The sequence below is a fragment of the Rhinolophus ferrumequinum genome, chromosome 11, assembly GCF_004115265.2.
Source record: "Rhinolophus ferrumequinum isolate MPI-CBG mRhiFer1 chromosome 11, mRhiFer1_v1.p, whole genome shotgun sequence".
Taxonomy (NCBI): Eukaryota; Metazoa; Chordata; class Mammalia; order Chiroptera; family Rhinolophidae; genus Rhinolophus; species Rhinolophus ferrumequinum.
In genome coordinates this window covers 35,565,888-35,687,759 of record NC_046294.1, presented here as the reverse complement: position 1 = coordinate 35,687,759, position 121,872 = coordinate 35,565,888, and the positions used below count along the sequence as shown (strand labels likewise).

The window sequence follows — 121,872 nt, the reverse complement described above, 5'->3', positions numbered from 1 at the left end:
CATATCACTACCTAAGGCCACCCTTAGGTTTACACCATGCAGACAACAGTGACTCCTGTTGTTAGTGAGTGAACAAGATATAAACATTAGTATCCATTAAAAAATATAGTTGCAAACAGAGTCTCATGTTATCATGACTTGGGTGAATAGAAAGGAAAGGCAACACAGACATTCATTTTATGTGAGTGTTTCAAAAATTGTACCATCTATAGCTTCAGACCATTGTTTACAACCATCTGTACATAGAACTTCAAGTGTCAAGTAGAAAAGACTGTCACCTAGCTCCTTGAATATACACATAGACAAATCTTCATGTAGTTAGTGTAGTGTAGTTTTTCACTTATTCTGTCACCAAAATTCCTATGTATTTTACTATGCAAATATTATTTGCTTTATTATCTTAACATTTTTTTAACTTGAAAAAATTATACTACATACTGTTTCAGTATAGAAAGAAAATGGAATATTTTCCCCAAATTTCTAGAGTATTATTGTGGAATGCACACAAAACATTCACTAATGGCTCGTTAATTATTAAATAATTAGGCAATTGGTGTTTTAATTTATTTTACATTGTGTAGCTATCTTTGGTATGTTGTTAAATAGGTATTTAAATGGTTCAGATAATTGTGAAATTTGGCTAGAAAGGGCTTATTATTTTTTATATGTAAAATAATTAAAATAATTTGTTATCAAAAATTTGCTACTTCTGACCCCTTAAAAACAATTGCTACCTAACACACTGTCAGGAATGGATTCAATTTAGATAATGGGAAATGTCACTATTTTTGTGTTACGTACTTATTGATTGATCAGTACAACATAAACTTCATGAGCCTAGAGACATTCCAGCACACGAGAGAGTGCTGGCATGTAGGAATAGCCCGCGAGAACTTGTAGAATGAATAAAGTAATGAACGAGCGCCTATTATTTACCAGATAGTGTAGTAAGCAATATACAGAGGGTGCCAAAAAACTGTATACACATTTTAAGAAAGGAAAACTGTCTTAAAATTGTAATACTCAATACAAGTCACATTTGACTTCTGCAATTACAAGAGGTGCTCAACGTGGTTACCATCAGCGTCCAGACACTTCTGATTATGGCAAACTATTGCTTGAGCTACGTTGACCAAAGTGTCCACTGGTATACATTTTCTTTGGCACCCCAGTATATATGTGACAACACAGACATGCTTTCTGTTGTTAATTTAAATCAATTTACATTTAAATTGGTCCTTGGAAGAGTTTTTGTTTTTTTTTAACTAAATATTCTTATACGTCAACGGGACTTCAGAAATTGTTTACATTTCCAAAAAGAAGTCAGCTTGGTTCTCAACTGATGATTTGTTGCCCTGGTAATAATGTTATAATGAATGTAATTGACAACTTCTGTTCCCAAATGGTATAAATACATATAAGAAATCTTTATAAAGTCAAAAGAAAATCTTGGCATATTTCTCTTCTCCCATATGCTAGATTTCTTATTCAAACCAAGAGTTTGAGAATTTGAGATTGTATCTCAATGAATAGCAAATAATAAGGTAATAGTTGACTACACATAAAGAGAGATGAGAGTCAAAAAGAGTACCCTTGCTGGCTAGCCCAAAAAAATGCAGCAAAGGGAAGAAATAAGAATAAACTTTATTTGGTTTCAGGCAGAGAATCAGCCTTTCTCTTCATTCTGTCTTTAGACAGCTTGGAAGAAAGTCAGTTTGTCTAGGCTGCACTACAGTTGCCAGTATTCTCTCTCTGGAATATTTTCAGTTAGGATGAGATAAAAGGGGTATTTTCTCTTGAGAATTGGAGGCTCTACACACACACACACACACACACATACAGGCCTCATCTGACAGGGCTAACTCTGCTGGCATTTTCAACTCATAGTGACAAGAGGGCAGACAGTGACACCCCATCCCCCAACCCCAAAAAAATACAGGAAGCAGAGTTCTCCCCGCACCATTCCCTTGACTGGGAGCCTGGCACTTCTCCAGTTGGACTGCCATTTTCCCATAACAGATGTTACCTCCTCTGTCCTTTTATAGGTTTCTTAGAGTTTATATTTTAGATCTATTGTGTGTTTGTGGGAGGGGGGAAGTCCCTCCTCCATCTACCCTTCTTGAGTTTTTATGGCTGAACTAACAAGAAAATTGGCATAAGACCAGATTAACAGAAGAAAAACCAATTTAATATATGGACATGGGAGGTCACAAATGATGTTCAGACCGTGATCAAATCAGCCAGTTTTTTGGACAAAGAAAAAATACTTTTGTGAAGAGTGGACAAGACAAAGAAACTTAAGTTTTGGTGCTCATTACTGAGGAATCTAAGTAAGGTTGGCGCTTGGGTAGAAATTTAGTAAAAAAATAAGAAAGTTTGTACATAGAGGCTTTTGGCCCTGAATTCCTTAACTCTGGTGATAAGGGTGTCTCTCTCAGTCCCCCTGAAGCAGGGAGGGCAACTTCCACAGGGGACATTTATTTCCTGCATTCAGGGAAACAAAGGAGGGTCGATGTGCCCTTCTTGCATTTGGCTGCTTGTCAAGTAATTTTAATTCAAAGGAATAAACACACCATTGTGGGATAGTTAGGAGCTGCCTGGGTCCCCACAGTTCCTGGCACCTAAACACTTTGACTCCCATTATGAGGTATCTCCAGGATTGGGTGAGGGAAGCAGAATCCCCTCCACTTGATTGTCCCCAACTAAGGAGACAGATTATTTTTATTTAAAAAAATTTTTTATTAAAGTTTAGTTGGCATATAATACTATATTAGTTTCACGTGTACAACATAGTGATTTGTTGTACCTTATGATGTTGTACCTATATACCTTATGATGTGATCACTATAAGAAGTCTAGTAGCCATCGGTCACCATGCTAAGTTCCAGTTATAATATAAGGAGCCAGATTAGAGAACACACTTCCTCACTGGCTTAGCCAGCTGAGTGGGGCCTTCCTGTACCTTGGAGCAGAAAGCTTAGCATATGCAGACAGAGTGGTAGAAAGAGGCTTCAAGGCACCCATGAGATTTGATGGGCTAGCCTGTCACTTTCGAAGCTCTGGGCTTTACACATGCACTCAGAGGGATTTCATGTCTGACACATCTACCATCTGGCCCAGCAGGGACCATCCTGAGGAAATGACCAGAAAGGCAAGGTCCTGAATGGAGGAGCCGTCCTGTAACCACGCACACCTTCCAGCAGCCCAGATGCCATCCCGGTGCTCCACAGCCTTCCTCTCCAAAGCCCAGGTGAGCCCTGACTCAGCCCCTCCATCTCTGACAGCAGAGCCATCCAGACCTGTGGCTGCCCAGGCAGGACACATGTACCTTGTCTCCTCAGGGTTGCACAATGGGGAATTGACCTGTGGATGAAGGTAACAGCTGGTGTCCAGTAAGCTTTCCTTTGTAATTTTTTAGGGGAAATGACCTGGAGGGACTTTTCCCAGGTGCCAAGTATAGCTTTTCTTCCCTCCCCATGAGCCCAACAGGAAAGGCTTAGTATAAATACCAGGCACCTCGCTCCAGCAGGCAGGGTCCAGCAGCTCTGCTCCACCGGAAATCAGGTGAGGGACTAACCTAAGGAGTGATCGGTTCTAAAAAACTCACTCTGTTCTCTCTTTCCCCACACGATTGTAATTTTTTAAAAAAATAATTATTCTGTTTTGTGTTTGTCCTGTTATGAGGTCTGTACTGGCAGGGTGGCACAGAGTAAATGCTTCTTGATTAATTACAGCCTGCTTTAGGAGGTCAGTTTGGTCCTAACAGACATCTTCCTCCATCAGTGCCACCTGGGTGATCTGTTAGACCATCTTGGGCTCTGGGCTGACGGCTCTGAGTGAGGTCCTACTGCAGTGTTCCCTAGATGGACAGCTAGAATGTAATGAGAACAAATGGAAATGAACAGCCAGGCTCTCTTTGACATAAGAATCCCAAAAGAGGGTGCCAGTCTAGTCCGTGTCTCCCTGACCCTCTCCTTTCCTTTTAGCACCATGAAGCTTTTCATAGGCCTCGTTTTCTGCTCCCTGGTCCTGGGAGTCAGCAGTCAGAGCTGGGTTTCGTTCATGGGAGAGGCTGCTCAAGGTAAGGTTGATGGAGGGGGGATGACATACGTGGTCTCTAGGATTCACCTTGAGCACCCTTAAGGGCTGGGGCTTCTGTCTTAGATTTTGTTGCCCTAGTGGTAGAATGTGCCTAGTGTTCCGGGGGCTTTTCATCAAACACGATAAAAACCACAGGGTTTATTTCTAGAGAAAGAACAATCATCATTCCCAGCTGAAAGGTAAGTTTGACTGGTAGACACAAAATAAGTATTGAAATAGTAGAAAATTTCCCCCAGAACAAACAGCATGAAGCGTGAAATATGATTGGAAGTACCTTTTCTCCTCCTCCTCCTCTCTCCCTCTCTTCCCTTATAGCTTCCTTTCTCCCTGCCTCTTTCCCTCCCTCCCTCCCTCCTTTCCTCTTTCCCTCCCTCGCTTCCTTCCATTTCCTAATTGGATAGTTTAGAGAGACCTCAGCTTAGCTCTTGCTGGCACTTCCTACAGTCAGTGAACTGTCCACGGTTGAGTCTGTTTCTACCCTTTCCTAGCCTTTTAAAACAAAAACGGGAAGTAGTAACACCTATCAAACCTCTACGAGGAGCTCAGCACTTCCCTGCAATTTAGGGTGATGCCTATCCTGGTTTGCCCGGGTCTGAGGAGTTTTCCATGAGACTTTCAGGGTTAACTGGGAGAGTTCGAGGCAGACAGGGACAATTCTGGGCAAGTGGGACAGTTGGTCCCCCCCTTTGACTGCAAAATACCTTGATGAGGCCGGCATCTTTCCCAACTTAGAAGCTGAGAGCAGCTGAGTGCATAGAGCAGGGACTATCTGCCAGTCAGCAGGTGGCAGAGCAGAGTTTGAACCCAGCTGTGCATGAGGTCACAGCTCTTGGCAGGTGGCTATGTCTGAGTACCACTTCCTAAAGCTCGGTGGTTATCAATCTCAGCTACGTTGGAATCACCTGAACAGCATTTGAAAATTGATGCTTTTGACCCACCCCCAGGGAGTCTGAGGTAATTGGCCTGAGGTGTGACATGGCATTGCACTTTGAAAATCCTCCCAGGTGGTTATCAATTCTTTTTTTTAACAAGAAAATGCAACAAAGTTTAATATATATGTTTGTATGGACCCCCGTATACATGAGAAAGTCAGAGACCCCATGTACATGAGAGGTTCCAAAATCTTCCCAGGCGATTAGAAAGGCATCCAAGGCTGAGAAAAAGGGCCACAGCTCTAGCACTTGCTTCCTCAAGCAACCCACATCATCAGTCTATGTAGACAGTTTTCAGGAGGCCATTTATGCCCTCAACACTCAGAGGGACTGGAGTCACAATTACAGGCATTGTGTCTGCAAGAAGACCTACATGTCTTAGGCTTCAAGGCAGAAGTGCTACAAGGCAGATGTTCTACGAATCCACCTTCTCTGTAACCACCTCACTCACCAAGTTCCCTGAATACTATGACGTGTAGCTTCTTTCCATAACAGAGGTTCTCGATCATGGGCTGTTTTGTGCCCCAGGCACTTGTGGCAATGTCTGGAAATAAGTTTTGTCGTCACACTGCAGGAATATACCGCCTGCACCTAGGGGACAGAGTCAGAGATGCTGCTGAACACCCCACAGTGCTCAGGACCGCCCTGAACAATAAAGGAGTACCTGGCCCCCGATGTCAAGACTGCGGCTGTTGAGAAATCCTGTTCCATAACGATTCCTCCCTTCTCTCCTTTATCCATATGTCAGAGCCTAAGTGAGATGGAGCCCATATATAGCACCACAGGGATCAGACAACCAGGTACAACACAGCTATGCCCTCGTGTAAATGTCACTCATTAGAGTCAGCTGGAGAAGCCAGCTAGGATCAAGGAATGTTCTTCTCAACCTATGGAGTCCAGGGTGCTGTGACCACAGGCTGAAAGGGCAGATTTTTCATTCCTTGATTCTTCACGAAGAGGTGTCACGGTTTTCTGTTTCAGCTGATATCTCTTGGTTGTGTCCTTTCCTTCCCAGGGGCTTGGGACATGTGGAGAGCGTACTCTGACATGAGAGAAGCCAATTACATAGGTGCAGACAAATACTTCCATGCCCGCGGGAACTATGACGCTGCACAGAGAGGACCTGGGGGCGTCTGGGCTGCTGAAAAGCTCAGGTAACAGGGTCTCCTGGGGATGCAGGGATGGGTGAACATAGGGATCAGGAGGATCCCTAAGGCACTTATCCTAGTTGGTGTCCTAGAGAAGGACGCTGTAGGGACAGTGGGCCCCTCCTCATGCCCATCCTGTCCACCTTCTCCATCCATGCCCAGTACAGGGCCTGGGCTGCCAGCAGGCCACAGTATGGCCTGTGAAGATGTGTGGGCCTGTCCCCCAAAAGAGAGCCAAGGACTGAGTAGAGCCAAGGACTGATTCCTCCCCTCCCGTATGGGTGCTGTCCACCGAGCTGTGGGGTGTCAGCCGGGGCTGAGTGGGCTGTGCCCGGGCAGGCTCAGTGTTTAGCCTCTCTTTCCTGGCTCTTCACAGAGTCATCCCTAGGAAAAGGAGAGAGTGGGAGGTGGGGCTGTTGCAAATCAGCCCTGAGTCATCTCCTACGTGCCCTCTTCCATTACAGCAATCTCAGAGAGAATTCTCAGAGGGTCACTGACCTTTTTAAGTATGGAGACAGTGGCCACGGAGAGGAGGACTCGAGGGCCGACCAGTTTGCCAACGAATGGGGCCGGAGTGGCAAAGACCCCAATCACTTCAGACCTGATGGCCTGCCCGACAAGTACTGAGCTCGCTCCTCACTCTGCTCTCAGGAGACGGGGCTATGCGCCCCTAAGACAGGGACACCGAGTTACTGAGCTTTTCCTCCCCTGAAGCTGATAGAGGGCACATATAGGTGTCTAATAAAAGCTTAAGAAATTGAATGTTGAACACTGTGTGTTGTTCGCTATAAGGACTGCCTGTTTGATACGAAGGGGTGATGGGTGAACACCCACGGGAAGGTCAAGCGTGTGCCTGTGTGTTTGGGTGTAGGGGACACAGTACAGCGTCACACAGGGTAGACACACTGCCACAAGTCTTCCCTTATCAGACCCAGGCTCCTCTTCGGGCCCCTCTGGTTACAAAGTTGCTATTTCAAGTTCCTTCCATGTCCAGGCGTCCTCAGTCCTTGTCAGTTGTGTCCAATCGCCTTCTCTGTCCCCAGGTTTTAACCCCCTTAAGAATAAGTTCCTCAGTGGTCTCAGTCTGTGGGGAAAGGGATACAGCCATTGAAGGACTGGACCATGGGATCCTGCTCCAGCAACTGCCACCTTGACCTTCTGTTCATTTCTGAGCAACACCTACAAATCCAGTTATCAACCAATTTCTGTCCATGCCGTCTACGAATTGCTTCCAAACAGTTTTCTTCCACTCTATTTTCATTGCCTTATCTCAAGCCTGAATGAAGATATAATGCCACTTTCCTTGTGAATATTTCCTCATAGCTGCTACATAATAACTAGCTCAAAATTGTGGAAGTGTGGAAGAGAGAGCAGGATAGAGAAGACCCCTTTTATCTCAGGGTCCAGTCAAAAGGCAGAAAGCAGTTATGAATTTGGAAAGGGAAAGTTTAATAAAAGGATTAACTGGTAATAGGATTAACGGCTAACGGTTAAAGAGTACACAAGGCTGAGATCAGACCTTTTTGGAAAGTCTGTAGCCCACCGGAGGGCTGATAAAGTTTGTTGAGTGTCAGAAGCCAGAGCTGACAAACAAGAAGTCCTCCGTGAAGTGCCCATGAAAGTCAGCAGGAAACCGCCCAGGGTTGTAGTTGAACTCCCTGGGAAGGCAGCTGGGTTCTTGCAAACTCACAGACCACATGGGGCAGGAGGTAGAATGCCCCTGAACTCCATGGAAGCCAGCTGTGGAAGAGGCAGTCTATGGACTGAATTGTGCCCCGACTCCCCCCAAAAATGTATATGTTGAAGTCCTAACTTCCAGTGTGGTTGTATTTGGATTAAGAAGTAATTAAAGTTAAGTGAAGTCTTAAGTGTGGAACCCTGGTCTAATAATAAGATTGCTGTCCTCATAATATCAGCTATACCAGGGAGCTTGCTTTCTCTCTTTCTACACCGTGAGGACACTGCGAGAAGCCAAGAAGACAGCTCCCACCGGAAACTGAATTGGTTCATACCTTGATCTTGCACTCCCAGCCTCCAGAAGTGTGAGAAATAAGTTTCTGTGGTTTAAGCCACCCAGTCTGTAGTATATTGCCTTGTAACCCACTTAACACAGGCAGAGTGCTGCGAACACACTGCAAATCCAGCTCAGTTGCCACAGAAATTGTCGGGAAACTTCAGTGGCCTAGGGATACCACTGAAACTCTCTGGGGTCAGTGCCACTAAGTGTTCTGAACATGAGAAGAGCACCACAAGAGCTAGAAGGAAGGAAAGCACACAAGTCCTGGAAGAGGTGTCTTTATTTTCTGCTTGTCCCTCCAGCGTCCTTTACTGGCAGAGATCAGCATTGTGCCCAGCTGGCACAGGAGAAATGTTTCCCCCGCCTCACAAACAGGGCAAAGAAGGGTGGTTGTGGAGCTAAAAGTAAATAAGTGGATAACTGGCATACAACTCTTCTCTGAAAAAGGAATTGAGGAGAACTCTTAAGGGGAGGAGAGTAATGATAAAATTATATTTACAAAGGACAAATTTCAGTTATTTGTCAAGAAAGAAGAAAAAATGGCATGTAAGGTGGTTAGTCCCAACAGAACTTTCTCATTCGGTTCCCATCAGAAGGCACTAATAGAAGTGCAGGTAGAGGAGGTTTGGGAAGTTTGAGACAGAGTCTCAGAGGAGTCTATGTCAAAATAAAGCAGGTGCAGGAGAAATAGGTGGAGACAGTGGCGGCAGGCTAGCTGGTGAGAGCAGCTCCGTACACAGCTGAGAATAGGATGCAGTGTGGGAAAGTCTGAATTTAGCCAACCCACTTCATGTGTTGTTATTAATACTGTTTTACCTTCACTTATTTCTTCTTCAGTGTTCTTTCTTTCCATAGATCTCAGTTTCTATTATTATTTTCCTTCTCTCTGAAAAACCTCTTCAAATATTTCTTGCAAAGCAGATCTATGCCAACAAATACCCTCAACTTTTTCTTTGTCTGAGGAAGTCTTTATTTCTCCCTTACTTTTGTAGGATTTCACAGGGTACAGAATTTAGGATGGTGGTTTTTTTTCTATAAACATCTTAAACATTTCACTCCCCTTTTTTCTTGTTTGCATGGGCTCTGAGAAGTTGGATGTAATTCTTGTCTTTGTTCCTTTATAGCAGGGGTGTCCAAACTTTTTTCAACGTTTTTTACCAAGGGCCATATTCAGTAAAATACACAAACAGCCGGGCCACTCACTCGAGGTGAAGTACATATTGCCTCACCTGGTTTATTTAAGTAAATTAAATATATTTTTGGAATTTGCTGCGGGCCAATAAAAAATGGATTGTGGGCCGCAGTTCGCCCGCGGGCCGCAGTTTGGACACCCCTGCTTTATAGGTAAGGTGGTTTTTCCCTCTGGCTTCTCTCAGGAACTTTTCTTTATCTTTGATTTTCTGTATATGCCTAATCATAGGGTTTAGCTTTTTTGTTTGTTTATTTGTGTGTTTTTTTGGTTTTGGTTTTGGGGGGTTTTTTGGCACTTATCCTGTTTGGTGTCCTCTGAACTTGCTGGATCTATAGTTTGGTATCTGACATTTGGTATCTGTTCCTTTCTCTCTCTCTTCTCCTTCTGGGATTCCTGCACATGTATGTTATATCTTTTGTAGTTGTCCCACTGTGCGTGGATATTCTGTTGTTTTTCTTCCAGTTTTTGTTCTCTGCTTTTTGATTTTTAAGGATTCTATTGATATATCCTCTAGCTCAGACTATCTTTTCTCAATGATGTCCATTCTAAGAAGCTCATCAAAGGCATTCTTCACTTCTGTTGCCGTGTTTTTCACGTCTGGCATTTTTGTTGTTGTTCTTTCTTAGGATTTCCCTCTCTCTGCTTACATTGCCCATCTGTTCTTGCACGCTGCCCATTTTATGCACAAGGCCCTTAGCATATTAACCGTAGCTGTTTTAAGTTCCCAGTCTGATAATTCTAACATCCTCACCATGTCTGGTTCTGATGTTTGCTCTGTCTGTTCAAATTGTGTTTTTGCCCTTTGGAATGCCCTGTAATTTCTTCTTGACAGCCAGACATGGTGTTCTGGGTAAAAGGACCTACGACTGCACAGGCCTGCAGCAATGTGGTGGCGGGAGGGGAAGCCTCCTTTCCTCCTATGATCATGGCTCAGTTATCAGTGAAACAGTTAGACTCTGTTAATGCAATTTCCCCTGAGGGCAGACCAGGTAAGAACAGAGGGCTCTGATGGGTTTCAAGATGGCTCCTTTCCCCTTCCCCTGCTGGAAACCAGGGGAAATTTTCCAAGATATTTTCTATGAGGACCTGATTGAGCTCCTGAAGGGTAAATATCACAACATTGTGGGGGACCCCCTGTGACTGGGTCTCCCTGGAGGTTTTAACTCGCAGAGTTGCCTCACTGAGCTTCCAACAATTCATCAATCCCAGTTCAGGTTTTCCTACCCAGACTCTGGTTCCCCCAGCAGGTCCTGCTCCTGAGTCAGCTCCAGGGAGCCTTGATCTCTGCTGTCTCTTCAGTCGAGGAGGCAGTGGTTTGTTCTGTGTCCTCACCTCTCTTATGAATCCAAGAAGAGTTACTTGTTCATTCTGTTCAGCTTTTCACTTTTTAAGACATTAGAAAGAGGAGTGGTGACCCAGGGTCCTTACACGCAGAACTGAAGCTGATGTTATTGATATTGCAATTGAATTTTTTATTTTTTTCTATTGAAATTTGACAAATTCAATTCTTCTGCATTTTGAACTTCATGTGTTGTTCTTTTCTTTTTTTTATGATATTCACTTTACATTAGTTTCTAAAACAGAGTTTCGGTGGCAATGGCTAAGTTTTTCTGCACATAATAAAGTATATTTCCTCCCTTAGATCAGTGTATGTCAGAATTTGTTGTGTGGCCCACCCACATTTAAATGTGCTGGGAGTGCTTACAGAAAAAGTGCATTCCTGAGCCTCCTCTTCTAGCTACGGAGTCAGAATCTTGGAGGAGGGGTGGGGCTAGGAATCAACATTTTGAACAATGCCTCAGATTATTTTACGCTCAATACAATGAGAATAACTGTCCCGGGTTTTGCTGCCACCCAGTGATAGAACCTGTCAGGTGCTTAGCGAAAACACTCATCAATCAGGAAAACATGGAATAATGTCAAACAGGCATCAAAGAAGAAACAGTCATTATGCCCTGACAGAGAGAAGCTATTTGACAGAATCACCAAATAAGAAATACATAACATTAGTAAGAAATATCCCATAGAACAAAGCACAGTAAGTGGTTTAACTCAGTTCATTTTTATATCTATAAACACCCATTTTACCACCATCGGATTGAGATGCATTTTATTGCCAGCATGTAGTCACACAGCAGCCTAGCCAACTGTCCCCCCGTGTCTTTCCTTAAGGAAAGAAGAGTCTCACAGTCTGTGAGACTGTGCCTTTCTGGGACTCTGTTCCATCCTTGTGTTTACACCTTATGTCTCTCTGTCTGGTCCCCAAAAGATGGTTTGCAGCCAAAGACGGGTAAGATATCTCATGGGAGATACAACCTAAGCCAGGCGGAACCGAGTGGGGACCCCCAATGAGCTGCCTTAGGAAAATATGGGAAGGGGCCTTGTCTCCCCTTCCCCCTGCCTGGGAAAAGGCATTGCTGGCTCTGGCTTTTCCCTTGCACCTGTTTGTGAGAGAAGTCATGAGGACAATAAAGAGCAGTTCTCTCTACTTATCTCAACGGAGCTGTTACAATATGAGAGACTTGACCCTGAAAATGTACATACCTTAGGTAAGACATCATGGGACCTTGTGCTTCGGCTGTTTACAGACAAAGGATGATTGGAATAAACATTTTTCTGCTATGATGTATGAGTCTCACAGACCGTGTAAGAAACAATGTTACTTTCTTATATTTGTATACCTATCCAGTCGGCCTTATTCTGGGCTCCAGTCCTCTGAGACTGCGAGACCCCTGGCCTTCGGAGAGATTTAACTACATTAAGTCTGTTTGTTTCTTTCTTAAAAATTTAACCCAAGCCGCCCCTTCTCGCACCCTCACTGCCCGTGTTGCGCTGGACGCGACACCAGCACCCCGAGGACGCCTCATGCCTGTGCCCACTTGAGGTCCCCCACCAAAGGGAAACCCTATTTGGACTTCTCTCACTGTAGATTACTTTTGCCTGGTTTTGATTGTCAGATAAAAGAAATGCAGAATGTTCTCGTGTGTCTGACTTTCTTCCACGCGATATTGTATCTATGAGATGCATGCAGTCATTGTTGCTTTATACCAATAGTTTGTTCTTGTGCAATAAGGTACAGTATTCTGTTGTATACATATACCATGATTTATTAGCTCATTCTATGTGACTGGACAATTAGGCTTTTAAAATTGGGGCTGTTATCGATAAATCTGCAATGACACTGGTGTACATGTGCGTTGGTGAACATAGCACTCAAATGTTAGGGATAGGGACTGTAAAATGAAACCCTGATCTTTAAAAGGGTAATTCTGATTAGTAATCTTACTTATTAATGTGTTAATAATGTGTCAATAATGTGTTACTGGTAACGATAGATCATTAATCTTTCTGTCTTCTGTGAAGTATAAATTATTATAAATTTTTTGGTTAAACTAGACTTTATGAAATGCTTTCCGTGTGCCCCAAACTGAGACGAGCCCCTGTCAGCATTAATCGTGTCCTCCTGACAACAACCCTATGGGTCGGTGCCATTACTCTCCTCATTTTATAGTCATGGAACTGCTCACCACTCTTCCCACTGTCCCTGAGCCTGGGACTTAGGCCTCAGGTGCCATGCTTGGTTATGGTAGCTGTGAGGCTGTTTCACTTCGGTTTTCTGATTCTTAACAGCCATGGTGTTCTTCTATTTCACATAAATCAATTATATCAGAAAAACGGCTCCTTGTTGGCTCCTCAACAGCCTGGTCACACATGGCTATTAGGTTAGGGGTGCCATCTAATTTAGTATATAAACCAGGTCACGTGTAGGAGTAAAAAGGGGGTGTCACTATTAACAATTAGGCTGGGAGAGTAAGCGCTAAGATTGTCCTTGAAAATCAAGACTCAGTGACTCATGAGAGTCTCTTGGGAAATCCCTCTAAAGAGACTAGAGATTATATATGACCATAACAGGATGGCTTTCTTTTACAGCAGAAACAAGTGAAAACAGCTGACTGCCACTATTGTCTATTGTTCTAAGCAAGGCCCAGCAAGGAACTGTGTGTCCCTTCCCAGAAAACAGAATACATTAAGTGACAAAGGAAGAGAACTTGCTATGATTATCAAAATCCCTGTGAGGAGATAGTTCTTCTTGGTGTCCAGAAATTGTGCTTGCTTTCTCTATAATATTCTGTCAAAGAAGAGAATGACTTAATGACGTGAGAAGGTGGGGAGTGAATTTCCAGCACTGAATGGCCCCAAAGCGACTCAGAATTATAACGGGGTGTGATCACCGGCCCACGATTCCTGCCCTGAGGAGAGTAGGAGAACGGCGTGTGGCCATCACATGCCATGCTCTATGATGCAGTCCCCCAAGCACACCCATGACCGATGGCTGTACAGAGTTGACAGTTGCCTCCTTTCCTCGCCATGTTGACTCCTAAGACCAAGTGAGCCGAGCCAGCTCAGGAACCTGGACTACCCGGACCATAGGGAATCCCATCTTTCCCAGGAATGGAAGTTGTGTGGGGAATATCCGAATGTTGCTCAGCATTGCTTTGGATAAGAACCAAAGGCACAGGGAAGTCCTTGACAGTTATCTGCCCTCCAACTTTCATCTCATTACACCTCCAAGAACTAAAAGGTGACCCAGACCCAGAGAGAGGCATCACTCCTGATTTTGGCAGGCTCAAACCCAACATAAGAATTCCCAAACAGGGGCAGACGGATGGCTCCCTTGGTTGGAGCGTGAGCTCTGGGCAATGGGGCTGCCCGTTCGATTCCCACATGGGCCAGTGAGCTGCGCCCTCCACAACTAGAATGAAGTCAATGAGCTGCTGCTCAGCTCCTGGGTGGCCAGATGGCTCAGTTGGTTGGAGCGCGGGCTCTCAACCACAAAGTTGTCGGTTCGACCCCCCAAGGGATGGTGAGCTGCACCTCCTGCAACTAACAATGGCAACTGGACCTGAAGTTGAGCTGCGCCCTCCACAACTAAGATTGAAAGGACAACTTGACTTGGAAAAGTCCTGGAAGTACACACTTTTCCCTAATAAAGTCCTGTTTCCCTTCCCCAATAGACTCTTTAAAAAAAAAAAAAAAATTCCCAAGCACTAGCTGATCCTGGCCTGATTTGCTTCATGGTGGGTCACCACTCCTCTTTCTAATGTCCTACTCAAAATTCCTCTAGTCTAGTAATGAATTGGAAGTCCTTCATCCTCGTTCATCTCTGCGTTACTGGTGGAACACAAATCCCACCTCCTTCCTGGCTATTATTTATCATCTTACAAAATCTCAGCTCTCAAGCCTCCATGATTTGCTTGGAGATACATCCCTGTATCTCCAATGCACTGCTCACACCCCTTTTCTCCATGGAAGCTCTCCAGGCAGAACCCTGAGCCGGTACTCCCTGGGCTGGGCTTTACTTGCCCTACTGCTTTCCTCGGGCTCCCACCCAGTTTCCATCTGAAGAAAGGACCAGATCTGTCCTCTGGATCCCCCACCATCTCTGCCACATCATATACACATTGCTCTATTTTTCTCTAGGAAAATCCAACAACCTTTAAAATTCCACTTTTGTACCATAGACTTCATCACCCTCATAGCATTTACATAAAATATCTCCCCTAGATAATCTTACTAAACGCACACAGTGAAGCACGCTCTGCTTTTCTGGTTGCAGCTACTATTCTCTAACATCACACTCTCCCAGCGTGCTCATGCTACATTCTTGTGCCAGCTTTCTCTGCATCCTACGTGGTTCTTCTTTTCTAATAATTTAACAGCCAGTGAGCCATTTTCTCATTTTTATGGTGTGCCATTTCTCCAGGACATTGTAGCAAGTTTCTACACCACAGTTCAACATTCCTGGGTTACGGTGCCCTCCAAATATCACCAGCCGTTATGACTTTCAACAGCAACTGATCGTGAGCACACTGGAGTCTGGAGGACTCCCATTCCCAGTGCTGAGTCCACCCGCCGTGGGTGCTGGGAGTTTCATTTTCCTGCATTGTCTGTCCTTCTTTCCTCCTCCTGTACACTGGGGTCCCAGCTTCATCCTGAGCTGTCCCTCGCAATGGAGCACAGTCCACTGTACCACTTACCCTATATTCTCACATTCTTCAATCAAATCTCTTTTCTCATATTGACTACCCTTCACAGTACATGTCAGTACATTATTGTGAAAAAGAAAAGAAACCTTTCCCACAAGTTGTGAGACTGAAAACAGCCAGAAAATCCCAACTTGCTGCATCCCTGTGAGATGCCAGGTTGCACAATCTGGGAAATTGGATGTGTGTGAAAAATAACCATCATGTTCTAGAAGCTGTGTTCTGACCAAGAGGAATTTCGCACATCTCAGTGTTTTGCTTCAACCCTCTCTGCTCATTTGTTCCACTAGCAAAGCGTCAGTATATATAGCACCAGGCATATCTCCCAGGCAGAAGGCACAGGCAGCTCAGCTTCACCAGGAGTCTCAGGAGGAACGAACAGCCAAGGGGAGGTGCTAGAACTTTCCAACAGGTTTCCTCTTTGGAGATTCTGTCTCTCCCACCAGCATTCTTGCGCTGCATCCCAGCTATCTGCATCTTTCCTGAATCTACTGCTCTCACAATTAGAATTTGTTGTGGCCGTTTGCAGGTTGCAAACCAATTCACAAGGCATAACGGAATAGAAGTTAGAAAGTTTATTTAATAAGAGAAGCACGACAGAGAAGTTACTGGGGGCAAAGTCTAGAATAGACGGCACTGATCTTCAGGTTAGCTTTTCTTATAAAGGAAAATGTAGGTAATTTTCTTACAGCAGAGGATGTGACATATAAACTCAGGATATTTGACATATAGACTGAAGTTATTTGATTGACATGTGCAGGTTATACAACTGGTCTCTTTCTGAGCATGCCCTTACCCAGAATGCATATAGAAAAGCCCACGGGGGAGAGGGTAGGCAAGCCATAATGGTTATTTTATTATAATTATACTATAATAAGACCGGAGCTCAGGGTAAGGGCAGGATCCAGCAGTGTGCACAGGCGCTAAAAACCAAACAATTCTAGTCGGGGTCTTATCTCCTTTTTCTAGGAGTGTTTCAACAGAAATATTTATTTGTAGGGGCTGGGCCTGGGCATTCCCTGGGAAGTACATGCAGGCAGTTCAGAGTTCTGATCAAATTACCTTCTGCTAGCCGCCTTGGGCTCACTTTTTGTTAACTCTTTTCCACCACATCAGAATTCACCAGACGTGAATACTTTAGGGGTAGGGATTTTGTCGTGTGCTTCTTCTGTGTGAGGTAGCGATGGGTAGAGCGCATCCCACAAATATTTATGGATTAACTCACCTCATGTCACAGAGAGGTATATCAGTCACAAAATTTCCAAATGTCTTTTGGAAATTTCCTGTACAGTTGGGTTTCAGGGCTGATAGGGGATGGCTGAAATGGAAAGTGGTTTATACAAAAGCCCATTGCAATCTTTCATACGGTAAACTACTGGGATTCCAGTGAGACGTTTGGATATGCCAAATAAGAAAAGCCAGACACAAAAGGCCATATATTACATGATTTTATTCGTATGAAATTTCTAGAATTGGCATATCCAAAGAGACAGAAATATTAGCGGTTGCCGGGGGCTGCACAGAGGGAAAATGGGGAGTCATTGCTAAAGAGCGTGCAGTCTCTTTTTGACATGATGAAAATGTTCTGAAATTACACAGAGGTGCTGATGACTGTACAGCCTTCTGAATGTACTAAAAACACACTGAACTGTATTTAAAATCATAATTTTTTAGCATGCAAATTATATCTCAATTAAAAGTAGCATCAGGAAAAAAATTGTAAATAATAGACTGGAATGCAGGGGTGAAAAGGGAAAAGGATTCATTATGGCATAAAATAGAATAATATGCAGTCATTTAAGATAATATCCATGTTATATAGGAGAGTTTTAAAATTTGTGTTTAGTATTATCTTGATACAACAACAAAAGAATCTGTTATCTTCTGCACAGGGAATTTTCTAACAAATATTTTCATATCTCCTTATAAAAAAAAAGAAAAGTTCTTGCTCTGTTTAGTGTGATGTATTACCTATGTTTTGGTTAAAAAATAAAAAGTAGGTATTACCAAGATTGAGCAGAAGAATATTTGAAAATAATAATAGTCACAACGGCTGACATTTATTCACCTCATACTATTCTTGTGACTGGAGTACAATACCATTGTGTAGATCATTTTCCAGATGAGGAAATTGGGGGGCAGAGAGTAACCTGCTCAAGGTCACAGGGTGAGTGAGTGGCAAATCCAGGATTTGAACCCCGGTAGTCTGGCTTGAGACTCTTCCCTTAATCTACACTACTTCCTTAAGTATTAAGCACTGATAAATAATAATAAAACTCCCCAGTCCTCTGACAGGCGTTTACAGTTAATAGGCCAGTGAGAGAAAAGCCTTCACTCCTGGTGGAATTGTTTTGGGGAGAGATGGACCAGGCAAGACACAGCCCCATTCTGAGCGCAGTAGCTTATTTGTGAGGACACATAGAAAGTCCTCAAAGACTAGAAGAATCCTCCCACTTCACTATCTCCCCTCCCCCCATCACCTCCCCAGGGTTCTTAGCTGCAGTTTCAAGGTATTTCATTTGGAAACGATCCCAGGGAGCAGGAGTGAGAGACTGGGGAGTAACACAGGACAGGATTACAGAGCTGGCCACTGAGTAAGAGCCTCATAGCTGGAGCTCATCCCACTGGGATCTTCTAAGGAATAGAGTAAGAAGTGCCTCAGCACTATCGCTAGGAGTCAAATTAAGGCACCTATCAACTGGCTTTCATCTCCATTGTCAAGGGTGGGCCCTGGAATGTTCACTGTCCTGCATCTGTGGCTATGCACATGTGAGTGCCCAGTGGGTTTCCCTGGGGCATGACCCACAGGTCGTGGAGCAGACCCAAAGCAAGGTGCTGTCAGGCTGCACCTGCATGAAAAGGATCGAATCCCACTCAGCGCCGTAGCAGTGGCTGCAGAAAGAGGAGGGGCCGGAGGGGCTGAAGCGGCGTATGAGCCATAAGTGGCATCAGACCCTGTGCTTTTTCTAAAGTGCGCGGGAAAGCTCCGGCCTTCCCTATATGTGGACGTAGGGAATTAGGCGATTGGTGGACTGTTCGGCTGGGAATAAAAGAGAGACGAGGACAAAACACTGGTTAGCTAAGAGGAGTAAGAGGCAGGTGCGATAACAAAGGAGCGAGAAACGGCGCTCCCAGGGAGCGGGGACATGAACCAGCCACGAACCTGTGACCCACACAGAATCCCCCAAGGGGACATGACCGGGAGCTCCGCGATCCGTAAGGCGTGGGAATGCTACAGGCTTTGAGAGGTTTGGGGACACGGCGGCACCACCAGCAGCAAGACTCTATCTGCAACATACCACATAGTACTTTGCTTAAAATAACTTGTTTTTGTTTTCTTACAAAAGAAGTAGTTTGTTAGACGTTAGGGTAAAATCAGGGTAATACGATGGCCATCACGGTTAGGGGATCCCCGGAATAGATAAGCCCCAAGGTCCCCAGTGCAGAAAAGTTCCAACAACAATAAAAAGCAACTGTATTTAGCTAGGGTTTGGCCCCAAACTTCAACAAGGAACTCTGGTAGCCTGGGCCGCTCTGCCTGGTATGGGCCGGAAGTTGGAGTGTTTTCTTCTCCTCGGATTCCAAACTCCAAACTCAGTCTCCAATCCCCAGATCGTAAACGCCGCCACGGGAGGAGGGGACCCAGGGAGCCTGTGCTTGTGTTTGACCCAGCTGGAGCCAAGGTCCGAGGCACACCTCACAGAAAGCTATTTCTCCAAAATTATTCCGGTCTAAGGAAGCGGAGAACAGAACAAGTTGTGCGAATTGCCCTACTTCACTTCCTCTAGTTAAATAGGGCTAAATTGCTGTGACAAAACACAGAAGCTTAAGACATACAGAAATTTCCGTCTCACTTTATAGTTTGTGATGAGTCACCCCCCTGCCAGGGGCCTTGGCTCAGCACTCTGATTCCTTCCCCGTTGCTGCTCTACTGAACTCGAGACTGAACCTTTGACTCAGGGTGAGGCAGGGACCAGAAGCTTCGGCACCACCTGGGATCCTGTCAGAAATGCAACATCTCAGGCTCCACTCCAGGTACTGTGGCAGCCAGGACCCGTTATAGAACATGTGGGTACCAGTGCAAAGTAAACAGGTGGGGACCCTTGCTCAGAAACGATTAAAAATTCCAAGAGCATGGTGAAAGCAGGGCATTAAACCAAGCACGGGCCCTGCTAAGCACAGGGCTCTGCAGGACGCACAGACCTCATGACCACAGGGGGGCAGTTTACTAGGAAAAGCGACACAGCCAGGGGGTTCAGAATGCTGAGGCTGTGTCACTGTCATGCGGGGTCACCGGTCTTGCTCCCCACATAAGAACACAGGATATGGTGAGGCCAAAAAGGAACACTAATGGAGCCATAGATAGGGGAGTCATACCATTATAGTCTCGCTGGCGGCTGGGTTGGAGACACAGGAAGCAGGAGCCACAGAATCCGCAATCCACACTCTGCCACACTCCGCGCTTGCTAGCTCAGCCACCATCCTCTTGCTAGCCCCCATTTTCTGCTAGCATAGCCAAGGCAGTTATATTAGTGGCCAATGGCTCCAGCTGATGGTCAACTAGCCACAGTTGACGGCCATCCAATCACAGTTGATGGCCACATACTACCCGAGTGAGCACCTTTCCACATGAGGCCGAGAGCCTGGAAACTGCACTCCTGGCTCTGTCCCCACAGGAGCCAATTCCCCATAGTCCACAGTCATTCACAAGGGCTGTGAGCCTCACAATCTGTGCCCTCTCCTCAGGGCAAGGGCTCCGAGTCCTCCCGAACCTGGGGGTGAGGACCTCAGCAAGCACTTCCCAGTCCACAGGGCCGCAACGACCTTCGCTTTCTCCAGCCTATGCTGGTTGGAGAACCGTCCACGTCTTCCCACCCCTCCACAGGGGTTCGGCTTTCCAGCAGTTGCACGGCCCCCACCCTGGTCGGAGAGCCATCCGTGTCCTCCCACCCCTCCTTGGGGGTCCAACTCCTGAGAACAGTGGCCACTGGGCACCACACATTGTGTGGGGGCCCCATGTCCTCCTGCTCAGAATCAGACATCATTCCTACCTGGCCGGAATCCTGCTCGCAACGCCAGGTGTCCGAGTGGGTGGTGGCCTTGGTGTAAGATGTCCACAACTCTAGAAGCCCATGGCAGCAGCAGACCACCAAAAGGAAGGCGACACCTTCCATGGCCAAGAGAGTGGACTGCCATCTGGAGGCTCAAGTCTCCCAGGCATACCGCGCCTCCCATTGCTGTCCCAGCTCCTCACAGGCCTCCTGAAGCTGAGCTTTCACATGTATAACTGCTCCATTAACCCTTTGGGGATTCTGGCGGGTGCCATACCTCGCTCGCTGCGCCGTGTGTCATGCAGGGTCTCTCTGGTCCCGCTCCCCGCATCAGAATGCAGGATATGGCGAGGCCAAAAAGGAACACCAATGGAGCCATGGACGGGGGGTTCATACCACTAGTCTCACTGGTGGCTGGGTTGGAAACACAGGAAGCAGAAGCCACACGATGCGCAATCTGCCGTCTGCTTCTCTGCCAACCAACCAACCACCCCTTGCTAACTGCAATCTGCACTTGCTAGCTCAGCCACGGCAGTTATCAGTGATCAATGACTAACTGGCTACAGCTAATGGCCAACTAGTTACAGCTGACGGCCATCTACTATCTGGGCCAGCACCTTTCCATGTGAGGCTGACAGCCTGGAAACTGCTTTCTGGGACTCTGTCCCGACAGTCACTAAACCAGGCTTTGCCTACTATGTCAGATGTCAATATGCCTGGATCACTGGAGGAATGTATAATATTAACCGAATATTCAGATGGATTCAGAGAGTCATCCGTCTGGAATAATGGATGACCTGGGCAAACAGAAACTACAAACTGGAAAAATATTCTCTGTTATCAAGAAACATTCTATTATCCTGGGAAAACATTCTCATGTAGCTGGTTAGTATTTTTCTGAGCCCTCTGGAATCACCAAGTGGGAATTTTCCAGGCCTCTCGTATTCTATATTTGATCCGCAGACTTGGGTTGACTGGACACTCCAGGCTCGTCATCTCAGCAGAGCAGCGCTCTGTTTAAGTCTGTGTTGTTATTGGGGAAGTTGACTGGTACTCAGATTTCTTTTAAATGAAGGGGTAGGGAAAGCTGATTGTACCTCTGACCTCCCTCTGAAGTTACTGTTCCTGACACAAGGGGGATTGCAGCCCTTGTTCTGCCACAAAGTAAATTTTGTTATCTGCATGTTAGAATCAAAATGCAAAACCTTGGCATGCAGAACCTGCAGGGACAGACCTGGTGGAATTTGAGCAGGTGGGCACTGGGGCACAGCGCATGTCAGGCCTGAGCAGGACCGCAACCAGAGGGCCTTGTGCAGGTGGGTCCAGGAAACAGAGAACCCAGGATGAGACAATTCCGGCTCCAAAACAGAAGCTGAATTTGAAAACAGGTGACAGAGGGCCTTAAATGCCCAGCTCACGGACTTGGGCTTTATTGTGAAAGCAGAGGGGAGCCACTGAAAGTTTCTGATGGGGAACAGGCATGGTTAAGGCTGCGCCTCAAGGGCATGAGGATCGCCAGTGAACTTCCCACGAGAACAGGACACGCACAATTTTTTTTTTTTTTAAAGATTTTATTGGGGAAAGGGAACAGGACTTTATTGGGGAAGAGTGTGTACTTCCAGGATTTTTTCCAAGTCAAGTTGTTGTCCTTTCGGTCTTGGTTGTGGAGGCGCAGTTCAGCTCCAGGTCCAGTTGCCATTGTTAGTTGCAGGGGGTGCAGCCCACCATCCCTTGCAGGAATCAAACGGGCAACCTTGTGGCTGAGAGGATGCGCTCCAACCAACTGAGCCATCGGGAGCTCAGCGGCAGCTCAGCTCAAGGTGCCGTGTTCAGTCTTAGTTGCAGGGGCAGAACCCACCATCCCTTGTGGGACTCGAGGAGTCGAACCGGCAACCTTGTGACTGAGAGCCCACTGGCCCATGTGGGAATCGAACTGGCAGCCTTCGGAGTTAGGAGCACGGAGCTCCAAACGCCTGAGCCACCGGGCCGGCCCCAAGACACGCACTCTTTCTCAGGGGTCTTGGTTTATATAATGACGACGATAAGTTACATCTGAAAATAGAACAATGTGGGGTGGGAGCAAGCTGAGGGCGATGACATTAGTCCCGAGGTCTACAGGCTCCAGGTCCGGGCAGGATCCCCGGCATCTGTATTTTTAATAAGCTCCTCTGGTGATTCTGATGTGTAGCAGGTTTGTGCATCAGGGGACTGGGTGATACCTAACTTTGCTTACATTTCATGAGCTGAGAAGAGGTGGTAGTGGGAGGGGCAGTACTTAGAAGCGAAGAAAGAAAGGTCCCTTAAGACTGCTGCAACTGTCTAGGCAGAAAGTGATGCCCATGTGGGTGGTGGCAATAGAGAATAAACAACAACAAAACAAGACGAATGGAAAACATTACCACATAGAATTGCGAGGATTTACCTAGTAACTGGCAGTGTTAAAAAACAAAAACAAAAACAAAATTCAACTGTGTATGTGGACCAGGACATCTTTTTTAGGGGATGAGATCAGGAAGTTTTTTCATCATCCAGACTGCCTCTTCTTTCTGTGGGGGGATGGAGAGCGCCCACGGTGACAAACAGATGACCTCCTTGGTGTTGCCCACAAAATTCCAGACTAGTTGATTAAGACTATGTTTCTGGGAGACTTCGACTCTGCAATTAGATCAGGTGTTAAATCTAGGTTTAGTATCATGGGCTTTTAGCATGAGTGACACCATTTTGGGCCTGTGGTTCTCTCTTTAACAATTCCCTCCTTCTGATCACACTCTCAGCGTAATTGAGAGATGTGATAAAAAATTAAGGCATTAGCGTCACTATCAGCTGGCGCTCTGTAGCTCTGTTGAACCTTGGTGTGGCATGATGTTTTGCTTAATCTCTGTGACCTGGGCCTGTGGTTTTTTTCTTTAACAGCAGTGAGGGTTGAGGAGGGGACGGGGCAAGGATCACTACCAGATTTTCAGCCTTGACCAAAGCAGTGACAAGTTTAATACAAATAAGCAAGACGTTAACTTCCATTTTGGTCTTCCCACTTTCTCTGATTCATGTAAACCAATTTACATGGGTCTGATCACCACGGGGTGAAACGATGATATTCCAAACCTTTCAAACAACAGCTGACATTTATTACCCACACACCACGTCACAGACACTGTGCTCTACACTTGAGTCCCATTTAATTGTCACTACTAGGTAGCTCTAACCTCACTCCACCTGCTGCATGCTTCACATTCACAATCTCACTTAATCTTCAAACTACCCTGAGTGAGTGCTGCAATTATGCCCATTTTACAGACGAGGAAACTGAAACCTAGAGAAACAAAGTAACATCCCCAAGGTCATTTAGAAAATGACAGAGCAGATATTAAAGCCAATCAGTCTCAGAACCCAAGCTCTCCGCCACTGTGCTACCCAGTAGCCCTGTTAACGGGCAGTCAGATCTGGCAAAAAAAAGTAAAAGTGAGGCAACCATGAATCACAGGCTGTCTCACATTTTTAGGCAAGTCAGAGATACAAGTTGTATTTGAAAACAATGCGTAATATCCAAGTACATAGACTGTTCAAATTTAAATGTTTAAGGTGGTTTTTTTTTGGTTTGCCTTGGGAAGTGAATTCAGATGATGAGATATATTTTTCTTTAATGCTAGAAATTTCTCTGTACCCTTTGGTGAATGAGGATTGCTGTAATATGCTCTAGAAACGTCTGCCGGGAAATGATTGCACAATTGTGCTGGTCAGGCCGTCTCCTCCTGAGATTTTCTCGGACCCTTTTAATGGACAGTCACTGTATAATGACAGAAGCTGACGATGACATTCCAGTAAAGGGACAGGGCTCTTGCTCTTTGCCTAAGTACAGACTCATATTCAACATAATCCATCCTGCCCAAATTCAGCTGATTAGTGGGAAGGTGTGATGCTGTGATTTATAAGGAGAAATACATATTTGGCCTTGGTCTCGGCTTCTGAAACAGAGTTCCTGAAACCCTTGGAATTTCCTAAGTGATACATCAGAGAAAGGTGTTATTTGTTGTGTTAATGAGGTGACTTTTGGAAAGCACCTAAAGATGCGGGCTAGTTGCCAGTGGAGCCAAACACCTGATCAGAGGGTCGTAACTTTCAGCCCTACCTTACCCCCACACCCCACCTCGGAGAGGAGAGGTCTGGAGATTGATTTAATCACAAATGGCCAATGATTTAATCAATCGTGCCTATGTAATTAATCCTTCACAAAAACCCAAAAGGACTGGGTTCCAAGATACTTGGTTTGGTGAACATGTGGAGATTCAGGGAGAGTAGAGCTCAGAGAGGGCATCTCGTCCATCTGGCTGTTCCTGAGTTATATCCTTTCATAATAAATTGGTAAGCTAGCAAGTAAAATGTATCTATGAGCCACTCTAGCAAATGGACTAAACCCAAGGAGAAGATTGTGGGAACCTCTGATTTACAGCCAGTCGATCAGAAGTATAGGTAAAAACCTGGACTTGTGATTAGTGTCTGAAATGGAGGGCAGTCTTGTGGAACTGGGCCCTGAGGACGGAAAAATTCTGAGATACCCTAAATTGAATTATAGCCTGCCAGAGAGTGGGAGAGACAACTAGAGTTAATTAGTTAACAGTGGTAGGCCTAAACTAACACTTGACTACTCACATTCCTGAATGTATATTGAAACCTGGAATCAGCCTCCAAGAGGCTCAGCCCACCACATCCTGCTTATCCATAAACTTTCCAGACTATTGCCCACAACCAATCCAGAAGCAATAAATAATTCTTCCTGAAGGACTATGCACCTATCCTGGAACTGCCCTTGCTTCAACTTTTCCCATCCCCCTTTTCTACAGCCAATGTAAATTCTTTCAATACTTGCATCTTCCTTCCCCAAACCCACTGTATAAAAAAAGCCCCCGCAGGTCCAGGATGGCGGATATGTTCATCTTCTCCATCCTGCTCTGCTGCTGGTGGTTTAGACGGCATGCTCCAAGACTGGGTCCTTTTCTGGCTAGCATATGGCTCAGAAAAGCTTTCTGCGATGAAGGTTTTTGTTCAACATCCCTTAACCTATTGAATCTGATGTTATCTCCAGGTAGATAGCATCAGAATTCGTTTGAATTGCAGGACACTCAGCTGGTGTCAGAGAATCGCGTGGTGTGGGGAAATACCACACACACACCCCCCCCCCCACCATCACACACTGTTGAGCAGAATTGTTAAGTTTTCCACACTTCCCAAAATTCTAGGAAGCTTTGTGAGGCCTCCTTTCTCTGATAATCTCTTCAACCCATCAGGTTACGTCATACTCAAATGTCACATGGAAGTATGACAGCAATTTCTGCCTGTTGTTCTCTGGATGTGTTGTAAACGAAAAAAGTGAATCATTCAATGTATCCAACACTATGCTTACTCCACCCTGAGTCTACTCCACACCTTCCTGCAAAGTGCTCACAATAAACTTCAAGTCTATATTCTATTTAAATGAAAACTAAAATCAGATTTTACATTTATGATTAATATAACATGCTATGTAAGTAGACAGGAGCCTGACAAATGGCAATCTGGTACTTGGCTTAAATAATACAAGGACTCGTTGCAGTCTTTATTAGTACTCAGCCTTTCTTTATTGTGACTTTAAAAAAAGTAATTTCTAAAAGTGCATGATTTCTTTGAACCACTCTGTTTAGTTAAGGTTAGAGATAAAAAGTTTCCAGTAATGAATCGGTCACTTATATATAGGTTCAGATTAGAAAATGTCAAACACTGGGAAAAAAAAATATTTTAAAATAGCTCAATTTAAATATGGGACCATTTCATTTAAATATCTCATTTGAATCTTCAGTGTTTCACTTATTTTATGTGTTAATTCCACCACACCAGGTCTTATTTCAGTAATTTCTCAACTTGACAAGACAAGATATAAAAAGAATTCAACTCCTGTCAATTATATTATCTGTCTTCATGGGACCAGAATGAGAAACTTCTGCTCCCTACATGGGAGTCACAATGAAAAAATTCCCCCAATCCACTAGAGAGGGACAAATAACACTGTTGTTCAGCATCAGACTACACAACTGTGAACACTCATATTCTGATGCCAGAGCACTTCATTTCAGCAAACAATGACCGATTCCTTTCAAATTTCAACTGTGGTTGAGAAACACTGACGCCACAGGTAGTGCCCGAAATGCAGAGGTTACAGACACCGGCCAAAGTACTCTCAATAAGGTGGCAGGATTTTCGAGTGGTGCCTGTCCTTCAGTAACAAATGAATTCAGAAGATTCAGGAGCATGATTCAGTTTTTCTCAAAATGTCATGACATCCTGCTGAATTTTCGTCCATTAGGCCTGCTGAGACCAGAGAAACCGATCACATTTTTCAAGCATGCTTTGTATCAAGGCTCTGAAATCCCAAAGAAAAGAAATAAGTAAATTTAGTTCTCACTGTTCATTCTGTAGAAAAAACTGGGGGGGGGGGGAACCCACCAAAAAATTAGAGGATTCTAAAATTTGACTGATTCTGTGCATCAAAAGACACAATCAGCAGAGTAAAAAGATAGCTTATGAAAAAGCATTCTGTCCCATAAAATATTTGCAAATCATATATCTGATAAAGTGTTAATATCCAGAATATGTAAAGAACTCATACAACAGCAAAAAAAAACCAAGTTCGTGCAATTAAATAATGGGCAAACAGACTTGAATAGGTATTTCTCCAAAGATGATACACAAATAGCCAAGCATATGAAAAGATGTTCAACATCACTCATCATTAGGGAACTGCAAATAAAAACCACAATGAGATACCACCTCATACCCAAAAGGATTAGTATTATCAGAAAAACAGAAAATACTGTTGGCAAGGATATGGAGAAACTCAAACGCTTGTGCACTGTTGGTGGGAATGTGATGGTGTAGCTTCTATGGAAAAGTTCCTTAAAAAATTAAAAGTAAAATTACCATATAATCCAGAGATTCCACATCTGGCTCTATACCCAAAAGAATTAAAAGCAGGGTCTCAAAGAAACCTCTGTACACCCAAGTTCATAACAACACTATTCACAATAGCCAAGAGGTGGAAGCAACCCAAGTGTCCATCAACCAATGAATGGATAAACAAAATGTGTTATACAAATATAATGGAACATCACTCAGCCTTTAAAAGAAGAAAACTCTGACACATGCTACAATATAGATAAACCTCGAGGACATCAGGCTATGTGAAATGAGCCAGACACAAAAGGACAAATACTCAATGATTCCACTTAAACGAGGTACTTAAAATCATCAAAACCATAGCGACAGAAAGAATGGCGGTTGCCAAGGGCTGGGTGGAGGGGGAAAGAGGAGTAGTTGTTTTAGTGGGTAGAGAGTTTTACAAGATAAAAAAGCTCTCAAAATTGGCTGCCCAATGATATGGGTATACTTAACACTACTGAACCAAACACTTAAAAATGGTTGAAATGGTGACTTTTCTGTTATCTGTATTTTACCACAACTGAAAAAACAGACAAAAACAAAAAACAAACCTGACTGAGACAATTAGTTATTTGGTACCAATAATATTCTTAAAGAACTGAGTACACATCAGATTTGGGTATTCACATTAATCCAGTGTCTTTGTAATGACTGTAAATAAAATATTACTTTAGCCACTTCCTGGAATCACCTGAATGAACAGCTGAGTCTCATCCCCTATCTGTTGCGAAGGGGTTGGGACTGGATGATCTCTCGTCCCGTCCACCTCTGAAAACCTGTGGGGTCCCATATTCCCCAAGCGCCTACGGAGAGGGCATGCAAGGGCACGACAGGCAGGTATTACCTCTGCCTCTTCTCGGCAATCCTCAGGATATCGCAGGTTCTGGTAAACCTCTCTGACAGCTCAGGGGTCAAACCACATTCCTGGAGCAGTGACCAGGCCCGATCCGGGCCCATGGCCTTCGCTAACAGCAGTGCCACATTCTCCACGTTGATAGGGGAAGGCCCATCACTGAAGTTCCCATTTGGTGACTTCGGGGGGGCTGGCTTTGTGCTCTGGTTCTGCACAAGATGGAGGAGAAGCTTCCATTCCTCCACGGTCCCTGGGATCCAACCTACAGAAACACACAGGAACACAGAAATGTCGGCTCTGACTGCTCTTAGCACTCTGCCTACATACAGGAGACAGTCAAAACCATTTGTGAAAACGTTTACTACCCAAACGTACAAATATTAAAGAACATAATCTCATCACCATAACACAAGTTGTTTCCTGAACATTTGTTGAAATAGTTCGTGATACGGAGAAGTGACAAAATTAGCTTCAGAATTCTTTGATTCACTCTCTCAGTAATTACCCAGGGAATAGTCTCTCCGGGCTCTGGGTGCGCAACGAGGAACAAGGCAGACATGAGGATCCCTGCACTCGTGTGGAGCTTACAGTCCAGTAAAGGAGACGGGATTAGACAAACATAAATCTGTACGTATAAACAGTGCTAAGTGCTGTAAAGGAAATCATCGAGGAACCATTAGAGAGAATGGCCGAATTTTGGGAGGATCTGAGACGGGCTCTACAAGAAAGTGGCATTTAAGTGACAGATGAAAGATGAGACAAGCTTAGAGAGCATGTGCACGTGGCCCACATATGCACACAGCTGGGTGGGGAGTGATAGGAATGGAAGGTAAGGGAGCCTGCATTTCTGAAAAAAGGAAATAAGGAAGATGTCTTTGAATTCAGGGAACTCAAAAAGGCCTCTAGAGCACAAAGACAGCTGTGAGTAGTGAGAATGAGATGATATGGCCAGGCCTTAAGGGCCGAACGTAAGAATCTCAATTTTATTCTGAGTTCCGTGTAAGGGGTTTCAAGGAGGAGATCCACACAGTCCAATGTCTGTTTATAAAAACCATTCTGGTTGCTGCAAGGAAAATGGATTAAAGGTGGGTAAGCACGGACACCAGATGACCAATGATGAGGTTACTGCAGAGGTCTAGGCAAGTACCAAGGACCAGAGTGGTGACGATGGAACAAAAGAAAGAAGATAGATATGAGATATATGTTGGGCAGTAAATTCGACATACTTTAGAGTGACTGATATGAATTATGAGGAGAGAGGAGTATCAAGGAAAGACCCCATTTAATACACCAAGGGCAAAAATAGCTATTATTATATTAATGAAATATTCAGAGTACTTTTATCTGGGCAGGGAGGATTTTAGGAGACATATTCTCTTTATGCTTCTTGAATTTTCTGTATTTTTTATAAAAAACATCATGTTGTAACTAGAAAAATATAAAGCATTTATATCCTAACTATCCTGGTTATTTTTCAGAAGTTTATGTATGTCTCTAGTTCTAACCCTACAGAACCACTTGGCCCTCTTTTTCACTTCTGAAACAAGATGAGCTCAGTAATTCTTGCTATAGCTGTGACATCTGAAGCTCACCCTTGTCAGCCAACTGGCTTCTCTGCTGTTCTAACGCTCCCTTTTGCATACAACAGGGCTGGAAAAGACCTTAGCTCACACCTCTGGACAAAGGACCCTGATGTCCTGTAGGCATCTCTACACTAGATGAACAAAGCAACACTATAAAACAGACCAAACCCATCTCTCTGAGTGAAAGATGGACTCTCAGACTTCAGAAATCAGTGTGTTCAAGTCCTCGCCTTCTGATTGCCATTTTACCTGTGTTGGACTGATAAAAACCAATTTTTATTAAAAAGTATCTAAATACTTGGGAAAGCTTAGGGAAATATGACTGCTCCTTCACTTTAAGTTCATCTTCATGACCTCTGTGTTAGGCTGTGTATAAAGGCAACACGCTGCAGAGAAAAGAACCTGCCCACCAGCTTTAGAGAGTCAAACATGGATCGATCTGCACACCAGCCTCTCCAGCTGTATGACTTTGGGGAAACTAACCGTCCTTCCTCTCGGCCTCAGTTGTAAATTCCGTAAACTAGAAATAGCAGCAAGTATCCCAAGGGTTTGGTATCTCATTGAAACAGCAAGTGGAACAGTACCTAGTATAGTGCCTAATACACAGCAGGCTCTCATCAAACAGAAAAGCTGCCTGTAGTTTATTCCTGATTATGATTTTGTAATTACCAAGTGGTACAGATTAAAAAAACAAACAAACAAACCTACATCCTTGACAGCTAGAGTTACATACATGATCACCGAAATGTTCACCAAATTTCTTTGTAGAAAAGTCTGGAGTGACTTCTAAAACACTACAACCAAGAGTAACCAGTTGGGATTTCCATACCACTGTCCCCTTCCATCAGGCTCATATCATCCAGATACACGATGTTGGTGAGGGCCTCTCTTCTTCTCTCCAGCTCCAAACAGAGAGTAAGATATCCAGGCCAGAAACTTCAAAGAGACCAAAGTTGAAGAAAGGAACAAAAGGCAGTGAATTTATGTGGAGCTGCACTGTCCATTACAGTAGACGCTAACCACACATGGCTATTTAAATGTAAATTAAATGTAAAAGGCAGTTCTTCAGCTGCCCAATCCATATTCCAAGTATTCAATGGCCACGTGTGGCTAGCATCTACCATACTGGACAGTGCAGTAGGATATTTCCGTTATCATAGAAAGTTCTGTTAGACAACCCGAATCTACAGTGTTTAAGAAAAAAGAATAAAAGCTCATGATAAATACTGATATTTAAGGCCAAGCACCAATTATGAGATATATAAACTTATATACTTTATAAACTATAAGATTCAATATAAAATTAGAATATTTCGTCCCCAAATATGGAAACTATGGAAGTTCTCGACTCTTCCCTCTCCTTCATTTGTTATATTCAGTATTAGAAGTCCCACTGCACTTTCCCTCAAAATGTCCCTTGGATGCACTCCTTTTGCTGTCCTACTAATCACCAATTCAGTCATACCTGAATTACTGCAACAGCTTCCTAGCTGGCCTTCCTGTCTCCAGCCTTTCACATGTGTGACAGCAAAAATGATCTCCAGAAAGCTTCATTTTTATCATGTCATTTTCATACCAAAAAGTCTAAAGGGTCTCTACTGATAACTAATGCTTCTGACCAGCTTTCAAGGTTCTACATGATCTCATCACCCACCACCTGGCTAGTCTCAATCCTCGTTATCAAGGAATAAATGTGTATCAAGTACCTACCACTGTATGAATTGGGCATTATGAGGGAGACATAGGTCCTTATCTCCCAAAGATTATAATCTAGGTGGAGCCATAAGATAATACAGCCAGGCAATAAATAACTGACTAATAATGTGGTATGAATAAAAAGCAGTGTCAGCCTTTCATGCTCCTATTCTTGCTGTTTCTTTCACCTGACCTGCCCTCCTCCTGGCTCCTTTTGAATATAAATCCTAGCCAGCCTTTAGGGCTTACCTCCAGAGTCTCACCTCCTCCAGAGTCTCACCTCCTCCCTGAGTCCTTCACCAGCAATTCTATTGAGCCCACTCTGATCTGTCCCCACTTGGAAAACCTATAGCAATTATAATTCTAATCACACAGTCTGGCGCTTAATTAAATGCAATACCATCTGCATGCATGAGAACTGAGGCTAGCAACTAAGCAGGAGGGAGAGAGAGGAATTAGCCAAGTGCTAGTCTCTTCTACATAAAGAAAATACATGCACAAAATTTAATAGGAAAAAGATGTTTACTTAAAACAAAAGGATATTTCCCATAGCAAAAAGAACCCCCAAGTGATAAAGCATATCAATTCAGGCCCTGAACTACAAATGTGTTAGCTGAAATGCTTCCAATCTTAACTTCAGCTTCTAAGAAAATTCTCACTTACCCATGAGACCTGCAGATGTCAGTCATTTTCTCTTTGGTTGTAAAATCTGCAGGTAGTTTAATTAGATGAAGGATCAGCTGACTGTAACCCCAGGAAAACAAGTGTGAATGAGGCCTGTGAAATGAAAAACTCTCAGTACATTAGATAGGAAGTAAGTTCTACAAAATGCTTATCAGTCACCTAATAAGTAAGAACAGAATTTAATTATACTTGTTCCATTACTATTATATTTTTCAAGCATTTCTACTTAGCTTTCAAAAAATTTAAAATAGCTATTTTTCCTATAACAAATATCTGTTTATTTTTTAAAATTAGATATTTTAGGTAACCAAAAACAAACGAAAGAAGCCTATAATTCCATCACTCAGCCACTGTATATCCTTCCAGACCTTTTGTTTAAGCATGTAAGATAGGCATTTGGGGCACTTTTAAAAAGCTTCTCTGGGGCGGCTGGATGGCTCAATAGGTTAGAGCACAAGCTCTGAGCAACGGGGTTGCCAGTTCGATTCTCACACGGGCCAGTAAGCTGCGCCCTCCACAACTAGATTGAAGATAATGAAGCTGCCGCTGAGCTTCTGGAGGGGCGGCCAGATGGCTCAGTTGGTTAGAACGCGAGCTCTCAACAATAAGGTTGCTGGTTCAATTCCCCCATTGAATGGTGGGCTGTGCCCCCAGCAACTATATTGAAGGACAATGACTTGACTTGGAGCTGATGGGTCCTGGAAAAACACACTGTTCCCCAATATTCCCCAATAATAATTTTTAAAAAAGCTTCTCTGGGAGGAAAACACAAGAAAAATTTCTGATACGAGTATCAGTGTGTATTTTTTATGAATCCTTTTTTTTTTTTAAATCCTAAATCAGGTATGTCTAGAAATTTCTAGGAAGAAAACACACAAACACAAGGACACAATTTTCTCCCTCTAACACAAGATTAATCATCAAGTGCTCTTAATGTGGGTCCATGAAAGAATTTCAGGGGGTCGGTTTAATTCTCTGAAACCATGTGCAAAATTTTGCATGGATTTACATTTTTCTGAGAGAAATCATCAGATTCTTATAGGATCAAAAAAATGTTCAGAAACACTAAGCAGCTCAGTCTCAATACTACCATGACATGGTCAGTCTCTTCCACAGTTGTTCCTACCGTGAGCCCAGAATGATTTAAGTGACTACACCCGTTCTATTCCAGAGGAACATCAGAGCTTAGGAAAAAGGCTTCTTCTGTACCTGGGGTTTCCTTCATCGTCCATAGTGGTTGTGCTTGGGGGAGCACCGTGGGACACAGCTAATAGCAGCCAATCCAATCTTAAAGACTCTGGTTGTAGAAGGGACTCGAGGAAAGACGGCCTACGAGAAAGCAGGCGAGAAAAATCACCAATCTTCATGCTAATAAAGGAAACATAAAATGTGGGGATGGGAAGATGTTATTGAGGGATCAACAGAATGAATGAAATAACCTGAAAACCCTTCAGCTACTAATGTCTAGAAAAGCTGGTGAAAAATCTAATAGCCTTTTAAATGAACAGTTGAGCCCCAAGATATTAAGGAAAATACAAGGGCCAAAGTAAAGAGAGAAATAAAAGCCAGAATGTCAAATGAGAATCAATCAGAGGAAGAAAGAGGGGGTGGAGGGGTTGCCAGTCTCAATTAACCAGGAGCCATATGGAGACAGGAAATGAGGCTTCAGCCTAAAAAGAGTCAAAGAGCTGAAACTGAGATCCACCCACCAAAAGCTGGAGTATCATCAATAAAAACATGGCAATATTTCCATTCATTGGCAGAGACAACAAGGAGGCTGATCTGTCTTAGCCTAGGCCCTGAGGCAGGGGTTTAACTTTACACTGATGATCCGAGAATCCCTGAGACGGAGAAAAGGAAGAAGGCAAGAGAAGCGTGGTATGCGCACATTTATGTGTGTACTGTGAACTATGAAAGAATGCTACGTGACTGCCCAAGTCCTCCCTCCTCTTCCACAGTAGATAGCAGTTGATAATAAAAACGCTACAACTGCTTTTACAAGAGAAACAATGTCCTTTCAACAGAAAGGAAAGTCTCCAACTATTCTCGCCATCTCACCGTTGATCTTCAGGCCTTGATTTCACCAGACTGTCTAAATAGGCCAAAAACTGAGCAGGGTGAAGATGACAAAGTTGCATGACATCCGAAGGCAAAATGGATGGGTAAAACTTGATTAAGGATCGAAGGGCAGATTCCCCAAACTTCTTATATAATCTGCATTTAAAAACAAAACATATTAAGTCTCCAACTTCTACGAGATGATATAACTTAGTTACATTATCTAAATACTTATTAGAAATAAAAATATACTAACAAAAAGTGGAACAACATGCAACTGAGTAAAACTTTAGAGATTAAGACCAAAAAAAAAAAAAAGAAAGAAAACGCATGTGCTTTAGTTCATATAAACAACATATAGGACAACTTACTGGGTAGCATAAGCAATCAATAAAGGACTGTCAAAAGGGACCGACTCATCCACTAGCTTTAACCTTGTTGGTAGATCTCCTTCTTCCATCTCCATATAAGTAGGATTGGAACTTGCCATTTCTGAAAGATAAAGAATCCCTTCTCCCTTCATCTCAGAGCTGTAAATATTCAATTCATGAACACATTCAATAATCATTAGTCATGCACCTACTGTGTGGCAAAGCCTAACGTTGGTTAAAAATTATTGGAGACTAAAAAGGACAAGATACAACCGCTACCTTAGTGTCAAATTGGGAGGCAAAGCATATTGAAAGTTTTAAACAAGAACAGATAACCAATATATAAGCGACTAATTACCCTTGAAAAAGGGATATACATATATGTGTGTGTATAAAATTATGTATCTACCATAATGCCAAATTCCTTAGGTTTTTTTCCTAGAACTAGTGCCCCACTCCATCTTTTGGAACAAAATAAGGTAATTAAATTTAATTTAATTAATTTAAAAATATTTGACCTGTTTTATTTTTTTTAAATCATCAGTTACAGCAAATCTTCCTCTGACGGAAGATTTAACTTTTGGAAATAGCAAGTCATTTAAAGCCAAATGTAGTAAATAAAGTGAAAGATGATCTAGTTAAAACTACTTGTAGTTAAACACACACACACACACACACACACACACACGAATTTAAGGTAAAATGAGATTTTTCAAATAGTTTTCGACTGGCTTCAAAGACAAATTCCAAAGAATATTTCCAAGAGCTATTTTCTATAATTACAACATCATTGGAAGTGTCGAGCCTGTTCAACAGACCATTTCTAAAAAGCCAACCGTCAATTTCTGATCCGTATAAAAAAAAAAAATCATTTTTTCCCGGTTTCATTATTTCCTATTTGATTGTGTCAGGCAGTAAGTATTTAAATGAATTCAGAGGAGAAGGCCATCATTTAGAGCTGGAGAAGTGAGGGAAAGTTTTGATTGGGTGGAAGCTAAACCAAACTTAACCCCAAAATTCAGCAAACGGCTCATCATCTCAAACTGCCCATCACACTTGCTCTAGCCAGCTCTGGTAATCAGTTAACAACCAATCAAAGCTGATGGAGACTTTGCTGTTACTTTCCTGTGACCAAAGCTGGGTATGACCACATAATAGAAAAAGATATAACAAATTTCCAGTACTAATGTCGAACACCTGAACCTATTTGAAGAGAAATAACTTTTATTTCACATAAAGACAGTCAACCTCAACTCAGAAAAAGAAATTGAAATCATTTCTTCTGCTTTTAAGTGCTGAACGTGAATGGAAGCAAAACCATAACTATAGATCCATTGTCTAGAAATGGAAAGATCTTTAAGTCAGTAATATAAAAATATATCTCTATTTGTGAGTATTCATTTTTGATAATGAATGAAAAGTTTGCTTAAAGTCTAAATCAATTATTAGAAACATGGCATCTTTTATTCAAGCAGAATACTGAATTAAGAAAATGTGCCTCTTCAAAAACCTGGACCTCTGCAGTAGGAAGGACAGGCCTGGTCTCTGGGGTTGGCTTCTAGAAGATTATAGACGCTGGCGAGCTGGTTTCTATAAGATTATGACAAATAGTATGCCCTTCAGTCAGGTGTGAAGTAGAGACTACTGGCTGGCAACCAAAATCTCTGAGGCAGACATACAAGCTCTTTACCCATATCCGTTCTCTTCCTTCTAGATACGTGGATGGGTTACATTTCCCTGTCTCCTTTGCAGGTAAATGGTGCCATATGGTAGAATTCTTACCAATGAAATGTGAACAGAAGCTACTACCAGGCCAGATCTAGAAGAGAGCATGTTTGCGCCTTCCACGAGCTTTCTTTCCCTGGGATGTAGCAACCCAATCTCAACTACAAACCCAAAGGAGGACAGAGCTCAAAAAATGGAAGGAACTTGGAACTCTGGATTACCACATGGAAAAGAGCTGCCCACTAACCTAAAACATCTATCCTGGATTGGTATATGAACAAGAAATAAACTTCTATTATATCTCAGTTAATATTTTATGAGATATCTATTACAGCACTTCAACCTACTTAACTATTATAATCTGTGCCTCAGTTTCCTCACCTATTAAATGGAATAACACCACTTACTCTGAAAACCATGGTAAGGATAAAATGAGACAATGCCTGAAAAGTATTTAGCATAGTATCTGGCACACAATAAGTACTCAATAAATGGCACATACAATTTCTATATTAGTAAGTTATATCAGGGATTTTCTTGTTTTTACATATTTGCATTTATAAAAATCTTACTTTAACCCCAACTTCGCCAACACTGCTATGTCATTTTCTGAGTATGATTGAGAGAAAGAAAACTAATTTCTTACAACACAGGTGCAAATTAAACCAATGTTTGAAGAACTATTAAGAATTAAATTGAGAGGAAAACAGAATGGAGGTTGACAAGAAAAGAGATAATTTTCTACTTAATTCTTATTTTTTAAACACAAAAATGCCAAGATGCTGTATACCAATTTCTATCTTTGGCAAGGCAATCTGTTTATTACCTTTCAATCCTTCAATAAAAGTATCCCAAACACAAGGACTGTTACTGTAACTAAGCTTGATACTCTCCTTTGCTCTCTTCAAGTCCAGGAGAAAAAAGTACTTTTTTATGAATCGACAAGCCAGAATTTCAGGAGAGCACTGTTGCAAAGTGTGGTCCACGTGCCCATTTGTGCTTTTGACATCAGAATTCAATACATTCAATTCCAAACATAACGTTGTCAGTTCAGCCAGGTCCTTCTGGAGACCATTTGCTATGTGGCATGGAGAACATACTCGAAAAAGGTCATCCGAGGGCTCCCTCACACTATTTACAGATTCACATGCTGTTTGATCAACAGTTTCTTCATTGCCTAAAGAGCTTCTTTTTTCTTTTTCATTATCTTCGTCTAATATTCCCTTTTTTGACTCATCAAGCAATAGCACATCCTGGTTCGATGGCCTGGATGCAGTGCCAGCATCTGAAATGCCTGAAAAGTCCTTCACGGCAAAAGTTTTGTCTAACTGTGAAAGCCACTCCTGTAAGATCATTCTCAGAGACTTGGGTTCAAATAAAACCAGTGGGTCCTGTAGCTTGGTCCTACACAAGACAAACAATTAGGAAATTTACGTTTCAGCTTATTTCATACTAAATAAACCTAATGAATACAACATACTCATCTGGCGTAAGTGTTACTTTTTAACTCTTTAACAATTATCTCAGCAAGATGACAGTACAGAGAACATTAACTTTCCACTAATTCTTGAATTTCAATTCCAAATGAGGCAACCTCTGCCCCACAATGTCTCAGGACCACCACTGACGACCCCAAAAAGTCATCCCCAGCCACTGTAAAACTTCCTCATTCATGAATACTCACATTGCTTCTGTCGTTGCTATTTTAAGCTCTTGGAACTTATCTTCTTTAGGAGGTTGACTAGTTACTTCTTTTTTTACTCTAAAAAAGCGTGAAAAGAGTTACAGGGGATTAGAGCTTCCTTAGACAAATATTTCTAAGTGCTTACTAAGTGGCAGGTATTGTCCTGAATGTTACATGAGATAAACTGATGAGTATACAAAACTGTACAAGGTGACTAAGTTCAAGTCAAAAAGCAAGACATGCAAACACCTAACTATAACATAAACGAGAATAAAACAAACGCTAAAGAGTTGCACAAGCATTGTGCTGTGAAAGCACAGAAAAAGGAATGACTGTTCTGGCTTAGCAATCAATGGAAGCTTTCCTGAGGAGGTAATATTTATTTGTGTTAGGAAAAACGGAGGAGAAATACTGCAGGTGGAAGAAATGGCATGAAGAAAGGGAGTGGAGGCGTACACACACAGTGCTCAGACAGGACTGGAATTCAGAGTGCTTAGAAGGATGTGGTTGAAAATGAGGCTGGAAAGGTGCGCTATGGCCAGACTGAGGTCTGCCTTAAATGCCATAGCAATACCTGTACTTCATACCTGTACTATAAACATAGGGACTCACTAAATTATTCTGATGATAACACACCTTCTATTTCATTTGACTACCTAGATGGACTGGACCTGTGGGTCTCTCTCTCAATTCCTGAATGAGTGCTGAGCTTGCCTGCCTCTAATGCTCAGATCCCAGAACTATGAGATAAGGCAAAGACTAGATAGACAAAGCACGGGGCCACGCCACAGGCTCTGCTACAATTCTGCTGCCTCAGGAACATGTCACAAGCATATCATAAGAAGGTACAAGGCAAGACATCAATGCCAGTGCTCTCATCTTACAAGCCAGAGAACACTAGTGACTTACCCAAAGTCACTTGTTAGTCAGAAGCAGGCCTAGATCCTTGATCATCTTAATCTAATACTCGTTCTCCAACATCCCAGAAGTTTAGAGATTTGAAGGGGAGGGAGGTTGTCCAGGAGACAGATGGAAGAGGTACTAATTAAAACTCTGTCTGAACAGACTTGCTATGGGTAGATGTAATCTTCCTACATTTACTTTGTGGTATTCACAATTTTTATGAGCTACACAATCAACAATGAGCAAGGTCATACGTGTGTTCTCCAATAGAACAGTCTATGGCTTTCTTCAAACTGATGGCTGACTCCCCGAGACTTTACAGATTTATATGCAAGGGCTTACTCAGTGTCTTCCTCCTTTGGGCAGGTGACTGGATTCACATCCTCTTCACATGACTGCTCATCACCCCTGGGTTCTGCTCTCACTTTCAGATCAGGGCTTGTATGAAGGGTGCCAATCTTCTCAGTAGTTTTACGCACAAAACTAGAAACACTGGAAGTCAAATACCAAAAACAAATATGAAAAAAAATCTCATTACTGACAAGAAGGAAAAATTTAGTACCTGAGTTATCTCTGTTCCTATTAGTCCTAGGAAGGGAACTTGGACTTAATAAAAAGAAAAACTCTGTTTATAACTACTTCCCTCATCAACAATGTATTTCGCATAAGGACCACATGAAATTTACATTATAATAAGGATTCACTTCATTTACTAAACTGCCTTGATTCAGTGCTAAAGAAAAGGTTTTTAACTTCAATTTGTGTCTGCAATGTTTCTGTCAACTTAGGCAAAGAAGGCCACGTGACACCCGCCCCAATCTAGCCAGAGAATTAACAGAATTTCTTCATGAAATGCAGCTGCCCACTAGTCACAACATATCCTTCTTAATAAGCAAAATTTGTATCCAGTGAGACTCAGATAAGCAGTTAAATAGCTGTATAAAGTCTTCTCTCTGAAATTCAAATGCCAATCCTAGTCCCATGGAGTAGCTAGAAAGACTTCTGAAGTCTTCAATTCTAAGCCCAAACTGAGAAAAAGATCAAGAAATGATTAATAGTATGTGGAAACTGTTCCTATCAGGGATGAGAACAAAATGAGATTTTTAAACTTTTGCTCTATCTGTGGGTTAAAAAAAAACACACAAAAAAAACACACCTATAACAATTCAAATATCTACTCAAAGAGAGGGAAGCTAAACTCCCCAACAGGTAAATCGGAAGTTAAGAGCTCCGTATAACAGGTGTTATGAGAAATAAGCTAGAGACTTTTTTTCCCCCATTTAAAATGTCATTTCCATTCTTAGCACAAAAGTACTTAAGGGGACCCATGAAGTAAAACCAGAAATGGGATTAAATGACAAGGCTAATTAGTTTACCTGTCCTTGACAGCCTGAAGAGACACAAGAGGAGATGGAGAGCGAAATGATAATGGAATGCCGAAGGGGAGAAAAGTTTCACTCTTATCTGTCTCAAACGTCACTGGACCATGAGAAGAAACACTGTCTGATGAATGGAATCAGGGGGAGGGGAAAAAAAAAAATCTAATCACATGGGAGTTTTTAATCTTTAAAGAAATTCTGAATCAAATAAACCAAAGGAAATGAAAGATTCAGCAGCAAATCACAACTGACCCAGATACAAATGAGCGGAACACAGGTTTACAAGATGCACGGGATGGTCCACATATAAAACACTCAGGCGGGTACCTTCATTTTCCTACTAACCCTGAATCCCCAACAAGTCAAAAAGGAAGTTTAGAGTCTCTATTAATCTCTTCTCAACAGTTCAGTCACAGGAAGGCTCGAACATCAAAAGGGAAGGCCATGGCCCCCAAACTGTAGGAATGTTTTCATTCCTGATGGAAAATAATTTGGTTAGTCAGAATAAATTGTCCCACTCTTTTTGGTTAATGACCTCCTTTCTTAAACTTTCCAGCATTTTGACACATGAGTAAAACTAGGTACTTTACCAATACTATCCTAAACATGAGGGTAAGCAGATCTATAGGTCTGGATGGAAAGTCTATCAACATAAAAATTATTAACACCTTATAGAAAATTCTATACACAATTCTGGCAAACAGAATTCACAGAAAATACTGCTTCACATCTGCAATCAACATAAGATGCAGCACTCATTACCTTCATTTCCGTGTGAGCTGCAACACTGATCAGGTTGGTCCTCTTCCGGATGTGACGTGAATTCTTTAAGTCTCTCATCTTCTGAGAGGGTCTGGCTGTGAAGGGAACAAGAGTCTCCATCTGACTGACTGCCTCTTCTACTACTAATGATACGATAAATACCAGAGTCCAAGATGCTGAAACTTTCCTAAAAATAAAAAGAATTCCAAAAAAAATCGAAGTAAAACTTTCCTTTATAACACAATATAGCTTTTTAAGAGAAAAAAACCAACAGTAAAAGTAGCAAGTCAATAATGACAATTATGGCTTATTAGGACAAACTGGTGAGCAAAGTCTCGGCTCCTGGCAGCTAAGTCGCTCTTACGTACTAGTGGCATCACGCTGCCATTTCTCTAGCTTGTCTGCCAGTGAGAATGGGAATTAAGAGATAATCCTGAGCTGCACTGCAACTCAAATTAGCATGAAGGATCTGAAATCACATATTAGGAGCAACTTAACTTGTCTTGGAGGTCACATGAGGTATATTTGCAAACAGAACATAATAAACAATGACAAAACAAAATGTGGCTCCGAGACACACCTAAATGGAGGCTTCATAGGGCCATTCAACAGATGAAAGAAAGCCCCCTCTTGACCAATCCCCTAAATCTACTATAGGGAAAGGAAGAGACATCTGGGGATCCTACAGGTGAGTAAGTAAAACCTAAGGTAGAAAAATCTTACCGTACAGTAGAATTCTCTTAAAAATGAGAATACCTACATGTGATGAAATGGAGCTTCTTCTACTGCTACAAGCTGAATCCAAAGGTTCAAATTTTAAGATCAATTCTTCCAGTTGAGAAATCAGATCACTAGAGGTTGTAAGATCCAGCTGCGATTTCAAATGCTCCAATTTATCTACAGTCAAAGATTTTCTTCCCTAATAAAAGGATGTAGAAACTCAATAAAATAGCCTATTTGCATCTAAGTCTATATTCAAATAGCCAATATATTGAAAGAGCCCTAACACAGAACATAAAACCTCAGAAATGCCTTTAAAAGGCTTAAAAATCTAGTGAAAGATTTAATGAGAATATCTTAGCAATTAAGAATTTAATGTGGAGTTATATGCACAATTATCCTCCATAAAACAAGGCCTGAAATTCAAATAAATTTGCAGATAAACCTGATACATTTTTTTAATGGAAAGTATACCCTTTTTCTTACCCTCCACCCACTCCTAGATTTTTGTGCTTCCTTTGAGAATTTACAGCTGCTTTATCTGTAGGTCACAGAGAAAGGGCTAATAAAAGCCAAGCAACTTTGTAGCACAACCTTGCAAGCTAGGATGGTTTTAACAACCCCAATGAACATGCAAGCTTTCTGACTCACCCTGCTGGCAATGACAGAATTTTGGAAAAGACATAAAGTGTGAGCAGCCAGGGTCCACAGGCCTCTCCTGAGCAGGCGTTCCACACAGCGTTCCACAGATACAAGGGAAAGATGTGAGATTTTCCCACTTTGGTGCAAACAGAACAACTCATTCTTGCAGACTGCCACATCCTGAATATCTACAAAAACCACAGGGATGAACACACACAGGATTTTTAACCAAATATTCCTTATCCATTTTTTGCAAGGGCTGAAATTATTCTAATAAATTCACTTTTTATATAGGTTTGGCTGGATTAAATTTCATCTCTATTTTTATACTTGCATTTCAGTGAAGAAATCATATTTTAGACACCATTCTACAAAGAACAATAATAAAAGATTCAGAGAAAGAAACACATCTCTCATCTAAAATCCTATGTTTAGAATGCTATTTTCTGTGAAAAGGAATCGGGACTTGAAAAGAGGGCCCTCTACATTAGAAGACAGGCTGTAACAGTTCAGAGTTGCAATCTGATGTCAATGAATGGATTTCAACATAGTATTTGAATCAACAAACAATTCATGGAAAAATAGATCATGAATGACTTAAAGGTAGAACATCATACAAGGGCTTTAAGAACGAGTTTTTACATCACTTTCACTAGATTGTTATATCACTAGTTTTTATATCACTTAAAAAGTCAAACTCGCAGAAACAGAGTAGAGTGGTGGTTTCCAGGGACTGGGGATGTGGGGAACTGGGGAGACGCTAGTCAGGGCGCACACACGCAGTTAGAAAATGCATCAATTCCAGAGATCTAATGCACAGCATTATGGTTACAGTCAGCAATGCTGTATTATATATTTCACAGCTGTGAAGAGATTAGACTTAAATGTTCTCATCACAAAAGGTTATAATCTTACTGCAATATATAAATATCTCAAATCAACACATTGCACAACCTTAAACTTATACAATGTATAAGTCAATTAAAAAAAACAAACTAGTTTTCATGGGATTCCCTTAGGGTACTTAGCCCACAAAAAAATCAATGTTGATCAGATTGGTAAGTAATGATTTCTTTCTTTTTATGTTTTTACAACGTAGAAAATGATGCAAAAGTCAAGATCCACTCTCCGAACAGCAATGCTAAAAAAGCTAGATTTCTTCCATTTCTGGTTTCAATCAAAAGAATAACGATTACAGCACAGAGAATACAGTCAATAATGTTGCAATAACTATGTATAGAGCTAGGTGGGTACTAGACTAATTAATCAAGGGCAATCACTGCATAAATTATATAAATGTCTAACGACTATGCTATACACCTGAAACTAATATAAAATAATATTGAATGTCAACTGTAACTGAAAAAAAGAAGTAACTTTTTAAAAAATGAATACAGATTGATTTTTCTGTCTCAGCTATCTACAATGGCTACTGTTCTCATAAGGACTTTCTGAACCCCAAACTATTGAGACACAAAACAGGAGTTAAAACAAGACTAACAGGGGTAAAAGTTCAAGATAAGGAGAGGAAGAAAATTAACCCACTCAATCCTGAGCAGTGGTTATTGATACTTAAGAATAAATATAACTGTATTTAAAAGTTAAAAAGGCATGAAAAATAATAACTGAACACAAATTAACAAATGTATGCTTGTGAAGTATCTTACAATGGGAAACATCTACGATGTTAAATCTTTACAAGAAATGTCAACTCATTCTATTTTTCTATTTTTTACACAAGAGAATCCACCTATAATAATTCTTTCACAAGCATGAGATTAAAAATTACACAATGAAGAAAAATATAATTACCTTTGACTTCACTCCAAAGAAGAACTTGAACATTCTGAGGAATGAAAATATAAATTCCTCTTTCTGTCCAAGTCAACACACAATGTTCACTGTGAGAAAAAATGGAAGGAGTCAAGAGAATAACTTTGCTCAGATACAGAAGTTTATGACATAATTCCCTGAATTCAGACCCTCACATTAGCTATTAAAGGAAAATCAGCCTTTATAAAAAAACACAACAGTGATCTAGCTAATCAAGCCCTAAAACCTCTTTTCTGTCTATAACAACCACCCACTAAAAAAATAGCAGAATGTATACCAAATTAGGAAAAATTCAGGTATATACACTAAATACTTTCTAGAAAAAGAAAAGGCTGGTAGTAGGAAATACTTGGATATACTGTATACACTAAATATCTTCTAGAAAAAGAAAAGACTGGTGGTATCTTAACCAATGTTTGCTAAAGATGCTAAACTTCCCATATGTAGTATATGTAGTATGATGGGGCGCATTTAAAACAAAGACTGAGGGGCGGGCCCAGTGGCTCAGGCGGTTAGAGCTCCATGCTCCTAACTCTGAAGGCTGCTGGTTTGATTCCCACATGGGCCAGTGGGCTTTCAACCACAAGGTTGCCAGTTCAATTCCTCGAGTCCCACCCACAAGGGATGGTGGGCTCCGTCCCCTGCAACTAAGATTGAACACGGCACCTTGAGCTGAGCTGCTGCTGAGCTCCCGGATGGCTCAGTTGGTTGGAGTGCATCCTCTCAACCACAAGGTTGCCGGTTCAACTCCCGCAAGGGATGGTAGGCTGTGCCCCCTGCAACTAGCAATGGCAACTGGACCTGGAGCTGAGCTGCGCCCTCCACAACTAAGACTGAAAGGACAACAACTTGAAGCTGAACGGCACCCTCCACAACTATGATTAAAACGACAACTTGACTTGGAAAAAATCCTGGAAGTACACACTGTTCCCCAATAAAGTCCTGTTCCCCTTCTCCAATAAAATCTTAAAAAAAAAAAAAAAAAAGACTATATTACCTAACCTTGTAGCAACTCATCAAGATAGATGTGCTATCCCTATTTAATTTTTTTTTTTAATTCTGAAGCTCAGAGACATGAAAAAATACACCCAAAGCCATTCAGCATGAATGCAAAAGAGTCAGAATTTATACTCAGGACCATCTGGTTCCAAGACCTAGATAAAATCCTTGCCTCACAAAATCTACTTCTTCCCTCATTTATCCTCACTGAGCCACTCACTGTTACCTGGAATGCTGATTATTCCATTTAACTGCATTCTCAAAAAGCCATCGATTTCCTGAGTGCCAAACCCAGTATCCCTTCCTCATTTCCCTTCTTGATCCCCAAGCAGGGGCCAAACCGAGCTGGCTGTTCCTTCCTTCCTGAACCTCAGCTCCCTGGACTCCGGGACACTGCCCTTCCTTGGTCCGCTTTCCTTTCCGGTGCTCTGGTTCACTCCATCTCTGCTCATCTTCTCTACTCCTTTGTTCATGCATCTCATTGCTCTCTCAAGGCTGCTACTGTTTTTTCCGTCCCACCGGTACTCTCTGCTTCTTGCCCCTCACCAAGGCACCCCCCACTGTATATAATGTCCTCATTCCAGCCCCCTCTCAAGGATGCGCAGAAGTTGTACTCCTGCTGAAATCCTTCTCGGACGGTGCCCAGCCTCCTCGACCTCCTGCTCTCAACCTCTCTCTTGTCAACCTGCTCACGCGGCCCTTAAGCATGCACTGCAGTGTCACAACTCTTATTTCTCACTCTTGTTAAACTTTCTGTAGAAATAAACAACATTTCTCCAACAAATTATCATCTTGAGATAGAAACCTTTTTTTTCCTTTATGACCCCAAGAGGACTAAAAACGGTACCACGTGGCTATGAAAGTAAGAGTGATATTTAGCAGGAATTGCGTCCTCACACAAATATTTAACCTGTTGTCAACCTAAGACCAGATCACTGCCTTTATAGGGAAGTAATCTTTGTCACACAGATGAAAGAAATGGTCAGAATCCAAGTCCAAAGCAAGTAAAACTGTAAGCCTGCCTTCAGGATCCAAAGGAGAAAAATGAGAGGCCAGAGGATCCCTGAGTAAAGAGATACAGGATCATGATTTTGATACTGAACTTGATATTCAGTTTGGAAAGATTCCTTAGGAACAGCAACCTAGGTTAGACTGGGAGTGGGGGAGAGGTAAGAGTTGATACTTTGTAATTTATCCATCCTTCACCCCCTCCCCATCCCTTCCCTGATGATAAACAGACTGGGACACAAACCTAACAGTATTGTTTAAAAAGTCAGAGAAAGTGATCCCAGTGTACCCAAGGGGAAACAAAGTATATAAGTTTACTTCCTTGTAGTATTTGTGGGTGTAACAGTCCAGGTCACCACAAGACAGAAGTGCACAGGAGGGAAAAAACAAACAGAAACAGGAAGCCCTCCTACTCATGGTTTTTCAAACAATCTTTGTTGAATAATTTCGCGGGCCGTATGGGAGAGCCTCCGTATGCCTCGCGCTGTGCCCATAGTACAGGAGCTGACAATCTGGTGCTGCGATGGATATTCACAGTACAGTGAAATAGGGGAGGTGATGAAGGAACGAACAAGGTGTGACAACAGGCTAAGTGTCTGATCTAAACACACTGGAGAAGTCAGCAAAGGCTTCCAAGTGCCTCAATTATCGCTGATGCCGAGGAGTAGGGAGCCCATCTGCTTGCTATGGCCGGAACTGTAAAGGGAGCGTTAAATAGCTTATCTCCACATACATTTATTAAGTGTCTATATATGCCAGGCACTGAGAATAAAATAGTGAACAAAACAGACATGGAGCCCTCACAATCTGCTGTGTCGGAGAAAGACAGGCATAAATGTTGCATGAATATGTAATTATAAACTGTGGTAAGGGGCGGCCGGTTGGCTCAGTTGGTTAGAGCAGTGCTCATAACACCCAGGTCACCGGTTCGATTCCCACATGGGCCACTGAGCTGTGCCCTCCACAACTAGATTGAAAACAACGACTTGACTTGGAGTTGAGCTGTGCCCTCCACAACTAGATTGAAAAAGAAAAAAGAAAAAACCAACTTGAGTTGGAACTGATGGGTCTTGGAAAATCACACTGTTCCCCAATATTCCCCAATAAAAATTTAAAAAAAAACAACAAAAAACAAAACTGTGGTAAGTGCCATAAAGGAAGAGTCTTTAATATGCTTTATCCAATTATGGGCAAATAAATAGCTGTCTTTCTCCAGTAACTTTCAGGATGCATTATGGATTTACGAAAGAGTTATATTATCTACAATCTACTTTTAAATACTTTAGTGTAGGCAGTGTGACATATGCATACATTAGTTAGGGGCAATTAATTAATATTCCAAGTGTTGTTTTTTTTAAATATCACATTTTAAGAGCAGTTAGTTAGCCTTTGAAAAAACCCAGTCGGGGAGTCCACACTCCAGCATACCCCATAACAACCTCTAAATATTCTCTGAATCTGCATTAGAGATCTTACGCATTAGCCTAAGGGATACTAGAAATAATTTCCCACTGATGAAACAAGTAGAGTTCCAGACACATACATTAGCTAAAAATCATACACTGGCACCCCACAGGTTTAAGAATTGGCAAGTCCAACAGCTAACAGGCTTCATTGGCACTCTGTGCTACCACTCACTGGTGGACTTTTGCCCCTAATCCAACTAGGAAGTAACCGAACCCTGACTTTAGAATAGAACATGGCTGGCTGAATCTGCCTGAGCAGCTCTTTCATGCAAAGCACTTGTCAAAGTACCTAAAGGAAAGGGAACTGAAATTTCACCAAGCTTACAAGAACCAGTTCTACAACTATTTTGGTGCCTGCCTGCTAAGAAACACATACATCTGTGCCACAGACTGCAATCTGAGATCAGCTTTCACTATAACATCCCTCCAGGCAGCAGAGGTTATAAACAAACGAGTACCTATAGCTCTTAGCTCGAATTATCAGAAGTTCCCTGACAATTAAAAACTGCCCAATTGGGGGGCGGCCAGTTTGCTCAGTTGGTTAGAGCGTGGTGCTCTTAACAACAAGGTTGCGGGTTCGATCCCCACATGTGCCACTGTGAGCTGCGCCCTCCACAACTAGAATGAAACAACTAGTTGACTTGGAACTAATAGGTCCTGGAAAAACACACTTAAATAAATAAAAGTTTAAAAAAAAAAACTGCCCAATGGGTTTAGGTCAGTTCAAAGCATATTTCTATGATCATTTCATTTCTATATACAGAACACTTCACATAACACAGTCACGTCCTAATTTTCAAAAAATAATTTAGTACAAAAACAACCTTAGAAAGCTAACTGCCCCTGAATGAGAAACAAAAGAACGGTGTTCTTTTTTTTTTTCTTAAGAATCAAAGGGAGAAACTTACCTAAGATGCAAGAGTCTGGGGAAAGACAAAGACTGGGAGGATCCAACTGTATGATCATACTTCGGTTCTGATCTAGGAAATAAGTACGTCTGTTAATGATTTAATCACAACATGAAAGTATCCTTTTCCCTGTATAGGAAAATGTTTGCCTCCAAAACAAACCCAAGAGCCTAACTGCATCTGCCCTTATTCAATTTGCCTTAAGTTATATGAAAGATAATTGATGAAAGACTTTTTGGTTTCTCTCAATCTTTTAATAAAAATCCTACTTCACTCTTAAGAGGTATAATCAAACCTTTAACGCATATAGAGTATCAGAGGTTTCAATCCAACCCCTCCATGTAAGTTCCTCAACTATTCCCTTACCAACCATACAAATCATTACCTTAGAGTAATCACAGGGAGAGGTGGCGATGAGAGGAGTTTCTTAAACTGGTGTGTACTTAGAACTTCCCCATCAAAGTTCACTTCCCACATCCTGGAGCCAGGGCGAGCACAGTATATTAGGGGTTGCTGGCCTGCAGAACACCTTCCAGGGAAGAAGCAAGCTCCATATTCTCCATCTCTTTCTTTGTTTCCAATTTTCCAAAATTTTTCTCTAACACCCAGAAAGGAAGAGGAAGCATGGTTACCTACAAAAAGGTCAAAAACAATGGCACTACCAATCAGCGTGGCCATAATAACCCCACCCACGATGTCCTCTATTATAGTAGCAGTGTACTAGAAAGAACAACAGCATGGAAAGGGCAAAACCGGGATCTAGCTCTGATTTGCCATTCACTATTTGTGTGACAGGAAGGAAACCACTTCACATCAGTTTATTATCTACAGAATGCGAGGCTCAGAATTCATGTGAAGGCCCCTTTCAAAACTGAAAAATCAGTGCTACCAAACCATTTCATACATCTGTCACTCCTACTGATTGCTTCCCAAAGCACCGTGTTCTTTGGCCACTCCATGGAAACCACTCATCTACCCCTCCAACCCTGTCTCCAAGCCACTCCCCTGCCACAAACACCCAATAAACTTCTTACTCTTTCCTCAAAATGCTAAGTCCTTCTGGAGCATTCTGTTCCCTTATGATTACATGAGCTAGACTGATCGCACACTGCCTGGGAACATGGAAGGTGTAATGATGAGGATGTCTCTTCCTTAAAACGCCTTTACTCAAAAAAGAAGGAACAACAACCTCCTTTCCTCATTGTTCATGACTTAGCTCCATCATTCTTCCTCTGAGATTGCCCATAAGCTGACTTACATGCTTCCCATGCTGTTTTCCTAGCACTTACCACATTACATATGGCAAGTGTGCCCACTTAAACAGTGGATTATGACTGTCTTCAAGACATAGGCCACTGCTTACTCTTTAGTTGAATTCCCAGTAGATAACAGAGCATCTGGCCCCAGAAGGCACTTTACCCAATACGTAGTGCTCTATATACTCAAACTCTTACTGGAGAATAATCGAACATGCTCTCGAGTGTGAATGTACTATGTGACCTTATCTAATTCAATAAACACCCCTGTACTAATTCACTTCAGGAGTAAAATAGAACATCAGCTTTACTATAAGAACACGGATGTGAAAGTGCTTTGAAATGGGAGAAACAGGAAGTTATGGTTTTATGACTTATGTTTCTTATTTGGAAAATAAAATATATTTCTTGCTTATTTTATATTCTCTGCGATGCCTAATGTAGTGCTAAGGATCCAGCGGCGTGCAATAAATGTTTGCTGAGTGGACAGTCAATTCACTTGAATGCTCATTAATATCTTGTTTTCTACATTTTCAAACAGCATGTGACAGGCACAAGGATAATTATTTCATATACATTATCTTCATTAATCCTGACAACTACCTCTTCGTTCTGGAAGGGGAAACTGACATTTAGCAAGGTTAAAAAGTGGCAGAACCAGAACACGAAATCATAGGCCAGGCTCCATTATCCAATATTCTCTCCACTATATCATAGTTGTTTGTTTCTGTTTGTTCTAGTCCCTTCAGGGATCCACCTTTTTCATTAACAATACTGACCGAAAGTGGACAGTGGCTAGCAAAAGAAGCAAATCCATAGCTATCACTTCGGTTAGTTATTAGGAGTCTCAGTTTGAAAGAAAAAAAAAGGGTGTTTATTGGGAGGGAATATAGGTTGACACAAATAAAAAAATTTTAACATAAATGACCTTTTAAAATTATTATACTATCCATGTCCCCCAAAACTGAATTCTACCTTACAGAAAGTGGGCACTTCTAAAACGTGTTATTTTAGCAGCACGTTGTGTTATTTTCATAACCAACTATAGCGACAGCTCTGTGAAATGGATCAATAATGATTAGCAACTCTATTGCAGAGGGAAAAATAAACCTCCACTTATTTAGCTCTTAATTTTAAAAAGTCTTTCATATATACCACTTCACTAGACCCTCAAACAACCCCAATAAGGTGTTGATTCAGTTCAGTGTTCTGATCACTGTGTTAGAATTCCAGCCAAATTTCTGAACTGGACTATTTGGTAAACTTGAAAACCTACATATGAAGAATAGTTAAGAACTCTGTAAAACTAACAAATATTTTAGCACAACCTCAAGGGTGGAGTTAATGACCAACGTCTAATGTCAAAGAATACAGTAGAGGTAACTGAGGTAACAGGAAAGGCACAGAATCAAGACATAAAGGTTCTAGTCTTGCCTGCCTCTTCCCACTGTGTGATGTCAGGCAAGCTTTCTCACTCACCAGGCCTGAGCTTTCTAATCTACAAAGATGAAAGGGTGACACTAGATGACCTCCAGTTCCGTAAGTGTAACTTCATCTATAAACTGAAGTAAGTCAGAAGCAAGTACATCATCCTTCCTACTAATTCCATGTAAACTGACCGTTTGTGCCTCAATGCCTCATCTCTCTGCTGTCCAGGTAGATTCTCTGATACCAGACACCTGCCACCTGCTATTATTGGCCTCCTTCCCAAGTGCCTTTCTCATCCCAAGAAAATAAAAACAAAGTACGTCTTCTCCTCATCCCTGACAGTCAACATACATTTCTTCAAACCTTTTGGAATCAACAGTCTCCTGCTTTCTAGAATAGCAGTTTTCTGAGATGCATGAACCTCTGGAAATAAAGACTTCCCAAGCCTGGATAGTTCTAAGGCAATCAATTTCCAAACTCTGATTTTCTATACGTACACTTTCCTAAATCAATCTGAGAACCCACCTACTTAATTAGTATGACATTTAAGGCTGTCACTCTCAGTGTGGTGCCAATTTATCAACTTGATCTCCCACAACTCCCCTACTCAAGCCAGACTGGCAGGTTCTGGAATTCGACTAGTTGTTTCTCACTTCTCCCCTGAAAGTTATTTCTTCCTGCTAGAATATCCCCGCCTACGCCTCTTCCTCCAAATTTCACCTACCAAATATTCTCATCAAAACTACTGGCTAGTGGGTTCACAGGAGTTCACTATACAACTCTCTCCTTTCGTGTGTGCTCAAAATTCTCCCAAGAAATTTTTAAAAGAGGGAATGGCCTAAGGAATGGGGGGTAGAAGGAAAGACAGTGAAAATTTCCTTGCAGTGAGAAAGGCTGAGAAACTTGCAGTGAGAAAGGATGAGGTAATGAATATGTAACATTCATTTCAAGCTGATTCCTGTTCTGCTCTGGTATTTCACAGCTACCTTGAATATACTCCTTTGGCTCCACCCTTGAGATTTCAGTAGAATACTTGTCAGAATACAAGTATCTAGCTAGAACCAGGCAGCTGTATGTATTACGTAAAGTTCTTATTCTTCATCCAATTTTACCCTTTAGTAAAATTCCATTAAATACACAACAAATTTAAACAATAACAAATTCAATCAAGAAAGACTTCCTGATTCCCCACATTGAAAAGGCCTTTGTCTGGCCTTCCCCCATGGCACTCAGACCATGTTTCATGCAGAGCTAACTGAGTATATACCTTAGTCAGCCACTATCACCCACAGGCTCCTCTATCTCTTCTCTACCGTCTAACGTCAGCTTGCATATAGCTGGGTCCTTATTATTATCTGTATAAATGAAGTGATGGGCTTGGGCTAGATGATTTCTAAGTCCCTTCCATTCTAAAATTCTGTGTCTCTTATGAGTCATAGTTGGTCAATATACCTCTCAGTATCACACAAGAAGGATCGAGTAAGTGAAGAGATAAGTAATCTTCCATCCAAATAATCTAATTGGACAACACAGGAGTCAACTGTTGTTATTGTCTGAACAGGAAACATCACAAAGGTAGCAGCGGCCTAGAAGGGACATGCCAAGGAAAAAAAGTGGATCATTACATATACACTTAATCTTCTCTTTACCTTTTAAATAAAAATACCTTGGATAGCAAAATAAAATTTTTTAATCCAAAATTTAATTTGCCTGTTAGGATATCAAAGTTGTGTGAAATAATTTGGTACACAGCTGCAGAAGAGAATTCTTTGGATTCTGTTTGTGATTATCTAATCTTAGAAGTTAGAATAAAAAGGATGACGTTGTAGAATATGTAAGAGAATTTTTCACCTGTAGACAGTACTTCGCCCTTTAGGAAAAAGACAAATTAGGGCTATACTCTGTGTAGTGTTCCAACTGTATTTTGGATCAAAAATATATAAGGAATCAAGTGATAACTTTAATGCGTCATCATGACCAAGCCAGAAGAATATTCTGATATGTTAATTAAAATAAAGTAATTTAGCCAGTGGTAGTTAGATCTCTTTTCTGCCAGGATCCTATATGGAAATAAGCCAATGAGAGACAAGTTCCCACTTCCACATAATAGCCTTGGAGAAGAGGGCTAGTATGGAGCTCGCTTCATGACAGACTGGAGCGTTCTGTTAGGGTAACCTGAGACTCAACCCTTCTATTTCAACAATAACCTTGGAGGGAAGTCTGGGAACCTGAACAGCTGAGCGCAATCCAGAAGGTACCTTTAAGATTCCATTCACAGTAAGTTATATCCATCCTCAGAGAACACAGACCTAGACCCATGTGTTTCTTCTACCCTTGACAAAAATAGGAGCCCGGGCAATCGGTGCCATTTCCACGTTTGGCATTTTATTCACACAACTAATAAATAGGCATCTTTTCTTTCTTAATAGACTAATATTAAAAAATGCTTTATTAAAATGAGCCATACAAGTGAATTATGGAGTACGATAACAAAGTGTAAATTACTGAAGCTAGCTCACAGAAGCCATTTTGCAACAGTATCAAGTTAGACCAGGAAGCTGTATGTACTACATACAAACAAGTCTCCTCAAAATTAATATTCTGGGCTCTAGATAGGTCCCCCAAGAAATACAGTAGATAAAATTGTGTCCTTTAATTTAAATTCTGAGAGACAACACCTTTTATCTCACCCACATACACAAAGAACAGGACTGGTTCTCACCTTCACTTGTTTAGAAGTGTTGAGCTTGACAGCAGAAACTTTCCCCAGGTGATCACCTACAAAAACTCTAAGGATAGCTGTGTCCCAACAGAGAGCTGTAACTTTTCGGCCTTTGTGTTCTGAAGACACACAAATTCGTTCTGGTTTCCCACGACGCTCTTGATTTAATTCCCAAACAACTACAAGACCTTGACTGCAAGAATTGAGCCACAGAGAAAAATTTTTGACAATGGTGAAAAAGGTACAATTTAACTGCAGCACAATTTCAACTATATTAAACATACATGAAAACTTGTTCTTCAAAAAAGAGGAAATATAAAGTCAAGGTATTGATTTCCTTGCATTAGTTCACCAATCCAATATAATAGAACTTAGATGTTCTAAATTATCTGTTACCTTTCTCTTTTAAGGCCATTGAAATGTTATTGCCGCATATTAGCGTTTTCCACAAACACTAAGGTGACCAGACTGTCTATCCAGGTTTGCTGTGGACTGAGAGGTTTCCCAGGACACAGGACTGTCAGTGCTAAAACTGGGACAGTCCTAGGCAAATTGGGATGGCCGGTCACCCTAACAAACACAAAACTACATTTGTCAATTTAAAATGCATTTGGAAAAGGTCAGATAGTTTTAAAAGTTTCTCACCTGGTAGCTACAGCAACATAATCATCATCATGTAAACAACAGGCAACCTGAGAAATTGCACCTTCCTAGAGCACAAAAGGAAAAATTCAGGAAGCTTCTCAAAAATGGTAGTTTTTTACTGTTAAACCTCCAGCTTTATATTCTTCTTTTATTCCAAATGATTATTTATAATGGAGAAATCTGCACTTGTGAAAGGTACTCTGAATGGGATACAACAGGGCTACCCTTAACCTTACCTTGTGTGAGAGAAAAAGCCTATGCTTCCAGCCTTCTTTTTGAATGAGATTGAGACCTCCTCCTGAAGTGCCCAAAGCCAACCATTTCCGAGACACAGCTATGCTCGTGCACTAAAAACATGCAAATGGACAAGCATGAGATCACGGTCACTGGCTCAAATAAGCTACCCACTTGCAGACCAAGCGTCTGTACACCACCCCACCCGCAGCTGGACACCACATAATGGCACCTTTGCTCTCATTCTAGTACAGTGAAAATTACAGAAGAACATTTTGGCTTTACATTTTTAATTGAATCTCAAAATGGCTGAACAAGTTCAACTGTCTAAATAACTTTCCCTGAAATGGAATGGCTGTGTGCAATGTCAGAGAGGTAATGGATGGGGGGAGAGGGAGCTGTCACTGTGTGAGGGATAGAAATGATAAATGTGTAATAGTACATTGTTTTGTGCACCTGAAACTAATAAAAAAATAAATTATATAAATAAATAATTTTTCCTGGGCGAAAGCCAACTAGTTACTAGAGCATTCACCTTTTGTGTAACTTGGCTCGGTCACTCCCATGCTGACCTCCACGAGGGAAGATCAAGGAAGTCTCCAGGGGACAAAGCAACACCTTTAATCATTTGCTCACTTACATCATTTCTAGTCTGTGTAACATTAACAGCACAAAACACCCATAGCTTTTAGAGCAAGTGAGACTGCAGACGACACAGATGAAGGTAGCTACTATTACGTCTCCCCTACCCTCAGCCTGCTGAGTCCTCTCCTTCTGCACCAGAGAAAGCAGCGGCCGTGTTATGCCCAACACCTTGGGGCAAAAATTGTAGGTTGGCTGACAAGACAGTCCCCACCCTCTTCAACCTTGCTGCTTCCACCACAGAAGCTGGAAAACTTAAATATTCACTTACCCAGTTTCTCTTGCAGCTAGGGGGAGCCATGTGACTCAAATCCAGTAGTAAGACTAAGCCTGCTAGGGCTTCTTAGAAAGCTTTACCTTCCCAGATAAAAGGCAGAGTGTGAACAAAAGAAAGCCTTTGTCCTTGGACTCCTTTTTCTTGCTTGAGAGGCTAATGGAGACATCATGATTGGAGCCAGGACACTTATCTTGCAACTCTGACTAAACGCCAATATATGGATGACGGTAAAACAGGAAAGGAAGAGAGCCTGGGTCCTCAGGGATATCACTGGGCCGCTACACTAAACCCAGAAACGCTATCCTCCAATGAGGTTCCGAATACCTTTACCGCTTAAGCTACTATTGATAAGGTATTCTGTAACTTGCAACTAAAAAAATGTCTAACTGATATCGACCCTCATAACTCTAGTTCCTATTATTTGCCTTTTATTTCCTAGTCTCCCTTTGCTAAGAGGCTAGAATAGTGCTTTGGGATGGGAGCAAAAGTGTAAGAATGAAATTATTTTGAAATTGATTTTGTCACTTGTTCATGTCATTCCTGAGTTTATCAAAAGAACTCAGGATTTAAAGGAAGCACATTACTTCTTCCCACTGAGATAATTAATGACTTTTGCTTTGTTCCCTATAATGAAGGGTATATCAAACTCCTTGTTTTGGAATAAACATATAACAGCAGTGGTTCATGTTGCTCAAAATGCAATGGGTATACTCACTTATACTATTTTATTTTCAATCAAATACATTACTTTCTAAGAGAAGACAGTAAGATTACTGAGATGAAAAAAAATTCAGCAATCAATATCATGGTTTCCAAGGATGGGAAAGAATTCAAATGATAGCTCAAAAAATAAATCAAGAAAGAGCTATGAACATGCTACTTCTATGTAAGGCATTACTATCACAGGTAAGAATACTCAAGATTCCATAAAACAAAGAACTAGAGGGCAGGGGGCACATGTAACAAAGAGCACAGAAATATATGAACCTGAAAATGAAAATGGCACAAGGATCAAGAAACTCACCTTTAGACGACTGGAGTCCAGCCTCAGCGCTGAAAGTAGTGGATCCAGAGACTCAAACTCTGCAAGAACATGGCTATAGGATTCCGGTATCACTGGCACAAAAGTCATTTAGCCAGAAAGTTGAAACTACGTTGAGTGACAGTTACCGTATTCCTGAATAAAACCTGCAAAAATATAATTTAAGAAGCTCACCAGTGGGCCGGCCCAGTGGTTCAGGTGGTTGGAGCCCCGTGTTCCTAACGCCGAGGTCGCTGGTTCAATTCCCACATGGGCCAGTGAGCTGCACCCTCTACAGCTAAGATTGTGAACAACAGCTCTCCCTGGAGCTGGGCTGCCGTGGGCCGGCTGAGGTTGGTGTGAGCTGCTGAGGGCTGCTGAATGCCGCTGTGAGCGGCCGGGGGCCAGCGTGAGGGCTGGCAGGCAGTTTGAGCAGTGAGCTGCTGACTGCAACCTACTGCCTCAGCTGGGGGTAGCGCAAGGCTCATAGTATCAGCATGGGCCAGGGAGCTGTGTCCTACACAACTAGAGAAACAACAGCTTGAACCGGAGGGCGGGGGGAAGGAGGCGGAAGAAAGGGGGGAGCTCACCACTCATTCAGCATGCATTTAATGAATGTGTGGAGAACAGAGGGAAACATGAGAAAGGCACAAGGACCCCTACTCTGGAGGTGCTTAGCATCTAGGTGGAAAGAAAATACACACAGATATATTTTATGCATCCATCAGCTTGTCCTGCATCATTCCCTGACTCTACACCTCCCAGAGAATCAAGCCCAGATTCCTGAGGCCCTCCATACTATCCCCCTTTAACAGTGTGAGTGGGTAGAATGGACACCGTATGATTTCAGAGGGAAATTGGTCAAGCTCCTCTATGGTAAAATAGCAACCCCAGCTGCATTTCTTTACGTTGTAAACCTTCTGTCTTTAAGAGTCTCTCACTAAAGGGCAATTTTCCGCCAAGGCCTCTATAACTACAAACCATTATCAGCAAATTCAATGGTTATCAGCCAACAATTAATAGTGGTTAACAGGATTAGACCTCTGGATCTCTTTCTCCAGCCTATCAGGGGCTCAGTAAGGATCAGTGGAATGACTGAATGCATCTGCGAGTAAGTAGTAACTGAGAAGGTATAGAGAATTAGAGCAAGAGGCACAAGAGCTTCAATAAAATACCCAATGAAGACTATATAATTTAACACAAGAATTCTTAACTGTCCCACAACTGTGTACATTTTGGGCAAATTGCACTAATTTTCAAAAAATCATAAAAAGAAAGAAAAAAAATTAGGAAAATTCTACCCATGAATTTTATCTTTTCTCAATCCTTTGTTACTTGCCAAATTAAGAATAAAAAAGCAAATACTACAAAAAATTCAGAAACTATAATTTATCAAGTCTTTATACTTTGTACTTTGATTTTTTTTCCAGAAACACGTGTATTTACTCACTTGTTTAACAAATATGTACCTAGCACCAACTATGTGCCAGGCATTTTTCTAGCTCCTAGAGATATGAAAGAGGACAAAACAAAGTCCTAACACTCATGGAGCATACTTTTTAATGACAAGATACATATAAGCTTAAGATTTTTTAATTGCATACACATAATATAGTCTTATTCTTTAGTAATAAGTATCTAGTATCTGCTAGTAATATTGTTCTTAATATTGCTTGACCTCTGCAAGAAGTGTTCTGAAAAAAAGAATCTTTAGTAGTCCTATACAGGCTTACCTCAGAGATATTGCAGGTTTGGTTCTAGACCACCACAATAAAGCGAGTATCGTAATAAAACAAGTTGTAATCTTTTTGCTGGTGGAAGATCTTGCCTTCAATTTGTAAAAAGAGCAACATCTGTGAAGCATAATAAAGTGAAGCACAATAAAGCAAGGCATGCATTGTACTCAAAATATTTGAGAATTCCTGACCTAAGAAAAAAATCTCTCATTCTTCTCAATATTGAGAACCTAGTAAAATATGAGGCATAACGGTGGGAACAAGACAAAATAATTCCAGAAATCAGTCACTTTAAAATCAAACAGGGGAAAAAAAGGACAAATAACACACATACACATACCCCTCACAAAGAAAACATAAGCAAAGTGCTATGTTGGATCTTAAAGGACAGAGAGATCACATTGAGTTAAAAAAAACCATAGAAAACTTCCCAAGGGATGCAGCACTGGAGCTGAGGATGCTTTTATCAGAAGGAAAAGGGTAAGGGTAACAGGTAGGCCGGCAATAAGCAAAGATAGAGGATTTATTTGGAGAATACATGTTTGGTCTTTGGTTGAAACACAGGATACAAGCAATGGAATCATGAAAGATAAAGCTGGACTAGTAATTCGGGCACAAGTTACAAAACACTTTGAATCTTAAACTAAGGAATCTGAGAAAATTTTAATTTGGTAGGCAACAGAAAGGCATTGAAGAATTTGGTGTTGGATGATCAAATAATTTCTGTGAAGTCCTGTGGGCAGATACTTGACAACAAGGGTGGGTGGAAAGGAAGTAAAGATAAGGACTTTCAATTACTAAAATATGGTGGAAAGGAGAAAATCTCTCCTGACTTTCTGACCAGGGGAGACTCAAACAGATTTGTAGATAGTAGCTAAAAGAAAAGTCTTTAAAACTCTTTTTAAGGGTTTTAAAGGGTTGAAGATATAAGATAAAAACAACAGTACAAGATCCTAAAGAAGATAGAAAGGAATGACATCAAGACCCCAATATCTATGTATGTCTTCTACTTGTGATCTTAATCTCTGAGGTGGATAGCCATTTGGCCTTGACCTCAGTGAAGAGAGAATGGATGTCCTGGAAGTTATGATTTAATGGGGTAAAAAAAACCTGGTTAGTTCTTATTTTTCCGAAAAGGATTTAATGGAGATGAAAGTGGAAAAGAAACTGTATAAGCAATGTTAGTTCTCACGAGAAGTTGCTGGGATAGTATTAAGCCAACTCCAAATTTAGACTTTTCTTTGTGCTTATTCTCTCCTGAACTGACTGACTACTCCTTTCACTCCACACCTACTTATCCAAACCCACCCAGCCTTCCAAGCCCCATATAAGTCCCACTTCCCAGAATTCTCAAGGTGGAAGACTCACAGGTAATTAATTCAGTGCAAACATCCATCTAATTCAGAAATTAGTTTTGCCGTGGATCCCTGAACATTCTCAGCAATGGAAAGGAAATGCGTCCTCTCAAGAAGCTGCCCACTCCACTCCACTCCTCTCCACAGCTCTCACTGTTACAAGGTCCTTTTTAATATAGGGCTGAAACCTGACCATTGAGAACTTTTCCTAAGTATTCCTAATTGTGGATTCTACAGTTTAAGGGAATAAATTTACTCCTTCCAAAACAACATTTCAGTATTTGAAAAGTGTTATCTGGTCTTCTAAAAATTTAACATTCCCAGTTCTTCAACCATTCCTGACTGAACAATTTCTCTGTTCTGGTCAACCTTCTACACAGGTGCTTGAGTTTACCTGAAAATTTGTTGCCTAGAACTGAACATGATACTCCTTAAGTAGTTGGATAACACAGACTAGAGTACAAACACTAATCTCCTTGATCTGAACACTAAGTTTCAATATTACTACCTAAAACAGCATCAGATGTGTTTTTAAAGTAGTCACGTCACACTTTTGATTCAACAGAGCAAGTGGTCAACTAAAACCCAAAGAAATTTTCACATAAAATGAATGAATACAATCTTCCTTGCTAGTACCTACCATGTTTCCCCGAAAATAAGACCAGCTCTTACATTAAGTTGTGCTCTTATATTAAGACGCATTAGGGCTTCTGTTCAGGGGATGTCATCCTAAACAATCATGCTAGGGGTTATTTTCCGGTTAGGTCTTATTTTCGGGGAAACACAGTAGATACAGCAGAATTGAGCTCAAAGTAAAAGCTACTATTAATCAAATGTGACAATGAATATAAAAAGTACCTAGAAATTTAAAGGGACTGTACAAACAGAATGTTGATCATTGTTGAATTTGGGTTATGTATACTGAGGTTTCATTATATTATCCTGTCTACTTCCGTCTGAAATTTTCCATAACAAGATTTTTTTCAGTATGTACTTTTAAAAAACCTCTGTACAAACCTTCAACAGCTATCCTTCTTACATAATCTATAATCTCATTCCAGTTTCCCCAGACTTACCTCCCACCTCTCTCCTATTCTCCAACTACTATATTGAGTCATCTCTTGCTCGTCTTTCACTTTCTGAACTTTCTGTGCCTCTACACTTTTCTTTATGGTGTTTCTTTAATCTTCCTCCATCTAACAAAACTCTACCTTCCTGCACATCTAAGTTGAAACATTCTGTTAAATCTGTCACACCTCCAGCCTAGCAAAAAACTAAGCAAACACAAGGCGGCTATACATGCTTACAAAGCCAATGAAACAAATTTTTGAGGAGTTGGCTTGCCCAACGTCACAGAGCTCTTAAAAACTAAGGCTGAGACTAGCATCCACTTTTCCTGAGTCCAAATCTAATCATCTTTCCATTTCCCCGCAATTAATTGATGGTAACACAACCGAGTAGTAGGTCAAAATTTTTTTTCTCAAAACTACTCATTTTACTAATGGAGCAGTGTTTGCTGCTCACACCAAATGCAAATCACAGCATTCTTTCCCCCACTAGATGCATGGAAGGAAGAAGGGGCAAGAGAGAGAAGAAAGGAAGCAAAAATTAAAGTTATTAAGCGAAGGGGAAGTAGGAGATTCCCCCCATTTCCACAATTGTATCTTACTACCCAAGTACTAATCAGAGAAGAACGCTCCATCTTCGCAGAGAAATGGCGACTCCCTCATTCATGCGTTCAACATGCCTTGTATACATCGATGGAGACACTCCATGCCTACAAAAATCTCTTTGCCTAGCTGAACTACTACCTTTTTAACAGCTAGACTTGAATACTGTATTCGGAGCTCTTGAGGAGAGGAGCCTCGGTAACCAAATAATCAAGGTCAGGTTCAAAGACTAGCAGCCCTTAGGTCTCAGCCCCGCCCCACCACCTCCACGCCGGTAGCCCCCAATTTTCAGTAGGTCAGTCTCTCCCGCTGGGCGCCGGGACACTCACCTAGCACTTAGAGCTGCTCCGAAGCTTGTCTCCCCTCTCGCTCCTCCCCGCCCTGGTTTACGTCATCCCGGAGCGCCGGGGACGCCGAGACAACGCGGTTAACGGTACTTCCTCGTCACGTGACGAGTTGCGCCCCTGCTTGCGCTTAGTCCCTCCCCCTCACGCCGCGGTTGCAATTACGCTCTCTGCGGCCTGCAGTTAGCGGGCCTCTGCTGGCCGAAGACGCAACGCCGACCGGGACCGGAGGAGCTCTATGCCAAAAGGGTGAGCCAGCCAGGATCCCGGAACCCTTCACCGCTTGAAGCCGGCGAGACGAAATGAAACAGGAGGGAACCCGCGGGGGAGGGAGGGAACTAGCGGAAGGTGTCATGGCGGCCGCGTCCTGCGGTCACGTGCTCCGCAGGGCCGCCTTAGTGCTTCCGGTCACGTGCCCTCAGAGTCCTCGCAGCCAGCGATGGAGGCGAGACCCCCCAGTAACAGAGGCGGCGGCGGTGACGGCGGCGGCTCCTGGGTTTCAGCCTCTTCCCGGCTGCGTCTCTAAGAAGCGTAGCCGAATTCGACCTCACTCAACCCACTTACTTACTCCCTCCCCAGGGCCGTAGCTCCCACCTGGTAAGTTTAGACCGGAGAATGGGGATGGGTGGGTGGGTGAATTGCTGACAGGCCCAGGAGCCACAGGACGACTTGGATTCTGCCCCTTTTTCCTGTGTCCCTGTCGTCGTCCCCACAACTCTCAAGTCTGCCTTCTCGGTAGCCCGTTATTATCGTGAAGCGGGGACGAGGCGACCCGTAATTACTTGCCTGTAGGAAGCCTACCCCTCTACTGGGAGAAGGGACTGGAAGATTTACCCACAGCCAGGATCAGACTTGGCTCATGAGAATGAAGGACGTGGAGGCCTCTCCCTAGCGAGGAGCCCTTCCCGTTAAGAAATGCGCTGTTGAGTCTTTCGGTTTCTGTAAGACCAAAGCTTTCCCGTCAGTGTCCACAAACCTTTTGCTTCACCTGTCAATTCTACCTGTCTTAAAACCTTAACACGTGTGCCAATCCACACCGCACCCCTTCCCCCAGTTTTGGTCTATGCCCAGTTAAATCATCTTAAAATTGACCACATACACATGGAAATATATAATTACTGCTTTATAAATTCCCAACGTTCTCAGAGGCTATATTGACTAAGGTGTATCTGATTGACTCCTAAACACCGGTTTTAGGTTCTGTATAGCCGGGAAGGGAAGAGAGATAAAAACTTAACCTTTTGCCCATCACAAGACCCGATTTTAAAACATACAAAAACTAAGTGATTTGAAATATACCTTGCAGTAAGTATTGACTCCATAAAGGAGTGAAACAATTCCTCCCCATGAATACTTACCATGAATTCTCCCAATATATAAAGCAAAGTCAAAACTAGAACAAATGAGATGGAGAGGTCACACCAGAAAGGAAAATAATCTCTAGTATCAGGCCTACGGCTTACAGAAGAACTGGGCTCTAGAGAGAACTTTGTGCCCTTTAGCAGACCTAAATCCTTCATTTGGAAAGAAGGGAGGGAAACTTTGGGGCCATTAAACCTGTTCTGCTACCCTCATTTAGCCAGCAGTGCAGCAGCAGATTGATAGGTTTGAGTCTCTCCTAGATGATATTAAATACATATGGTAGTGCGAATGTAAAAAAAAAAATAATCCACGCAAATGCAGAGGGGACTGTTTAAAAATATTAGGAAGATTGATGTAGTCAAAAAGAGAGGAATCAGTTAAAAGTAATGATCAGTCCAGTCAATTAGGACCGCTTCCTGTATGCGCAACCCCCAAGGCTTGTATCTTTATCCCCGCTGGTCTCTAAAAGGTGGAAAACCTTTTGGCCCTGCTGTTCTGTGCTGCTGGTTTTCTCCCCCTGCTATCAGAACACTGTCTAGTGCACCTTGAGCTTTCCTGGTGTTTTGACCATTATTTCTCCCTCATGGATACTGCTGCAAGAGGTGTCTTTGTGCCTTTCCTTTTTTCTCTCTTGTCTTCAGTGTGGTGATGTCAGGCAGCAAGCAGCCCCTCCTTTCCCCATTTTGATTGCCAACTGATTACTCCTCTCTGGGTTTTAATATTGTTCTCTTGTTAGCGTACAGTATTTATTAGTGAATGTGAGTATGCATTGCCCTCTGTCTTTCTTCTGTGTGACATTTTCCTCTTTGCTTTCTCTGCACTGCTGTAAGATGAAAAAGTGCTTGGTCTTAAAATTGCTATATTAGTTATTCCTCCTTAGTATTTTCCTTGTGTGTGTAACTATCCTTAAAACAATGCATTTTGGTCACTCTTTACATATTTTCAATGTCTTGTTCCCTGTAATGTTGAATTGTTAAAAAAAATTTTGATTGCCAACTGGCAAGCAGCATTCCAAATCTCCATTTTGTATGCTGGCAGGTAACAGCAGCTCTTGTTCTGGAGGGTGATAAGGGTTTATATTTCACTTGTTGCCTTTCTTTCTGCACATTCACCTTTACACATTGGAAAAGGGGATGTAAGTAATGGGAATGCAGAGATGTGGTAATTTAAAGGTTCTTGCTGGATAGTTTCAAATTCTTCGTGTCTCTGTTTCCTTAGAAGCCAGTTATTGGAATCTGTGAGGAATGGTCCTCTGATCTGTAAGTAGAGTTGTAGTGCTTCCTGGAGTTTAGTCACAGATGTGTATGCAAAGTTTTCTTGTGTCTTACTTACCAAGATAGTATTCTTTTAACAACAGAGATCTCAAGCAGATGTCACAGATATTCGTTGGACTCTTCCTGTACACCAAAATAGACTGCTGGTGCTGTATTGCAGTGAACACAGTACATTGTAGCTTCTGCCCTTTATGAAGCTTGCAGTCAATCTACCGTGTTTCCCCGAAAATAAGACCTAGCCAGACAATCAGCTCTGATGCATCTTTTGGAGCAAAAATTAATATAAGACCCAGTCTTATTTTAAGACCCAGTCTCATAGTAAAATAAGACTGGATCTTAAATAATATATAATATATATGATATATGTGTGTGTATATATATATATAATATATATAATGTAAGACCCTGTCTAATATAATATAATATGTAATATAATATCAGATCTTATATTAATTTTTGCTCCAAAAGCTGCATTAGAGCTGATTGTCCAGCTAGGTCTTATTTTCGGGGAAACACGGTATCAGGGGAGACAGACATTAAAAGAATTACTTTAAAAATTAATTACTGTTTTTGTAAATGCTATAAAGAGAAGAATAGGAGACCTTGCCTAGTAGCTTGGAACTTAGAGTAGACCAAAAAAATGAGTAAAAGTAATGAGATGGAAGGAGAAGGTGCAGAGGCTCAGAGCAAGTCATGTACATTTAGCTTCAGGCAAATAAATATTTAACAGCAAATGAATTAATGCCTTTACCAGAGGATCTTGCTATTTCAGGAAGTGTTGTGGCAGATTATTTCATAAAGTAAATCTTTTAAGTAAAGCCAGACCTTCATCAAGCCATTTGTTTAAATGTAACTGCACCCATATTTTTTGTCAACAATACATTCTGTGGGTCTCTCTACTGGGAAGAAGTAAAACTAAAAGAGCATTCAAATCATCTGTAATCCTGTTACTATAGGTAACTACCATTAGAGGTATATCCCTCCAGTCACATATATTTTCATAATAGCACGGTGGAACTCCAAGGTGAGACTGACCCAGATTCAAACCCAGTTCTGCTACTTCTTGATGCATTTGGAAAGCATCTTGATTTCTCAGAACCAGTTTCCTTTATCTGCAGAATGGAACTAATAGAACCTACCTCAGGATTGTTAACAGGGAACTGAATGAGATAATGCCTATAAAGAACTTAGTCCAATGCCTGGCACATATTAAGAATTAAATAAATTATAGATAGAGTTTTTAAAAATTAAGAGTATGGAATCAAACTCCATGTTTGTTTGTTTGTTTGGTTTGGGGTTGTTTTGTTGTTTGTTTTTTGCTAGAATGGTGGTTTTCAAACTTTATAAGGGGCACTAACCCTGTAATCAAAATCTTAGGAGGACACCAAATAAACCAATTAAAAGATAGTGTTATATATTAAGAATTTTAATCCTCTATTATATGTGATGTGTAGATATCAAAACTATGAGGATTGTAAAACAATGTGGGGAAATATTTCCAATGGCAAGTGAAGAACAAGAATTAACTTGGATGTACTTCAACATTACGTTTGTAAGGTGGGTACAGATAAACACAATTTAAAATTAAAGAAATGGATGTTAAGGTTTTGTGGGCTTATGGAATTTTTTAAATCCCTTTCTGTTACTGAGCTAATTATTAGGCTCCATCCCAACATTTACAAATGCCCACATAATATATTACAAACTATCTCCACCTGCGTGACTCACCAGCACCTCACACTCATCATGTCCCCAACTGAATTCCTTGTTTTCACTTTCAGACCCGTTCTTCTTCTTTATTTCTGTAAATGGCACCATTATACTGAAGTCTGTAAGTGAGGTATGAACAAGCAGCTGTGATTCTTCTTTCAGCCAGTACAACGTCTATTCATCCTGCTCCCTCAGTATTCCTCCTGTCCCTTCCTGGCCATTCTCACTGCCACCAGCCTGGTTCAGACCTTTTGTGTTCCGTTTTCAGTATCATTTTGTCCACAGATTAATTTCCTAGAATGCAAAGCACATCCCTATTGAAGTCTTTAGAGGTGTTCAGTTGTCTACCACATAGGATGGTATTCTCCACTGTCTGCCTCCCTGTTAACCATCCAGCTTTATTTATAGCCCGCTGATCACCATGATGAACTTCTTGCTACATCCAGAGCAGGCTACTTACCATTCCTAGAAAGTCACAAGCCTTTGCCCCAAACCACTCCCTTTGCCTATTTCCCTTTCTCTGCTAAAATCATCATTCAAGACCCAATTTATAACTAACACGTATAAAAAAGAATAAACTACTGATGGGTGTACTATATGGTGAATTTCAAAAAAAAAAAGGTAAATTAAGCAAAAAGCTGGAGACAAAAGAAAAAGAATACATGATTCCGTTTATATGAAATCCTAGAACAGTCAATAACTAATCTGTGATAATAGAAATCAGAAAGTAGTTGCTGGAAGGTAAGAGGAAGAGACTAGACCAGAAAAGAACATGAGGGAATTTTCAGAGGTGATGGAAATGTTATCTGTCTTGTTTGGGGTAATGGTACATGGGTGTATACAATTATCAAAATGGATCGACTAGAACAGCTCAGACCTGTGCATTTTGTTGGTTTGTTGATTATACCTAAATTTTTAATTGCCCTCTCCCCCCCAAAAAAAAATCTATGACAAACCTTTGACAAAGCCTCCTGTGTGAAGAAATTTACTGAGTCCTAATTCAGAACACTTTTTGTCTTCCTTTTGGGACTTCACAATCTCTAATTTGTATATACTAACACACACACACAAACACAAACCTTGTGCACTAGCCTGGAAGCCCTTTCAAAGCGGAATCACAATTGACAGATGTTTGTCTTTGGATAACCCCTAGGCTCCGTGGCTCGATACCCATTTATTGAATAAATGTGTTGGCACTGATCCTTTTCAGTCTTTGGGTAGCGTAGCCTGTATGGAGACCTATAAACAGGAAGGTCTGGCTACTCAAAATTCAGGTCATCAACGTCAGAGAAATTAAGATTTCAACTCTTTTTTTTCAACTTGTATTTTTTATTTCTAAATCACTGCTTGAGTAAGAAGTACTAGCTTTTTAATCCAAGGCTATTTTTCATTAATCCTAAGAGGTGATGATTTAAGAAGTAATTACTTTTTATTTTTCAGATACCTTTATACAAGAATTGCTGGTTTCTATTATTTTTAATGTCTGCAACTCTTCCTCGTGCTTACTTTCCTATCATGTCCATATAGAAGTTCTCAATATGAATAACTAATGACAGATCAAACATTTCACTGCTCCCAGAAATGGCTTATGTGTGGCATTTGTGCTGCCACTTTCCCCTCCCAGCCCAGGGCAGACATTGCCATCAGTCATGGCATCTGTCCTGTTGAGCCCAGACTGCCTCAGAGTCCTTTTCGGCCTCATATTCCAAACAAGCCACACATAAGCCTCTGGCATTTGGGTTGGGCATTTAAGATTCCCAAGAGCGGGGCAGAGGAGGCTCCAGGCCATTTCCTAGGTAACAAATTAGCCATATACAAATGGCTTAGGCTAAGATATGGAGAGCAGTTAGACATTTGATTGTTAAAAGATGGGGGAAATAGCATCTGAAGTGTTAAGTATTCTCTGTTTTGGGATGTCACACATACAGCTGTGGCAGCAAAGGGGAAGGGCCCCCTAAGCTATTTAGCCGCTTTGGGGAGCAGCAGCTCAGGCCTCTCAGGCAAGGTAACAGCCAGCCAGAGACCAGTCCTGGGCCCCGTATCGCAGGCTTAGGAACAAGATGGAGGAGCCCGACAAGCTGTTCCAGAGCATAACTTGCCCGGCCTCTATAGGATCCGCTCAACAGACTGGGAGAGGCGCCTGAGGAGCCTCCAAAGGAATTCAAACTATGGAAGTCAAACTGTACCACCTCCAGAGACCTATACTACTGAGAAGAAACTTCCCCGCCAGAACAGTATGGCAAGAAAATGGTCTAACACAGTGCTACAATGGGGAAGATGCCCCAGGGAATAAGATAAGAAAGCTAGGCGGGTAGGATCAGTCAGATGCTACAAAAAGATGAACATACTTCTGATAGGCACAAAGGAGAACCAAGAGAAGAAAAAGTACCAAAAAATGGGAATTTTTGGACTGTAAAACTTACTGAAATGGGTTTTTTGGCAGATAAAGATGATATTGTAAATTACTATGAAACAGCGTCTCCATGAAAATAAATACATGTTAATTAACTATTGCTGCAAGAACTTTCCACTGTGGAATTCATTTTTCATTTAAAACTTGTATGTATTTAAAACTCAAGTGGTGACTTTTAATTGTGAAATTGACAAAACTTGGAAGTATTCTTGCTATCACTGAATTGGTGACATGGTTTGAGAGTTTTGTCACTGTTGACATGCCAGTTATGAACCTTTTATAAAGGAATGTATTTTTAAAGTATATTGTATCACTGTGAAGTTGTAGGGTGCTTTTCAGCTGTGTGCAGTGTAAATAGATCATGAAAATAAAATTATTCAATATTACTATTACTGCATAACATTAACATTTGAATATGTCTATGACAAATACCCTCTTTGCCATGTGGTGTTTTAATAGTATAATCATGTAGGGAGTGCTTCCTGTGTTCCACGTGCTTCGTGCATATATTATCTCTGATCCTCAAACAGCCTAGTAAAGCGGGTATTAGTAGCCTGTGAACTGGGGATTTAACTCAGGAACTCCAAAACCATCACACTAAACCACCTGTCCACCGTCAAACTTAGGAACTGCAATTAGCATCTCTTCAGGTACCCTGCAACGGTGGTTAGTGGAGATCCTCTCTCACCTGATTGTTTGCATTACTGTACTTACCATATGTCTTATATTATGAAAGTTTATTAATTTTCCTGATACATATTAAGTTTGCTGAAGATACGGATCTTCTACAAAGAGTTGCCAGATATAGCACATAAAAATACAGGACACCCAATTTGAATTTTAGATAAAAACAAATAATGGTTTAGTATATGCAATATTTGGGACATACTTATACCAAAATTTTGTTTATCTGAAATTTACATTCTACTGAGCATCTTGTATTAGGTTGGTGCAAAAGTAACTGCTGTTTTGCAATTATTTGTAACCTTTTAAACCATAATTACTTTTGCACGAACCTAATATATTTTTGGACAACCCTACTTTTACAGGTTTTCTCTACCCAGCTCCTGTTTGCAACAAGGTTGTAGTCAGGAAGATAATCTTTGATTTGACTTCAACAGTCTAAAATGCACTGTTGTTAATTTGTAACATGTTAAAACAAAAAGAAATTTCAGTTTTATTTCCAAGTACACAGGAAGAAACCTAGACCAGGAATCAGGAAATGTGTGGTTTCACCTCTGGAAGTGGTTCTGGGAAGGTCACAAAACCCTGTGGCCCTTAGTTGTTTCAGTTAAAACAATTTGAACTAAATATTAATTAGGGTCCTGTGTAATTCTAAAATTTTGCAATTCTAAATATAGGTTACTTAAAAGACCACATATTTGTAGTCAAATCATGCAGTTAAGATTTAAGAATATAACATGAAAATAAAAATAAATTGAAAATACTCTGATTAGCATATGTAAAAATGGTTTAAACACTGCCAAATGTTATAAACTGTTAAGTGTGAGGTAAATTCACACCTGTGGTATGAGAAAATGAAATTCGATTTTTAGTGAGTAATGCCATACAACTTGATCTTCAACTTTGAATGAGGTAAGAGACTTTTTCCTCATTGTTTTAGGTTTTAGATTTGGAAGGGACTCTAGAAGTCAATAAATATGCCCGTAACTGAGATGAGAAATCTTTTTGTCTCTGTTAGCACCTTCTACCCATCATGGCAACTTCATCTGAAGAAGTTTTACTGATTGTAAAGAAGGTGCGTCAAAAGAAGCAAGATGGAGCTCTATACCTCATGGCAGAAAGAATTGCTTGGGCACCTGAAGGCAAAGATAGATTTACAATCAGCCATATGTATGCGGATATTAAATGTAAGTCAATATTAAGGTCTAATGTATGTCACATTTGTTAGTAATTTTAGAAAATTGCTTATAAAATCTGTGGATTTTTTAATATCCAAAAAATCAACCATATAGAAATCATTACAAAGTGGGATCACTGAATGTGTAGTAGTATTCTGTAACTTGCCTTTTCCACTTAATAATAGTGTGTACAGCTTTACCTCATCTCTGTACATCTCTACCTCATGTAAAGATCTCCACACATACCTTCTTTTAAGAGTCGCATAATACTCCACTGAATGGATATGCAATTATGTATGTAACCAGTCCTCTGTTGAAGAACATTTAGGAGGTTTCCAGAATTTCGTCATTGCAAACAATGTGGCAGTATACTAGATGTGTGTACCAGTATTTTTGTGAGGGTCGTGTATGGGATACAACCGTGCAGTGAATTTACTGGTTCAAATGGCTCATGCATTTAAAATGCTGATAGATGATGCCAAATTGCCCATTAATAAAATCGTATCGTTTCAGCAAGTTGTCAAATTAATCTTTAGTTATGTGGCCATCATCTGTTAAGAAGATAGATTCAGTTTTGTACTGAATGTAGATGGGAGAAATACAGAGCATAATATTTTTACATCCGTTTTATTTTTGTGATTTTCAAGTATGAAGGCAAAAATCAAAACCCTTTCTCTTTCCAAATTTGCAAGATTAACGTTGAATTATTACCTAAAGGGTTTGGTACTTTATGGCTCATTAATAGATTCATAAGTACCAAGCAAAAATAGGAAAGACCCCAGGGGAGACTGAACAACAAAGTTCTTGACAAATTATGGTATCTTAACTGTGACCATTAATAAGGATTTATTTATTTTCCTGGATGTAAAATTCTTCTAGATAAAAACGTGTGTAGATTTTAAGGAACATGACAGACACCTTGGAAAATAGATAACCCTTAACTTGCAAGTGCTCAATTTCCAAATGTCCTTTGTGTATGAACAGTTGCCCTAAGGACTTACTACCTCTACTTGCTGCTAGAAATGACCAAGACCCTCATCTTTCTCCACTGAAATAACTTAGAATCTTAACTTTCAAAAGGAAATACTGTTTAAAATTCATCATAACTCAGTATTGCTAAGCTATCTGGTCTTTTGTCTGCTATCCTAGTAACATTACCTCCTACTAAAACTTTGTTTCTGTGGAAAACAACGCCTCACCAGGTTCCGGATATTAGTCTTACAAGCTAACATTTGTACACAATAGACTCATAAATTAGGAACTGCCTGTATTAGCATTTCTATTAAACGGAAAAGCTAGCCTTATAGTTTTACAAAACACACTCTTTGTGATACCCACAGCATGCAATAAAGAATGGGCCTACGTCCATTTCACCACCACTCTCAGCTGTTGAGGAGAGCACATACTGAAACCTGGATCTGTGCCAGCTCAGTTTTCATTTTGAAGTTGAATATTTGACAGAATGCCCATTTCTGAAAGAAACCATTGAAAGCTATCAATAATAAATTACTAACGTGAAAATCTGCAGTTAAGTTAGCAAATTCAAAAATTTAGGCCACTCAGCAGCAAGAGCAAAGATAGAACAAGGATAAAGCAGTGACTGAGAAAAGATGCCTAGAAAGGAGAGATAGATTGTTTCGGAGGAGTGAGATAATGGAACAGCCTGGCTTATAGTGTAAATTGTAAGATATTTTATTTAAACTTGGTCTGGAAGCATCTTCATTGAAAAGGTTTCTGTTTATTTAAGGGGTTAGTAGGTTGGTTTGGGCTGAGGTCCAGGCATCATGTTCACAGTACCATGAGTCACCCATTTAACGGGACCAAGCCCCTCCATCTCTCTCCTTTGTGAAGAAGACAAGCAGTACTGTTGCCGCGAGGCCCACGCTTTGCTAACACAAGGTCTCCATTGTGCAGGTGTACCGGGCATGGCCAGCCCCAATTCATTATGAAAATCTGCAGTTATGGAAAAATTGAAGGAGTGAGTGGTACAGCGTGTGCCTATACAATATATCCCACCTAAACATTAGTTACTATTTTGCCATATTTGCTTTATTTTGTGTGCTTATAATATCACACCAAGAAAATTTTAATAAATACTCAGACCATTACATTTCCCCAGTTGTCCCAATAATGTTTCTTAGAGTTGTGATTTTTTTTCTTTTTAAACCAATATTCAATCTAGATTCATGTATGTAGTTGTAGTTTCTTTATCCTCTTAAGAATACAGGTTTGTAGAATATCACACATGCCGATTATGTCTGATTGTCTCTTGAACATTTTGTTTCTATAGACTTGTATTTCTTAGAAACCGAAAGTCAGGTGTACAAGCTTGATAACACTCAAAGATTTTCAGCAAGACAACTCATAGGTGGTGGTGTTTACTTCCTATTCTGTCACTTCAGGAAGCCCATTGTGTCAGGTTGTCCTGTTTTTAATGAGTTTAATTTGATCGCTTGGTTAAAGTGGTGACACCAAATCTCTCACATGTAAAATTGCATATGTTTGCAATTAATAAGTAAGCCATGGGCTGTGTGTTTTGAATCATGACAAGCCGTTTTTATTAATGATAATGTTGATTACAGGCAGCTGTTCAGGGTGGATTCAGGACTCCTGGGTGGCTGCTTAGAAAGTTTTAAAGAGATGTGCTCTGGCTGAATGGAAACAAAAGCCCTTTAGTCTCTGGAGGTGTAAGCAGTGGGTGAAAGATGCCACATGAAAAAGATACTGAAGAAGGAAGTAGAGTGTTAGCAGTGAATTTGTTGTATGGGATTATTTGACAAGAGTGTATTTCTGCAAAAGAAACAACCTATTGAGTGGCACTTTCCACAGTGTGTGTCCTCATCTAATTAACTTCATGCCTCTTTTTAGGTCAAAAAATCAGTCCTGAAGGAAAAGCTAAAATTCAACTTCAGTTGGTCCTGCATGCAGGGGACACAACTAACTTCCACTTTTCCAATGAAAACACAGCAGTCAAAGAGCGAGATGCAGTGAAAGACCTTCTTCAGCAGCTGCTTCCCAAATTCAAGAGGAAAGCAAATAAAGAACTTGAAGAGAAAAATAGGTAAAGGAGGAAAAGAATAGCCTTTTGAAGAGATGCTAGGTTCTCTCCAGTCTCGTACTAGAGTAATAGCTTGCTATTTCTCACCTCTTGTTCTTCGATAGTATAACAGGAAAATACAGGCTTTAGTATCTTCACCTCTATTTGATTCTCAATTTTAGCATTTTACTAACTGTTTGGCTTTGGGCAAATGAGAATGTATAAACTCAGAAGTTAAATTAACTGTCTCAAGCCCAACATCTCATTAGGAACAGAATTAAGATTCGAAGTTGCTAAGTTCCCTTAATTCTTTTTCCCAGTTCTCTGTCACAGAGAGGATACTAAACCATTAGAAGTATGTTTGTAAATAAGAAACCTGAAAGAAACCATACTGTTAAAAAGTTGAGAAAGCATGTAAATTGATGAGAATTTCTGCTAAGATGAATTATTCCATCACCAGTATCTTTCAGGCCATCGATGATTATGGCTCCAAGTACTTATCACCATGAAAAACTATTTGCTAGAAAATCTCCAGCATACCTCCTCTTTACCCCACTCACCTTTATTTGTAAAAAAGAATCCAGTGCAATACAAATATAGACACAATGACCTTGTATCACTGGGATATAGAGATGAATAAGACCAAAGCCATAACCTCAAAGAGTTTTACTCTTTACTTTTTTAGAATTACTTCCACTTGTCTCCAATTATTTTGTTCTCCAATTTTTTTCTCTTTTTTAAATTTTATTTTAAATTACTAACAATCTAAATGACCTCTGCTGCTCAATCATCACAAAATGAAAGTTGAGTGTTTCAGTATTTCATGTTGTTCAAGTCTAAAATGTTATGTAACTGGTGTTTTATTCTAGAAGTTCAATATACTTGATGTGTTCTTTCCCCAGAATGCTACAAGAAGATCCTGTTTTGTTTCAGCTTTATAAAGATCTTGTTGTGAGTCAAGTGATCAGTGCTGAGGAATTCTGGGCCAATCGTTTAAATGTGAACTCAACAGAGAGTTCTTCCACATCCAATCATAAGCAGGACGTTGGTATCTCTGCAGCATTTCTGGTATGTGACCCTTCTAGGTTTCTGAAGGGGAAAAAAGAAAACCCCAATGATATGTTAACAATGCCATTTCTTTTATAAAATTTAACGTTTCCTTAAAGTAAGTTAAGGAAGACTTCAGAATTCATGGTATTCTTCTAAAATATTTTTAAAATATGTGCAGTTTTTTTTCTTAATTTATATTTTTGCCAGTTATATTTTCTTGGGTTTTGGACTGGACCCTGGTGTGCTAGAATTCAAATGGACTTTGGAAAGACTCTTTCAGCAATTGGATTAATACTTATTTCGCATAATACTTTTAACATTCAGGGCTTTCTGGTATCTTTTTTATGATTGCTACATTTTGCTTATAATGCCAAGGTAAATGTATAATGACTGTATTATAGAAAAAGTAAGATTTATAAAATGTATCTTAGAGAAAAGTTGGAAATACTTTATCTGTGGAATTAGAAAACGGGATTCAGTTAGCCTATAGTCTGGTGGAACCGAAGCAGTATTTATACATTTAACAAAAATTTGAGTACCAATTATATGTTTGGCATCTTTCTGGGTGCTTAGTAGTGAATTGAATTAATAATGCCTTTTTTAAAGAAACCAGTCAATATTTGCTTATTTAGTAACCAAGGTGTATAGTACTTTGGGTAGCTGTATGAGTTTTTGTTAAAGCTCCTCTAGCTATCTGCCTTTGGCCACATGTAGATGTGCCTATTTGACCGTGTAGGATTTTCAAGGAAGCAGATTTCCTAGGTCACTAAGAGTATGTGAAACCAGGCCAGGCTTCTTTGAGTCCTGTTTCTCTGCAAAAGTAAAGGTGAGGGACTTATCTCTGTCTCTGTAGTTCATTCAGCAGATCTGTTTTTCCATCTTTGTCCAGTGTCTTTTGCATGCTTAGACACCTTCACCCGATATTTTAATGAATATAAATACACATATATATACACACATATATATATGTATATATATGGTCTTTATTTTAGGCTGATGTCCGGCCCCAAACAGATGGATGTAATGGTCTGAGATACAATTTAACCTCTGATATCATTGAATCCATATTTAGGACCTATCCGGCAGGTAAGAAGAATCAATTCTTCAGCTAGTTAAAATATTTGTTTGGATAAAATCAGTAATATAGCAATGAAAAACAAAGTTTTACCTTTATTCCTGATCAAGTGCAAAAAAAAATATGTGAAGTACTTTTATGTCATCCCAGACATACGGTAGGTATAAAGGGTTTAGTATATAATGTGCTGTCAGTGCATATCAGTTCATTGGTATGATGACTTTCCCATTCTTTCCATCAGTGGTTCCTAAACTTTATTTACCCTTAAACATACCTGAGCAAGATGACATGCCCCGAGGCATCAATAAATGAGTCTCTCTATAGCACTAACTCAGATCATCCATGCTGCCTCCAGAGTGACCTTTTAACTCACAAATCATTTCCCTTGCAGAAACCATCTTCCTACAATGTATAAATGTCTAGCCCTCCTGATTTCTGATGTGCAACCAAGGCTGAGAGCCACTGCTTTGGTCATTCTGACCAAATAGCGCTCTCTTAAACCACATGCTGTTCTCTCTTACCACTTCCTCATTCCTGCCTGTTTAGTTCTTAAAGAAACATTTCTCACCTGCAGAACTGAGCTCAAGCATTGCCTGACTATAAAAGCCTGACTTCTTCGGACAGATATAAGCCTCCTCCCCTTTTCTTCTGTAGCGCCTTGGGTCTGCTTCAAAGAGTTATTACTTGTAATGGAATTATTTTCATATCTTTCTGATAATAATATTAATTGTATAGTATTTACTGTGTGCCAGACACCATCATAAGGCCTTTATGTATATTAACTCATTTAGTTTTCACAAATACCCTATGAAGTAAGTAGTATTACCCCCATGTTACAGATGAGTAAACCAACATACAGAAAGAGTAAGTAATTTGCCCAGTGTCACACAGATGGTACGTGACAAACCTAGAATTTTAAACTTAGTCTCTCTGGTTCAAGAGACCATGCTCTTAACCTCTTTGCTCATTGGACTGTGAGCTTCTGGAGTGCTGAACTGATAGTCTAGTGGGTATTGAGATCTTTATTTCCCTAGCACCTAACACAGTGCCTTGGATTGAAAGCACACATACATAAATCATCAAACGAGCAAAACTTGGGTGACTCCAGAATTCTTGGTGTTTCTACTAAAACTTCGAAACTTGTGATTCTCTTGGTACAAAAGGTGGTTTTGTTTGCAATTTGTTAAGATTCATAAAGATAGTTAATCTTTCAAGTTATATTTCATATTTATAATTAGGTTATTTTATATAGTATATAAAGTTCGGCAGTTTCATAATCTAGTTTTTGCTATTAGTCTGTATTTCAACTAAATGGAGAGGTTTTAAGAAATGGAAATTCAGGAGTGGATGGTTAGCTCAGTTGGTTAGAGCGTGGTGCTGATAACACCAAGGTTGCCGGTTTGATCCCCACATGCTTACAGTGGCCCTCCTTAAAAAAAAGAAAAAGAAAAAAAGAAATGAAAATTCAGTATGTGACTCTTACGGTTTTTCTTTTACAGTAAAAATGAAATATGCAGAAAATGTTCCCCACAACATGACAGAAAAGGAATTCTGGACGCGTTTTTTCCAGTCCCATTATTTTCATAGGGACCGGCTGAATACAGGGTCAAAGGACCTCTTTGCAGAATGTGCCAAAATAGATGAAAAAGGTAATTGTTTATCCCTGTTTTTCCCTGACACACTCTATCATTTAATTTGCTGCTCTGTAGTCATGAGTGCTGTTAGTGAATTTTTTAATTTTTGAGAAAGGTAAGACTTGATCAACTTTTTATTTCATTGATTTTCTAGGGCTAAAAGCAATGGTTTCATTAGGAGTGAAAAACCCACTACTTGATTTGACCACTTTGGAAGATAAACCGTTAGATGAGGTAAGCAGTAGTAGAAGGATTTATCAGAGAAAACAGTCTTTTCCTAGTGGTCACCATGTTCATAGTTCTAAAATTGTCTTAAGTGTAGATGTTCCATTTGTGAGAATGTAAATCAAGTAAAATACAGTTATTTGAGTGATTTATCAGAAGTGCTTGTCAATAGCACTGTTCGCTATTAAAATTGCCTTGTTTCTAGAACTGAAATTCCGGAGTTGCTAAAACTTTTTTTAAAGACTTATCTAGCTCCCCCACCAGCAGTTCTCTAGGTAATAATGGAGGCTTAACATGTTGATGAGTGTGGCTTTGGGCACTAGGTAACATTAATCTCTAGAAATGTGGATAAATATTAGTAGATAAGGAAAAGATAACACATATTTGTTGATTGCTCACTATTTGCCAGACATTGAGCATGCTCTTGACCCTTACCCCACACTAGTCCCGATATGTTTCAACAGCTTGACCATCAAGTCTGAGCTACCTACCTTACATACTCTCACACAGCATCACGACTCTAGACTTGCACATTTATCCAGTCATGGAGAGAGAAGTGACCCCTTCTGGCCAAGGCTAATTCCATCCCTGCCTGTGTCTCCTAGGCTAGGAGGAACCTGCCTTCCTCAGTTATTCTCTTCACACTCTTAATATTTTAATTTCTTGCCCTTCTTTTGGCTCCTTTTCTGCTGGCCATAGACACATGCTTATACCTTTCTGTCTTTTTCCAACTTTTTCCTATTATTTTAGTGTATTTACTCACCACGTGAGAAAACCAATATTAAAATTTTGTCCTACAGTCTAAATTATATGTTAAATCATCCCCAAAAAAGGAAGCTTGTGAAATTGTAGAGATTACAACTTAATACGATGAGAAAAAAAAATTTTAGTGTTTTTGTATTTTTTCCCCCAGTAAAAATGATGGTATATTGCATACACATGTGTAACTTCCTTCTTTACTTTGTCTATTACCAATATCAGTCCAAGCTAAATATATCATAATTGTTAAGTACATAGACTTTAAAACCAAGTTACCTGGCTTAGATTCTGTCATTTTTTTTAACATTTCTAAGTCTAGTTTTCTTATAAATTGGGATTAATAGTACTGACTGTAAGGGATGTAGGAAAATTGGAGAAATGTTGTTTAAGGGTACAAACTTGCAACTATTAGATAAGTAAGTTCTGGAGCCCTAATGCACAGCATAGTCAGCAATACTATAAGTTTCAAAGTTGCTAAAAGACTAGATCTTAATTGTTCTCATCCAAAAAAAAAAAAAAATGATAAATAACTATGTGACATGATTATAGATGATTATAGAGGTATTAGCTAAAGTGGTAATCATATCGCAATATTTAAATGTATCAAATCAACACATTGTATTCCTTAAACTTATACAATGTTATGTGTCAGTTATATCTCAGTATAAAAAAAATACAGGGGGGAAAAAGTGCTGACCTGAGAGGTTTGCTACAAGAGTTAAGAGCCTGGAACATAGTAAATGTTCAGTAAGTAACAGTTGTTACTACTATTATCTACTTTTTTTAGTGCCTTCATAGTATTCCATTGTATAGAAACATTTATATAACTAATCCCCTTAATAGAAAAGTTAGTTGATTCAGTTTTCCTTTGGTCCCTCTTCTTCCCCTGTCATCCTCTAGTTGTAACTGTCCCAAGATATTGTCTTGGGCCTCCTTCTAAATGCATTCTCTCCATTTCATTGCTTTAGATGATAAAATGTAATGATAAATCCCAAATAGCCCAAGTCTGTCTAATCGCAGAACTCGTAAAATCATACGTATATCCAACTGCCTACTTGGTATCTTCACTTAGCTATTTCACAGACATTTCATTATAGCATGTACAAAATGGAACCTTTGCTTCCCAACCTCATAAATCTATTTCTTTTTGGGTCTTTCCTATTTCAGGGGAAAAAAAACAATTACCATAAACTTGGTTGCTCAATCCAAACCCTAGGAGTTGCATTTATTCCTCCCCTCCCTTCACCTCCAACATTCAGTTCATCAACAAGTCCTCTACAGTACATCTCTGATGTGTGTACATCCCTGTCTCCATAGATACTTACACCCTCTTCCTTGTAGGCTGCTACCATCTTTGGCTTGATTGTTTGCATTAGCCTCCTAATTGATCTTCCTATTTCCACTCTTGTTTCCTATAGGTTATTCTCCCCTAATAGTAAGAGTTTTAAATCAGATCACAATACTCGCCTATGTAAAATTCTTCAGTGGCTTCTCTCTGAACTTAGAGTAAAATCAGAACTCTTACAAGGCGCTTCTTTATTTGGCCTCTGACTACTTCTACCTTAATTTGGGCTACTTTCACTCATTCATGTTCCAAACACAATGACCTTCCAGGTCCATCCCAAGCTTTTTCTACCTCAGGGTCTTTGCACTTGCTATTCCTTCTTCTTGCTCTTCTACCTAACTAGTAGCCTCTACCAATCTTTTAGACATCTGTTCTATTGTCACCTTTCCAGAGAGACCATTTCTAACCTCACTGTGTAAAATAGTTCCTCCTCCCAATCTAGTCACTACATCATGTCACCCTCTTTATTTTCTTTCTTTTTTTATTATTTTTAGGGGAACAGGACTTTATTGGGGAACAGTGTGTACTTCCAGGGCTTTTTTCCAAGTCAAGTTGTTGTCCTTTCAGTCTTAGTTGTGGAGGGCGCAGCTCAGCTCCCGGTCCAGGTGCCGTTTATAGTTGCAGGGGGCACAGCTCACCATCCCTTGTGGGAGTTGAACCAGCAACCTTGTGGTTGAGAGGATGTGCTCCAACCAACTGAGCTATCCGGGAGCTCAGCGGCAGCTCAGCTCAAGGTGCCGAGTTCCATCTTAGTTGCAGGGGGCGCTCGCTGCCCACCATCCCTTGTGGGACTCGCGGAATTGAACCGGCAGCCTTGTGGTTGAGAGCCCACTGGCCCATGTGGGAATAATCGAACCGGCAGCCTTCGGAGTTAAGAGCATGGAGCTCGAACTAACTGCCTGAGCCACCGGGCCGGCCCACCCTCTTTATTTTCTTCATAACATTTGTCACTTTCAAAAGTGATCTTGGTTTTATCTTGTTTTGTCAGTTGTCAGTCTCCCCTCAGTAAAGTGTAAATTTGTGAGGCCGATTGTTCTTGGTCTAGCCCCAGAACATGGCATGTATTAGGCACTCAGAAATTATTTGATAAATGAACGAGTGGCATATCAGTCTTTTTATGATCTTTTACCTCTTTAGCCTTATGTCTCAGCAATCTCTGGCCCACCCTTCATTGCAGTTATACTGAGCTACATACAAACTCATAAATTGCTTCTATACCTTTGTGTAAGTAGTTTGCTCACCATGAAGTTTTGTCGTCTCCATATCTACCTTGCAAGCACCGGTTTACCTTATGATGCTCCATGAAGCTTTTCAAAACTGCCCCTCCTCGCCTCTAGTGGGATTCACTACTTTCTTTCTTGTAGCACTTATAAGTCTTAATTGTGTGTACTAGTTTGCAGCCTACCATCCCATTAACCAGTATTTTGGCTCCTTTGGCACAAAGACTTAGCAACTTTCTATCTATAGAACCTAATACATAATATGCACTCAGTGCGTGTTTGAAAACATTATCTCATTTAATTCTCCAATATCCCGTTTTATAGAGCTTGCCTAGACTAATGTTGGAAAAGTGATAAAGCGAGAATTTGAATTCATATCTATCTGACTCCAATGCTTTTTTCCACTGTATTCTGTTCCTTCATTCAATATTTTGCTAACCAGGTCCAAAATTGCTCTAAAAAAATCTAGAGCTTAAGATTTTTTTTTTGGTGATGATAAAAGGAGTTAGTGGTATTTCATAATTTTTTTGTGTATATGTTATTTTCAAATGTATACCTATAAATAATAGTAATGCTCAGAATTAATAAAGTCCCATCATCCAGAAAGTTTTTGCAACTAAGCATGTCTTTCATAACATAAGAAAATCAGAACTTTATTTTGACTTTTAATATTCTACATTGTTTCTCCTAGGGCTATGGCATATCCTCTGTGCCATCTACTTCTAATTCTAAATCCATAAAAGAGAATAGTAATGCTGCCATCATCAAACGATTTAACCATCACAGTGCCATGGTCCTGGCAGCAGGTCTCAGGAAACAGTTAAGTATACACACAGAGGTGCAGTAACGGGACAGGTCTCAGGAAACAGTTAAGTATACTCGCAGAGGTGCAGGAACTGGGCGGGTCTCAGGAAACAGTTAAGTATACGCAGAGGTGCGGTAAAGGGTAGGGTCTCAGGTAACAATTAAGTATATGCGCAGAGGTGCATGAACTGGGCTGTCCAAGATCGCCAGAAGGAGTTGTGTTATTCTTGTGGTTTTTATCATTAATTTTTTTTTCTTTATTTTTAGAGAAGCACAAAATGAACAAAATGGTGAGCCCAGCAGCATCGATGGAAATTCCGGAGATGTAGACTGCTTTCAGCCAGCAGTCAAAAGGGTATGGATCAAAAGTCTGAAACGTTTAGGGAGGGCTCAGGTTTCTCCAGATACCTTATAGTATAACTGCTAATACTTCATGTTGACCTTTGGTTATTTCAAATGACTCAGTTCTTCTGACAAAGACTTTAAGTATTTGGCTTAAATTGTAGAACATTTTAGAATACTTCCTCAGTTTTGGCTTTCCAGACTTCCATGGACTCATGTCTGTTGACTATTTTTATTGTTTGTTTGTTTTTCCCCCTTCACACGCATACATACACATATATTGACATACAGTTTTCTGGGAAAGTATTCAACAAAGGCAGTGTTTGGGAGAGAAAAACTGAAGGTTTGTATATATGATCTTTAAAGATAGAATTTGGCCCTCAAACCTAGCATTTCAAGGCTAAATATGTCTTTTCCTTAAATATTGAAGAAGTCACTTCAGGGTGTAGGGGAGTATGGACAGAGTTACCTACTTGCATACTCCTTCTTTCCCTACAGCTTTACCAAGCCACCCTCTCCCTGTTTTTTTAAAGTTCTTCCCTCCCCACTTATAAAAATAAATTATGATAAAACTTTTCTTAGAGGGTAATATATATTAAAATTTTTTAAGTTTTACGCCCTTAATTCCACTTCTGGACAGTGTTCCACTTTGGATTTTTTTTTCTTTTTCTGTTTACTTTGATCATTTATTCAGTTCTTTAGATTCCACATATAAGTGAGATTATATGGTATTTGTCTTCGATTGATTTCACTTAGCATAATGTTCTCTAGGTCCATATGGACATTTATTTTTTAAAAAACTAAAGATGTAGGGGGCAGCCGGTTAAGTCAGTTGGTTAGAGCGTGGTGCTCTTAACAACGCTGCTGATTCGATCCCCACATGGGCCACTGTGAATTGCACCCTCCTCAACTAGGTTGAAACAACTACATGTCTTAGAGTTGATGGGTCCTGGAAAAACACACTTAAAGTAAATAAAAATTAAAAAAAACAACTAAAGATGTGCACAGATTTAGATACTCATTACAGTATTATACTCATTATAGTATTATAATACAGAAAATAGCAAACATCCTGTCATCTGTGGTGTATCCCTACAGCGAAGATTGATGCAGCCATTATTTTAAAAGATTAATGATGTATTGAATTAAAAAGAATTCACATATACCATAACAGTAGTTCGGTTTATAAAAATTTAAAATCACGAAACCATTTTTGAATTGCCTAAAATACTATACTAGGTGGTGGGAAACAAAATGAATAAGTTCTTGTCCTCAAGGAGTTTGGTGTCTATAAGTAAGACAAAATCAAAAGAAAAGTTACAAGACAAAATTTAAAATACCTATCGTAAATAATTGTGTTATTTACGATAGGAACCAAAGAGAATATAAATAAATAGAATAGTTCACATAGCAGATTGTATGATGTAATTTCACATGGAAAAAGTTTATGAACTTTAAAAGGGCCTTTAAAAGAATATGCTAAATGGTTATCTTTCCATAAAGGGATTATGAATGTGAGCCATACATTATTTCATGTATTTCAGTAACTTAATATGTTTCTACAGGCATGTGCTCTTTTAAAATTAATAAGCCAATAAGATTTGTCTTCTAAACTAAGAAAAGTGAAACTGCAATGTAAGTTATACATATTAAAGAAGAAATCTAGGAAATGATGCTTTTCTTTGTAATACTATTGCACTATCCTTGATTCTTGGTAGTGAAAGAGTTGTCTAGAATCATTATGTGAATTTCACAGTATTCTATAATAGATGCTGACTCCAGATAATCCTTTCAAGAAAGTCAATAGTTGTGTGCTGTGTGTTCTACAAATGGTTTTGTAGCTTGAGAGATTCCAAAATAATAATAGAGTTCTTCTATTTATGGAGCTTTCAGTTAAGATTGCAAGTTAGGAGACCTAACTCCGCTCTGACAGAATTTTAGGATTTGGATTATTATGGAGGTTGGGTAGGAACATGACTTAGGTAAGGCAACAGCAGGAGTGAAAGTGAGCTGGACATATGTGAAAAGTAATGAAGACATTAGTATGCCTTGAAGTTGGCTGAAGGGCATAGAGTTGAGAAAATTAGTCTAAGTAAGGTGGGACTGACTGTTGTGTTACTCCAGGTACCACGCAGAGGTCAGATTTGTTCCTATACTATGAGAGGATTATTCAGACTCTTAAAATAGGGGCAATTTAAAATACTGTTTTCAAGTTGATTTTTTTTGTGATATGTTTAATAACCTAAATATTTTGATCCCACTTTTAGTAGATGCTGATGAGAGTTGACCAGATGAATTTCATAAGTATGTAGAGGATGAAATATTACAGAATTATTTTCACACATGTTTACATAGATTGTCTTCATGTGTCTTTTATAATTAACGTGTTTTATTATAAGACTATAGAAATTTAGCAGTTTGTTACTAGCATAGGAGAAAACAGATTGGTAAAACCAAAGTAAAGGGGTTCAGAAGTAAACCCAAATAGGGGCGGCTGGATGGCTCAGTTGGTCAGAGCACGGTGCTCTTAACAACAAGGTCACCAGTTTGATTCCCACATGGGCCAGTGAGCTGTGCCCTGCACAACTATATTGAAGACAATGAGCTGCCGCTGAGCTCTTGGAGGAGCAGCTGGATGGCTCAGTTGGTTAGAGAGGGAGCTCTCAACAAGGTTGCCGGTAAAATTCCCTCATGGGATGGTGGACTGCGCCCCCTGCAACTAAAGATTGAAAACGGCGACTGGACTTGGAGCTGAGCTGCACCCTCCACAACTAGATTGAAGGACAACGACTTGGAGCTGATGGGCCCTGGAGAAACACACTGTTCCGCAATATTCCCCAATAAAATTTATTTAAAAAAAAAAAAGTAAACACAAATACATGGAGGAATTAAATATAATATATGATAAACGTGGCATTTCAGAATCAGTGGGAAAAGATTATTCTACAAATGTTAGTAGGACTGATGACTAGTGAAAAGAAATTCATTGCTTCTTATTCCAAAATAAGTTCCAAGTGGATCAAAGATTTAAGGAAAAAGTTAATCCACAGAGGAATAAGCAAAAGAAATAATTAAAGCCAAAAAACACCAAATTGGAAAAAAGGTATTTACAACACATATAATAAAATTAGTCTTTTATTTTGGGGGGAAAATAGTAAAATGCATATTTTCCCCTACCAGATTGTCAAAAATTAGAAGTTCAATAATAATTACTAGTATGGTCAGAGTGTAGGAAAACAGGTTCTCTGTGATTGGTGAGAAAATGAATTCGATCATCTGTAGAATAGTCATCTCCAAAAAGTGAAACTCATGATAGGATGACTTTATAATTTACCCTCTGTACCATTTTACTTGTTCAGTCACATTCATTACTTTTATAAGGGAAAGTTATAATAAAAAGTTCTATGTTAATAATTATAGGCGAAGTTACAAGAGTCCATTGAATATGAAGACTTGAGGAAAAATAATTCCATGAAAACGATTGCACTAAATCTCAAGAAGTCAGATAGGTAAGTTCGGTCAATATTAAATTAACTTGGGGCAGAATAGTTATATAACACAAGTCATTGCAGAGTATATTCTGCAAGTATAGCATTCAAGTTTTAATCAGTTTGTTACCATAAAAGTACAGTGTCCTTTTTCCTTAAAAATTTACTTCCTGCATCTCAGAAAGGGCTCCTAAATGATCAAAGCCACAAAAATAAATATTGGTTCTCTGTGCTGTTTTAACTATGTTATCATTTTTTTGCTTTGGGGAATGTTGTATTGAGATCAGTAAAATATTTGAAAGACAAATGATGGGCACCTTTATTCTGTGTGATTAGTCATTTCTTCTTTGGTTATCTTCAGGTATTATCATGGTCCAACTCCAATCCAGTCACTACAGTATGCAACAAGTCAGGACATTATTAATTCTTTTCACGGTATTAGACAAGAAATGGAAGCATATACACCCAAATTAACTCAGGTAGGTAACTTGTACTGTTTGAAAACCAGGATTCCCATAGTTGTTTCCTCTTTATGAGCACAACCAAATTGAACTACATAACTAATATTTTAATTGGGTTTAAAGACATATGTCTGCTAAACAAATTGAAAAAAGTTAAGGGATAGGGAGAAAAGGTATTTGGCATTATTCAAGAAGCGTCTGAAGATAATGAAAAATAAGATGAGTTTTGTTATTGGTAATTTTTTCCTTCTATATATAGTTTTATCGGTCATCTCTCCCAGAAAACTTCTAGACATCACGCTGCATGACCTCAAACTCAAAATATATAAAACAGAGCTCATTTTTCTTCATTTTTCCCCACCCTTATTCATACTTAAGTTGATCAGCAAGTTCTGTCAATACTTCATTATTTCTTGACTCTGTCACCTTTATTTAGGCAAACCTGAGCCATTTGCCACACTGCCACTGCAAGTTATCGTTCTGAAGACATAAATCTAATATGACCACTCTGCAGCTTAAAAACCTTCAGTGTCCCCTTTGTTGCCACAGTAATTAGTATCTGCCTTGTTTCTCCACCAAAAAAGTTACTGGTTTTCCCTTTGTAATTAATAAGTATCTCATGGGGAGATACTTTAAGAATATGGAAATGTTCTGTTTCCCATAAAACTTTTACCCACTAGTTTTTAAAATCCATTGGTGATTCTTGCCGAAAACAGTTATTACTATGGTGGTGGTTAAATGGTGATTTTCTAATTCCATCATTCATTCTACATTTGTCAGTTGACATTCTGCTAAAACGAGTTTCCTTCCCTTCTCCTGTATTTATTTATTTACTTATTTATATCTGCATGGATCTGTGGATTCTTATATTAGCCTATGGGTTATAAATTATTGCTCTTTTTTTAAACTAAGGTATAATTTACATACAGTAAAATTGACTTTTTTTTAGTCTATTCTGTGGGTGTAAATAAACATATACAGTTGTACCACCACCAACACAAGATAGAAAAAACAATTTTGTCACCCCCAGAAGTATGCCCCTTTATAGTCAGACCCTCCCAAGTCCTTCACACTGGCTTCTGCGTTTTTCTGATAATGTTTTTGTCAATTTGAGCCCCTCTGCTGTTTATGGCACAATGAGATCGGTGTTTCAGGTTCATCTTAACACTTTCCCTGCCCCAAGCACAGAATCGTTCTTTTAGTACTGAGTAGATTGAGAAACCCAGATCCCAAGTGCTGGGTTTACTCTGCTATTGGGGTGTCATTTGCTACTGGTGTTATTGTCCCCTCAGCAGACAGAACTAGGAAATATATATATGTACATGTATGCACACATAACAAATTTCGGCTTACTTGACTACTTCTTTCCTTCTAGTCTATAATTGCCCACGGTAGACCTAACTTTTAAACTGTGCTCAGTCTTAAATATTTAGATCGCTTCCCGTATCCACCCTATACCCCCAAAAAGTGATTTCATTATCTGAGACACATGAATTGAGTCAGGAAGGCCCAAGAGATTATCTGTCTGTCCTCGGATGTGTATACCTGAGTGCAGCCAGTGGCTAGTCAGCAAGCTCAGCAAGCACAGAAACTTCTGGTTATAATGCATTATAAAATTTCTGACAAAAGGAAATAGGAATAAGGTGACTTACTCCTTGACTCCTGGTTGCCATGTGCGGTACTTGACACCAAGCTTAATTTTTTTTTTTAATCCAGCCCATACACTCATGGATTTATACTTGTAAAAACTCCATTGAAAAACTTGAGACACACTAGCCCTGCACTTGAGTTATTCAACAAATGATTTGTTCCTCTCTGTAGCCACCAGTGCCTGTCACTTGTTAGGCACTCATTGAATAGACTAGTCAGTTATGTCCCTAAATGTTGATACTAACACAGTGGGGAATACATTTTTTCCCCTTTTAGCTAAGTGTATTCACGTCCTTAAAAAATGACAACTGATGTATTTCTGCTCTGTTGGGGTTTTATGTTTTCCCAGCTGCCAGCAAGGATATATGTTAATGTTGTTTTACTTGACTTCTTTTCTTAAACTCAATTTTACCTTCAGTGGTTAAGAGTTCACAAGTAAAGTTGAATCAGTGCTTAAGAAAAAGCTTGACTAGGCAAAAGCATGTGAGTTTTGACTTTCCTGGTACTTCTGAAAGATTGGTAGGTATTCTCTTTCTACACACTGTGTCTCTGGCCTCATGGAAAGTAGTTCACTCTGCTTACTATAAATTATGTATTTATACAGGAATAAAGACTTGCTGGACATTTCGCTATAAAACTGAAATGTCAAGTAAGAAAGATGGCAAAAGAAAAGAAACCCACTTTCTATGTTGTCTTTCAGGTTCTCTCCAGTAGTGCTGCCAGCAGTACCATCACAGCACTGTCCCCTGGAGGAGCACTTATGCAGGGAGGGACACAGCAAGCCATAAACCGTATGTGCTGGGCCAGCTTCCGTTGCTATCCCTTTACTTAAATTAGCTCTAAAGAGCGCATTGAGAGGAGGGCTAACATTTTATTGGTTGGTTCTTTTTTTTTTTTTTTGGAACATTTCTGGGATTTTGTTTTGTTTTTATGCATCCAGATCCTGAAACATATCTAGACAATAACTTAGGTTTCAAAATTGTCTTAATGTTACAAACAGTGGCACATTAGCAGTCTCCCTATATCATTCTAAATGCTCTCCTTTTTCCACTCCTTCCTCTTAGAATAAAGGGAAACCTAAAAGTTTTTCCAAAATCTCAAGGATATTTAAATTCTGTGACCTGTCAACTACAAAATCAGTAATTTGTCTCAGGATAGTATACCCTGGTTTGGCATTGGCAAAGAGCACATGTTCACATTTATTCTCTGAGTGGTCATTCTTTCAGAGACTATACATATGTGAAAATAGCTTTTACCCTCTGGACCTTTGTTTTGCAGAAATGGTGCCAAATGATATTCAGTCTGAATTGAAACACCTGTATGTGGCTGTTGGGGAACTTCTACGGCACTTCTGGTCCTGCTTTCCTGTTAATACACCATTCCTAGAAGAAAAGGTCAGAACCAGTTCCAAACACAGCTATTGTGGTAGTGTGACTTAATGAGGTATTATGTTGAAATCTGAAAATTGTATTAAGTATTTACCGTGTGCCAAACACTGGGATAACTTACTTTGCACACGTTGTTTCATTTAAGCCTCAAAGCATCCTGATGGAATAGGTACTGATACCAATTCTGTAGGTGAAGAAACTTGAGGTCCAGACCAGTTCCATGACATGATTGTACATCTTAAAACATGTGTTTACACTAAGCCACTGGGAGTGACCGAAGAACAGAGACCCAAAACAAGTCACATCAGTAAAATTACTTATTTGGTACATTTTTTCGGGGTAATGAAATCTAAACTGAGATTGACAACAAATACAGCACTCGCTATTTAACACTAAAACCCTCTTAACCAATTAAACGACATTTGACAAATAGAAAAATATAGTATTAATAGTAATAGCTTTACTATATAGTTTGCTCTTATAAACAATTTTTAAGAGAAAGATAAATGCCCCCATTAAAAATAATACGCAAAAGAGTTTTAACAGGCAGCTCACTAAAAAATGCAAGTGGCCCAATAAACATAAGAGGAAATTTTCATACTCACTAGTATTCAAATAAATTATCTTTAAAACTACAGGAAAAAAGCATTTTTCATCTGTAATCTGCAAAAAACCAAAAAACTTAAAATGATCAGTGTTGGCTGAGTTGCTAAGAGTCCTTCCCCTAGTAGTGCTGCCTTTTTGAAAAATGCTTTGATGCAGAATTTCAACATTTAGAAATTTAACCAAAGGAAATAATCAGGTATGTAGATTGAGCCATAAAGATGTTCCTCTACCGCTGTCTATGAAAGAAAATGTGGAAATGGCCTTAATGTCTACCAGAAGGCGATTGGTTAAAGAAGCATTTGAATGTGTTATGATCTCATATGAGTGGTAGATATAAGAACTATATTTTTATTTTCTTCCTTTTGCATTGTTTAAATTTTTCTACAACTGTTATTTATTACCTTTAGGATAGACATTTTTTTAATTTAAAAAAATATAATTATATATTGCTTCTCTGCCTGGTAGAGCCAAATAATCTAAAAAAAACAAAGTAGACTTTCTGTGTGGGTTTTTTTAATCCCTATGGGTTCTTTGAGATTTCTCTTTAATTCATTATTTCTCTCTCCTTTTTTAGGTAGTGAAAATGAAAAGTAATTTGGAACGATTCCAAGTTACAAAGCTCTGCCCATTCCAAGAAAAAATTCGAAGACAGTATTTAAGCACAAATGTAAGGCAACAATCTGATTTTGGCCTGATTTTCTTTCTCTGTGTGGTAAAATGATGCATTAACTTGTAGGAAATGTAGTTAATTCAAGTGAACTTGAATTAATTGTAGTAAAATGATGAATTAACTATTCATGTAAATGAATAGGTACATTGTTTTGTTTTTTTTTCTGTTGCTTGGATACTGTTTTTTAATTCTAAAATGTATCATAGTATTTAGAAGACTGTTTAAAATACATGTGCTTTTTAAAATAATAAAACAAATAACTCTGTGCTCACCAATCCCGGTGGAAAATAGAACAATTCCAGTCCCCACAGGGATTCTCTGAGTACCCCTGTCCAATTGCCTATCCCTCCCTCACTCTTCCTGAAGGCCATGACTAACCAGGTATTTGTAATAATCATCTCCATGTATTTCACATAGATAAACATCCTGTGTGTGTGTTTCTAAAAAATAAATTTTATTTTGAAAACCTGAGTAGCAGGCACAAACCCAGCAATGCAAAGAAATGCCGAATTGCCACTCTCTGGTAGGAAATCATAAAGTTCTTGGGTTATGGTCTGCCAGGAGCTTCCCTGATTGTTTATAGCAGGGTGGGGCAATGGAAGAGGTAGTGAGTGAAGTGTCACTTTGTGCCCAAGATTTTTTGCTTTGTTTTTAATACACAGATAGAGCAACCACACAAGATCATTTTTTGTGTGTATTATGCAAATCCTCTCAGATGACTGGGAAAGAATAGTATATAGAAACGTAGGATTCAGTATTTCAGTAAGTAGGATAATCAAAAAGGGAAGTTTTCTAATTGAAAGCTAAAAAATCATCAGTAAGATTTTTAAGGAAGTGTTTATTCCCTAAGCATTCTAAATGGTTTTCCTCAAAATATAACAGTATTACTTTAAATCAGAGAAGAGGCTTGAAGTGTCTTCCCACAGCAGGGCAAGGGTGACAACTAGGTTTTAGCTCACGTGCCTCCTCCGATGATGGTAACGACCTGGAGCACTGTGGTAAAAGGCTTCCGAGGTCCCGCACAGCCTTCCAGGAGGAGGTGGTGGTCATCTCTCCTAACTGGTGCTTGTGGGACCACTGCTGCCCATTGAGCAGAGAAGATGGTTTTTACATAGTTTCCAGACAAGACTAACAACACATATGGACACATAGACACAAACTGTGATAACAGATGTGCTAAATAAGGCTGTTTGTTTTTCTTTTGTTTTTTTTTTAACTCTACCTCAGATTGGATCTAAGTCATTGACATGCTAAACACTAAACGGTTTTGGGACTTCCTGATCTCCATCCCATACTGCCAGAATTGACTTGTAGACTTTACAGGACTTTTATTGCCAACCACATAAATACTGTCACCTCCCAGGAAACATATTCTGAGGACATTCTACCTCAGGAGTCTTATCAGCTTAGACCAGTGTGGTCCTGTTGACCTCTAGTTATGTCCATGATGAGGACAGATTCTTTACCACTCAAGACATATAGTCCTGAGCAAAGGTGGGATGTAGACTTGTGTGAAGCACTGAAACCATTTAGATTTTCTGTGATCTTCTGAGTTATATTGGAATCCTGAAATGTTGGAGCTGGAAAAGTTTCTAGGGGGCGTAGAAAAGTGCTTAACAAGATTGGCTATGCAGCAGAATTAACTGCTTTTGAAAAGTCAAAGATTCCTGGGTTTCGTCCCAGACCTGCTACCCAGACCTGCTACATCAGAATCTTCAGGGGAGTTAGGCATTTTTCAGATGTTCTGTAAGATAACGTTGATACCACCATCCTGGCCTTGGTCAACAGACTAATGTGTAAATCTAGAAATCACTGGTTTAGTTCACCTCCTGCATTTGACAGAAGGAACTGAGGCCTAGAGCACAATTAGGACTTTAATGTTGTCCTATAGCTAATTAATGACAGGGCAGATATAACAACCCAGACAGCAGGTGCACTTCCACTTTTGTGGTACCCCACCATCTCTCTCAGCTTTCTGTACAAAATGTGTCTGATAACACTTTCAGAGAGGACTTGGCACGTTGCCTTATTGGGACAATAAGTGAAACTGTACTCTGAAGTACGAGGTGTGATCAAACAATACTGTGAATGTTTAAATAAAAGAAATTATTACAGTAAAAGACACATTGCCATTAATCCCCCTCAAAAGACTCCCCCTCGCTTCGAATGCACTTATCCCATCATTCTTGCCACTTTCTGAAGCAGTTCTGGAAGTCCTCTTTTGTGAGTGTCTTTAGTTGCAGAAGCAGTTCTGGAAGTCCTCTTTTGTGAGTGTCTTTAGTTGCACTGTTGTGGCTGCCTCGATGTCCTGAATGAATTCAAAACATTTACCTTTCAGTCATTTTGACTTTGGGGAAAAGCCAGAAGTTGCACAGTGCCAGATCTGGTGAATAGAGTGGATGAGGACACACCATAAAGTTTTTATTTGACAGAAATTGCTGTACCAGTAGAGATGTGATACGGAGCCTTTCCGTTGTGGTCACAAAATACTGCCAAGTGCCATCCAACGGGAAGGCCAGGGATCTTCAATACGGGAAGCGGATGTTGCACCTTAGTAACAGTGTGTGACAAGTTTCAACTGGTTTGGTGCAGTCAGTTGGTTGTGAGCTACGGTTGAGAAAAGGTGTGTTTTACAGTGTGCCATAAATCATTCTCCATTGTAACAACACTCCTGTGTCACACATCGCTTCTGGTATATGGCAATTTCTGTCAAATGAAAACATTACGGTGTGTCCTCATCTACTTTAGTCACCGGAGCTGGCACTGTGCGACTTCTGGCTCATCCCCAAAGTCAGAATGATTCAGGACATGCAGGCAGCCACAATAGCACAACTAACGACACTCACAAAAAAGGACTTCCAGAACTGCTTCAGAAAGTGGCAAGAACGATATGTGTTCATAGAGAGGTATACCCAGTGCCATAAACGATTACATTTTTAAGAGTTTAAAAAGTATTTTGAGGGTGATTAATGGCAATGTGTCTTTTATTGTAATATTTTTTTACAGAAATGTTTGTTTTTTTCTTAGTTTTCAATTGACAGCTGTTATTGAAGGTTTACTTTATCCTTGCTATTTTTAACTTTTTTTTAATTCCCACTTTTTTTGTTTTTTAATTGGGAATATTGGGGAACAGTATGTTTCTCCACAGCCCATCAGCTCCAAGTCATTGTCCTTCAATCTAGTTGTGGAGGGCGCAGCTCAGCTCCAAGTCCAGTCACGGTTTTCAATCTTAGTTGCAGGGGGCGCAGCCCACCATCCCATGCAGGAATTGAACTGGCAACCTTGTTGTTCAGAGCTCACACTCTAACCAACTGAGCCATCCGGCCACCCTGTAATAAATTTTTTTTAATTTAAGCATTCACCATATTTTTTTATCATACCTCGTATACGTCAGATCTGAACCAGAAGCATTAACTTCCGCAGCCTTTGCCCCATTGTTGCTTAAGTGTCTTGCTATGTTTTACAGTTGGTGAGTCACATAGAAGAGATGCTCCAGACAGCCTACAACAAGCTCCACACGTGGCAGTCACGACGTCTAATGAAGAAAACGTGAAGTGTCTGTGGCTCTCACAGGTTTTGTGAGATCAAGAGAACTGTGACCTGCAGTGACTCTGGAAACTTGGCCTAACAGAAATGCAGATGATCACATAGAAGTGACAAGAAACATCTGCACCACGCCAACTCTCGGAGCTGATGCTATTGTACTTGCACATTGTGAACTGAAAGGAAAGGAACTGATTAAACTAAAAGCTGGGGAGGTAAATTAAGGCAGAACCAAAATGACCTAAGTTGCAAATATATATATATATATTTTAAAAAGACACTGTTTACTGCAGTTACTCAGGAACTGCTTTTGATTCACATTAAGCTGCTTTCAGAAATTTAAAAAAAAAAAAAAAAACACTTTTTAAAAGGGTGCATTGATAAAATCTGAGGTTTTTGTTGTTTTTTTCTGTGTAAATTTTTTTTTCTAAGTTTATGGCACAGGGTACACCTTAAGTATTTCTCCTCCGTCATCCACTTGGATCCTCAAGTTTTACAGAAGTCTAGTTGTACCTTACATCAGCAAGTGAAAGAGAGTACTTTAAAATAAAGTAGCGGGAGACTGTTGCTCAACCAGCAGGAAACAGTTGTACTCAAGACATCACTGGCCCTGTGTTTCCTACGGAAATAAGAAACAATAAGTATTGCACTGAATGGGGTTGGAGTCCCTAAGTGATAAAGAGGGAATATATTTGCAGAAAGTCATGTGGGGGTTTTTATGCAGAATTTTGTCAGAAGACAATGGCGCTGCATGTTTTTCTTCGAGTGCAAATGTACATTGCTAAGATTTTTTTTAATGGCATGTGCTTTGAGAAAAGGTAATTGCATTTTTAAGAGTTTAAAAATCTTATGAGTGAGAAATATAAGAAATCTTACTTATTTTCACCTCTTCAGAAAAAAAATAAAAGATGTTTCTCATACCTCCTCTTCTCCAGTATCTGACTGTTATTGTCCTTGGCGAATTGATAATCATTGCATAGTGAGTGAAAAGCCTAAATGCAAGGAAAAAAAAAAAAAAGTTCTTGTTTCTGGAATCCATGCCATATTTTGTTCCTAATAGGATCAACTAACTGTTTAAGACTTTAGATGTCTTGTATTAAAAGTTATAGAAAAAAGTATACTAACAATTGTCACCCCAATAAATTTAAAAAATAAAAAAAAAAAAGAAAAAAATTTTTTATAGATACTCTTAACTGTAACACATCTTGTGGTTTCTCCTTATGCGTGAAATTTAGTTGGGTGAGCTGCTTGGAAGCAACTCATTCTTTTTTAAAGCCATTTTACAAGCTAGTTATTCTTTATATAATGGCTAGAACAGGTCAGAATTTCTTCAGACTTTGAACTGGTAAAGGAGAGGCAACATCACTTCCTGCTTCAATCCTCGCATTTCTCTTTCAGATCAGTATAGTAATGGCGTAATCCCTTATACCTTACAGTTTTACAAAGTGCTTTTTAGATGTATTATCACCGCAGCTATTCTGAGGAACAGCAATGGAGCAGATAGAAAAATGTTTGAAATAAAAGAGTATGTCTATTGGGAAAGGCAAATGTAAAGAAAGAAAATGCTCTGGTGAGTGCTCTTAAAGATTAAGGTATAAATATAATAAATACAATAGAAGAGTATGTCTATTGGGAAAGGCAAATGTAAAGAAATAAAATGCTCTGGTGAGTGCTCTTAAAGATTAAGGTATAAATATAATAAATACAATAGAAGAGTATGTCTATTGGGAAAGGCAAATGTAAAGAAATAAAATGCTCTGTTGAGTGCATTTAATCTCTACCAAGATTAAGTGATAAATATAATAGAGCCTGAAGAAAGAAACCTTTTCGGGGAACTTGGTAGACTTCACTAAAGAGGTAACAGTTAAGCCTTGAATACAGAAAAGCAGGGTGAAGGTATGAAAACTTTAAAATACCCCAGTGTGTTAAAAAACAACAACAACAACTGTGTTAGGTTGGAGGGTTGGGAGTGATGAGTGAGAGGCTGGGAAAATCTATTTAATTCAGGTGAATGGCTTCATAGGTAAGAAATTCAGAACTTTACCCATAAGGCATGGAGTCCTTGGAGAAAATTTTGAGCAAATAAGTGGTTTTTCAGAAGGTTTTTTGATTGTTTAGATAAGTCTGGCAGTTAGGCCAAAACCTAGAAGGCTTTTGGAACAATCCAGACAGGAAACTAGGTCCAAATGAAAATGGAGTTCTGGTAAATATAAAGGAGGGGACTGTGAGAAAAGACGTTGCTAAGGGATGTGACCAGGTCCCTTAGGGAATGAAGGACTTACAGGAGATTTCACCAGAGAGAGCTCTCAATTTCATGTCTAACTTATATTTGATCCTTGGAGTCCTTTAAAAATGAATTTTGGCAGCAGTGTAGGCCTACGATGGCCCCACCTTCTCATTGTGGAAAATGATGGCAGCTGCTGGTGATTGAAAACTGTTGTAAACCAGCACTGCCAACCACCTTTTCTGCTATATCACTTCATACAACAACCAGTGAATCAGGTAGGTGCTATAGATGATTTTACAGATTGGAAGTGGTTTCAACATTAAGTACGTTACCGAAGTTCACACAGCCAGTAAGGGACAGAACTGGAATTTATCCTAAACTAGTTACTTAGGGATAAGATGCTTGTGAAGTTGGAAGCTTTTATTCCTCAGCCTAGGCTTCCATTGCCTCTTTTTTTTTTCCTCCCGCCCTGTCAGTCATTCCTGCCTCTGATTCTATTCTGTGCTGCTTTTATGGCAAATCATATGGAGTTAGTCTGCCTAGTGGGTCCCATTAACCCAGAAGGCTGCAAAATGTAATCTAATGAAGCCATATCCTGCCTTAGGAAAATGCATTTCTCCTGAAAAGAAGCATAAAGTCAGTTCTATTCTGCTTTGGACTTAACACTGGCAAAATGAGTAGGATACCTTGTGATAACCTCTGTAATCTGGAAAGCAAAAGAATGCTTTAACATCTGTACCTAGAAAGGTAACCCACTCATTCAGGATAAGGGTTTAATCCAGAAGATGATTTCCTGTTGGTGCATATCTGGAGCCCACAGTGGCCCTGAGAAGGAAAGCTGCCCGTTTTAAACTTAGATTTGCTGTCTCCAGTGTCAAGACCTGCACAAGATTCCTCAGTGCATTACCTCTGACCTTTCCCAGTTTAGCTTTAGCTTTTTCAACAACTTGGCTGCTCTCCCAGTCCCTGGGGCTAGGAGAATCTGAGTTATTCTCAGCTCTTAAATTGTCCAGAGCTGGAGCATTTCCTAGGACCGGTTCAGGCGTGATCAGCCTTTGTCGGCCATATCCTTGTTTGGGTGTTTAATATTAAAGTCACAGAAAAGACTTCAGAATTCAGACTTTATAACCAGAGAACCCTGCGTTCATAGTCACAGAACCCCTACTACATATGACACGTGGGATTACACCTGTTGCCGTGGAGGCAGCGATCCAGCTTCTCCCACCCAACCATACAGCAGGAAAAACCAATACCCTCTCTGGCCACCTGGCAACCTGCTGTTTGTTCAGATGGCTGATACCAGGAGCAGGATGAAGCTGAAGTATAAGAAAAATTCTGGCTTAAATTTTACTTATCTGTGGTCAGAAATAAATAGCAAGATGGTAGACACAAACTCAACTTACTAACAATTACAATAAATGTAAACAGATTTAAGCACTGTAGAAGACAGATCATCAGAATGGATTAAAAAACAAGATGGGGGCCGGCCCGGTGGCTCAGGCAGTTAGAGCTCCGTGCTCCTAACTCCGAAGGCTGCCAGTTCGATTCCCACATGGGCCAGTGGGCTCTCAACCACAAGGTTGCCGGTTCAATTCCTCGAGTCCCGCAAGGGATGGTGGGCAGTGTCCCCTGCAACTAAAATTGAACACGACACTTTGAGTTGAGCTGCTGCCGAGCTCCCAGATGGCTCTTTTGGTTGGAGCGCATCCTCTAAACCACAAGGCTGCCGATTTGACTCCCGCAAGGGATGGTGGGCTGTGCCCCCTGCAACTAGCAATGGCAACTGGACCTGGAGCTGAGCTGCGCCCTCCACAACTAAGGCTGAAAGGACAACAACTTGAAGCTGAATGGCACCCTCCACAACTAAGATTGAAAGGACAACTTGACTTGGAAAAAAGTCCTGGAAGTACACACTGTTCCCCAATAAAGTCCTGTTCCCCTTCCCCACCAAAAAAAAAAAAAAAAAAAAAAAAAAACAGATGTGGGGGCCTCATAGATGAGGGTAAAAGGGATGAAATATCTGGTGATGGAAGGAGAACTGACTGGGTGGTGAGCACACAATGTGATATATAGAGGATGTATTACAGAACTGTACACCTGAAACCTATGTAACTTGACTAACCATCGTCACCCCAATAAACTTTGATTTAAAAAAAAGATGCAACTAAATGCTAATTATAATCACATAAATGTCTACACTTACCTCACTGGCCTTGCTCTCCATCAGGTGTCAAATTCAGGTTCACCAGATGTTAGAGTTCAAAGGCCCTTTATTATTCAAATTTATTTCTCTCTGGTTCTAGTAGCTAAATGGTGAACAGAACAGTCAGTGTAAAGGGAATGACAAACACAAGATCATTGACTATTAATGTCCATTTAAAAATTTATAAAACCATAATTTATTTTTAAAGTTTGAGTAGTACTATAGTATATAAAATAGAAAATGTTTCTGGGGGCAGCCAGTTTGCTCAGTTGGTCAGAGCACAGTGCTCTTAACAACAAGGTTGCTGGTTTGATCCCCACATGGGCCACTGTGAGCTGTGCCCTCCACAACTAGACTGAAACAACTACTTGACTTGGAGCTGATGGGTTCTGGGAAAACACAAATAAATAAAAGTTAAAAAAAAAAATATTTAGATTTAAAAAAAGAAAGTTTCTGTACCTTTACCCCCAAATTTCACTCTCCCAAGGTAATAATGCTCAGTGCATTTTCTTCTGGACATTTTCAGTGCACTTAAAAGTAATTATTTTTCTAACTTACAACCTGAGATTTTTTTCTGGCAAAGAAATACTTGTGCGCACATTCATGCCCTTTAAGATAAACCTTGACAATGGCTCATCTCCATTTGTGGTCCTATGTACATTTTTGTGAATTTTGGTCCTACCCGTTAGTGCGCTATTTCTGGCACCGGTTATCCATAAGAACAGGCTATGTCTGGCCTGAATACAAAAATTCCTTGGAATTTCACATGTACAATCAGATTCTTGTCACCCAAGAATATTTACACCCACAGATATAAAGAAGAGGGAAAAAGTAGTGTTCCAATAGGTCTTCTCAGGCTTGATGACAACCTCAACAGACATGGTATAGTGTGTTTCCCTGAGCATAAGACCTAGCCGGACCATCAGCTCTAATGCGCCTTTTGGAGTAAACATTAATATAAGACCCGGTCTTATATTATACTATATGAGACCCTATCTTATAGTAAAATAAGACTGGGTCTTATATTAATGTTTGCTTCAAAAGACGCATTACAGCTGATGGTCCGGCTAGGTCTTATGTTCAGGGAAACAGGGTAGCAGAGCTGTTAGAGCACAAACTAGGCTCGAGGCTGTTTGGGTTCAAATCCCAGCTGCATAGTTCACTAGCTTGTGACCTTGAACATTTATTTAATCTGTTTCCATTCCTGCACCTATAAAGTGGTTCTTGTAGTCCTACCTGACTGACAGGGTTCTCGTGAGGACAAATGATAACGTATATAAGGCCCTTGGTTTGTGGGCTCCTCGCCTGTCTCAGAACTGCCCCTGGCACAGCGCCAGCCCAGACAAGTGAAAGGGACCAAAGTTTTGCCACCCTGAAGCTGCCTCTTGGAATATTGATTTTAACCTGGTTATTAAGAAACAAAAGACTCAGAAAGAACCTTTTACCCTCCCCTTTCCTTCCCAAGAGATTCAGATAGAAAAACCAACTTCAGGAAGGAAATCTTGGGATGTTCGCTTAGCTTAACTTGAATGAAGTGTGGTAAAGAGGCAGAGCCTGTAGCTAGATACCCTGTGTCCCATTGTTTCTGAGGTGCCCAGCAAGAATTTGCCTGCCATGTGTGTGCTGCTCTTCCTCAACTACCTATAAATCGCCCATTCTCACTTCTGAAATCTACCGCATTCCCCCATGTTCTCCTTTGTCCAAAATGTCTTATATACCCAGTGGTGCCTCATTGTCTTTGGAATTTCTATGCATATGTGAATCCCCCATGTGCATATATTAAAATTTGATTTTCTCCTGTTAATCTGTCGCTGTTAATTTGATTATTAGCCCGACTAGAGGAACTCAGAAAGTGGGAGGAAAAGTATTAATTTTTCTTTTAGCCCCACACAAGGCAATGCAGGTCGGGAGGCAGGCAGGTGGTATCAAAGTTCTCTCCTGCCTCGTGGGGCTTGTTTCTCTTCTTAGGTTGAGCTTTCCAGGAAATGTCTTCAGTTCAACATTCCAGATTGCCCCAGAGGGATATCAAAGGGAACTAACATTCATTGAGCACCTATCAGGTGGGCAGAGCTTTACTTTGAAGCCTCACAACAATATATGATAATGGTATCATCCTCATTCTACGGAAGCTCCAGGAGATCAAATCCCTTGCCCGAGTTCCCATGAATGGCAGAGCCAGGAGTCAAACCTGGGGCAGTCTGAGCCCTAGTGAGGGGAAAACCCCAAGAAGGCCCGACTCCTGGAGACATGTGCCTTCCTCTGCTGTTGTCTGGACATTGTGTGGATGCCTCTCTTCCCAACCTGTGAGGAAAACCAGGCAGGGGCTCCCTTTCTGAATCCATGCAATGGGCAGAGACCAGCCAGGGTGTGGCAATGATCAGGCAGTGTGTGGCCAGCTTACGGTGGCCAGAAACAGCCAGGTGTTTTACATCATAGACTAGACACACCACAGAAAATTAGGAAACTGGTAGCCCCTCCCTGGCCAGCCCAGCCCTGTAATATAACCGACTAGTACTAAGTACTAAGGTGTTCCTCTTTGAAAAAAAAAAAAAGTGAATAAGGCAGGCACTGTGTGCAGGTTCTGGAACAGCCCTCACTTGAGGATGGAGTCAGTCTAGGCCTCGGTGCAAGGTGAAGAAGAATTCCGCAAACCAATTACAGTCCGAAATACATGAAACAAACTGTCAGAACAGTGATCACAAACTCGCATCTCTCCTCAGCTCATCTCCTGAGATTGGAATCTGGTTTATTGAGCAATTCCCTGTGCCAATCATGTTGTTTGCATTAAACCTATTAGGTGGGAACTGTTTTCTTCCTATTTCACAAATGCAGGAGGCATAGAAAGTGATTTGCTCGCAAGCATACAAGCAGTAGGAGCAGAGTCAAGGTTGGAACCCAAGTCTGCCTGGCTCCCAAACCTGAGGTTCCCACTGAGACCCTCAGTAAGACCTCATTGAGGTAAGAACTGAAGTAAGTTCTCACTGAGACCTGAAGGACAGTAAGTTTGGTGCAACATAGAGAAATGCAGGGCAGATGAAGCCCTTGCTGTCTGCCCCTCCTTGTCCCTTAGATGTGAAGAGCGTCTCTCCAAGTGGCAGGGACTGGAGGGAGATGTCTGTATTTTGAAAAGCCTGGAAGGAAAGATGTAAAGATAAGGCCTCTTCAGAGTGTGTCACTCTGGGCTTTGTGTTTCCCTACCCCCTTTGCCCCTTGGACTTAACAAAATAGCACAGAAACAGGCTGGCAGGAGCTGCCCCAGATGGTCGCTTTGGCCCCAGGTGCGTGCCTGCTGCTCAGATCCCTGAAGGAACAGCCTCCACGCAGGATGCCTCATGTAAACCTCATTGATTTTCTGCTTCGTTAGGTCAGTGAGAGCTGCAGCTCAGGCAGAGAGCCCTCTTCAGCAAGGCCTAGCAATATCCTGGAGAATCTACTGAAAGGAACTCTCCCCATTGGCCCTGCTAGTAGAGGCAGCGGCTGCTGCTGGTCTCCAAGCAGGGAGCCCACCCAAATCCCACCTGGATTTCATGAAGCCTGGCTGCAGCACATCTGGCTGTGTGACTTTACCTCCCTAAGACTCAGTTCCTGTTTCTGTAAAATGGGGATAAGGATACTCCCTACTCCATAGCGTATTTGTGAGGGTTAAATTAGGTAACGCATGCAAACGATTCAGTAGGCTTCCTGGGTACATATTAAATATACAGGAAACATGGGAGTGATTATTAATGCAATTCTCATCAATTCTAGACCCACAAAATTTGATCTCCCCACACTGACGAAGAAGCACTCTTCAGCACTCACTAGTTATTCCAAAATAGCTCAAATCTTTGGCAAAGGGAGAGTGGAGATGACAGCGAAGCCCACAGCAGCCTTTAGCAAAAATCTTTTCCTCTCTAATCCACTGTCTTCAGTCTACAGTGAGGAGCATCTCTTTTCAAATCTCCTACCCCCTGCTGCCTCCAAAATTACGTTGAGCTGTTTTCTCTCCCTCTATTATGTAGATTAACAGCCTAAGGACCCAAATCCTTTCCCCACCTACCATCCCACAGAGTCTTTCCCCCCAACCAGGTATTCTGGATTCTGCATCATAAAAGCCCAAAGAATAAAATTGAGACAGAACTCCCCCCAGCGACTGGGAAAAGAAGTTGAACCGGAAAAGGAATACCCGGGGCAGCAGGGAAGGCTGTGAACCCTCCTCTGGTTCTTACAATTGAATGTCAGCCTCACTGGCATCCTCTGCTGTCAAGCGCTCTTGGGAGGAGAGCTGCCCAGAGGCTGAGACAGGAGCGGTAGGGACCAGGCACAGTTCCACTTCGCATGCTGATTCATTTTTCTCCTCGAAATGGAATCTCTCTGAAGAGACCTTCCCAGTTCTTCAGATTGTGGCAGTGAGGTCAGCTCTATCTCTGCTCCTGGGGTGCCCTGCCAGCCCCCTGCCTCCCTTAGGAGAACCCACAAAGAGCAGGTCTGTCCATCTAGTCCCTCTGGACTCTTTGACTCCACATCAGTCAACACCCTCACCCCTCTCCCCCAATCCTCTCTGAGAGCCTGACAGCTCCTCAACTGCCCCAGGGGCCATTTTATGGGGTGGAGGGTGGCAAGGAACTGGGATTATTGCATAATCCATTGCAATCTATTCCCTGTACCACTACCTCCCCCTTCACCAGGGAGAGCAAAGTCTAAAGCCAACTAGCACACTGAAATTTTCAACTTTCACCCATTGCCCTCGGAAGGGTTTTTTAACATTGGAGCCCCACAACCTGAAGGGAGGGGGCAGCTTTCAAAGAAGGGCCTTCCCAGCCTGCCCCATTTCTGGACCTTCTCAAAGAACTCCTGCTGAGTCTGAAGTCTTCCAGGGCAACACAGCCGGCTGCTTCCCTAGGCTGTTCCTAAATTCCAGGGATGACAGCCCTCCTGGAGTCTGCAGGCGAGCCCTGCCAAGGGTGCTGGCTCTGGATCATTGGCCATGGCAGGAAGCTGCGGCCCCTGGTTACCATGGAGATGCTGGCACAGCCTGGGCCCATCTGTGGCTGACAGGCAGCCTCCCTTTGGAAAGGAGGAGGAGAAATTTGGTTTCTTGAGAACTAGTTGAGCTTGGTGGGAGAGTCTGTGACATCATGAGCCTGCCACTGAGGAGGCTGGCGAGGAGGCTGAGGCTGGGAACTGTGTGAGAACAGCACGCCACTGAGCTTTAATGGCTGGGGATGGCCTCCTGCAGAGTGAGGCCTCTGCCAAGCTGCCACCCCCAAGCAAGGGCTGTTGGAAGAGGCTCTGATACAGTGGAAAAAACCCACGAGTCAGAGCCTGAAGCGAGAGCCACACCCACAGGAAAGAGCCAGGCCGAGAAGGTGTTTGGTACAGGGGAGAAAGCACTAGACTGAGTGGGAGGTTCCAGTCCTTTAGTCAGTAGCTCTGAAACACGAAGGGCATCGAGAGCACTTCCTTTCTCTTCCCTTTCCTGCTGGTTCCCCGCTGTGAGACTAATGTTTGCCCTGGGGGCTGGGTTGCAGAGAGGCCCCCTGCAGGGTAAGCAAAGCAGGGGGCAGATGTGACCTAGCTGTGCCCCTAGGCTTTCATCCCTGGTGTGGCTAAAACTGGAGGATGAGCTAAATTTAAAAGTTCTTTGAGCGGGCTTGATGCTGCAAGTGTGTTTGTACAAAGGGCAGGACCTGTGCAAGGCTAGTGGAGTGAGCACCAGGGAGGAGGGAAGCCAACTGGCGGGGCCCGGAAGCAGCCCCGTGGGCAGCTGAGCTGCCCGGACCTCCACCTGCCCTGGGTGAGGAGGCTGGGGCATATCTACCATATTTGCCCTTTGATATCCAGGGAGCAAAGGCTGTGAAGCGCCTCACCAAAGACAGGGGCAGAGCGTGTAGGGGAAGGAAAACTAACCTGGGAGTCTGAAATCCACTTGGCTGCTTTCCAGCTGTGTGGCCTGAGGCAATTACATTTTTTAAGGTTTGGTAGCCTCAGCAGCAAAATAGAGGTGAAAATTCCTGCTCTGCTTTCCTCTCCTGGTTGAGGTGAAAATGCCGTGAGAGAACAGATCTGAAAGCCACCCTAAGCTACTCACAAATGAAGGACCCGGTGAGCTTGACGTAGCTGCTGGGGAGCCTTCTCCATGCCTGCACTGGGCCCAGTACAGCCTGAGATCGCCCCCAAAGGAAAGGTACAGGGAGGGACCTTTTCTTTGTTCCTCTTAACAGAATCTCCGGGTCCCAGTGGAGCCCAAACCCCTTCTGGTACCCTAGAAAAATGAGGAGGGGCTGCCTTTTCAGGCCACGATCCTCTGAGCAGGCGTAAATAACAGAGCAGAGGGCCTCCTCCTCCAGCAGACCTGCTTTGTGAGGAGTGGCTGTGTACAGCTGTTGAAACAAAACAACAGGGCCCACAAACCAACATTTCTGAGAGGGTGCCCTGCACTCGGCAGTGACACAGCTAAGACCTCCATTCCTCTCCCACACCTCTGCCCCAGGAAGTTACCTATAGACTTCTCTGGCCTTATTCAGTATTATAATTGCTTTGATCCTCTTGGAATTTTTAGGAAATTACCCTTCTCTTAACCACAGGCTTGGAATGTAATTCTTCCTTTGGTAAGGCTTAAAAGTTTAAACCCATCTACACAGGAATCAGAAAAATGGGTCTCCGTTATCAGTCATCTGCTTTCAAAGCCCTGTGAGACTGTTTTTATTAACAAATTCAACAGCACAGTGACTTAGGACTTTTGGACCTCGTCTGGAACTAAGCAGGGAACGAGAAAATGCTAGGTATGGATTTCCTTTTGCACTAGGTGGGGCTGACTCCCTTGACTTGATGCCTCTACTTCAGGCGCAGCCCTAATCACTTCCCCAAGTGGGTACTGGGAGCAGTTTTGCCTCTGAGTCTCCTGAGCTATTGTAAAAATGAAGGTGTGTGTGGAGGCTTGACTCCCTGGATGTCAGAACCAGAAGACTGAGACCCTCATGTTTACAGTCAAGGACGCTGAGGCTCCGCCAAAATGTCACCCAGAGGTGTATGACGGAGCTGGAGCAAGAACCCAGGTCCCCATTTTTAGGTCAGTCTCCTCTCACCCAGTGCTCACTCATCTTTGCTAAGCCACGCCTGTCGCTGCCCTTGCTACCTAAGGTGTCAGAGGGGGAGGCTATCGCAGCTTCTCACAGTCCTCCCCGGCTAGATAAGGGGCATTTAACTAGATTAGATAAGGGGCACTTTCTGTTCCACTGGGGGTTGTCAGGCTTGGAAAGACCTTTGGACTCCTGCAGCACTGATTTTGGGCAGCCTCAGTTTGGAAGCCACTTATATTCTGGTGACAGTCTTTACCTTGGAACCTCTCATTGTGATGGAAAGCTTGAAGCTTAAATCCCTGCCAGGGAAGGATGGAGAGAAAAGGGCACAGCTCTTATTCCTTCCCTGGGGTGGGAAGGGGCTGAAAGAGTAACCCTAGTCCATTTGGATTGTTATAACAAAATGCCATAGACTGGATGGCTTTTAAACAGCAGAAACTCATTCCTCATAGTTCTGGAGGACAGCAGTATGACTGGGGTAAGGCGTCAGGGTACCAGCAGAGAAGGCACCCAGGAGAGCGTGAGGAGTCGGAGTCGGAGTCGGGGTGGAGTCTTCGGCTTCCACTCCCATTGTGTGACAGATGGATGGGGTTGGGGGGATGACATGAAACAGTGTCCCAGGGGAGGCACCTGCTGTCTTGACAGAGAGAGGAACAACCTCTGCTTTGGCACGTACACAGCAGGCCCTGGCTGCTCAGGGATGGAGACCGATGAGGTCGTCTGCATCCTGGGCCCTGCAACTCAGGAAAGCCATCAGCTTTGCAACCGCGGGAAAGGTGAGAAAGGCAGGCTGTCAGTGAGTGTTCCGAGGGGCTGCGGGCTGTGTAGGACGTGTCAGAGGACTGCACGTTCTATGCAGATGTGTTTGGAGCTGTATATGTGCTGAGCTCCGTGTTGCGTATTATTGAAAAACAAGGTGACCCCCTTTCCCACGGCTTCTCACCATGTGGCTTTCACTCTGTCTCTCCTCATTCCCCCAAAACTTCAGTGACTTCCACTGGCCACCGAAAAAACAAAACAAAACAAAACCTCCAAATTTCTTAGCTTGGCATTTAAAGCTAATGATTCACCAGACACATCTTGAATTCCCTGCTTCAACTCATTTCTTTACTCATGCTGTGTTCTCTGCTTTCTCAACACCAGATCTTCACCAATTGAAGTCTTTTTCTAGGCTGTGCTCAGCTGCTACCTCTTCCAGGAAGCTTTCTCTGGTATCGCCAGCCAAGTGACCTCTCTCTTTGAATGCTAGAGCAATTTTTTCTACCTCTTTTGTTACAGTTTCTCTTGCAGTTTAACTATGGAGGGGGATGCTGTTGAGATTCCCCACTAAATGGCAAGTCTTTGAAGGCTTATTAATTTGTCCTGTTTGTTTTTGTACTAGCCCTTTATATAGCATGCATGTAATTCTAAGTACATTTATTAAACAAATGACTGTATATGTTGGGGATATGGAGATGAAGGAGAAAGTTTCTGTCCAGTAGGCGCTTACAGCCTAGTGTGAGAAAGAGATGAACAGCAGTAAGAATTAATTTAATATAAAGCCTAAGGAATAGCCAGCCCTTGACCTAGGAAGAGGTGGGGTTTGGGTGGGCAGAGATGGTGGCAAGGGGGAGAACATTCAGGCTGAAGGCAAACTGCCGAGGAGGATGTGCGTGGCGCGTTTGGGGAACGTGGTAAATAGCGCTTGGCCTGACATACAGGAAGCATGAAGGAAAACAGGCGATAGATAAGACCAGAGTGGAGATCTGACCATGGAGGGCCTGGTGTGCCTTCCCAAGGAATGTGGATCTTATTCTGGAGACCATTGAATGAGGAGCCATTGAATGCTCATGTGAATGGATGAGCATTCAAATACTCAGTGAATGGAGGAATGACTCGGCTCTGTGTTTTGGGTGGCTACCATCCTTTGGCCAGATCCATTTTAGGAAAATCTGTGTTGGGGGCTGAGCAGCACACCTTCTCTGAGGACAGACTGTCCCCTGGTCAAACCACTTCTTTGTGAGATTTTCTCTTTTAAAGAGCCCCAAAGAACACTTGGGCAGGTTGAGAATTCTATTCTGCCTTCTGAAAAATGGGTCTGCCTCCTGACCCATTCCACGGGTCCCTCCCTCTGCTCTGGCTTTAGTACAGAAATTCTTCTGTTTCAACTGTATTAGTCAGAGAAACTGTGTATGTATGTGTGCGTGCGCGCGCGCGCACGCAGTGGGATTTAATATAAAGAATTGGCTCACAAGATTATGGAGGCTGAGAAGTCCCACACTGTCATCCACAAGGAGACCCAGAAAAGCAGGTGGTATAAATTCCAGTCCAAGTCCAAAGGCCTGAGAAGCAGGAGCGTCGATGGTGAAAGTCCCAGTTTGAGGACGAAAGATGACCAATGTCTCAGCTCAAGCAACAGGCAGATATCCACTGCCTCGCGCTGAAAACTGAACTTCTGAGCCCGGAACTGGCTTGAGCAGCCCACATCATTTCTTGACCTTTGCGGAGTGGGGGTTAAGGAGTGAGGAAGGGACAATGCCCTACACAGAGAAAAATCATAAGCTTTGGAGTCAAGTCAGCCCTGGGTTAAAGTACCAGCTGAAATCACTTTTTAGCTGTATAACATTGGCAAAATCACTAATCTCTCTGAGCTTTGTGGATAATTATGCTTACTCCAAAGAATTAAAAGTGAAGATGAGCATAGGGATTGCCTAGCTTGCTGCTTAACAGAGTCGGTACTCAGTAAATGGCAATTGTTTTATTCATACTTGCAGAGTTAAATAGAGGCTATTGCTTTTTGGAGGGCACAGCCCATACAGGGATCGAACTGGCAACCTTGGTATTATCAGCACCAAGCTCTAAGCAACTGAGCTAACCAGCCACCCCCTGAGGCTATTGTTCTGCATGAGAAAAGGGAAGATGTGCTTGGAGTGAGCTGTAGTTAGATGCCTTAATTTTGGGGGACATCAAAATCCTTGCCTAGATTATCTTCAGAGGTCATCCCAGAGCCCTCCTGGTGAGGGTTCTTACCTGGTGAGGGTTCTTACCTGGTGAGGGTCTCCCTGGCCTAACTTCCACTTTCTGAGCTCTGCCTTCCTCCTCCCAGCAGCTGTGGTCATATTTGGTAGGCAGGCAAGGGCCCAGCTCTAACTGAATGAGGACATTGTTGCAAAGACTGGGGAACCAGACACTGTTGCAATCTGCCCGTCCTGAGGAAACTCTGGAAAACCCTGGCTAGCCTCAGCCCTGCCCACTGTGTGTTTGAGGTGACAGCTTAGGTTCCTGGGCCTTCTAGAATGAGGAGAAAACTGTTAGGACAAGCTGGAGAGATGCCCTGCTTTTCTGGAGCGGAGGTTAGAATTTTCCGTTCAAAACCAAGAAACCCACAATTACGATCTGTTTTGGAGCTGGGTGCTAAGGATGTGCTCCAGGTGCAGGGAGGAGATAGACTCATCCATGTTGTTGACTCACTGTCAGGTAGGGGAGCAAGAGCTCAAGCGCACCCCGCACCTCCTCCCCCATGCAAGAGGGTTTGAAGGACGGACAGACCAGTGAGGTGTAAAAACATAGGAGAGAGGTACCAACTCATGGGTGTGTGGGGTGGGGAGGTTGAGGTGAATACCAGGAGATTGGTAGTTTAAAGAAGAGATGGAGGAGGAAGGCATTCCAGACAAAGGAACCAGCATGAGCAAAGACTTGGAGTGAAGGTAAAAATAACATATTTATAAAAACAAAAACAACCCCTCCTCCCGAAAGTTCTTGGGTGTGGCTAGGACACGAGGTGCCGGGCGGGGTGGGGCAGTAAGGAGGGCAACGCAGAGAGGCTGAGGCCTCACTAGGAGTTGTGGGCTCGGAAGGGTTAGCAGCAGGGGGAGCAGCGTCAAGTGTTGGTCAGACTGGCTCTGGGCTAGCCATTTTCTTTCTTTCAACAAATGGTTGTCGAATGACTATTATGTGCCACATGTTCTGGGCACTGGGAAATAGAGGTGAAGAATCAGAGCAAGCCTTCCCCCAGGGTAACCTCCACATTTTACGGAAGAGGAAATCGATGGCTTGAATACCGCTGGTGGCTCTCGCCCGGGCTTTTAAGATCTGCGCTGCCCCTTGGGTGTCCTGGAGCCCGTGGGTTTTCTGGCTGCGCGCGCCGCCTGGGCCTCTCCACGGCCCTGCCCGGCTGGGATCCCGCCCCCAGCCCGACCCACACGTGGGATCCCGCACGTCCGCCCAGCTCCCCCCTGACGTCAGCCTCACGGTTCCATTTAAGGCCCCTCCCGTGCTGGGCCCCGAGTCCCGGAGCTGCTGCCGCCAAGTCCGGATCCAACGCTGCGCGCCACAGACGCCCGCTCACCCGCCGTGCACTCCCCGTACTAGGTAGGGCTCGGCGCGCTCTAGGCGTGAGCCGGCAGGCGAGCGAGCTGTCCCGGGCCTGTGCTGGCCCGGCGCTGCCCGCCAAGGCTTCCCTACTCCCTGGGGGTGTAGGCGCTGCTTCCCAGAGGCATAGTCGGGAGACCTGGGTGGTGGCCCACGCCAACCGTGGGCGCGGAGCGTGCCGCGTTCTGCTTTGGCTCTAAGTGGTCACCGAGGCCTCTGGCCAGGCTGGGGAACCGAGGAGGTGGCCGCACCTAACCTGGGGTCGAAATCCTGAGTGGATGCAGAAGGACAAGGAGATGACGGGTGTGAAGGGTGGGACATACCTCTGGGCTGGAACTCGGCCAGAGGTGCAGAACTCGAGATCCGGTTCCCCGAACCCTTAGAACCGAAAAAGCCTCATCAGCCTGGGCAGGTTCCTGGAAGCCGGAAAGCCGCTGAGCAGCGCCCTCCCGGGTCGCATTTTAACCTTGGGTTTTTCGAGAGGCGGGCTCCATGGAAGAGGCCGCTGCCGGCAGATTAGAGGGTGCTCTTTGCGCTAATTACTTTTATTAAGCAGCTCCTGATGTATCTACCGGGCGCTATGCTAAGATGCATGCAAAAATGAAGCCCTCTCGTATCTCAGACGGTCTGTTGAGAGTAGGATCATCCGGTACAGTTTTCTCCTTTTGATAAATGGGGAACCTAAAACTGGGAGAGGGTTAGGGCATTTCTAAGGTCACAGTGAGTGGGTGGCAGAGTTGGGGAGTAGGCCCTCTTTCTGCAGGGCTCCTGCCCTACCCGTGTCTCCACATTGGAGGGAGCGCTGTAACTCAGGGCTTAGGTGTTGGTGAAGCCACGAGGTCTCTGCAGGAAGAACTTCTCCCTTCCCCCTGTTGGGCTTCCAAAACCTTACAAGGCTGTCTAGAAATAGCAGTGATTTGTAAGGAGAGACCTGAGTCCAGCTTGGTGACTCTGGGCTGCCTGCCTGGAAGTCCTGTCGGATATTTTTGCCCTTTGGGATGATGTCAAGACTAGATCCAGTGAATGCAGTGCAGGGTTGGATGAGGCCTCTTTCCCGGCTCTGGAAATCGAGGGTTCCACCAATTATCTATTAACGGTAGGGTTCCAGGCCTCGGGTCTCTGCAGCAATTTCTGCACTTCCTGCATTGACAAAATTTCCTCATACCGGGCCTCATGCCTTTGAAACAAGGACCACAGCAGAAGTCACCAGGCTCCTCCCTCCCGGTTGGTTAACAGTCTGGTATTGCAATTTAAAGTCTGGTTCTGGCCGCGCGCCAGGCCAGAGGCTGCCAGCCGCGGTTCACGTGGTTCACATCTGCTTCGGAGCACAAGCACGTTCAGTCTAAAGTCTGACTCGAGTTGGCTCCCTCTGACCCTCAGAGCCGGATTTTTCCTGATCATTTCCGCTCATGGGCGGGGCCAGTGCCCATCTCGCGGAAGCCTGCGGTCTCTAGACCACTCCTGGTCTCTCTCGGGAATCTGAAGTGCGCATGCGCGCAACTTTCACTGGATGGGGAGGGGACAGCTGCTAATCTTCCGGGTCTGGGCGGGGTGTACAACCCCGAGGCTTCCTGGAGACTGAGCAGTTGGTCTGATCTCCGCCCCTTCGGGGGTTGGGGGAAATGAGTGAGCGCGCATGAGCAGAGCTCACCGCCTGCCCCACTGCGGCTGGGTTTGGCGGTCAGGCGGTTAATTGTACTTTCTGCACGTAACTCGCGTCCTCACTTGAGGGACTTGGCAGGAGCCGGAGGACTGGAGTAGACGGCTCACAGTGATCTTGTTGAGAAAAGGCCGGCCCTGCTTGGGATTAATAAAGCAAGATGAGTGAGCCCTCAGGAGGCTATACTTACACCCAAACGTCAGTATTATTTTTCCATGCCAAGGTGAGGTCCATCACACCAATATCCTAGCTAGACCCTGTCATTAGACTTTTCAACTCTCCTTTGTCTATCTTTAGGTTTTTATCCCTCCCCCTGTTAGACATCCCTTGTGATTTTTAATGGCAGGTACCCCAAAAGGAAATGAAATAAGCTTTTTAAGAACAGCTTTTGGTTAATAAGTGCTGATTTAAAGAGGATGCAATGACTACATGTTTTTCCTCATATAGATTCCTTTTGGTCCTAAATTCACTATGGCAACTCTCAAGGATCAGCTGATTGTGAATCTTCTTAAGGAAGAACAAAGCCCCCAGAATAAGATTACAGTCGTTGGGGTTGGTGCTGTTGGCATGGCCTGTGCCATCAGTATCTTAATGAAGGTAAGTTGGAGCCCATCATCACTCTGGAAGCCAAGGATAACTTGTCCCACCCATCCTTCCTCTCCCTCCCCAGTACTTGCATTATCACATTGTGTATACAAATATTGAGGTTCATGTACTCATTCAAAGAACTTTATGTGAAGCAGATGTTTGAAATATGATGCTATATCAAAATGGAATCAGAACTAAAAAAAATCCCAAAGTTTATTAGGCTGGCAACCCAGTTTCTTAAATTCACTGTGCTGTATTAACATGCATGAGTGGCCTACAAATGAAAGAGTCCATGCCTTAAAACAAGCTAAAATTATTTTAAGTGATTTTTGAATTGAAATACTCCTGATACAATTGTTATGATAAACTGAAAATCACACTGAATGTGGGAAATCTAAAGTCTTCCTCCCATGTAAATTCCTGTTGCCTCCCGCCTTGGATAGCAATTTTGGTACTACCGTGTTTCCCCGAAAATAAGACCTAGCTGGACAATACATCTTTTGGAGCAAAAATTAATGAGACCCATCATATTTTACTATAATATAAGACTGGGTCTTATATAATATATAAGACCCAGTCTTATTTTACTGTAAGACCCGGTCTTTATAATATAAGACCCAGTCTTATTTTACTATAAGACCTGGTCTAATATAATATAATATAATCCTGGTCTTATTCCACTATAAGAACCTGTCTTACATAATATAAGACCGGTTCTTATATTAATTTTTGCTCCAAAAGACGCATTAGAGCTGATTGTCCAGCTAGGTCTTATATTCGGGGTAATACGGTAATAATGGAGCTAAAGTTCAATTAGAAAAAGAGGACTTGTGAATGAATAGAGCACACTTTTACAGTAGGTAAGCCTGGTTTATATAAAAAAGAAATTGAGGCAGCTTACAATATTAAAATACTTTAAGTTTAGATTTTGAGTTCCTAATAAGAGAGTGAAATAATGAATTCTGGGTTATGAACAGAAAAGAATTAAAGTGACAAGACTGGAAGCAGAAATGAGCTATGCAGAAGTTGCAGAAAAACACAGATTGCTGTATATGTTCTCTTAGGAGAGGCCACAAAGTATAACAACTCTTATTCCTCCCCCTACTGAATCAGAAATTGATGCCATGTGTTTTTCCCACACCACCTGAGTTCTTCTGTGATGCCCTCTAATTGAGGTATGGGTAAGAGTAACTCCAGACCACGCATGCTGTAGATAATTTGGGAGTAGATCTGCACCTCAGCTAGTATAACCTCTTTGGTTATGACAGCCCACATTCCATTTGTATTAAAACTGTTACTGGTGCTCCTGAGGTGAGATACATCTAGGAACTTTTATAGGTTCAACTGAAGGGATATTTTTTTTTTACCAGTATTTTAAAGTGCACAAATCTTTATGTAAAATGGTTAGAGTTGGTTAATCTATGGAAAACTAGGAAATGATCCAGAAGATCACTTTTTAATTCCAAGTCTTAATGCTGGTGAATATCCCTACTTAATAAATAATAATCTAAAATCAATATGTAAAACTACATTTGAAAAAGTAACTCAATCTACTTTACGTAATGGGACGTTATTCTAACCATTGCCAATCCTTTGTTCTGTTTCCACATAATGGTGCTGGGGCTATTGCAGAGGTTGCTTCAGTGAGGAGAGAGAGTCAGTGTTTCTTCCTATATAGGGTCATCTGTGAGGCAGCTTTTAAATGGGGCCTTGCTCCTATGCCAGAAATATGGAAGTATTGCGTGCCCTGCTAAAAATTTGGAAGAAGCAGTTTTGATTTATAGAAAATTTTATGTCTTTTAGGACTTGGCAGATGAACTTGCTCTTGTTGATGTCATGGAAGACAAATTGAAGGGAGAGATGATGGATCTCCAACATGGCAGCCTTTTCCTTAGAACACCAAAGATTGTCTCTGGCAAAGGTTGATTTCAACAAGTTTATATTTTGCCCATGCTAGACTTAATTCTTTATCAGACTCAAAATCCTAGCCCTTCAAAGATTCTTTTTTATATATACAGGATAAGAGTGCCTTTGAACAGTTTTGCATTGGTACCTATTGATATCAAAGTTTCCATTTCTGGTAAATGGTTTTAAATGGATGTCTAGCTTGTCCATGAGGTGCAAAGAATCTGAGTTAGAATGTAATTAGTAACGCTCCTTAGGTCCATATTTAACCACATTGCTTCAAATATTTAAATTGAGTATACTTATTTTCCCTACTTCCTTTCACACACTAACATAAGGTTGAGAATAGGGTAATTGAGCCTGTTCAGTAGATATTCTTGGCTTTGACCCTTTTTATGAGCACGGGCCAGCACACCTGGACATGGACCCAAATAGTATCTGTTTTTTTTTTTTTTTTTTTATAATTTATTTTTAATTTATTGGGGTGACAATTGTTAGTAAAATTACATAGATTTCAGGTGTGCAATTCTGTATCACATCATCCATAAATCACACTGTGTGTTCACCACCCAGAGTCAGCTCCCCTTCCATCACCATACATTTGATCCCCCTCACCCTCATCCCCCACCCCCCAACCCCTTTACCTTCTGGTAACCACCAAATTACGTTCCCCAGATTAATTTTCAAGCCTGTGGCCATCCTATGGTCACCGATTGCCCTCCAATCCCCTCACCCTCCCCCCACCCCCCATAGTATCTGTTTTGACACTTGAAATCATTGACCACTTATCTGATAGGTGACTCCCTTCATTTTCTTCATCCCTGGGTTAACTACCCTGTACCATAGGGTATCTAGAAGCAAGATGTCCTTCATAAGTATAAAGTGGCCTCTGCTTTAAAAAAACAAAAGAAAAAGGCCTGTCTTTGGGCTGACATGACCACAGTTCAATAGTTAAGTAGAAATAAAGAGTACGGAAGAGTATGAGCATTGAGCTTAGGTGGCCATGGATCTCATTTGATATGAGAGTCAAATAAGTTTGATTCCTTTCAGCTTTTCCCAATTGTAGTTACATAAATTCACAATGTGACTAAAACCAGAATACAAGGAAGACGATATATCTTCCTCCATGTAAGTTTGGCCTCGGCGATAAAACTCCAAAAACTAAAGGAGGAGTCTGAGGGGCATTAGGGACATTTTTCTGCCAAATACACAGAACACATAACACTCCATAAAAGAAAGTTTATGGAACAAATTTTTGCTGGCTAGGTAGTGGAGCTCTCTTAAAGGCCTTAACCTAATTATTGTTTCCCTTTGTCTAGATTATAATGTGACTGCAAACTCCAAGCTGGTGATTATCACAGCTGGGGCACGTCAGCAAGAGGGAGAAAGCCGTCTTAATTTGGTCCAGCGTAACGTGAACATCTTTAAATTCATCATTCCTAATGTTGTCAAATACAGCCCCAACTGCAAATTGCTTATTGTTTCCAATCCAGGTAAGATTTTTCCTTGCATAAAAATAGATGAGCTCGAGGAAAACTAATAGTATTATTAGTAAAACTAATAATATTATATTCCATATTCACATATTTCTCATTTTTCATTTTCCTCCTGAGAGTGGATTTGTGTTTTTGTAATACTTAAGTTTAAAACATCAAAGGAGATACAGTGCCTCTGAATGTAGTTGGAACTTTAAAATTAGTTATTTGTGCGAGAAGGTCTCGGATTAGGGAAAAGTTTATGGATAATGTGTTATTCTCTTAATTGATGCAGTTTCTTTTCATTAAACTACACTTCTTGAATACTTAATGTTTTGCTATATTATACATAGTATAGAGGTTTAAAATTATTAACAAAAACATTGGTCATGATCATTACCAAGATCCATATAGAGGGATGTATCTTGAGTAGCTGATCATTATCTAATGATTCACCTAGTATCTTTTCTTCATAGTGGACATCTTGACCTATGTGGCTTGGAAGATTAGTGGCTTTCCCAAAAACCGTGTCATTGGAAGTGGTTGCAATCTGGATTCAGCCCGGTTCCGTTATCTCATGGGAGAAAGGCTGGGAGTTCACCCATCAAGCTGTCATGGGTGGGTCCTTGGGGAGCATGGAGACTCGAGTGGTAAGCAGAGCTTATTTTCTCTTTTTGTTTTAAAAAAGATTGTGTAAAAAATTGACAGTTTTATTAAATCAGAGCCTAAATCAGGTAGATATCCATTCATCAGGGTTCAGTGGTTTCCAGAAATCTAATTTTTGGTATAGTTATATGCTAAGAATTGTTAAGGTTTTAGCCATCTTGTATGACATTTATATGGCATACAGGATAAGGAATGAATTTTTTTTTTTACTTCTTACCATGGACATAGTAAATAAGATAATAGTTCTTAGAGTGACCTCAGTCATTTAATATCATAGCTGTTTAAATTTGACTTGCAATGTTTGGCCCTGAAAAGTTCAGCCAAGTCAAAGGGAGTTTATGAAAACATACTATCATCATCACAGTTGAAAGGTGTTAAAATTTGTGCAGAGTTCTCAGTTCTGTATCCCAAGAAAATTTCCCTTATGATCTTATACTATCTTTTTATTTCAAATGTATACGGATTAAGCATCCCAATAGATTAGAAAAACATTTTGGAATATAGTGAAAATGCTTTAGATAATCGAAACAAATGAAAATCTAAAAGTAAGGGCCTTGGTCGTCTAGAGCATCTACCAAAAGTGGGTAATCCTCCCCAGATACAAAAAGAGAATTAGAAAAATGGGTCAGAATTACTAGTGTGTTGGCTGGTGCGTGGAAATAAATGTATTCTGTACTATTTCTTTTAGTGCCTGTATGGAGTGGAGTGAATGTTGCTGGTGTCTCCCTGAAGTCTCTGCACCCTAATTTAGGCACTGATGCTGATAAGGAACAGTGGAAAGAAGTTCACAAACAGGTGGTTGACAGGTAATGTCTCATAATTTGACAACATGGAAGGTTAAAATTTATTGCTTTTGTTTAAAAGTTCAAAAGTATAATAGCATCTGCATTTGAGTACTTCTTTAGAGAGAAACCTTGTTTTCTAAAGCTTTGTTAAAGATCATACTATAAATAGCAGTAGATATTAAAAAGTACAGACCTGTTTTAATGCTGTCGTCAATCTTCTTTTGCCGTAATCCTCAGTTTAGAGCTTGTATGGTAAACTATTAAGATAAAACAAGTTAGATTAGATTAAGTCTACCCTATTTGAGATTCAGTCTTTGCTTCAAAAGCATACATGATTGATTCATTTAGGAAAAATAAGTTTTAAATTCGAGTTCCTAGTCTTTATGAATAGAAACACAGCTAGCTTCTTGTTTATTCCAGTGATTATAGAGTTTTAGGCAATGTCTAGATTTATAATGGTACTAAAAATGTAAATACTTATTAACTGCTAGAAATTGTTGAAATAAAGAAGCTTTCAACTTTTGGTGGCATTATTTACTTATTATAAATCATGTAGTCATGTGTGTACCTCAGGTCCAAAGAGTTGAATAATGAATCTAGGGTCTAGGCAAGAGACTAGTTGCTTTCTCTTATTTGTATTTGTTTAATTAAATAAAATGTGTGAACTCACCACCCAACCCAAGAAACACTTGACAGTAGTTGTCTACTACCTGTATTGTTTGTTGGGTCAGAATTACTAGTTTGTTGGTGCTTGAAAATGAGTGAATTCTGTGTCCCTCCCACATACCCCTTCACCCGCCCCCCACACACACACTTGAGATAATCCTGCATCAAGCATGCTATACGTAATCTTTACTTTTTAAGTTCAATATTACATTTTGAAGAATCATCTCTTGTTGCATGTCACTGTAGTTGTTTTGATAGCTAATGTAATATTCCGCTGTATGAGTATACCGTAGTTTATTCATTCTTCTGTTGGAGAGCACTGGGCTTGTTGCCAGATTTTTGCTACCAGTGACAATATTGTTGTGAACATTCCTGTACATCACGTCCTGGTATATAGGTGGCAAGGACTACGCTTATGTGTATAATGCAACTTTGTGGCATTATTTACTATATAGCTTATGTTTAGTGAAGGCTTTGTTTTTCTTTGTTTCTCTCATCCTACTTTTTCCTGCCCTTCCCTGTCCTTCCTTTCCCTGTAGTGCTTATGAGGTGATCAAACTGAAAGGCTACACATCCTGGGCCATTGGACTATCCGTGGCAGATTTGGCAGAAAGTATGATGAAGAATCTTAGGCGGGTGCATCCAATTTCCACCATGATTAAGGTAGGTCTATGTAGTGATATGTTGTACTTGAATGCCGTTATTGCTGTTTTTATAAAGACAAAAGATTTATACGATCTGAAGAGAAACCAGAGAGTACTGTTTCCTGTTTTTCAAAAAAGAATTTTTCAGAGAAAGCAATTAGAGAATGTAAACCCTCAATCGTTGATTTAAGAAATAACTTAATATACCTGCAGCTTTCTTTTTTGAAAAGACATAGTTGAGTTTTAGGATTTATGTCCGTTAGCACTATGTTCAGCACACATATACTTGATAGTTTATTGACTAAAAAACTATTCAAGTATATTGAGAGATGGGTGGAAGACTAGAAAAAAAACAGATTTTGTTCCTTTGGGAAAAATGGAAATCACATTCAAATCAGAGTTACTGAAGTGTTATACAATAAAAATTGGAAAATACTGTGGATAATGGCAATAGTTTCGTTGGAAATTTTGACTGCTATTTGAATTATTTTATTTATACTGTTCATTACATCTTAACTAAAAATCTTGAAAAGAATTTCTACTTATCCAGCTGTATTAAAAAAGCTTCATAATGGTAGAGAATGAAAGTCGTGGGAGACCCCAGAACGCATAGATAAAACAAAATATTTTTCATTTTGTCTTCAGGGTCTCTATGGAATAAAAGATGACGTCTTCCTTAGTGTTCCTTGCATCTTGGGACAGAATGGAATCTCAGATGTGGTGAAGGTGACTCTGACACCTGAGGAAGAGGCCCGTTTGAAGAAGAGTGCAGATACACTTTGGGGGATCCAAAAAGAGCTGCAGTTTTAAAGTCTTCTAATGTCGTGCCACTTCACTGTCTAGGGTACAACAGGATTTTAGTTGGAGGTTGTGCATATTGTCCTTTTTATCTGATTTGTACTAAAGCAGTAGTATTATTAAGGCAGCCTAGGAAAAACATCAATTTCCTAAAGTTAGCAGTAGGAATGGTTCATAAAACCCTGCGGCTATATCCTGATGCTGGATGGCACTTATCTCGTCCTAAACTGGTTAGTGTGGAATAGTTCCACTCCCTCAGAGGCACCACCACTGCCAATGTTGCACACGATGCTACAGTTGCCCTTCAATCTAGATGTGTGTTTACTGTGTGTTACATAACTCGGGTTCCTTTACCCTGTGTGCCTAATCCAACTTTTTTTCTCCAGGCCCACAGCTGGAGATCCAATGTATAAATCCAAAATTGCATGTTCTAAAGGATCTTATTTTATGTACTATATGTGTCAGCGTATACTGGAGACTAATGTAAAATGAAAAGTCTACATGTTAATAATGCAGCCAACTATCCAAATGTCATACCAACAAAAACACCAAATAAACCTTGAACAGTGACTACTCTGTTATTATTTTAAGATATAAAGTCATAAAACTGCTATTTATTCATTACATTATTGGGGGCCCTTAGGTTATTCTTGGACAAACCAGCAATGATTTTTTTAAGGGGTACTGTTTACTTATGATTAGACTTTGGTTTAACATGAGTTAATATATTAAGGGTATGACTAGACGGGCTAGGTTGTTTTGGTACCATTTCCGTTATAATTGTTGTAATATACTAAGCCCCCAGGTATTATATGAGATAATTTTATAATAGTGCTAATCATAATTGGTACCCTACAATTCGTGTATGTAACATTCTATACACAAATATAAAAAATATTTGCCTGGGACTATATGAAACTTAAAAGCTTCTGCACAGCAAAAGAAACTATCGACAAAATAAAGAGGGAACGAACTGCATGGCAGAAGGTTTTTGCAAACAGTGCCTCCAATAAGGGGCTAATATCCAAAATGTACAAGGAACTCATGAAACTCAACAACAAAAAAACAACCCAATTGAAAAATGGGCAGAGGACCTGAAGAGACATTTCTCCAAAGAGGACATACAAATGGCAAATAAACATATGAAAAAATGCTCAACATCACTAATCATCAGAGAAATGCAAATAAAAACCACAATGAGATACCACCTCACCCCAGTCAGAATGGCTATCATCAACAAGACAAATAGTAACAAGTGTTGGAGAGGCTGTGGAGAAAAAGGAACCCTTATACACGGTTGGTGGGAATGCAGACTGGGGCAGCCGTTATGGAAGGCAGTGTGGAGATTCCTCAAAAAATTACGAATAGAATTACCATATGACCCAGCAATCCCTCTCCTGGATATCTACCCAAAAAATCTGAAAACATTTATACATAGACACGTGTGCTCCAATGTTCATTGCAGCTTTGTTTACGGTGGCCAAGACATGGAAACAACCAAAATGTCCTTCGACAGATGAATGGATAAAGATGTTGTGGTATATATATACAATGGAATACTATTCGGCGGTAAGAAAAGATGATATAGGAACATTTGTGACAACATGGATGGATCTTGAGAGTATAATGCTAAGCGAAATAAGACAGAAAAAGCAGAGAGCCATATGATTTCACTGATATGTTGTATATAAACCAAAAACAACAAAAGAACAAGACAAATGAGAAACAAAAACTCATAGACACAGACAATAGTTTAGTGGTTACCAGAGGGTGAGGGGGTGGGGGGTGGGAGATGAGGGTAAAGGGGATCAAATATATGGTGATGGAAGGAGAACTAACTCTGGGTGGTGAACACACAATGGGATTTATAGATGATGTAATACAGAATGGTACACCTGCAATCTATGTAACTTTACTAACAATTGTCACCTCAATTAAAAAAAAGAATAATATTGCTCATAAGAAAAAAAAAATTTTGCCAACCTAACATAAGCAGTGGTACTTGACCGCTATAAGGGACACAGATTTTTAAGAACTTACACTCTCTGGAGGCCAGTAACAATGGTATAGTAGTCCCCCCCTTATCTATGAGGGAAACGTTCTAAGTCCCCCCAGTGGATCCCTGTAACATCAGATAGTACCAAACCCTCTATGTGCTGTTTTTCCCCATATATGTATACCTAAGATAAAGTTTATAAGTTAGGTGCAGGAAGAGATTAATAATAGAACAATTATAACCTTAATACAAGTTACGTGAATGTGGCATTATTAAGTAAACTAAGGGTTACTTGAACACAAGCACTGGGATATCGCAGCAGTTGATCTGATAACATGGCTACTAAGTGACGTGCAGGTAGTATATACTACCACGTGCATAAGCTGGACAAAGGAATGATTCACAGCCCAGGTAGGATGGAGCAGGATGGCGCAAGATTTCTTCTTATTCAATAGTGTTCAATTTAAAACTTGTGAATCATTTATTCCTGGAATTTTCCATTTAATATTTTCAGACTGCAGGGTAACTAAAACCGTGGAAAGTGAAACTGGATAAGGGGGGCTGCTATACTTAAGAAATTTAAACGAAATAGTCCTAGTGGCTGTCTACTCAGAAATTTTCTGAATATTTCTATAACTATGATCCTTATCCATGCCTAAAATCCGTACTTCTTGAGGTTAACTATAAGACAACTTTGTTGTCATAATTTTTTTTTTTTAGTGTGTCTCAAATGTAAAAGGACAAGACTGACCTACATAGTCTTGACAGATAAAAGATTTGCTTCCCTATAGGCTTTAAAAAAAAAAAAACAGCCTTGATACAATTTACATACCATAAAATTGACTCTTATTAAAGTGTTCAATCCTGTGGATTCAC

The 121,872-nt window shown here is 41.1% G+C and overlaps 4 protein-coding genes and 1 long non-coding RNA gene across 11 annotated transcripts; 3 read left to right on the top strand and 2 right to left on the bottom strand.

Moving 5' to 3' along the window:
- The first annotated feature begins 3,466 nt into the window (after positions 1-3,466).
- LOC117030505 (serum amyloid A protein) lies at positions 3,467-6,950 on the top strand. Its single transcript, XM_033120614.1, has 4 exons — positions 3,467-3,564; positions 3,987-4,081; positions 6,049-6,187; positions 6,646-6,950. Exons 2-4 carry the CDS (start codon positions 3,991-3,993, stop codon positions 6,806-6,808), a joined length of 393 nt encoding a protein of 130 aa, XP_032976505.1. The 5' UTR covers positions 3,467-3,564; positions 3,987-3,990; the 3' UTR covers positions 6,809-6,950.
- A 19,129-nt stretch (positions 6,951-26,079) lies between these two features.
- HPS5 (HPS5 biogenesis of lysosomal organelles complex 2 subunit 2) lies at positions 26,080-62,294 on the bottom strand. 5 transcript variants are annotated; one of them, XM_033120316.1, is made up of 23 exons: positions 62,040-62,294; positions 56,953-57,116; positions 55,012-55,122; positions 54,776-54,840; positions 54,131-54,323; positions 52,861-52,994; positions 49,110-49,322; positions 48,725-48,796; positions 44,323-44,411; positions 42,520-42,698; positions 41,909-42,067; positions 41,149-41,335; positions 40,384-40,510; positions 39,350-39,499; positions 38,105-38,182; positions 37,247-37,824; positions 34,696-34,816; positions 34,325-34,480; positions 33,476-33,595; positions 32,246-32,359; positions 30,717-30,823; positions 28,296-28,566; positions 26,080-26,876 (listed from the first exon to the last, which is right to left on the bottom strand). In XM_033120316.1, the coding sequence occupies exons 2-23, from the start codon at positions 57,058-57,060 to the stop codon at positions 26,816-26,818; spliced, it is 3,393 nt and encodes a 1,130-aa protein (XP_032976207.1). In that variant the 5' UTR covers positions 57,061-57,116; positions 62,040-62,294; the 3' UTR covers positions 26,080-26,815. The 5 variants fall into 5 exon arrangements, with proteins under 5 accessions (XP_032976207.1, XP_032976209.1, XP_032976208.1 ...); XM_033120318.1 differs by having other exon boundaries at positions 26,080-26,824; XM_033120317.1 differs by lacking the exon at positions 62,040-62,294 and adding an exon at positions 58,683-58,750.
- Positions 62,295-62,472: 178 nt separating this feature from the next.
- Positions 62,473-94,312, top strand: GTF2H1 (general transcription factor IIH subunit 1). 3 transcript variants are annotated; one of them, XM_033120322.1, is made up of 17 exons: positions 62,473-62,651; positions 64,635-64,675; positions 66,145-66,247; positions 70,516-70,684; positions 73,544-73,736; positions 74,615-74,780; positions 75,755-75,848; positions 77,337-77,486; positions 77,626-77,705; positions 81,712-81,839; positions 82,092-82,179; positions 85,587-85,675; positions 86,016-86,133; positions 88,466-88,556; positions 89,044-89,159; positions 90,334-90,426; positions 93,896-94,312. In XM_033120322.1, the coding sequence occupies exons 4-17, from the start codon at positions 70,531-70,533 to the stop codon at positions 93,980-93,982; spliced, it is 1,647 nt and encodes a 548-aa protein (XP_032976213.1). In that variant the 5' UTR covers positions 62,473-62,651; positions 64,635-64,675; positions 66,145-66,247; positions 70,516-70,530; the 3' UTR covers positions 93,983-94,312. The 3 variants fall into 3 exon arrangements, with proteins under 3 accessions (XP_032976213.1, XP_032976214.1, XP_032976212.1); XM_033120323.1 differs by lacking the exon at positions 64,635-64,675; XM_033120321.1 differs by lacking the exons at positions 64,635-64,675; positions 66,145-66,247.
- Positions 94,313-94,425: 113 nt separating this feature from the next.
- On the bottom strand, positions 94,426-102,936 carry LOC117030308 (uncharacterized). Its single transcript, XR_004424360.1, has 3 exons — positions 102,611-102,936; positions 98,403-98,505; positions 94,426-94,964 (listed from the first exon to the last, which is right to left on the bottom strand). It is a non-coding gene; the product is annotated as an uncharacterized LOC117030308 (long non-coding RNA).
- A 6,568-nt stretch (positions 102,937-109,504) lies between these two features.
- LOC117030307 (L-lactate dehydrogenase A chain) lies at positions 109,505-119,570 on the top strand. The gene is made up of 8 exons (XM_033120324.1): positions 109,505-109,813; positions 111,921-112,070; positions 113,865-113,982; positions 115,286-115,459; positions 115,918-116,091; positions 116,796-116,913; positions 118,098-118,221; positions 118,848-119,570. Exons 2-8 carry the CDS (start codon positions 111,945-111,947, stop codon positions 119,010-119,012), a joined length of 999 nt encoding a protein of 332 aa, XP_032976215.1. The 5' UTR covers positions 109,505-109,813; positions 111,921-111,944; the 3' UTR covers positions 119,013-119,570.
- The last annotated feature ends 2,302 nt before the right edge of the window (positions 119,571-121,872 follow it).

Coding starts and splice junctions, on each gene's coding strand:
- HPS5 (XM_033120316.1), bottom strand. CDS start 57,060: ATGACTTTTGTGCCAGTGATACCGGAATCCTATAGCCATGTTCTTGCA. Junction 39,500..40,383: donor CTTCAGGCTGTCAAGGACAG/GTAAACTAATTA, acceptor TTTGACTTCCAG/TGTTTCTAGTTTTGTGCGTA. Junction 34,481..34,695: donor TTGATTGCTTATGCTACCCA/GTAAGTTGTCCT, acceptor TTTTAAATGCAG/ATTATATAAGAAGTTTGGGG.
- LOC117030307 (XM_033120324.1), top strand. CDS start 111,945: ATGGCAACTCTCAAGGATCAGCTGATTGTGAATCTTCTTAAGGAAGAA. Junction 115,460..115,917: donor GCTTATTGTTTCCAATCCAG/GTAAGATTTTTC, acceptor TTTTCTTCATAG/TGGACATCTTGACCTATGTG. Junction 116,914..118,097: donor CACAAACAGGTGGTTGACAG/GTAATGTCTCAT, acceptor CTTTCCCTGTAG/TGCTTATGAGGTGATCAAAC.
- GTF2H1 (XM_033120321.1), top strand. CDS start 70,531: ATGGCAACTTCATCTGAAGAAGTTTTACTGATTGTAAAGAAGGTGCGT. Junction 74,781..75,754: donor GTATCTCTGCAGCATTTCTG/GTATGTGACCCT, acceptor TCTTTATTTTAG/GCTGATGTCCGGCCCCAAAC. Junction 77,706..81,711: donor AAGATAAACCGTTAGATGAG/GTAAGCAGTAGT, acceptor TGTTTCTCCTAG/GGCTATGGCATATCCTCTGT.
- LOC117030505 (XM_033120614.1), top strand. CDS start 3,991: ATGAAGCTTTTCATAGGCCTCGTTTTCTGCTCCCTGGTCCTGGGAGTC. Junction 4,082..6,048: donor CATGGGAGAGGCTGCTCAAG/GTAAGGTTGATG, acceptor TTTCCTTCCCAG/GGGCTTGGGACATGTGGAGA. Junction 6,188..6,645: donor TGGGCTGCTGAAAAGCTCAG/GTAACAGGGTCT, acceptor CTTCCATTACAG/CAATCTCAGAGAGAATTCTC.